Source organism: Podarcis muralis, chromosome Z (genome assembly GCF_964188315.1).
Source record: "Podarcis muralis chromosome Z, rPodMur119.hap1.1, whole genome shotgun sequence".
NCBI classification, from domain to species: Eukaryota; Metazoa; Chordata; class Lepidosauria; order Squamata; family Lacertidae; genus Podarcis; species Podarcis muralis.
The window spans coordinates 19,862,720-20,006,898 of record NC_135673.1 but is presented as its reverse complement, the minus strand read 5'-3'; the positions used below and the strand labels follow the sequence as shown (position 1 = coordinate 20,006,898).

The window sequence follows — 144,179 nt, the reverse complement described above, 5'->3', positions numbered from 1 at the left end:
CAGGGCAGCAGCTGAAGAAGGAACAAAAAGGGTTTTCTTGTGTGAGTTTCTTGTGGCTGATTAGCTGCTCTCTCTGGGCAAAGGTCAGAGGGGGCAGGGCTTCTGTTGAGGTAGGTGATTAGCTGTGGGAGGAGCTTATCAGAGCTTCAGGGCAGCAGCTGAAGAAGGAACAAAAAGGGTTTTCTTGTGTGAGTTTCTTGTGGCTGATTAGCTGCTCTCTCTGGGCAAAGGTCAGAGGGGGCAGGGCTTCTGTTGAGGTAGGTGATTAGCTGTGGGAGGAGCTTATCAGAGCTTCAGGGCAGCAGCTGAAGAAGGAACAAAAAGGGTTTTCTTGTGTGAGTTTCTTGTGGCTGATTAGCTGCTCTCTCTGGGCAAAGGTCAGAGGGGGCAGGGCTTCTGTTGAGGTAGGTGATTAGCTGTGGGAGGAGCTTATCAGAGCTTCAGGGCAGCAGCTGAAGAAGGAACAAAAAGGGTTTTCTTGTGTGAGTTTCTTGTGGCTGATTAGCTGCTCTCTCTGGGCAAAGGTCAGAGGGGGCAGGGCTTCTGTTGAGGTAGGTGATTAGCTGTGGGAGGAGCTTATCAGAGCTTCAGGGCAGCAGCTGAAGAAGGAACAAAAAGGGTTTTCTTGTGTGAGTTTCTTGTGGCTGATTAGCTGCTCTCTCTGGGCAAAGGTCAGAGGGGGCAGGGCTTCTGTTGAGGTAGGTGATTAGCTGTGGGAGGAGCTTATCAGAGCTTCAGGGCAGCAGCTGAAGAAGGAACAAAAAGGGTTTTCTTGTGTGAGTTTCTTGTGGCTGATTAGCTGCTCTCTCTGGGCAAAGGTCAGAGGGGGCAGGGCTTCTGTTGAGGTAGGTGATTAGCTGTGGGAGGAGCTTATCAGAGCTTCAGGGCAGCAGCTGAAGAAGGAACAAAAAGGGTTTTCTTGTGTGAGTTTCTTGTGGCTGATTAGCTGCTCTCTCTGGGCAAAGGTCAGAGGGGGCAGGGCTTCTGTTGAGGTAGGTGATTAGCTGTGGGAGGAGCTTATCAGAGCTTCAGGGCAGCAGCTGAAGAAGGAACAAAAAGGGTTTTCTTGTGTGAGTTTCTTGTGGCTGATTAGCTGCTCTCTCTGGGCAAAGGTCAGAGGGGGCAGGGCTTCTGTTGAGGTAGGTGATTAGCTGTGGGAGGAGCTTATCAGAGCTTCAGGGCAGCAGCTGAAGAAGGAACAAAAAGGGTTTTCTTGTGTGAGTTTCTTGTGGCTGATTAGCTGCTCTCTCTGGGCAAAGGTCAGAGGGGGCAGGGCTTCTGTTGAGGTAGGTGATTAGCTGTGGGAGGAGCTTATCAGAGCTTCAGGGCGGCAGCTGAAGAAGGAACAAAAAGGGTTTTCTTGTGTGAGTTTCTTGTGGCTGATTAGCTGCTCTCTCTGGGCAAAGGTCAGAGGGGGCAGGGCTTCTGTTGAGGTAGGTGATTAGCTGTGGGAGGAGCTTATCAGAGCTTCAGGGCGGCAGCTGAAGAAGGAACAAAAAGGGTTTTCTTGTGTGAGTTTCTTGTGGCTGATTAGCTGCTCTCTCTGGGCAAAGGTCAGAGGGGGCAGGGCTTCTGTTGAGGTAGGTGATTAGCTGTGGGAGGAGCTTATCAGAGCTTCAGGGCGGCAGCTGAAGAAGGAACAAAAAGGGTTTTCTTGTGTGAGTTTCTTGTGGCTGATTAGCTGCTCTCTCTGGGCAAAGGTCAGAGGGGGCAGGGCTTCTGTTGAGGTAGGTGATTAGCTGTGGGAGGAGCTTATCAGAGCTTCAGGGCGGCAGCTGAAGAAGGAACAAAAAGGGTTTTCTTGTGTGAGTTTCTTGTGGCTGATTAGCTGCTCTCTCTGGGCAAAGGTCAGAGGGGGCAGGGCTTCTGTTGAGGTAGGTGATTAGCTGTGGGAGGAGCTTATCAGAGCTTCAGGGCGGCAGCTGAAGAAGGAACAAAAAGGGTTTTCTTGTGTGAGTTTCTTGTGGCTGATTAGCTGCTCTCTCTGGGCAAAGGTCAGAGGGGGCAGGGCTTCTGTTGAGGTAGGTGATTAGCTGTGGGAGGAGCTTATCAGAGCTTCAGGGCAGCAGCTGAAGAAGGAACAAAAAGGGTTTTCTTGTGTGAGTTTCTTGTGGCTGATTAGCTGCTCTCTCTGGGCAAAGGTCAGAGGGGGCAGGGCTTCTGTTGAGGTAGGTGATTAGCTGTGGGAGGAGCTTATCAGAGCTTCAGGGCAGCAGCTGAAGAAGGAACAAAAAGGGTTTTCTTGTGTGAGTTTCTTGTGGCTGATTAGCTGCTCTCTCTGGGCAAAGGTCAGAGGGGGCAGGGCTTCTGTTGAGGTAGGTGATTAGCTGTGGGAGGAGCTTATCAGAGCTTCAGGGCAGCAGCTGAAGAAGGAACAAAAAGGGTTTTCTTGTGTGAGTTTCTTGTGGCTGATTAGCTGCTCTCTCTGGGCAAAGGTCAGAGGGGGCAGGGCTTCTGTTGAGGTAGGTGATTAGCTGTGGGAGGAGCTTATCAGAGCTTCAGGGCAGCAGCTGAAGAAGGAACAAAAAGGGTTTTCTTGTGTGAGTTTCTTGTGGCTGATTAGCTGCTCTCTCTGGGCAAAGGTCAGAGGGGGCAGGGCTTCTGTTGAGGTAGGTGATTAGCTGTGGGAGGAGCTTATCAGAGCTTCAGGGCAGCAGCTGAAGAAGGAACAAAAAGGGTTTTCTTGTGTGAGTTTCTTGTGGCTGATTAGCTGCTCTCTCTGGGCAAAGGTCAGAGGGGGCAGGGCTTCTGTTGAGGTAGGTGATTAGCTGTGGGAGGAGCTTATCAGAGCTTCAGGGCAGCAGCTGAAGAAGGAACAAAAAGGGTTTTCTTGTGTGAGTTTCTTGTGGCTGATTAGCTGCTCTCTCTGGGCAAAGGTCAGAGGGGGCAGGGCTTCTGTTGAGGTAGGTGATTAGCTGTGGGAGGAGCTTATCAGAGCTTCAGGGCAGCAGCTGAAGAAGGAACAAAAAGGGTTTTCTTGTGTGAGTTTCTTGTGGCTGATTAGCTGCTCTCTCTGGGCAAAGGTCAGAGGGGGCAGGGCTTCTGTTGAGGTAGGTGATTAGCTGTGGGAGGAGCTTATCAGAGCTTCAGGGCAGCAGCTGAAGAAGGAACAAAAAGGGTTTTCTTGTGTGAGTTTCTTGTGGCTGATTAGCTGCTCTCTCTGGGCAAAGGTCAGAGGGGGCAGGGCTTCTGTTGAGGTAGGTGATTAGCTGTGGGAGGAGCTTATCAGAGCTTCAGGGCAGCAGCTGAAGAAGGAACAAAAAGGGTTTTCTTGTGTGAGTTTCTTGTGGCTGATTAGCTGCTCTCTCTGGGCAAAGGTCAGAGGGGGCAGGGCTTCTGTTGAGGTAGGTGATTAGCTGTGGGAGGAGCTTATCAGAGCTTCAGGGCAGCAGCTGAAGAAGGAACAAAAAGGGTTTTCTTGTGTGAGTTTCTTGTGGCTGATTAGCTGCTCTCTCTGGGCAAAGGTCAGAGGGGGCAGGGCTTCTGTTGAGGTAGGTGATTAGCTGTGGGAGGAGCTTATCAGAGCTTCAGGGCAGCAGCTGAAGAAGGAACAAAAAGGGTTTTCTTGTGTGAGTTTCTTGTGGCTGATGAGCTGCTCTCTCTGGGCAAAGGTCAGAGGGGGCAGGGCTTCTGTTGAGGTAGGTGATTAGCTGTGGGAGGAGCTTATCAGAGCTTCAGGGCAGCAGCTGAAGAAGGAACAAAAAGGGTTTTCTTGTGTGAGTTTCTTGTGGCTGATTAGCTGCTCTCTCTGGGCAAAGGTCAGAGGGGGCAGGGCTTCTGTTGAGGTAGGTGATTAGCTGTGGGAGGAGCTTATCAGAGCTTCAGGGCAGCAGCTGAAGAAGGAACAAAAAGGGTTTTCTTGTGTGAGTTTCTTGTGGCTGATTAGCTGCTCTCTCTGGGCAAAGGTCAGAGGGGGCAGGGCTTCTGTTGAGGTAGGTGATTAGCTGTGGGAGGAGCTTATCAGAGCTTCAGGGCAGCAGCTGAAGAAGGAACAAAAAGGGTTTTCTTGTGTGAGTTTCTTGTGGCTGATTAGCTGCTCTCTCTGGGCAAAGGTCAGAGGGGGCAGGGCTTCTGTTGAGGTAGGTGATTAGCCTAGCGGCGCGCGCAGTTTGATCCATATTTTAGATTTAGGGGAGCTAGTCTCAAACATTTGTTGGGGGAGACCTAGGTTTTTTGGGAGGGATTTATTTGTCCTGTCTCCACACTTTTTATGATAGAGGACCACTGTAGTCACCCCCAACGACACGTTCCCTAGATGGAGGGTGAGGGAACAGCTGCAGTCGCCTGTGGTTCCTGCGCAATGTTTGCCATCTTGCCAAAGGTTGCAGGCAGCTTTACCTGCAGCAATTGCATGTTGATTGCCCTCTTAAAAGACAAAGTCCAGCAACTGGAGGAACGTGTAGCTACGCTCCAAAGAATTAGAGAGCTGGAACTCTTCTTGGAAGCAACAGAGCACACCGTCTCCACCAAGGAAGAGACAGGGGACTCCCCTGAGAAGGTGGCTAGTTCACCAACGCAGGAGCCAGATATATGGAGAAACGTGACTCAAAGAAGTAGGAGGCCCAGGGTTCGCTCTGATTGTTTGGAAATACGCAATCGCTTTGAGGTCCTTTCCCCTAGCATGGAAGACGAAGAGCAGACTCCATTTGAGGATCTCTCCCTCATTACAGTCGATCAGGTATATGAAGACGAGGAGCAAAGGCAGTCCTCTGGGAATGTCCAGGCGACCTTGGAACCAACAGCTCACAGAAGAACCCCGACCAGACCTAAGAGGAGGCGTGTAGTGGTGATAGGGGATTCCCTACTGAGGGGAACAGAAGCAGTGATCTGTGGGCCTGACAAGATGTCTCGGGAAGTGTGCTGTCTCCCCGGGGCTAAGATCCAAGATGTAACTGAACGACTGCAAGGAATCATAAAACCCACTGACAAATACCCCTTCCTCTTGGTTCATGTGGGAACCAATGACACTGCAAGCAATAGCCTCCAGAAGATCAAAAGAGATTACGAGGCTCTGGGCAGGAAATTGAAGCAATTAAATGCACAAATTGTCATCTCATCTGTCCTCCCAGTTGAACGACATGGCCCAGGGAGAGAGGGAAAAATAGTGGAAGTGAACAACTGGCTTCGCAAATGGTGCAAACAGGAACGGTTTGGATTCTTAGATCACGGAATGCAGTTTCTTGAAGATGGACTTCTGGCAAGCGATGGGCTGCACCTCACAACGGTTGGGAGGAATGTTTTTGCAAAAAATCTCAGAAACCTCATCAGGAGGGCTTTAAACTGACTAATGTGGGGGAGGGAGACAGTGCTCCTGAAGGTAGGAGTCTATCAATTGATGAAGATGATCATCCAAATGTCATAGACCGAATGGAGCAAAGAGCATGCAGACCTAGTGGTGGGAGGAGAAAATCCTTAAATAAGAGACACGGGGGAATGATTAATGGACTTCAATGTCTGTACACTAATGCGCAAAGCATGGGAAATAAACAAGATGAGCTTGAGCTCCTGGTACAGCAAACTAAATATGACATAATAGGAATCACTGAAACCTGGTGGGATAAATCCCACGATTGGAATGTAATAATGGAGGGATACAATCTATTTCAAAGAAACAGACCAGACAAGAAAGGAGGAGGAGTGGCATTATATGTCAGGGATGTGTATACCTGTGAAGAGATCCAAGATTTAGAACCTCAAAGCCAAAGTGAGAGCATTTGGGTCAAAATTAAGGGAGAGAAGAATAACAGTGACCTCATTGTGGGAGTTTACTATAGATCCCCAAGCCAAACGGAGGACATAGATGATGCCTTCCTGGAACAGATGGCCAAGCATGCAAAAGGAAGGGAGATAGTAGTGATGGGGGACTTCAATTACCCGGATATTTGTTGGATGTCAAACTCAGCCAAGAGCATAAGGTCAAACAGATTCCTCACTGCCCTTGCAGACAACTTCATTGTCCAGAAAGTGGGAGAAGCAACAAGAGGAACAGCCATTTTAGATCTGGTCCTAACCAATGTTGATGACCTGGTTAGTGGGGTAGAAGTGGAAGGATCATTAGGCGCGAGTGATCATGCTCTTCTGAAGTTTACTATACAGCGGAAAGGAGCAGCCAAGCATACTAGGACTCAATTTCTCGACTTTAAGAAAGCCGACTTCATAAAGCTTAGGGAAGTGCTGGGTGAGATCCCATGGACAGTAATACTAAAAGGAAAGGGAGTTCAAGATGGCTGGGAGTTTGTTAAGAGGGAGATAGTAAAAGCACAACTTCAGGCAATACCAATGAGACGGAAACATGGAAGGTGCCTAAAGAAGCCAGGGTGGCTATCTAAAGAACTTTTAACTGAGTTAAGATTAAAAAAGGATGTGTACAAAAAATGGAAAAGGGGGGAAACCACCAAAGAGGAATTCAAACAAATAGCCAGCACGTGTAGACACAAAGTCAGAAAAGCTAAAGCACAAAATGAACTCAGGCTTGCTAGAGAGGTTAAAAGCAACAAAAAAGGCTTTTATGGGTATGTTCGTAGCAAAAGGAAGAACAAAGAAACTGTGGGGTCACTCAGAGGAGAAGATGGTGAAATGCAAACAGGGGACACAGAAAGGGCTGAACTCCTCAATGCCTTCTTTGCCTCAGTCTTCTCCGATAAAGAAAACAATGCCCGACCTGAAGAATTTGGAGCAAATGATTCAGCAGAGGAAACACAGCCCAGAATAACTAAGGAGATAGTACAAGAATACTTGGCTAGTCTAGATGTATTCAAGTCTCCAGGGCCAGATGAACTGCATCCAAGAGTATTAAAAGAACTGGCAGATGTGATTTCAGAACCACTGGCAGTCATCTTTGAGAATTCCTGGAGAACAGGCGAAGTCCCGGCAGACTGGAGGAGGGCAAATGTTGTCCCTATTTTCAAAAAGGGGAAAAGAGAGGACCCAAATAATTACCGCCCAGTCAGTCTGACATCAATACCAGGGAAGATTCTGGAGCAGATCATTAAGCAAACAGTCTGTGAGCACCTAGAAAGGAATGCTGTGATCACCAATAGTCAGCATGGATTTCTGAAAAATAAGTCATGTCAGACTAACCTGATCTCGTTTTTTGACAGAATTACAAGCCTGGTAGATGAAGGGAACGCAGTGGATGTAGTCTACCTTGATTTCAGCAAGGCATTTGACAAGGTGCCCCATGATATTCTTGTAAAGAAGCTGGTAAAATGCGGTCTTGACTATGCTACCACTCAGTGGATTTGTAACTGGCTGACTGACCGAACCCAAAGGGTGCTCATCAATGGTTCCTCTTCATCCTGGAGAAGAGTGACTAGTGGGGTGCCACAGGGTTCTGTCTTGGGCCCGGTCTTATTCAACATCTTTATCAACGACTTGGATGATGGACTCAAGGGCATCCTGATCAAATTTGCAGATGACACCAAACTGGGAGGGGTGGCTAACACCCCAGAGGACAGGATCACACTTCAAAACGACCTTGACAGATTAGAGAACTGGGCCAAAACAAACAAGATGAATTTTAACAGGGAGAAATGTAAAGTATTGCACTTGGGCAAAAAAAATGAGAGGCACAAATACAAGATGGGTGACACCTGGCTTGAGAGCAGTACATGTGAAAAGGATCTAGGAGTCTTGGTTGACCACAAACTTGACATGAGCCAACAGTGTGACGCGGCAGCTAAAAAAGCCAATGCAATTCTGGGCCTCATCAATAGGAGTATAGCATCTAGATCAAGGGAAGTAATAGTGCCACTGTATTCTGCTCTGGTCAGACCTCACCTGGAGTACTGTGTCCAGTTCTGGGCACCACAGTTCAAGAAGGACACTGACAAACTGGAACGTGTCCAGAGGAGGGCAACCAAAATGGTCAAAGGCCTGGAAATGATGCCTTATGAGGAACGGCTAAGGGAGCTGGGCATGTTTAGCCTGGAGAAGAGGAGGTTAAGGGGTGATATGATAGCCATGTTCAAATATATAAAAGGATGTCACATAGAGGAGGGAGAAAGGTTGTTTTCTGCTGCTCCAGAGAAGCGGACACGGAGCAATGGATCCAAACTACAAGAAAGAAGATTCCACCTAAACATTAGGAAGAACTTCCTGACAGTAAGAGCTGTTCGACAGTGGAATTTGCTGCCAAGGAGTGTGGTGGAGTCTCCTTCTTTGGAGGTCTTTAAGCAGAGGCTTGACAACCATATGTCAGGAGTGCTCTGATGGTGTTTCCTGCTTGGCAGGGGGTTGGACTCGATGGCCCTTGTGGTCTCTTCCAACTCTATGATTCTATGATTCTATGATTCTATGAATCCTTGACGGATTACCATCCAATCTCTGCTTAAAAACCTCCACTGAATCATAGACTTGATGAGCCCTGGGTGTGTCTTCCAACTCCCAGCTCCATTCCCTGCAAGGAATCACCCACCGTTTGGGGAATCAAAGTCCCGAACAATTAGAAGAAGGAGCCATATCCCCCATCGACCCTGCTTGCCCCCTTCAGCTTCCTTTCTGTATAATCCATTTTGGCTTTTCATCTCTTCCTATGCCAGCTGCTGAATGCAGGGAGAATTGTTCTCAGTGCTCTGGGCCTGCCGATCTGACTCATTCCATGCCAACCCTGCAAAAATAAATAAATAAATAAATAAATAAATAAATAAATAAATAAATAAAATTTTAAAATCAAATCAGTGCAGATGACCCTCCTGTCTGCTTTTCTAGAGCCAGTTTTCCAAAGGCATGTATCAAAGGAGGCTTTTGCCCCTTCCTCTTACCTCCACATTCCCTTTAGCAAATTGCAAAACAGTTTCCATTTGCCTGTAGCCAGCATGCTTAATGTGCTAAGCTCAGTGGTGTGATGTGTAGCACATGCTCCTTAGTGCTCAAAGGCAGCCTTGTCGTTTGCAAATGGGATGAAAACCCAGTGCACCCCCCCCCCCAAATACCTTGGTGCTTTTCCTGGCACAAAACACTGGGTGCCAGAGTCTTTGCTGCACCTTCCAAGTCCTTCTGCCTGACTGGGAAGCTTGCCAGGAAAACCAGGAGGTTGAAAGAGAGTGGAGAGTGAAGCCCACAAAAGAGAAAGAATTTCAGCTGAGGCACATCCTTCATGGAAGATTGTGACCTGTGGGGCCTTGCTGCACAGCTTTCTCCAGGTGGGTCTTCTCCTTGAGCACTATGCCCTCCTGTGGCTTTCAGCAGCTGGCATTCAGAAACATTACTGTCTCCAAATGCATAGCCATTCTGGCTGGTAGCCATTGCTAGCCCTCTCCTCCATGCATTAGTCTAATCCTCTTTTAAGTCACCCAGTTTGGTGGCCATCACTGCCTCCTGTGGAAGGGAATTCCATAGTTTATGTGCTGCGTGAAGTCCTTTCTTTTATCCATCCTGAATCTTCCAACATTCAGCTTCATTGGACGTCCCTGAGTTCTAGTGTTAGGAGAGGGAGAAAGACCTTTCTCTATCAACTTTTTCCATGCCAAGCATAATTTTATAAACTTTTATCATGACACCTCTTACTTGTCTTTTCTAAAAAGTCCCAAATGCTGCAACTTTTCCTCATAGGGCAGTGTCCCCATCCCCTTGACTCTTTCATGAACCTTTTCCAACTCTACAATATTCTTTCTGAGGTGAGGCAACCAGAACTGTACACAGTATTCCAAATGTGGTCACACCAAAGTTTTGTATAATGGCATTATGATGCTGGCACTGGTTGTCACCCATTCATATACAGTAGACTTCTGATGGTAGGAGCCATCTGGCCAATGTTAGTTATGGACTATGACCACCCACCTGGAGCTCGTTTGCATTCTTCCTAGTCCCAACCAAATGCCTGGTGTCAACAGAGCAGCTTTTTTAAGGTTTGACAATGTCTCTGCAAGGAGTTTCATTGTTCAGAGTAAGCCCCTCCAAGTAGTAAGCAACCACCACAATACTTCTCCCCTTCTCAATATAAAATAACTTTATGAGTTTTCAAGAATTAGTTCTAAAGTTCTAAAGATTTTACAATAATTCCAAACAGATGCCTGAAGACAGTTTTATTCTTTTTTTCTGCTTCATTGTCACCCATCTTGGACAAATTGAGCTCATCGGTTAATGCTTTGAAGTGTGTGTCCCTACAGAGTGATGCAGCAGCAGAAAAGGCTAATGCAATTGTAGGCTGCCTCAACAGAAGCCGAGTGTCCAGATCAAGGGAAGGAATAGCACCACTCTATCCTCCCTTGGTCAGGCACCAGCTAGAGTCCTGTGTCTAGTTCTGGGCATCCTAGTTTAAGGAAAATACGCAGAGGAAGGTGATCAGGAAACCAAACCTTGTGAGGAACAATTGAGGGTGTTGGGCTGTTTAACCTGGAAAAGAGGACTGAGAGGTGACGCGATGGCCACCTTCAACTCTCTGAAAGACTGTCACAGGGAAGACAGACAAAAGCTTGTTTTCTGCTGCTCCAGAGTGGAGGACCTGAACCAAAGGATTAAAATAACAAAAAAGGAGATTCTGACTGCATATCAGGAAGAACCTTCTGGAATCCTGGAAGCTAAGAGCTGACTTTGGGGCAAGCACTCTTTGGTGAGAGAACCCCAGGAGAGTTTTAACATCACGAAACATGCAGCAAAGAAAAGCGTGAAAAGCTGTAAAATCTTTCAAAGCCTTTAAAAAGCCATATCCTATCTAGCTAATCCCCCAAGCACATACATAGACCACAAATTTGGCTATCTAGTGGCTATTTTGGTTCAATCCTGTGACCAGTAATGTTCTTTTAGATAATTAGGTGCTCTCACTGTGTGCTCCTGAGTACCCCCAGGGGAAAAAAGCACTGTCTATGACTATGCAGAAAGCTGTTACAGGCTTCATTTAAACTTGCTGATGTACTGGTGTGTTCCATGTGACTCCTTAAGAAGTTCGTTACTGAGCAGAAAATGTTAATTTAAAAGCAGTCGTTTGAATCTTACAAGGGGAAAAGAAATCTTTCCTAGCTCTTGAGTGTCCTTAGGAACTTTCCTAAACAAACTATTCACAATTTGCAATGGCTGAATTTATGATTAACCAGGCTTTTCATAAAACACAGTGATTTTTTACACTCCCAGAAAGCATGCAACCAATCATTCTTGATCTAGACCATGAATAAATGCTAAGAGAAGGGTCCCCTCCCCATTTAAATTAGTGTTAACCAGAGTTGGAGGCCTTGGCTCCAGAATTAATTAATCCAATATACCATTGTTAATACAGTGGTACCTCTGGTTACATACTTAATTTGTTCCAGAGGTCCGTTCTTAACCTGAAACTGTTCTTAACCTGAAGTACCACTTTAGCTAATGGGGCCTCCTGCTGCTGCCGCACCGCCACCGCATGATTTCTGTTCCCATCCTGAAGCAAAGTTCTTAACCCGAGGTACTATTTCTGGGTTAGCGGAGTCTGTAACCTGAAGCGTCTGTAACCCGAGGTACCACTGTACTCTAACCTTGACCCCTCAGGCAGAACCCCGGTGAGTCAGAAAAACATGCAATGGATTGTGCAATAAAAATAGGCACGTTAACTCTAGTTTCTTCCAACTCATCTTATTTATTTGTTACATTTATACTCTACCTTATACTCCAAATAATTCAACGTGGTATAAATAGGTGCGTCCCCCCTCCCCGCATTTTATACCCACAACACCCTGTGAGGTTGCCTAGGCTGAGATGCAGTGACTGGCCCCCAAGGTTTTGAAATGTTTTAGAACAACAAATTAAATAATAATGCCCACTTTTATGCTGTTTTAAACTTTCTGTGGCAGTATTTCTTTATGTTCTCTATCTTGGGTTTATTTTGCTCATTAATAAAATAAATATATCATATTTTTAAAAGGGGGGGGGGAGATTGTTATTTGGACACGCATGCCCAGATGTTTAGAAGGTTGACACGATCTTAACCTTTTTTTTTAGTCTGTTGTGGTTTTAACATTTCAAAAGTCTTAAAACTATTGTTAATTTTTCTTATTGATCATTTTATGGTTGGATCTTCTTTGTAAACTGCTTTGAGGTAGTTTTCTCTCTCCATTATTATTTTTTTTTTTGGCTATCAAGTGGTATACAAATTATAAGATATAATATAAAATATGTAACCAGATTCTGCTCGTGCATCATGCCCCCACTCGTTCTGTCTGAATTGTTAGGTTGTGGGCGAACATATCAGACGACACAGCGATTCTCCAAACAGCTCTTCTTTATTCTGAGGCCAGAACTGAACTGAGCTGAAGGGCTCAGTCAGCCTGCTTATATAGAGCTCCAGTACAACGTTACTGTAACAACTTTCTAAAACTATCCAATCACTGAACGTCACTTTCGATCCTTCATTTGCATACAAACTAAACCAATCACTGAACGTCACTTTCAATCCTTCATTTGCATAACTATCTACAGTATCCCCCTGCTGGCCCAGGGTGAGAACTTCAGTACATAACATGAATGATATGTATCTCTGGGGAGAACCCATCACATCAAAGGCCTGGTATGTCCAGTCCTGGGCACCATAATATAAGAAGCATATTGGACAAGCTAGAATGAGTCCTGAGGAGGGCAACTGAGATGATGAAGGGTCTGGAAACCAAGCCTCATGAGGAATGGTTGAGGGAGTTGGGTATGTTTAGCCTGGAAAAGAGGAGACCAAGAGGAGATGTGACCATCACCAAATATATCAAGGGCTGTCACATGGAAAATGGAGCAAGCTTATTTTCTCCTGCTCCAGAGGGGAGGACTTAAACCAATGGCTTCAAGTTACAAGAAAGGAGATTCTGACCAAACATCAGGAATAATCTTTTGAGGGTAAGAGCTGTTTGACAGTGGAATTGACTACTTCAGGACGTGGTGTACTCGCCTTCCTTGGAGCTTTTGAAACAGAAGTTGGATGGCGATCTGCCAGGGCTTATTTAGCTGTGATTCTTTCAGTGGGTTGGACTTTATGACCCCTGGGGTCCCTTTCAACTCAACAATTCTATGATCAGGGACAGGGAGGTAACAGCAGTGAGCAGATGAGCAAGTGAGTCACAGCACTGTGAGATGTACCGGTAATTCGATTCCTAACCCAAAGAACAGGAACTTAATTGATCATGAGCAATGTCACCTCCTGTGCAGATCAGTTACATCTGATGGGTTGCCACTGATGGATCATGTTTAAATCATAGGAGGCAGGATTGCAATGGAATTACAAAGCAAACTGGTCTGCTCTCTTGTGATATATATTTCCATCACTGCCTCTCCCCATATTCCACCAGCTTCTGCATGGGCTGGCAATGAGCAAATTGATTCCTGCATTGCAGGGAGAGTGGACTAGATGACCTAGGCACCTTCCAGTTCTACAAGCTATGAAATGAACAGAGGAAGCAATGCCCCTCTGGAAATCACTGTCCTGATTAACAGCCCCAGGACGCTGAAAAGATAAGAGTTTCATTTTGATAACTTGATGCTAGATGCTGGAACATCTCCCAAAGGAATGCAGCTTTGCAGATTTGTATGTGCTGACAGATTAATCAAAGGAATTGGCATAATTCTTAACATCCTAATAAAAGCATTTTTTTTATTTTAAAAAATAAATTATTTAGCAGTGGCTACAAGTTAATTAGAGCCCAACGGAGTGGCTTACGGATGTAGAATCAGCCTGTGTTTACACTCCACATTTCTAGAGCTGGGTTCAAGCTTTCTTCATACTAACCAGAGTCTTTCTTCATACTAAGCCATTCCTAATTCATCTCTAGCCTTTGAGGATTCAGTCCAGAGGCTCTCATCAAATCCTCAGTAGGTCAGACGTTATTCTGTAATGCATTAAGAGTCTGCAAGAGCTTTCCATTAGAACACAAACTATTTAGGCAAACATATCACCTTAAGCTGTTCATCCTTTACCCAAGCACCTTCTGCCACCCCAGCACCCCGCTATCTCTCATCCAGCCACAGTCCATGAAAACATTTTCTCAGCTGTTGTTGTTGTTCTTTAACTGTACATACACAGCCCTCCTTGTACCTTATTTGGAGTTGCTTTTGACTCTAGCATTCAAACAATTGGTTCCTCTTAAACTGGAGTCTTACTAGTTTTGTGGTCAGGTTGTGTTCTTGTGCATGTGAAACTGGCCTCACAGATAATGGGTTATTACAGAATTTCTATGTCAACACCCTTGTAAAAGCCAGCTGTGTGGCCAGGGGTGGTCCTACAGAGGTGATGTCAATATGGCACTGTTATAAGGTGCAAATTTGATCCATAACTTTATGCACCCTAAAGAAATTCACACCACAATAGGAATATTTTTATAGGGTAGGGAAGGGTAGGGGGCACTAGGGATGTGTTTATGGCCCAAAAATGTTTGAGAACCACTGGTCTAGGATTTTACATATTGCCAGAAATGTACTTGATCAGTGCCAACCTGATATGCTGAATTAATGAACAAATGGAGTGATCTTTCTTGAATGCACTGCTGTGTGTTTTGGCATAAGAGTAAATGAGATGTCTGAATGTGACCCCAAGGCTCTAATTCCAGTCCTCGAACCTGGTGACATTGCTTTGGGGCTTACATTGTCTGTTTTGACATCCATAAAGCATTTGGTAATAAAGCAATAGTATTTTCAGTAAATGCTTGGCCTGTTTTCCCCGTCTTAGAATAAAGAGGTCATAAAACAGATACTGATTGGGGTTTTCTCCTTTTGGTTGTCCCAGACATAGAGGATGGAGCCAGCTTGCTTCCTGCTGGAGGGTAAGGCTCAAACTGATGGGTTCAAGTGACAAGAAAGGAGATCCTCGCTAACCATCAGGAAGAACTTCCTGGCAGTAAGAGCTCCAAGGGCCTTCTGAGGTCCAGCTCCAAGGGCCTTCTGGCGGTTCCCTCACTGAGAGAAGTGAGGTTACAGGGAACCAGACAGAGGGCTTTCTCAGTAGTCACACCTGCCCTGTGGAACACCCTCCCATCAGATGTCACACAGATAAACAACTACACAACTTTCTGAAGAAATCTGAAGGCAGCCCTGTATTGGGAAGTTTTCAATGTTTGATGTTTTACTGTATTTTTATATATATGGAAGCCACCAGCAGTGGCTGGAGAAACTCAGTTTGATGGGTGGGGTATGATGATGATGAGCTGTTCAACAGTTAGGAGGTGAGAGAATCTCCTTCGTTGCAGATTTTTCAACTGAGGTTGGACAAACATCTGTCAGGGAGTCTTTAGCTGTGATGCCTGCACTGCAAGACTAGATGACCTTTAGGGCTACCTTCTACCTCTAAAATTCTATGACTGTGATCCATTGGAGGTTTGTATGATCCAACAGAGGTTGGATGATTATCTATCAGACACTCTTAAGTTGTGCTTCATGCACTGCAGAGGGTTCTATCTAGATGACACTTGGAGTCCCACCCAACCCTACAATTTTATTATTATATGACTTGAAACACCTGTGCTGCCTTCCTTCTGAATTCACAACCTGCTTGTGACTCCAGATGACCCAAGACACAGCAAATGCATGAATACCGCACTCCAGAGCAAGACAGAAAGCCAGATTAATAGACAGGGACCAACAGCTTATAAGGTGCTTACACCTTCTCAGAATTAAAGCCTTGCAGGCCAGATAGGTTTATACTGAGTGAGATGTGAGGGGCCATCAATCAGCTTGCAGGAGCAGCAGGATGGATGGAAATGTTGCTATTCACGAGGAAAGAGCACTGGGGCAAGCAGAATGAATGATACAGAATGGCTGGTGATCAGTTTGCCAGAAGTTTAGCTATTGAGCCCCAGCATCATCTGTAAATGATTTTCCAGGAAGATCCTGTTGGCATGGCAGCATGCTGAGTCTAGCTTGTGTAGAAATAGCTCTGTACTGAGGATTGCCATAAGTACGTAATAATAGCTTGGCGTTTCAGGCCAATGGGCCATTTAATCCAACATTCTGTTCTCACAGTGGCTGACCAGATGCCTTGATGGAAAACTCACAGACACTCCCTCCTCATTTGTGGGATAGGTCAAACTGTTTTATTTGTCTTTTTCAGATATTGTGCAGAACAAGGAATTAGCCAGCTCAACTCTGCTGTTACTCCTGTGATGGAACAGATGCATACATAAAATATGAAAAAACCCACAACTGCAGATCTGAAAAAAAAGTTAAGCAAAGGTCCACAGTCTGCCATGTGCTGCAGGTGGTTGATAGTCATGGATATAGCCGGTGGGGGGGGGGCAGGGGCAGCTGCCCCCCATCAAGTAAATAAATAAAAATACTTAACTAACTAACCAATTGCATCACAGATAACTCGGTTCTGCCCCCAAAAACATAAAGCCTGCCCCCCAATAAATCCTGGCTACACCCGTGTTGATAGCCATGCTATTTTGTATACACACGGGCAAAAAATTCAAACCATGTTGTAGGAATGGGTTTTGACACTGGGAGAGGTTATATTGCTTAGTTATTATCCTTCCTTGCTTGTGTTTGTGAGATCAGCAGAATACCATCCTTTGCTGCTTAAACTTGGAAGCTAAGACAAGGTTGATTTAACCTTCTGCAAACAATAATCTAGGATGCTGTAAGGCAGACTGGATTTTCCTGGTACTGTATTACCCATTTTCTCCCCCTTAAAAATAAATAAATCACACAAACATTGTTTTGTGAATAAAAGTAGTGTTAATTTACCTAATCTAGGTCTTGAAGCAGTAGTTACAGTAGCAGAATTAAGGCAGGTTTAAAACTACTATCTAAGTGACAAAAGTACAAGATGCAAGTTCAAAGATGGTGTCGGAGCTGCAAAGCTCATACATGCACGTGTGGTCAGTTTGGAAGCATGATGAAGAAAGAGACAGAAAGGGGAAGGCAGGCAGGCAGGCAGGCAGGCAGGCTGTAGTGTCACAACTTCTTGCCAAGGCAGACAAAGGAAGTGATCTCACAGAGTTCTCTCCAGCAGTTTTTTCAAGAAAGCTCTGTGAGCCTCAGCCCCTTCATTTGCCCATCTGGCAAAACATGAATTGTTGGTATGACTGCAATAATGTCCCACACATATCTCTTTGTTTAGTCATTCTCTGTTCTTGTAATCTTCCCGTCAATTTGTCCATTAATGCCAAATCCCAGATTTCATTCAGCCACATTTCCTATATATCTACATTGAGGCTTCGCCAGTTTCTGGCAATGGCCAAGCAAGCAGCTGTTGTTAATTGTAATATAAGTTCTTTAAAAGACAAGTCCTCAGTGTCTCCCTCAAATAATGACAGCAGAATGATTTTGGGATTAAGATTTCTTGGTCATAATACTTATTTCACAGAATACTCCCCCCCCCCCCAAACTAACAAAAACGAGGGCAGGTCCACCACATGTGGAAGGATGAAGGTGTGTTTCTACAGTGTCTCCTGCTCTGTTGTTGGGAAAGTATTATCAATTTTGTCATGTAGTACAGGGTGCATATACCATCTATTAATTAGTTTCAGCAGAGTGGGGGTGCTTGAACCCCAGTCTTTCCCAAGTCCTAGCCTGCCACTCCAACCACTATGCTACACTGGTTCTGTTGAGCAAAGAAAGAAGAGAAGGAAAGCAACATTAAATCTGGATGAGACATGAGGACAGTGCGCCTTAGTGGCCAAGAACAGGACAGCTCCCTGTTCTACATGGGGTTGCATTCTGCACTTCCCTTGAAAGGCCAAGTTCACAGTCTGGATCCTACAGGATGCCCAAGTGGTAGCCATGGCTACTTGCATTTGGCCAGCTATTGAATGTTCTGTGTGGGGCTTCCATGGAAGATCACTAAGAATCCTGCTGTTTTTGAAGCATGTAAGAACATGAGAAGAGCCCTGCTGGATCAGGCCAGTGGCCCACCCAGTCCAGCATCCTGCCTTCACAGTGGACACCCAGGTGCCCCAGAGGGAAACCCACAGGCAGGATGTGAGCCGAAGAGTCTTCCAGCAAGAGGTATTCAGAAGCATTACTGCATCTGACCATGGAAGCAGAGTACGGTCACTGTGGTTACTAGCCATTGATAACCCTCTCCAGCATGAATTTTTCAAATCCTCTTTTAAAGACATCCCAGTTGCTGGGTGTATCACTGCCTCTTGCAGGAGGGAGTTCCATAGTTTAGCTGTGCTTTGCATGAAGAAGAACAGGTCCCTATGCATGTGTGAACAGACTCATGCGGAGTCCCAAGGACTTGGAGGCGAGATAACTTCACTGCTGCTACATCAGCCTCATAATCCCATTTTTGAATTTGAAACCGCTTCCATCTTTCTTGCATTCATTGCAGAACAGAGACGACTAAACCAATTTTCCAAGGTAGCGAAGAGTATCACCGTCAATTCAAATGTGCCGACGACTTGCAAGATGTTTTCGGTTCCCGTTGACAAGAATTAATATGCTACGGTGTCTTAAATGCAAATCACTCTGGGCTTTATTGTAGTCCGATTAATCAGATAAAGGTCTCTTTGGAAAATTAAACTATTGGAGAGAAAATTGCTGAAAAACTCAAACTTAGTTTTTTGAAAAAAGGAAAAATAAAACAGGCATGTGTTAAAAATGGTGGGGTTGAACAAACTGGCTTTCTGCTCAGCAATTTGAATCCACTGGTTTGGATACTCTGAAGCAGCAGAAAGCAAACTGGCTCTATCTTCTCTGTGTCAACCCTTCAGGTATTTTAAGATGGCTATGCTGTCCCCTCTTGGGTGGAATCCACACACATGTTAATAATGTTCTGAAAATGCTTTTTTAATATTAAAAAAAGTGTTTGTAAAAAATACATTGAATTTTCCATATGGCTCACCATCACTGTCTAGTGTCACATTGCACTTAAAACGTTCTACTTGCAGCTGTACAGCTGAGTCCTGACTCCTCTACTCCAAACTAAACAGCCTCAACTCCCTCACCCACAAAATCACAGAATTTTAGAGTTGGAATGTACACAAATAATCATTTAGTCCAACCCCCAGGAATGCAGGAATCATGGCTAAACCACTACTCATAAGTTGGGTTTTTTTATGTCTTGCTGATATTGATATTAATTTTGGTATCTTTATTTTTAAATCATATTATGGTTTATATGAAAATTATTCAGTTTGGTTGTGTACTTTTTGTTTTATTTATTGTTTATGAAAATTACTTTTGTTATTTTTGTAATTACGTAAATATATTTCATGTTGTAAGCCGCTTTGAGCATTGTTTTAACTATGGAAAGGTGGATAAATAATATGAGGAGGAGGATTATCTTGGCTGCCCTCTCCGCACACCTTCCAGCTAGTCAATATCCTTGTTAAATTGTGGTGCCCAGAACTGCACACAGGACTCCAGGTGGGGTTTGACCCAGGCAGAATAGAGTGGTACTGTGACTTGATCTGGACACTAGACTTTCACTGATGCAGCCTAGAATCGCATTAGCCTTTTTTTGCTGCTGCATTGCACTGCTGCCTCAACACATGTCTCCTGATGTTGATTTATGGCCTGTTACCTTCTTGCCTCATCCAGGTCTTAGCTTCTTCTCACTGGAGTCATCTGTCTGCCTTCTTCAATATCTTTTCCTTTATCTCATTCCATCATACCTGAAAAAGACTGAATAAACTGGTTTGTAAAAAGGCAACCAGCCTCGCCCATTGCAAATGGCTCCTAGTTGCTATGGGATAATGAAAGAGCCACCGTCACTGACCTTCTGGCTCTAATTAAGAGGCAGGATTGGTTAATCCTTGTTAAAATAACCCATGTCACTAAAGGATAATTGTAAACAAGAATGTCTATATATATATATATATATATATATATAAAGATATTTATTAAGATTTTCAAAATATTACAAAAAGAAAAAAGAAAAATACAAAATAAAAAATTGTTAAAAATAGTTCCATCTTTCCATTACTTCTCTTTCATTTGCTTGTTTCCCGGACCTCCTCACACCTCCCTTTTTTGTATTCCAGTTAAATTTGTTAGTTCAGCAAATCCTTTCCCTCTTTGTTTGTCCTAGTCTTTAATCTTAAAGTATTATAACATTAAGTTTTTACCTGTTAATAATCCATTTTTTCATATTCCTTTATAGCATTATAGCTAAAAACCACTTAACTTCTTATCCAACATCATTCTAACATTCATTAATTTTACAGTATTTCTGTAAGTAGACTTTAAACTTTTTCCAATCTTCTTCCACCAACTCTTCTCCCTGGTCTCGGATTCTGCCAGTCATTTCCGCCAGTTCCATATAGTCCATCACCTTCATCTGACATTCTTCCAGGGTAGGTAGATCTTGTGTCTTCCAATACTTTGCGATAAGTATTCTTGCTGCTGTCGTGGCATACATAAAGAAATTTCTATCCTTCTTTGGCACCAATTGGCCGACCATGCCTAGGAGAAAGGCCTCTGGTTTCTTCAGGAAGGTATACTTAAAGAATGTCTATCTTTTTTATCATTACCAAGTTGTTGCTTATGCCAAGGCTAAAAAGGGTGAGCAGCAAGTCCTGGAAGACATTGTTCAAGGAGACTGGTTTCTGCTGCTGCTTCCTGCTTCCTTTTGTCCTTCCAAAACAAACTCCAAGTTGATTCTCAGGGATGTTGTTTGGGGAGCATCTGTTTTGAGCTCACCAGACCAATGATAAGCATTTTGGAAAGCCTAAGAGAAATCTGGCTGGAGTGAAGATGGAGTAGGATGTGGCTCTGTATCTGTTTCTAGATCTCTGGGTGAGTTGCCATAGATAATAGAACCAGAGATGTGCAGAGTTAGGAGGGACCCCAGGGGTCATCTAGCCAAACCCCCTGTATAGCGGGAATCAGAAAGAAAGTATCTTGAACAGACAGACATCTGACCTGTTTAAAAACCTCCAATGAAGGAGTATCCAACACCTTCAGAGGTCACAGAACTGTAGCATTGGAAGGGACCTTGTGGGCATCTAGTCCAACCCCCTGCAATGCAGCAGGAATTACAGCTGTTATTCCTTATGGTGCCTTCAGCAGTTTCAGACGGGCTCCGTTCAGAGCAATTACGGAGACTGCAGAATATTCAGTGCAGCTGTGAGAAAGAGATGGTTGGAGAGAAAGGACTAGAAGAGGTGGGGTGTGTTCAGCTGCCACTGACCCCCAACACTTAAATGCAAAGCACATTTGTTTACTCCGGGGTGAAATGTGACTCTCCAGTGCCCCCCCCCCACTGTCACACCATTTGTTTGACTAAGCTGAAGCTGCAGCATAGGCGGAAGGAATTAGGTTGTCCTGCCAAGCAGATCCTCTCCTGGATTCACCCATAGTTCCTTCAAGTGGAAAACCAAGAATGGGTTAAATAGGAAACACATTTGGCATTAAATGCCCCAGGAAAAAAATATATATGACAGCAGACAGGTCCTGGGCTGGCCTTGATTAGGGCAAAATGACAGCAACCACTTCTGTTTATAATTCCACCCAAAAACACCCTCCATGTTTTTATTATCCTTACATTCTGCTTGGCTTTTTTGATCATAACGCTCAAGGGATCTTGACACAGCGTTGAAGACCCTGAATCCAAGCTCCCAGCAAATTGTTCTAATCTGATTACCGGGGAATGCTCCCCCACATTTTAAACATATAATTGCCTTCATTCTCCCCGCCCCTGTGTTGTCAAATTGAATATAATGCATCTTGATGTCTTCCACGAGGGGGATGCCCCACAAATGGTACTTGCATTGCAGTGGCAGGCTTTGCCACCAGCAGAGGGGGCTCTAACCAATAAAAGAATAATAGCATTCTAGAGTTGTAGTGGGCCAACAAGGGTCACCAATCCAACCCCCTATAATGCAGGGATCACAGCTAAAGGATCCCTAACAGGTGGCCATCCAACCTCTTTTTAGAAATGTCCAGTGAATGAGAGTCCACCACCTTCTGAGGGCCTGTAAACCAAACCTTGTGAGGGATGATTGAGGGAGTTGGGTAAAAAGAGAAGATGGAGAGGTGATATGATACTCGCCTTCAAATATCTAAAAGGCTCCCACATGGAAGAAGGAGCAAACTGGTTTTCTGTTGCTCCAGTGGGGAAGACCTGAACTGATGGTTTCAATGGCAAGAAAAGAGATTCTGACTAAACATTAGAAAGCACTTTCTGACAGCACTCACCCTCCTCTGCACACCTTCCAGCAAATCTCCAGCCTTAGGTCAGGCATGAATAGGAGAAACAGGGGAACGCACCAAGCTCAACCCATTCTGTGCAGTGATCCTTATGGAATGTGATGTCAGGAGCTGAAGTGTGACTTTCCTTGTTTTAACTGCATCAGTGTCTCCACTGCTCCCATGTCACCTTTTCTTGCTCTTTTCTCATGCTACTTCAGCACTCCTTTGTTGGAGGTTTCTCAACAGGGGTTGCATCATAGGTGCCAACTCCCTGGACCCTGAGTGCCTGAGCACCCACAAAATTCCCCATGAAGAATTTCTCACAAATTCTGGTGCCAGGGCCATGGCACCCACAGTCCAAGGCACCCACGGTCATGGGGCTAAGTTGGGACTCCTGGGCTGCTATTTTCAATAATCTTTTCCTGCTCTACAGAGGGTTGAACTAGATGACCCTTGGAGGTCCCTTTCAACTCCACAATTTTATGCTTCTTTGGCTATGTTTCCTGCAGTGTGTGAGGTTGGACTAGATGATCCCAGAGGTCCCTTCCAACTCTACAATTCTATGATTAGTTTTTTTCTAGCATGTCCTCCAGTGCTCTTTTAATCTTCCCCCGTAAGCCGGTCCTTTAATCGTCTGTGCTGCCATTCTCTCCAATCCCTTCAGATTTGTCACCATCTTTCTTGTTTATTATCTTGTTTGCCATTTGATTTCTGAGCTAAAGGGAAATAAAAAATGGAGCATGACTGTTTTCCACAGACAACCAAATATGACATTAACTCCTGCTCAAAGAAAGGTCCTTGAGACAGTGAAAGATGAAAGCAAGCAGACAGATGGTGGGCATCTGTCTGTCTTGGGAGACAATGGAGGAGTTTGCCTTTGAGGGTGGAGTCAAACTGTTGGAAGGTTGCAGCGCCTGCTGTGGCTGTAAAGCCTGTTAAGGGAGAGAGATGTTTTGTTGCAGCTGGGGAAGATGAAGGTGTCCGGTTTCGCTGTTAGAGATGCACCATGGTGTTTCTTCTGCCTGTGCTCCTCCCAGTACTAATTCCTCCTCTGGTCACTGCTGTAGATACACAACCTGACTGTTTGTTTCCAGGAACTGTGGTTGTCTGCAAGGGATTCCCACATGGCAGGGCTTCATGTCTTGTTTGAAGACATGTATGTAAGACAGGATTGGTCCCTATAGAGCACGTCCTTGGGGATCCTGCCATCTTCCATTCTGTGGGCATGACCAAGCAAGCATAGACATTGCTTAGACAGCAGTGTGAACATGCCGGTAATGTGGGTTTGGGAGAGCACATCTTTGTTTCAAACTCTGTCCTACCACTTGATGCCCAAAATCTTCCTGATGCAGAGCATGTGGAGGTTGTTGAGGCATTGCTCCTTCCAGTTATAAGCAAGGGTGCCGACTTGCCCCCCACATTGCAGGGGTGCATCACATGACATGTCACGTGACATGTCCCATCCCCACCTAGAACACTTGTGCTTGTGCTCATGCGCCGGGTTGGGACATGCGGGTGTCCTGCCACCTCAGTGCCGGCACTCACATGCCAGGTGGGGAATGGGGAACATGGAGCTGGGCTCTGCGCTTGGCCTCCTCTTCCCTGTGCAACATTGGCAGGGAGGAGAAGGTGGAGCGGGGCCATGGGATTTTGGGGAGTCCAGCCCCCTCCTTGAAAAATGGGGGGGAGAGTTGAAGACCCTTCAGCCCCCACCACTTGATGTACCTGGTTATAAGTTACCCAAGACTCCCTTCCATAAAGCAGCATGCTCAGCCTTCAAGCCTGGTAGACCTTCATCCTGGTATTGATTGTTAGCATCACATTTTTCCATAAACCAGAGGTGGCCAACTCCCAAGACACTGCGATCTACTCACAGAGTTTAAAATTGGCAGTGATCTACCCCCTTTTGGGGGGTTCAGGTCAAAGTTGTTGAGCTTTTCTTAGGGAGGAGAGAAGCCACATTTTTTGTTGGCACAGAGATGTCAGATAAGCTGATGATATCAGGATAGCCATCCCCAGCTAGATTGCATTCAGGATTATGGCAAGGACGTGGTGAAAGTAATGCCCACCCTGATTGGAGCATTTGGCATTTAAACAGAGATATGAGATATAACCGACTCTTTGGGATGAATAGAGGGAGTATGGATGCTTCCAGAACACATAGTCAGGAAACCGAGATGAAATGCCTTTATCTTGCTAACATAAGAACAAAAGAAGAGCTGTGCTGGATCAGGCCAGCGGCCCATCTGGTCCAGCATCTTGTTCTCACAGTGGCTGACTAGATGCCTGCATGGGAAGCCTGCAAGCAGGATCTGAGCAACCCTCCTGTCCTGTGGAACCCAGAAACTGGCATTCAGAAGCAGTGTTGCCTCCAAACATTTCCTCGCAAAGTGCCCTCGAGAGCTGTGGATTCATAAATATTGCAGAAGAAACTATTGCTTGATGTCCAAAATCAATGTTACCGGACATTTTTGAGGCTATCCATGTAGATATATTGTCAAAATAATCGGTTTTACATATACCACTTACTCCGGGATATAGCTATAAGGGAGGAAAATTACATGTAATTTGAAATTTCAGCAAGGACTAGAACCCTTCAGACACTTTTTATAGGGTTTAACATTCCTTTATGGCATATACATTGGAAGCATCATTTTCAAGACAAGCCTCCTCACAAGCCTTGCATATCTGGAACAAGACTTGATTTTCAGGTAACATGGATACTCCTTAGAGTAACTGTACTCATTCTCTGAGCCTATTTTAGAGTTTGACTTTCCACCTTTTGATTTTCATCAGCTGTTATAGCTGTTCTCTCTGTTTTGTGTACAAAATAAAATAAAATAGAATAGAATAGAATCGAAAGCCTTGGAGTCCCCATAACAAGCCTTGGAAGGGAACATGCAAATGAACTGAGAAACTCTATTCAGTATCCTGTTGCCTTGTGCATGTTTTTGCTCTCTGGTTCTTTGCCACCACAAGAGGTATTTGCATGTGAACAGGACTTTGTGCCACCCCCACCCGAGTTTCACCGGATTATTCAACTGAAATAAAAATTCTTGGGGTGTGCAACATTGCCCTCATCTCTGTGGTAACACCATGGCCTTCAAGCAGAGAGGACAGACAAGCCCTTTGGATTCCCAGAAAACAAACAACAGGAAGCTGAGATCAAAGAATTAAAGAATTGTAGACTTGGAAGGGGTCTCCAAGGATCATCTAGTCTGACCCTCCCTTCATCTGTTTCCTTTGCATCATTTTAATCACAGCTGTTTCTGTGATATCAAGCCTCACAGCTTTGGGTAGGTGCAGATGGAAACAGGGAATGGAGAAATGCCATTCAAAGGAGGGTCTGTTCTCTCTCTCTCTCTCTCTCTCTCTCTCTCTCTCTCTCCCCCCCCCCCAGCAAATTATAGAATCATAAACAGTGGTACCTTGGGTTAAGTACTTAATTCATTCTGCAGGTCCATTCTTAACCTGAAACTGTTCTTAACCTGAAGCACCGCTTTAGCTAATGGGGCCTCCTGCTGCCGCCGCGCCGCTGGAGCACGATTTCTGTTCTCATCCTGAAGCAAAGTTCTTAACCTGAAGCACTATTTCTGGGTTAGCGGAGTCTGTAACCTGAAGCGTATGTAACCTGAAGCGTATGTAACCCAAGGTACCGCTGTACTCATGCAGCTGTGAGAGACCAAAAGAATTTTTTAAAAAGGGGGGGGGGACTGAAAAAGAGATTATAATGGGTCAAATTTCTAAAGATCTGGGTAGGCTTGTCTAAGCAAAAATGTTTTTAGCAGGCACAGAAAAAAGGATGGTGACGGTGTCTGGCTGATATCAAGAGGTTGGAAATGGCAATGTTTGGTTCCTACCGCACTAAAAGATCAAGTCCTTATGAATGTGTAATGGGTATCGTGTGGCTGCTGTGACAGTATCAGTTCCGCTGACTGAAGCGGCTGAGTGGGCACATGTGGGGCAAGGAGATCTTGCAGGTCATAGAATCACCAAGTTGGAAGGAACCCTGAGGATCATCTAGTCCAACCCCCTGCAATGCAGAAATATGCAGCTGTCCCATATGGGGATCAAACCTGCGACCTTGGTGCTATCAGCACTATGCTCTAACATTCATCTTCTCTAAGGTCAACTGGCCCCAAGTTGTTAAAGGATTTGTACACTTATAGTGCATTGAACTTTGTCTAGTAGCTAATAAGCAACCAATGCAGATGTCTGAGCAGGGGTGTTATATGCTGACAAGGCCTCGCTCCCATTAGCAATTGTGCTGCAGCATTCTGCACTGACAGCAGCTTCTGGACTGAGTGCAAGGGAAGCCCCACAGAGAGAGCACTGCAGTAATCAAGTCTTGGCATAACCGTGGGTGAATTGGTGGTCAGTACTTTTCCTTTCCCCACCCCCCATGAGCCAATGCTCAAGGCACTTACGCATGCTCCAAGCCTCACTAGCAATCCTCCTGCAAAATATCTGTGCCAACGTTTTCTGCACAGCATATGTGCGAGACAATGGCTCGGCCAGCTGTGAAGCAGACAGATGCATCAGCGCTTCTGGGAAGGGAGGTTGCAATGCTGACGTCTTTCTCAGATCCATCTTCCCTCCAGCTGCACCCTTTCCACGTCACCCTGTTTCCACCCAGGTCCTGTCACCCACCCACCCCAGTGAAGAACACAATGTGCCTAAGGAGAAATTTGGGCTTAGAACCATTTATTTTCATGCTACACTTTCTAATATGAAAGAAGAGGAAATAATAGATTCATAGAACTGTAGACTTGGAAGGTGTCCCTGGGGGGGGGGGGTCATCTACTGCAACTCTCTGCAATGCAAGAACCACTGTGATTCCCTCCCCTTGCTGAACAGAATGGGCCCCAAGAATAAAGGCAACTTGAAGCACTTATGGTGTTCCTGTGGCTGAAACTGTTTTCTGTTCCCTTCTTCATCTTTTCCTAGATGCCTCAGAATTCCCAGCTGCTGCAACAACAAAATTCCTGCGTTTTTAACTTTTTCCTTTTTTTAACAACACAGTTGGGTAACGGAGGGTAATTACTAAAATGACGCAATAAATCATAAGCACACCTGGCTTCAAGACAAGGAGAAAAGTGCTACCATCCTCATTAAATGGAGAACCAAGGACAGCAAGTGCAAAAAGGGGTCAGCAGAATATCTGCTTCCATCCGTCCCTGCTCACCTCCCTACCAGCTGGGTTGCCAGATCCTTTCTATGTCTTCAGGCATGCAGGGGAGTTAGGTCAGATGACCCTGGGTGATTATTTCCAAACATACAATGCCATGATTCTATTATTCATTGAAGGTTTCTAAACAGAAGCTGGATGGCCACCTGTCAGGGATCCTTTAGCTGTGTATTCCAGCATTTCAATCACTGGCATTTTGTTCCTTTTTCATCTACATAAACACACAAAGCAGCCTATATAAAGCATTCACCAAGGAGTCTTCTTAGATCAGCCCAGTTTAGGGATTGGAAAATTGCCCTCTCCAAGATCACCACCCTCCAGTTCTCTGAAATGCACCACTCTTATGAATTGGACACTGGGCCCTCTCCTGCTAGAGGTACACTGGTGCCAATTAGAGAGAAAAGATGGATGTTTGCTCCCTCCCTGGACCTTCCCCCACTAGAAATGGGTAATTGATTCTTGGCTTTGAGCCTCTTTGGAACTGTAAGTGGACGTAAGTGGAACGAAAACACCGTAAATCATCCCAATTAAAGCACTGAAGATGGCTCTGGAATCGCTTGCTTTATAGCAAAGGAACATCAGGCCTTCAAAAATTCCAGTTCATTATCAACGTAACCACCCACTGTATTGTGGAACAGCATCGGGAGAAGAAATGGCTAAGGAGTAAACCCTACACAAATCCGGAGTGGAGTTCCTAAGACGGTTGGATGGTGCATTGCATGCTTCCTTCCAGCAACTCCTGAAGCCAAGCTGATATCAAATGTATTGCTCTGCTTTCCTTTGAACCACATCAGCTCATGACGTCTGTGCAGCTCATGACTTCCATGCACACTGCCCAGGCTTGTGCCCCAGAGAGGTCACTTTGGTGCTGCTAACACAGCAAAAACAATGCAGGAGACAGCAGGTATAAGTTACCAGTCTTTGCAGCCACAGAGGGTGCTGTGATTCTCCAGTGGTTTGGCTTCATCCCAGAAAGCGTACTCCATTGTCTCTTGAGACAGACGGATGCCAACAATGATTGACTTAAGCCTGCTGTGCCAAAATGATTTGATGGAGACAAGTTTATCAATGGCTACTAGCCACTCACTCTGCAATTAGAGACAGCAATGCTTCTGAAGACCAATTGCTGGAAGCCACAGAAAGGGAGAGCGTTCTTGTGCTCAGGTCCTGCTTGTGGGTTTCACACAGGCCACTGAGAAAATAGGATGCTGGACTAGATGGGCCATTGGCCTGATCCAGCAGGGCTTTTCTGATGCATTTATGGAACTGCCAGGCCCAGAGGCAATTGCTGGCACCTGTCTTTATCAAGAAACAATGGAAGAGTGTGCCATCATGGGTAAAATCAAACTGCTGGAGAGTTTCAGCACCTGCTGCAGCTGTAGAGACCAATACAACAGGAAGATATGTTTTAACGCAGCTGGGGCAGAAGGAGGTGTCTGGTTTTGTTGTTACAGATGCACCATGGCATATTTTTTTTCTCTCTGCACTTTTCCCAGCAGACATTTCTCCACTTGTCATGGCTGTGGATACCCAACTGTCTGTCTCCAGGTACTGTGGTTGTCTGCAAGGAATTCCCACAAGGCAGGGTTAATTTTGTCAGCCTTCATGTCGTGTTTGAAGACATCTTTATAATGCAGAGTTGGTCTGCCAGCATGCCTGGTGCCTGAAGCCAGCTCCCCATAAAGTACATCCTTGGGGATCCTGTCATCTTCCATTCTATGTACATGACCAAGCAAGTATAGACATTGCTTAGACAGGAGTGCTAACATGCTGGGAATGTGGGCTTGGGAGAGCACATATTTGTTTCAAACTCTGTCCTTCTATGTGATGCCCAAATTCTTCCTGACGTAGCACATATGGAAGGTGTTGAGGCATCACTCCTGGCAGTTTTAAGTTGCCCACAACACCCTTCTATAAAGTAGCATGCTCAGCATACAAGCCTGATAGACCTTCATCTTGGTATGTGTTGTTAGCATCACGTTCTCCCATATCCTTTTGGAGAGGTGAGCCATTGTTGTAGCTGCCTAGATTCCTAGGTTATTAGGGACATTGACCACTGTGAAAACTGGATACTGAACTATATGGGTTATTGGTCTAATAAGCAGGCTCTTCTTATGTCCATATATTCCTATGACTTTAACTCTGAACTAGGCGCAGATTGCACAGGTCTATAGCTTGGGGGTACTCTTGGACACAACACCAACAATGGCAACTCAAGTGACTTTAGTTGCTACAATTGTCCATTTGTAGCCCCAGATGGTTCACTAACTAAGGTCTCCTTTGGGTGAAGTGTATTCTATGATCTGGTGACTTTCAGGCTGGATTACTGCAACATGCTCCATTTGGGGCTGCCTTTGAAGATGACTCAGAAACTTAAGGTGGTCCAAAATACAGCAGTCAGATTCTTGGCTGGGGATCCATTTAAATCTCTTTGAAATTCCTGTTTTAAAACAGCTGCACTGGTTGCTAGTTTTTCCCCAGGCCCAATTCAAGGTGCTTATGTTGGTCTTTAAAACACTGAACAACTCAGGACCCAAATTCCTTAAAGGCTATCTCCTTTCTGGCAGAACCTCTTGGGTGCTGAGATTGGCAGAGGGGTCCCTCTTGGCAGTTCCTTCACTCAGTGAGGGTGACCCCCAGAGAAGGCACCTTCTCTGTGGTGGCCCCTAAGCTGGGAACACCCTTCCCACAGAGGTATGCCTGGAACCTTCATTGCATAGCTTCCAGAGGATGCTGATGACGCACCTGTATACCCTGACATTTGGGGTGAATGTTTTTAGGACCGACCTTACTTCTGTGATTTTAAGTTGTTTGAAACTGTTTTTGATATTATGCTTTTATGTTAAGAACATAAAAGAAGCCTGCTGAATCAGGCCAATAACTCATCTAGCTCCACATCCCTTTGTCACGGTGGCCAACCAGATGGCCTTAATAAGAAACCTGCAAGCAGGATCTGAGCACAAGAGCAAACTCTTCCCTCCTGTGATTTCTAGCAACTAGTTTTAGAAGCGTTGCGGCCTCCGACTGTGGAGGCGGGGGCAGTGCATAGCCATAATGACCAGCATGATAGCCTTGGATAGCCCTCTCCTCCATGGGTTTGTATGATCCTCACTGAAAACCATCTAGGTTGGTAGCCATCACTTACATTCTTCTGTATAGAATAGCAAATTTTGAAAGATGTGTATTGCTGAGTATTAAAGCTATCTGGCAAACTCTGTGTGTGTGTGTGTGTGTGTGTGTGTGTGTGTGTGTGTGTGTGTATAGATGTGAAGTCTAATAAAAAGTTGTCCTCCCCTCTCCTACCTTCTTCCCCTCTTCTCCGGGGTATAATCTCTACCCATTCTTGTATTTCCTGTAGTTTCCATCGGGCGGAACATAGCAAAACAGCCTGCTTATCAGCTGAAAATCCATCCTAAGTACCAAGCCCATGACTCCTGTAACGAATTGGGGCATATCATCTCTAACCTTGCTTTATGATTACATTATTATGCCAGCAAGAGCAGAAAAAAAATATATCCCTAGGAACCTTCGTCATTCTTCACTGGGACAGGGGGCAGGGAGGAGCCATTGGTAGGATGTTTAGTTCCAAACTAACTGGTTGCTCTTCTGGGTACTATGCAGCATGTAATTAGCCTATGGAACTCACTTCCACAAGAGGAAGTGATAGCCACCCACTTGGATGGCTTTAAAAGAGGATCAGAGAAACTGATTGAAGAGAGGGCTATAGATAGCTACTGGCCATGATGGCTCGGCTCTGCCTCCATGGTCAGAAGCAGCAATGATTCTGATTCCAGTTGCTGGGAGCTACAGGAGGAGAAAGGGATCTTGTGCTAGAATCTTGCTTGTAGGCTTCCCACAGGTAACTGTTTAGCCACTGTGAGAAGAGGATGTTGCACTAGATGGGCTATTGGCCTGATCCACCAGACTCTTCTTATGTTGGTATGTCTGGTTTTTGCACACCAAGGAAAGTAAGGAAGAAGTCGATAAAGGTGGTGTACTCACCTTCATTGGAGGTTTGTAAAGAGAGGTTAGACGACAATCTTCCAGGGATTCTTGAGCTGTAATTTCTGCATTGCAGGGTGTTAGACTAGACGACCCCTGGGGAGGGTTCCTTTCAACCCTTCAGTTCTATGATTCTATGTTTCCAGGAATTGGCCTGCACAGATAATTAGCTCAACGACTAAACCACAGCAGACATCTCTGGGAATGACAGTTTATGAAGGTGCCAGCCACTTTCTTTAGACAAACTGAACTTTCACCTTTCCAGATTACTAGCATTCCCTGTAGAGTTGAATTTATCATTAAAACAGTTTAAGCATGTGGGATAGATATATCCTTAAAGCCCCTCTGGCAAATTGATGCCTAGGATTCTGATGTAACATTAAAAAAAAAAACCAAACAAACAAAGTAACTTTTTTTAAAGAGGGGAAGGAATAAGATTAGTAAAAGTTCCACCGATTACATTCCTGTGGAATATATTGCATTTTTATTTTCCTCCTTAAGGGGGAAAAAAACACAATTTGTAAACTTCAGATAGCAGCAAATTCTATGTTTCCCCCTTTTACTTCCAGATACAATACCAGCTTTGCATATCTGTTGAGAGAGAGGGAGAGAGAGGGAGGAAATAATCCTTAAGCATTCTGCCCTACTACATTAGCTTTTAAAATAAAATCCATTTATATATAAAAATCTTGGCTTTCTTCCCAGGCTCTGTAGAAATGTTCTTCTGTATTAAACACTACAATGAATTAAATTAACCAGAATGATTTCTTTGTGAATGGAGACCCTTTTTCCTGTGTGACATGTTTTTGATCATTTTCCTCCCCTGTGACAGCAAACCGGAGTCCCTATCGAGCTGGAAGATTTGGTCTAGTTATGCCATTTTTGAGGGACATTATTGCAGTCAAACCAACAATTCATGTTTTGCCAGATGGGCACATGAAGGGGCTGAGGCTCACAGAGCTTTCCCTTTAAAATTTGCTAGTAAGAACTCTATGAAATCACTTCCTTTGACTGCCAATTTTGAACTTAGATTTTGTACTTTTGTAACTTAGTAGTTATAAACTACTGCCTTCATTTTGCTGCAGTAACTGGTGCTTCAATGCCTAAATTATGTAATTAAATGCTACTTTTACTTCTTCACAAAACAGTGTGTGTGAGAGATTGTTATTTTTAACGAGTGTGTGAAGGGGCAATACCAGGGAAAATCTTGTCTGCCTTAAAGTATCCTGGATTGTTCTTTCTAGAAGGTTAAATCAATCTCGTCTTAGTTTCCAAGTTAAGCTGCAAAGGATGGCACTCCAGTAGTACTCTAGCTCATGTGAGCAATGAGAGAATAACTAAACAATATATCCGCTCCTAGTGCCTAAATATATTTCTAAAATTTGCAATCTGGAAAAACAATTAGAATTTTGCATTTTGGTGTTCTTAAAGCAAAATAAAGCACTGCTTATTTGACTGCGTGTGGATGGACGGGCTACCTTTGTAGGCAGGAAGACCATAGTGGAAACACCATTCATTTGTTGTATCAGCTGAGAGAAATCCATTGGCTTTGTCATCTGCTTTCTAAGAACAAACATTTTGCATTGTGTGAATGGGGTTTCTTCCTGTCTTGCCTTCCTTGGAATTGGAATCACAGTGGTCGCTCTAGAAATAAATTTTCTTTTCTTTTCTTTTCTTTTCTTTTCTTTTCTTTTCTTTTCTTTTCTTTTCTTTTCTTTTCTTTTCTTTTCTTTTGCTTCTGTGGAATCTTCTTCTATTCTTCATCCAGAGTACTGTACAGGCACAAACCAGTTAAAATTAGACTTATAGAATTATGTGGTTGAAAGAGGAACCTCCAATGGGCTCTTTAATCTGCAAAATCATGGGAAGGGATGCAACTTGTGAATGTAAATATACTATCAGGCCCCTTCAAACTCAACAGTTCTATAATTCTATGATCTACTGCAATTCACCCAGAGATCTAGCAGATCCCAACCTACCTCCTACTCACCCTTCAATCCATCCAGATTTGCCTTCCAGTTTGACATTTCTATGATTCTGTGATGTATGAATACACTAGAATGAATTTAGTGTATTGGGCCTGCTCAAGCCTGCTCATAGCAACAGATTTGTAAAGTATAACCATGCCATTTCATAGTAACATAGAACTGAAGAGCTGGAAGGGACTCCAAATGTCATCTAGTCCAAGCCTCTGCAATGCAGCAATCACAGACCCTCCAGGTGTCCCTATTTTCTAGGGATGTCTCTGATTTAGAGAAGCCGTCCCAGTTTCTGATTTGATCCTGGAATGTCCCACTTTTCCCATTTCTCATTGGAGAAATGTTGCAGGTTGTGGAGTTATCCGACCCCCGAGTCATCCGAAGGTATAGGTATAGGGAAGGTTTTTATTATTATTGTTTATTGTTTAATGTTTTATTATGCTTTTATATGTTGGAAGCTGCTGGGGCAACCCAGTAAGATGTGTGGGGTATAAATAGTAAAATAGTATAAATAGTCAAATTATTGTTATATGGAATGGGATGTCTCTATTTTCATTGGAAAAATGTTGGAGGGTATGCAATTAGAGCTAAAAAAAAAAAAATTTGTAAATGTAGGCATGAGGCTCCACAGGCTCAGAGAATTACACCGGGAATAAAGCTCACACTTTCTCCATGGCTGTCTGGAAACCTGGGTGCCTTTGTTGTGTTTCCACTGGCTTATATTCTATCTTGCTTCACTACCTTGCACAGAATTGTCAATTCTTAATTGTGGGATGTGAGTGAATAAGAACATCATTTTGTGAGTGGTGTGGCTCTGAGAATCATAAAGTAGAGCTGAGAGCTCTGCCACTTTTGCACCACAAATGAAAAGAGCACCCTCATGTGCTACAATTCCTTTATACTTGCTGGTAATAGACTTTTCTGCAGTGGCTCCCTGTTTGTGGAATACCCTCCCCAGGGAGGTTTTGCTGGTGCCTCCATTATACACCTTTCAGTGTCAAGCAAAACCATCCCTCTTCAACTAGGCCTTTGGCTGGTTGACATCCAATGCACTTTTAAATGTGTTGTGGGAGGGGGGATTATTGGTTTTTTTTTTCTTGTTTTCATTATGTATTTTGTGTTTTTTTAAAATTGTCTTTTTATGTTGTTAACCATGCTGAGATCTACAGGTAAAGGGTGGAATACAAATTTTAATAATCATAATCATAGAAGAAGAAGTAGTAGTAGAAGAAGTAGAAGGATTAATCTAAAAGGCAGCCCTGTTTAGGGAAGCTTTTAATATTTGATGCATTACTGTATTTTAATATTTAGTTGGAAGCTGCCCAGAGTGGCTGGGGAAGCCCAGCCAGATGGGCAGGGTATACTGAATAATAAATTTATTATTATTATTATTATTATTATTATTATTATTATTATTATTATGGATCATGTTAAGAAGACAGCACCGAAGCCATATTTTAAAGCTGTTGTTGTTGCTGTATATAAACCCTTCATTCTTCCTAGGAGGCTGGATTCAAAAGAGTTCTCCTTTGAGCACAATCGGAATATATAGTGACAGACAAAATTTCTCTCATTCAACAAGCTAAGCTTGGTAAACTGAATTCCTCCCTCCAAAATTTGGAACTTGACTCCATGCTGAAGCCCAATACCAAATTAAGATCCTATTATAATCCTGATCATATAATTAGAGTGTCATAAAAACATGAGAAGAGCCTGCTGAATCAGGCCAATGGCTCCTCTCGCCCAGCATCCTATTTTCTTGTTGGCCAACCAGATGCCTGTGGGAAACCTGCAAGCAGGATTGGAGCACAAGAGCCCTCTTCCCTCCTGGGGTTTCCTGCAACTGGCCTTCAGAAGCATTGCTGCCACTGACTGTGGAGGTAGAACATTGCCAGTGTGGCTGGTAACCACCGACAGCCTTCACTTCTGTGATGCTTCCCTATTCTCCTTTAAAACCATCCAGGTTGGTGACCATCACTGCTTCCCGTGGGCATGAGTTCCACAGTTTAACACTGCGCTGCATGAATAAGTTCTTTCTTTCATATGTCCTGAATCTCCCAACATTCCACTTAGTTCATAAGTTTTAATGTTATGAGAGTGGGATAAAAACTATTTCTCTATTCACTTTATCCGTGCCATGCATAATTTCATAAACTCCTGTCATGGTTGCCTCTTAGTCATCTTTTCTCCAAACTGAAAAGTTCCAAATGCTGCAAGACCTATTATTCATTGCAGGTTTTTGAACAGAGGCCACCTGTCAGAGACTCTTCAACTGTGATTCCTGCATTGCAGTGGGTTGGAGTAGATGACCTTTGGTGGTCCTTCCAGCTCTACAGTTCTATGATTCTGTGAAAGTGTTGATGAATTAAGAGCAGAGGTGAAGGCACTTGTGATGAGGTTCACTGAAAAACAAGAAAGACATCATCAGACAGCGGCTCAATCCAGCAAGCATCCTGGATAAAATATTTACACCCCAAACTGACAAATTACAGAGCTGGGCTCAGGCAAGGAACTGTATTTTGATTAGCAATTTAACATTCCGAAGGAAAAGATTAATGCCTGCAAACTCCTCAGTGGAGGCACTCAAACGCTAATTGGTAGTTGCAAGTAATTAAAACAATTTACTCAGATTATAAAGAATTTTTTTAGCAGTGATTAAGCAACTCCAGGACATGTATGGTTGCTTGTAATCACTCCCCCTGCCCCCCGGAGACTAAGGGTCTTGTAATAGATCTTGTAACACTCAATGGGTCCTTGCGCTACCAACATACTGTACAGCTTTATGGAGGGGATGCAAAGCAAGATTGCTGCAGGGGTGGATAAGTTCAGTCCAGTTTTGCATCTTGGGAACTGATGTAATTTCCGCTTCTCTTGTCAATTCGTGAACTAAATCATAGAATCAATGAATTGCAGAAATGGAACAGCTACCCAGGAGTCAGGCAGTCTGACCCCCAGCAATGCAGGAATCCCAGCTAAAGAATCACAGAATCATAGATTTGTAAAGTTGGAAGGAACCCACAAGGGAACCACAGATGAATAATCTCTGACAGGTGGCCATTCAGCTTCTGCTGTTCACCATGCCAAGTGCTTGTGCCCACCCTACTCTTGAAAAGGAAGAAGCAGTGGGCATGTCCCTTATTGGATCAATGTCTCAGGTCCCACTTAGCCATGCAATTCATCTGCCGTGCTGCCTTTAAACCCTGCCTTGCCTAGGAGTTATTCAGATTTTGTGCATTAAAGGGTTTGGCAGCAACCCGGGACTTCATCTGGCTGCAAGGGCCAAGGCAATGTGTATGGGCCTTGTTTTGGTATCATAAAATTGTAGAGTTGGAAGGGTCATCTAGACAAAAAAACCCTACAATGGATGGTTCTTTTTGGACCTTTAGCCCTGCTCCAAACATACTTTCCTCAAATATCCTTCCTTGCCAGCGTGTTGCAGAAATGTTTGGGATAATGGGTGTCAGCTTTGCTCTGGTGTCTCTGGGAAACATTTTTAACAGCTCAGTATGTACAGAAATATATTGTACAAAACTGCCAAGCAGATCAACTCTTGTGCAGCAGGTATTGAGAGAGGCTCCCCACAAGCATTTAATAAGTTCCCCAACCTAAAATGTAAAATAGTTTGCCGTGTGTACAGCATGCAAATTTTTTTTATTTTTCTCTCCCAGCATTTTATAAATAGTTCCACCCACCCTCTACTTTCAAGTATCTCTCTGACTCATGTTTGGAAATGAGGACCCCCCCCCCCCAGCTTCCCACTGTGGAGGACAATTACAGGGCTTTTGTTCCAAGTGAATTAAGAAGCACTGAGGGCACAATCCTTTCAGAGAGGAGCTGTCACTCTGCTTTGTTTCCCTGCTTGCAGCAATTACTCTGCCAGACCTGCTCCAACCTCATCCTCCAAAAAAACATCTCCAGCTTGAGTCTGAGAGTTTACCTTCTGCTGATTAGCTACTTACTCACCGTTTGCCTGTCTCCATAAATCATGTCTTTTCACCTTCTGCTTTTGCTTTACTGGCCATATGGGAGTTTTCTTCTCCTCTGGAAAAAGACAACAGCTATGCCATTTTGCTATGTTGCTGCGTTTAAAGGCGCTTCAACCATGTAGGGCAGACAAAGGCAGGAGGAGAGTGCCAGAGCCCACCTCCAAGAAGAACCTGCTGGATCAGGCCAATGGGACACCTATGCCAGCATCAGGGCCATCTTAAGCATATCTGGCACTGTGATGCAAAGATCCCTCCGGTGCCCACCCCCACCCCCGTTTCCCATAGTTGTCAACCTTTTTTAAGGGGGGAACCCCAGAGTTGTTGACCTTTTTAGGAAGTTGACACCACGCTTACACATTATACCTCTCCTTTATACCTTAAGGTCCGCAAATGACAACATTTTGGAGGTCCCAAGTCGCAAGGTGGTTAGATTGGTCTCAACTAGGGCCAGGGCCTTTTCAGTATTGGCCCCAACTTGGTGGAACACTCTGTCACAAGAGACTAGGGCCCTGCGGGACTTGACATCTTTCCGCAGGGCCTGCAAGGCAGAGCTGTTCCACCTGGCCTTTGGTTTGGACTCAGTCTGACCCTTATGTTCCCCTCCCCCTTATGGTTTTGATCTATGGGCTACTTTTAAAATGAGGCTGCATTTTAACCTGTATTTTAAATTGGTTCCCCCCCTATTGTAATTTTACTGGTGTTGGCCGCCCTGAGCCCAGCTCTGGCCGGGGAGGGCGGGGTATAAATAAAAATTATTATTATTATTATTATTATTATTATTATTATTATTATTATTAAAATCTAATGAAGTCCTCAATTCCAAAGCAAGACTCATTCAAGACTCAGCAGTTCTTCTAATTCATCCTCATGATTCAAATCACCACATATCAAAAAGTTAAAGCAATCACTAGTTTGTTGTTCTTTAAATAAATTCATAAAGACACAGAGAATGCAGTTCCCGGCCAATTTGTGTTTAAGTACAAAGCTGACGTTTTCAAATATTGGGGGGTGGGTGTAAAGCAGTGACATCCTGAACCTAAAAAGGACCCAAAACTTGGGTCACAAAGGCTGCAGCCCTAACTGCACTTACCTGAGAGTAAGCCCTGCTGAATCTACCGTAATAGGACCTTACTTTTGAGTAGACAGTAGGACCGCAGCAAGAAACACAGTTGGGAATTAGGGTTTTCTGTTTTAAGTCTCAACCAGAGGAAAATGTAATATTGGAGATTAGGGAGAAAGGAATATGAATAGATTGGGGGAAGGGGGCTGACGAGAGACCAAAAACCACAGGTAGCAAGCAAGACAAGGCACAATTTCTGGGGAGCAAGTCTCACACACAGTTGCTTGGGGCGAAGACTGCAGAGGGACCATAGTTAGGTTGTTCGTGTGTGTTTTCAGAAAAACTTAGAATTGAAAGGGACCCTGCGGGTCATCTAGCCCAACCCCCTGTAATGCTTTTTAGTTTGCATTGATCTCAAAAAACTTCAGTGCCTTTTTTTTAGTTGGATAGGCAATTAACAGGCTTGTTTCACAAATAAGGGAGAAGGAGCATTGCTGGCTTGGTTTGGTTTGCCTTTGTTCTAGTTTTTTGCATGTGCTTAGTGCCGTAGTTTCAGGCTGTGAGCCGCCCTGATATCTATGGGTGAAGGGAAGTAGTACAGTGGCACCTCGGGTTACGGACGCTTCAGGTTACAGACTCCGCTAACCCAGAAATAGTACCTTGGGTTAAGAACTTTGCTTCAGGATGAGAACAGAAATTGTGTTCCGGCGGTGCAGCGGCAGGCCCCATTAGCTAAAGTGGTGCTTCAGGTTAAGAACAGTTTCAGGTTAAGAACGGACCTCCGGAACAAATTAAGTTCTTAACCTGAGGTACCACTGCAGTAGTAGTAATAGTGGTGGTGGTAATAATGGTGATGATATTTTTCACAGGGCTTGGAGTGAGTGGGTGATGGGCAGCTGCTGGAATGAATGGGATTAGTGCTAAATGGTCTGGCTTGCTTTACAACCCCTAGGGACCTTGTTGGTGTGGGGCGTGGGCTCGTTCTCCGCCCCCCCTGAAGAAGAAGAAGAAGAAGAGCGAAGGGAGAAGGCTTCCCTTTCCCGGGATAGAGTTGCCCGTAACATTAAACACAGGGTACGATTCGAGGGAGAGAGAGAAACCAGGGCAGCAGCTGCTGCCAGTGGCGTAGCGTGGGGGGTGCAGGGGGTGCCGGCCGCACCGGGCGCAACATCTGGGGTTAGGGCAAATCCACGGGTTAGGGGGCGCAAATCCACAGGTTAGGGGGCGCAAATCCATGGGTTAGGGGGCGCAAATTACTTGCCTTGCCCCGGGTGCTGACAACCCACGCTACGCCGCTGGCTGCTGCTACTCACAGCTGGGGCTAGATGTAGCTGAACAGGACGGCAAGGGGACCCTGCAAGCAGGGCTGCAAACCCAGCAGGGAGGCTCTGCTGCTGGAGGAAGGAAAGGGGCAAGTTAGGGGCGGCTCTCTTCGTCTCCTTCTTCCTTCTTCCTCCTCCTCGTGCTCCGCTCCCCCTCCATCATGGGTCGCTTCTCTCTTCCCACAGGGTGGGCGAAAGAGAGAGAAAGAGAGCACTGCACGCCAGCCAGCCATGTGATTGGTGAGGCGCAGCTGGCGGGTGTTGGGAAAGGGGAGGCCGCTGGCAAGGCTGTGCAGCTCCACCACTCGCTGGGGTGTCCCTGAGAGGCCAGCGCCCTGGCACAACGAACCACTAAGCCCTATGGGAAAGACGGCTCTGGCCAGCATCCTGTCTTCACAGTGGCCAACCAGATGCCCCCAAGGGAAACCTGCAAGCAGGACCAACGCACAACAGCGCCCTTCTCTCCCGCTGTTTCCTGCAACTGTTATTCAGAAGCCTTTGACCATGGAGGCAGAGCATAGCCATCATGGTTAGCAGCCACAGGTGGCCTTCTTCTCCATGAATTTGTCTAATCCTCTTCTAAAGCTATCTAGGTTGGTGGCTGTTAGGTTGTGGGTGAACATATCAGACGACACAGTGATTCTTCAAACAGCTCTTGTTTATTCAGAGGCCAGAACAGAACTGAGCTGAAGGGCTCAGTCAGCCTGCTTATATAGAGCTCCAGTACAACGTTACTGTAGCAACTTTCTAAAACTATCCAATCACTGAACGTCACTTTCGATCCTTCATTTGCATAACTATCTACAGCATCCCCCTGCTGGCCCAGGGTGAGAACTTCAGTACATAACAGTGGCTATGACTGCCTCTTGTGGGAGGCAGTTCCACAGTTTACCATTGCACTGCATGAAGTCCAGCAATGGGTATTCAAAAGAATTGGGGCTTGTTTACATTTCTGCTTTTCCCACACCTAGAAAGCAAGGGTCCAAGTAGTATAATTGACCTGCTCTTTCTTTCTTTCTTTCTTTCTTTCTTTCTTTCTTTCTTTCTTTCTTTCTTTCTTTCTTTCTTTTCTTTTTTCCAGACATCTTTACTGATAGTTAAAAAGTATATAATTATATGTACACTAAACATGGTGAGATGTAAATAAAAGAGAGAAAAAGAGAAAGAGAAACAGCACCTCCTGTGTAGAAGGGAAATTAAAGGGGGGAGGGGGAAAACCTCAAAACTATACAGAGTTGTTATTGTACTTCACCGGGTCTTAACCTGTTACAGTATTTATAAGAATGGATTCCAAATATCATTGAATTTGTCCATGGCAAGTCTGCGTTTATATGCAAGTTGTTCATATGTTGCGAGTTTGTATAAGTCTTCAATCCAATTGTAGAAGGGAACTGCATTTTTCTTTTTCCAAATATCTTTTTCATTAATATCAGTCTTTTTGCTGTGGTAATGGCATGGAGAGTCCACTCATATTGTCCTTTTGTAAGGTTCCATGTGCTGGGTATATAATTCAAAAGGATATTTTGTTCTGTAAATGTAAGGTTGTTCCATACAGTTCTGCTGATAATTTCAGTTACCTTCTGCCAAAAATCTTTCAATACATAAATGAAAAAAATTATGTTTTAGAGAAGCATTATTCCTATTGCATTTCCAAAAGTTAGATACCTTAGATAGCCCTTTTTTAAACAAACGTAATGGGGTCCAGTATATTTTTGATATTTTTGTTGTTGTTGTATGAGCCTCAATTTAAGGTCCAGAGACACCCTTGTTATAGCACTTAAAACAGTCTCCCACTGTGTGGTCGAAACTGAGATCTCTAATTCTTTATTCCATTCCTCCCTCAATACCTGTATAGCAAATTGGTTTGCTAGTAACAAAGATTTATACATGTTGACGGTCGGTTGTTTGTTGCATAAGAGTTAATCAACTGCTTTAATATCTCTGGGGTCTCTGAGGCTGTAAAAGCTACTCGTTTTATCTGGAGATATTGCCATTGAGCATTTGTGGGTAATCTGTATTTGTCGCTTAAAACCATGGGTAGGCAAACTAAGGCCTGGGAGCTGAATCCAGCCCAATTGCCTTCTAAATCCAGCCTGCAGACGGTCCAGGAATCAGCATGTTTTTACATGAGTAGAATGTGTGCTTTTATTTAAAATGCATCTCTGGGTTATTTGTGGGGCATAGGAGTTCGTTCATTATTATTTTTTCAAAATATGGCCTGGCCCACCACGAGGTCTGGGGGACAGTGGACCAGCCCCCTGCTGAAAAAGTTTGCTGACCCCTGACGGAATATATTTAAAATTCATCCTCTTCGTTTATCAGCTGCTCTAATGTTAATATACCTAAATTCATCCACGTCTTCTGTACTACCATTTCTTTCCCGGTGTTTAAAGACAGGTTACCCCACAAAGTCATTTGGTTGTGGGAGAAAATGTCAAATTTATATTTTTTGGACATGTGGTGCCATATCATTCGAACTGATGTTATAGTTTCAATAGCATCTTGAGTATTATAATGTATTTAGACCCAAGTGCCACCCATCTTTCTAAAGGTGCTACATAGGAATATTCCAAAGTATCCCGATTTGGACAGTTGTTTTCAGTTATGGGTCCCCAGAATTGTGTACCTGACAGTCAATATACTTCGTGATACAATTCTAAGTCTGGGATCCCAAATCCTCCTTCCTTTAATGGTACAGTATTTGCATTTTTTTGCATATTCTTGGAACTGAAGAGCCCCAAAGGCATTTTCTAAACAAAGATTTAATTTTGTGAAAGTATTTGCTCGGTATTTGAACTGGAATTCCTCTTAAGATATAAACTAGTCTAGGTATTATGTTCATTTTAAGAGCATTGACTTTCCCCCACAGGGTCAGGTGCAATGACTCCCATCTGTCAATATCGATTGATACCTCATTATATATTTTGTTAATGTTTAATGATGCTAATTTAGATAATACGTATGCCTAGATATTTAATGTTTATGCAAATATGAAACTGGTATTGTTTAAACGGTTGCACCAAAAAGTTATTTCCTATTAACATCAACTCTGATTTGGATCAGTTTATAGTATATTCAAATATATTGCCAAAAACACCTATATTTTGCATTAATATTGGAATAATACTGTGAGGTTTCATGAAAAACAGAAGAATATCATCTGCAGACATTACCAATTTGTATACAAGAGTGTTCTGAATTACACCAAAGATTTCCTTTTGCTGTCTAACAGTACGTACCAGGGGCTCCAAACAGATATTAAAAAGCAAAGGCGAAAGTGGGCAGCCTTGCCTAGTACCTCTGGATAAAGGTGCAGACATTATGCTGTTTGTCTTAACTTTAGATGTAGGAGAGCAATATAATATGTTTATTCATTTTATAAAGTCTAATGGAAAACCAAATTTTTGTAGGACTTTTCCCATATATTGTTTGTGGACCTTATCAAAAGCTTTTTTCGCATCTAGAGATAGTAGAGCTAAATCTTCACTGTTTCTGTTTAAATTTATCAAATCCACTACCAGCCTGGTGTTATCTGCAGCTTATCTCGTCCTTATAAACCCTGTTTGGTCATTTTTAATAATAGTTGGTATTACTCTTTGCAGTCTGTTTGCCAATATTGCTGTTAAGATTTTTGTATCAATGTTTATCAAAGAAATTGGGCAATAGTTGGCACATTGCTTTAGGTCCTTGCTGGGCTTTGGAATAACAGTAATATAAGCCTGGTTGAATAGTGTTGAAGTGATTTTTTCTCTAAATATCTCATCATATAACTGATATAATCTAGGTGACAGAAGATCATTATATGTTTTATACCATTCCACTGGAAAGCCGTCTAGCCCAGGTGCTTTACCATTTGCCATATTTGAGATTGTTTCCCTAATCTTGACTTCTGATATTGGAGACATTAATAGTTGTTTTTGTGTATTTTTTGAAATTTTCCCGCCATAACCTCTTCCACTACCTCTTCTGGTTTACTGACAGGTCTGAATAGAATTTCAGGAACTGGCTGTTAATTACAGTTGGAGATTTTGGCATTTCATCTAATTTCACCTCAAATTTGTGAAATTATTGACTTTTATTTCTTCTGCATAAGTCGATTCACAAGAATCTTACCTGCCTTTTCACCTGTCTCCCAATATTTTTGTCCTGTAAGCATGAATTCAACTTGTTGGGACAATATATTATTTAGCTTAAATTTCTTCTTTCATATCTTACTATACAATTTATCAGTCGGCTTATTAACTATTAATGCCCATAAGTCATTTAATCCTCTTTCAATTCCCCCCTTACTATTTCTAAGTTTTTTTTAATGTGATGTGTACACTATAATCCAACCTCTAATAAAAGCTTTATACACTTCCCATTCATATATCCTAGCGGTCAAAGTCTCAGTATTTATATCAAAGAATTGTTCAGTCTCAGTCTTCATTTGGCTTTTTTCGTTTGTACAAACTGGTCATCATTAAGTAGTGAGATGTTAAAATACCAGTTTCTTGGTATCTCAGCTGTATTATAATACTTTCAAGCCAAGCACTGTGATCAGATACACAACAAACATCAATATCAGAATCTTGAATTTGTTGGTACAAGGCCACTGATATTAAGAAAAAATCCAACCTAAAACAATTTTTATGTACTTGACTATAAAACGTGAATTTCCTTTCAGTAGGATGCCTTAAGCACCAAGGGTCAACCAGATTCAACTCTTGCATGTACTTTTTGAGAGTTTCTCTAACTAATGAATCTGTTTTTCCTGGAGGCATGTTTCTATCCAGATTAGGATCAATTATTTCATTGAAATCACCTCCTATTATATGTTTATCATATGTGCTTGACTCACATGACTAAAACATTGATAAAACATACCTGGGGAATCTACATTTGGCCCATATATATTAATCAACATTATTACCATTTCAGCAATTTTTACACACAAAATTAAATAGCTTCCATTTTCATCACCAATAACTTGTTGTATATCCACCCTCAATCCTTTTTGTATCAAGATAGCAACTCCTCTTGCGTTGCAAGTATAATTTGTTGTATGTACCATTCCTACTCAATCCTTCATTAGCACTTTTTTTGTCTTCTTTGGCCCCTCTTATCTTGGTCATAAATCCAATATTCATTGTTACAAGGTTTTTTGTATAAGCATACATCCTGTTATTCATACACCTCAAGTACCTTGCACGTCTTTTTCTCTATAATTTGGCTTTGTATACATAATAATAGCCATTATTGTTGTTGAAATGAGAGGGCAAAAAATAAAGAATAAAAAAGTGAAGACAAAAACAAGAACAAAAATAAGAAGAGACAGAGAAAAATTCCCTACCACAATAGTGTTACATAACGGAAAAAAAACACAAAAAAACAAAACAGATTATCCAACTTAACCAGTTTTGAAAATATAAGAAAAACAAAAACAGAAAAAATAATCCAAATGGGAAAAGGAAAAGGAAAATCATGACTTGGGCTGAGCTCACAGTTTCCTCCTCCTCCTTCCCTATCAGCTTGACTCTGACTTGTTAATATTTTTGTTCAAAAAGCGGTGGTGACTTTTGCTGCTTCGCTAGTTGATAAACAGGTGATATAAAATGTTCTCTTGTTGATTTTCACTGCTGACTGTTTACACTCCAATCTATTGGCAGAACGCCCAGACTGGCAAAACAATATCTTCAACAGTGTACAGTGGTACTTTGGGTTACATACGCTTCAGGTTACATATGCTTCAGGTTACAGACTCCGCTAACCCAGAAATATTACCTCGGGTTAAGAACTTTGCTTCAGGATGAGAACAGAAATCGGACAGCAGCGGCGCAGCGGCAGCAGGAGGCCCCATTAGCTAATGTGGTGCTTCAGGTTACGAACAGTTTCAGGTTAAGAACAGACCTCCAGAACGGATTAAGTACTTAACCCGAGGTACCACTGTATCCTCTTTATTACTTACCATAGTTAAGAGAGTCAATCAAAGCTTCAGTTCCAGGCTGCTCACCTATTTTAGTGAGGAATGCCTCTGCAAAATCTGGCTGGTCGAATTTGTGAGTTTGACCTGAATATTGAATACAAACCTTTGCCAGGAACTGAATGTAGTATTTCACATTCTTTGCCCTAGCAAGGGCTTTTGCTTTAACAAATTTAGAGCGTGCTTGAATGACATCTAGGCACAAGTCTAAGCAATTTCCCCCTTGTCCCGCTGCTGTCCCAGAGAAAACCCACTCTTTAGCTCGAAATTGGAACCAATGACAATGTTCAGAAAACCCGAATTGCTGTTCACTCCAATTGAGCACCAAAGAGCGGATTTCCCCCTGGGGAAAGCAGTGGGGAAAGAAGAAGTGTTGATAAACCATTACTGTTATAAGAAGATAAAAAGAACCTGCTGGATCATGCCAATGGCCCATCTAGTCCAGGCTCTCCTAAGGGGATCCTGGTAGGCATTCCTTTGGTGAACCAGACACTCACCATCAGAACAGAGCTGAGTTCTGGCAAATTCTCATAACGATTCATCACCATTATTAGCTGTGCAACAGGTGTCCTGACCCCCATAACATTGGAAAAGCCTTCTTCTCGTAACTTCTCTGGCAAAATCAAACATCTGCAATAAAAAACAGATTGGGGATTCATCTCCAGACATATTTCTTTTTTAGATCATGCATTAAAAATCTGGTTGTGGACCAGTCTGTTGTTCCATGACTCAGCCTAGAGTCCAGACGTCAATGAATTCACATAATAAAAAGGAGATTCCGACACCTTTAAGAACTTTCTGATGGTGAGATCTATTGGAAGCTAGTGAACTCTTCTTCCTTGGATATTTTTAAGCAGAGGTTGGATGGCCATCTGTCAGGGATGCTTTAGCTGAGTTTCTCTCATTGCAGTAGGCTGGAGAATATCTCCCTTGGAATCCCTTCCACCTGTACCATTCTATGATTTTCTGATTCTTATATCCACCCCAAATCTTCCCAGACTCAGCTTCATTGGATATTCATGAATTCTAGTGTTATGAGAGAAAGGGTTTTAAAGAAAGAGTTGGCAGTGAGCTGTTTTTTATTGTAATTATCTGTATATTTTAAATAGATCATATAATGTGTGTCTCTGTGTGTATTTAAATCTAGCCCTAGCCTGACATTTTAAGCTTCACAACAACCCTGTGAGGTGGGTTAGGTCGCAGGGTAGTATTTCTAGCACCCAATTTCACATCTAGTGAGTTAGGTATATGGCTCAGTGGAGACTTGACTCTTTCACAAATCCTAGTCCAACACTCTAACCGCTACATGTGCAGGTGTGCCAAAGAAATCGGAATGATAAGTCACAAAGGAAATCCAGTATGATCTGGTTTCTGGGAGAGCTGAATCTCTTCCTGCACAGATTGGGTCTTTCAGCATCTAGTTGGCTTTTCAGCTGCCTGTTTGCTGTTAGAATCCAACAATACATTGCCCTCCTTGTTAACATCTTATATTAACTGCTGGCAAGACTCCCCGACGGAGCCCCATCAACTTTGGGCTGGATTAATCGTGCATTACCCGAGCGGCAATTTGTGATGGTATTGAACATGTCACAGTGCTGGGAGGTATGAGGAGTGCAGTCACTTCATTATGCATCTCATTGAGCTTAAGCGACATGTGCTGAATAAGAAAACATCTCTGGCTTTTTTGAGTAGCACCTTCTCTTTACAGATAGGTTGGGGGAAACTCAGGAGAAACTCAGGAACCACAAAAAGGATCCCTTCTGCACAAAAGTAGAGCCGTTGCAATTGCTATTGCTCACTGGAGTATATTGAATCATAGAACTGCAGAGTTGGAATGTACCCCCAAAGGGTCATAGGGCTGAACCCACTTTGCCATGACTTCTCCCGATTTTTGCCTTAATATGCCCAAACTCACAAATGGCATTATCCATTTAAAAACCAGCTCCCCTCGCTTTTCTTTTTGCTTCTTAAAATACCTGTGCCGCACCAGGCACTCCCTGATTGTAAACATCATAAACAGCAAATAAAAGATGATCTTCTCTTCATTGTAGAATTGGAAGGTGCACCTAACGGTCATCTAGTCCAACCCCCGTAGTGTGGGAACCACTGTAAAAGAACTCCAAGTGGGGTATGACCAAGGAAGAAGAGAGTGGTACTGTTACTTCCTTTGACTAGTCACTAGACTTCTGTTGATGCCATCTGGGACTGCATCTTCACAGGAAAACAAAATATAACAGTGTCTTTTGGTCTGAAGTGTTACTTTGCGTCAGGTAGCTGGGAGTGATCAGAAGATCATTTAACTTATCTGGATTTATGCCTCCCTTTTTTTTTTTTTTTGCAAAAAATCTGTCTGCAAGAAGGGACTGTTCTAAAAATCTGTAAAGTAGTTGCCTTTCTAGTGTTCTCTTTAATTATTATTTATTTATTTATTTATACCCCGCCCATCTGGCTGGGTTTTCCCAGCCACTGGGCGGCTTCCAATAAAATATTAAAAATACAATAAAACATCAGTCATTAAAAACTTCCTTAAACAGGGCTGCCTTCAGATGTCTTCTAAAAGTCAGTTGTTTATTTCCTTGATCCCTGATGGGAGGGCGTTCCGCAGGGCAGGCGCTACTACCGAGAAGGCCCTCTGCCTGATTCCCTGTAACTTAACTTCTTGCAGTGAGGAAACTGCCAGAAGGCCCTCGGCACTGGATCTCAGTGTCCAGGCTGAATGATGGGGGTGGAGATGCTCCTTCAGGTATACTGGGCCAAGGCCGTTTAGGGTTTTAAAGGTCAGCAGCACCAACACTTTGAACTGTGCTCGGAAACATACTCTCTAGTTTTCACCTCTCTGGTTTGGGCTTCACTCCTGAGCCAGCTTGCAGATTTGCTCCCTTGCCCAGTCTGACCCCTGATCCATTTCCATAGCCCTGGATGAGTGATCCACCTCTCATTAACAGCTGGAACTGAATATTGGAAGATTAAGAACCAATAAAAGGAAGAACCTTTTCATGCAGTGCATAACTAAAATATGGAACTCCCTTCTGCAAGAGGCAAGGATGGCCACCAACCTGGATGGTTTTAAAAAAGGATTGAACAAATTCATGGAGGAGGAGATGGCTATCAATGGCTCCTAAACACAATGGCTATGCTCTGTCTCCACAGTGGAAGGCAGGAATGTTTCTGAATCCCAGGAGGGGAGAGTGTTGCTCTTGTGCTCAAATCCTGCTTGCTGGTTTTCCACAAGCATCTGATTAGCCACTGTGAGAACAGGATGTGGGACTAGATGGGCCATTGGCCTGATCCAGCAGGCTCTTCTTATGTTCTTAACATCAAGAGTGCTTTGTATTCCTATCTGAGCTGGGAATTTCCTCGTCTTAATTCATCTTACCAGCTGCGACTTGAATGTCATTAACTAGAACAAGGAAAATGGGCCTATGACCTAACCAGCCCAACTTTTACAAATGGTTTAATTAAAGCAGCAATATGCCACCCTGGTAAATTGCTCATAGGCTGAGCCTTTGAAGAGACACAATTAATGGTGTGTTTGGCCCCGGTGTTGCGTAATCCCTTGTGAATAAAATTGCATCTCCTCTCCAATTTGAGCCAATTATGAGCTTTGTGTACATAGCTCAGACAGGTACAGGGTGGGCAGAGTTCAAATTAACCTTTTCCTCGGAATGAGATACTGGAAACAGAATCCCCCACCCCCACGTTTGGAATAAAATATGGGTTTACTCCAATTGTGCTTTAAAGAGTGGGTTTTCAGGGGCAAGCAGATCTAGGCTACTGTTGGGTGTATGAAGTTAAAGCAAGGAAAATCTCAACACCAACACCACCCCCACCCCGAAAACAGAACAAGTGTTTTTGTAAAAAATGAAATCAGTCACATAAGAAAAGGAAATAAAGGATGGAAATGAAAGCTGTCAGATATTGAGTTGTTACAGGAATGAGAATGCTGTGACAGGCATCTGTTGATGCCATGAGGCATAACAGGCGTTGCGGTGTTGGGTTAACAGAAGTGTTTTCTTTTTAACATTTACCCTAAAAACACTTTCTTCACTGTGCGCAGTGCCTTTGAAATAGAGGTTAATTGAAAGGAACGGTGCCAAGGGTTTAGAAGATGCAATCTCGAAATGCCACTGAAAGAGCAGGCCTCCTTCTGATGGGAGGAGAAATGGCAAGAGTTGGACGAGGTCATTAGGGCAGGCAGGGAAGGCATCGAGGTGGATTTGAGATACGTCACTCACAACAGGGTCAGCATTCATAGATCCCAACGCTGGCACCCCGAAAAAGAAGAAAGACATTGCATGGTACAGCCACCAGGGGCTCCTTTTAGGTTCACTAAGGGGCTGCTGCATCCAATGGAGCTTTCTCCTGGGTACCACATCCTGCCACCATCTATATAGCATCTGGTGATATGATGGCCACCTTCAAATATCTGAAGGGCTGTCACCTGGAAGTTGGAGCAAGCTTGCTTTCTCCTGCTTTGAAGAGTAGGTTCCGAACTAATGGGTTCAAGTTACAAGAAAGGAGATTCCAACTAAACACTGGGAAGAACTTTTCTGACAGTAAGAACTGTTTAACAGTGGAATGGACTCCCTTGGAAGGTAGTGGACTCTCCTTCCTTGGAGGTTTTTAAACGAAGTTTGGATGGCCATCTGCCAGGGATCCTTTAGTTGTGAATCCTCCATTTCAGGGGGTCCCTTCCAATTTTATGATTCTGCAATTAAGATTTCCCTATCATGATCCATTAATCTAAATTGTGGATATAGAAATGTCAAAGAGTAGCAAGGGAGAGCTATGTGGCTTTGGCACATGACTCAAACACTATCTCCAGTGAGGATTCATTTATGAGAAAAAAGGGTCAGTGAATTTCAAGAAGGTAGTGCTGCCCCACAGGCACCCAATGGAAACAACCAGAAATATCTATCGGGTGTTCATCAACCACCTGCCCAGAGAGGCACTCAGTCCCAAGTCAGTTTGTGTCCTATTGGTCATAAGAATGTACAAAGTGCCTACTGAACCAGGCCAAATTAATTCTTTGAATAGTTTTTATTATTTTGTTTTTTTTTATATATAAAAAGCTTATACAGTGGTACCTCAGGTTACATACACTTCAGGTTACACACTCTGCTAACCCAGAAATAGTGCTTCAGGTTAAGAACTTTGCTTCAGGATAAGAACAGAAATCGGGTTTCAGCGGCGTGGCGGCAGCAGGAGGCCCCATTAGCTAAAGTGGTGTTTCAGGTTAAGAACAGTTTCAGGTTAAGAACGGACCTCCGGAACGAATTAAGTACTTAACCTGAGGTACCACTGTACAAGATTTTTGCAAGATACAATGTTGTCAAACAGGATCTGGTGGCAGTATATATAGTCCATATACAATGATAGGTCACTGTCAAACAAACAGAAGACATAAAATAAAACCAAAAATAAATCAACCACAAGTACATGAATGCATGGAATGTAGCGACTGGAACTATTTACAGCCTAGACATAATGGTTAATCAAGACAAGACTATGAAACATGGAACTATATCCAAATGATGTATAGATGGTATATCACACCAGTACAAATGGCAAAAATGTACAAAACCGGGTCAAATACATGTTGGAAATGTAAAGAAAAAGAAGGTACTTTGTACCATATGTGGTGGGAATGTAGAGAAGTTAAAAAAAAATGGGAGATGATATATAATGAATTGAAAAAAAATGTTTAAAATGACATTTGTGAAAAAACCAGAAGCATTTTAGGACGAGACCTGCCAAGAAAAACAAAGAACCTATTTATGTATGCAACAACAGTGGCAAGAGTCTTGTTAGCACAAGGATGGAAGAATGAGGAAACCCCAACAAAAGAACAATGGCAAGAAAAATTGATGAGTTATGCGGAGTTGGCCAAGTTGACATATAAATTACGTGAGAAGGACAATCGTGACTTCAAGGAAGAATGGGAACTGTTTACAAACTATCTGAAAAAACAACAAAATGATTTGGACTCCTTGGCAGGTTTTGAATAAACACCCACAAATTTATTAGTAGAATATGACAGATAAGGCAATGATATGTACCATTTTCAACATGCAGAGAATAATATGTGTAAACAAATTGGAGAGGGGAGCTGAGGGAAGTCTTTAGCAGGTGGGAGAGGGAGGGAAGGGGGGAATAAAAAAAGGGGGGGTGTAATTGGTTATTTTGATTGATAATTTGTTTTGTTAAAATCGTTCAATAAAAATAAATTTTAATTTTAAGAAAAGATTACGAAACATGGGCCCTATCATGCTACGGGAAAGGAATTCAAGAATTCAATGCCCTGAGCCACTGTTTCAGCCATATTCATTTGTGGACCAAGCAGGGTCTTTTGCTATGTTCCTCCTTGCTTACAAATAAGATGAGGACTGACCAAACAGGTACAAAATCGTCTGTTTTCTTTCGCCCCTGAGGACTCTCAGCTTATTGGACAGTTTTTCCAGCACGGCAATATCCAATACATTAGTGCAGTAAGGAGTATGATCAGCCCCCTCTTATTTTTTCCAAAACTGTGTGGTGGTGATTCAAGCTGCTATAAGCAGATGTACTATCAAGTCTTTACAGTGGTACCTCGGGTTACATACGCTTCAGGTTACATACGCTTCAGGTTACACACTCCGCTAACCCAGAAATAGTGCTTCAGGTTAAGAAGGTTGCTTCAGGATAAGAACAGAAATCGTGCTCCGGCGGCGCGGCGGCGGCGGCAGGCCCCATTAGCTAAAGTGGTGCTTCAGGTTAAGAACAGTTTCAGGTTAAGAACGGACCTCCGGAACGAATTAAGTACTTAACCCAAGGTACTACTGTATTATGCAAAATTTTGCTACCCTCTACATAATTCAGAAGTTGGGATAAGACACAAATCACAACTTGGTGGAAGTCTACAAAAGCCTACTTCCCTTTCCTTCCCCCTTTTAAGAATTTATTCAGCAGTCGGGAGCACTTAAGAATATAAGAAGAACCTGCTGGATCAGGCCAATAGCCCATCTTGGCCCATATCCTGTTTTCAAAGTGGCCAAACAGATGAAAGGTTATTCCCAAATAATTAAAATTTGGGACTTATGCTGCCAGGTGTGTGTCGAGGGACAACCCGTGTAATTGCTTTGTTCTACTAAAAAAAAAGAAATCACATTTTTTTGTTTCATCAGAATTTGTATTCAACTGCTCATTTTGACAATAATGGTTAAACTGCCTTAAAAACACTTCCATCTGCATAAAATGTGATTGTTGGCTGTTTTCAGCCTTCTTCTTCCTCCCGCTTCCTTCTCCTCCTCCTGTTTCTTCTCTGCCTGCCTTCCTCTCCTTCTTTTTCTATATCCCTCCCTCTCTCCCTTTCACATTGGTTTAATCTATTTTCTATCATTTTCCCATGTCAAGCCATGTGTTCCCCATCCTATACTTCTGCACATGGCGAAATGTAAGAAGTGGACATTTGTCCCTATTGATATTTTCTTAGTTAAGGTCTAGTTCTAAAATGATGCACCTAACAGCTATGCAAGCAGGAAGATAAAGGACGAGCACCCATCCCTGTGGAGACCAAGAGATGCTGGTACATATTGTGTCCAATACATTCTGGGGTGAAATCTCAGGAGCCAAAGATGTGATAGAATTTGCTTGACACCAATTCTTTGTGACTAGCAAAAGCAGATGAATTACGCAAAATAAATGAAACAGGAACATTTGCAGGGGTGGATGACCAAAATTATGGAGAGTCTGGAAACTAAGCCTAGAGTCATGGAATCATAGAATCAAGGAATTGTACACACATTCCTGCCTAACCGCTGTGAGATGCAACCCATCTCTTGCCAGAAGGCCTTCCTCAAGGAAGCAGAGAACATGGTCAAGAAGCCAAACTCTTCCTGACCACATCACTTGCACAGCTCGTGGTTTACTTCCAGTAACCTACTTCAGATATTCTCTAGGAATGTTCGGTGGAAGATGGAGCTTATTTTCTGCTGCACCAGAGGGCAAGACCTGAAACAATGGATGCAAATTGTAAGAAAGAAGATTCTGACTAAATATCAGAAAGAACTTTCTGAGAGTAAGAGCCATTTTACAGTGGAAGACTACCTTGGAAGGTGGTGGACTTTTCTTCAGGGGAGGTTTTTAAGGAGAGGTTGGATGGCCACCTGCCATGGTTCTTTTAGCCATGATTATTGGGTTGCAGGGTGTTGGATTAAATTACCCTTGTGGGGTCCCCTCTAATTCTTTGATTCTGTTAAATCTGCATAATTTATGTACAACTCAAAAAGCATAATTTATGCACATCACAGAATCCAGCTTCCTTTTAAAAAATTAATTGAGAACTTGGATTGACGTGGAAGGCAGATGAGGTCCTGACTAATCCCTGTTTCTAAGGTGACATTTCTCTCCAAAAAGGCATGTTTGAGCGATTGTTCTCTGTCATTTCGCCAGGGATCATCTCAATGGCACAGCTGCTCCTTCTGTAGCTTTTATTTAAAACAATTCTGAACAGCCTGAAAACCATGTCATTCTCCAAATGAAGGAGTCCGTTACACCTTTATAAATTTGTAACATACAAAGAGGTTCTTCCCTCCTTCTCCTTTCTCCTGCCAAGCTAGGAGGGCAGCAAAACCTTTATTATTATTATTATTATTATTATTATTATTATTATTATTATTATGTTTTTCCAGATAAACAAAATTGCACAAAAACAATGCATATAATAAAACTATAAGCTTAGATCCAGTTCTGCTTTTAAATGCACAGAAAGAAAGGGGGGGGGGAAATCATGGAGAAGCTTTTAAGAGTGACCCACTCCCCAGTTTTATTGGATCAGACCAATGGCCCATAGAGTCCTTCATTCTGTTCTCCCATTGGCCAAGTGCCCAATAAAACTAGGAATATAGATAGACTGCCTCTGGGTCTGGAGGTTCCATAAGATCATCAGAAGAGGCCTGCTGGAGCAGGTCAATGGCTCATCTAGGCCAACATGCTATTTGCACAGTGGCCAACCAGGTGCCCCAGAAACCTGCAAGCAGCTTCCAAGCACAAGAACCATCTACTCTCCTATGGTTTCCAGCAACTGGTGTCTCCAACTGTCGAGGCACAGCATAGTCATTGTGACTGCCAGCCATCAAAAACTATCAAGGGTGCTTTCCAGCCAAAGGAATGCACACAGCAGAGGGTTAAATCTTTATTGTCAAAACTAACACCTGCAGTCGCTTTTAAAGCTCTGGAAACCTATACATGCCAATTTAGCATCTAGGCAGCCATTCTGTCCTGCATCTTCCAACATTCAGCTTTGTTGGATGCCCACCAGTTCTAGTGTCATGAGAGGGGGGTAATATTTTTTCTTCATCCACTTTATCCATGCCATGCACAATTTTATATCCTCCATTTTATTATCCTCCCAGTCCCTTACAACCTCTATAACAAGTAACTGACCCCCAAAGCCTGATGTACCTGTAGGCTGCACAGGAAATGCCTTAGCTTGAGGAAGATATGAGGCTTGGAGGGGAATGTGAAAAGGAAGCTTTGAAAAAAAGGCATGAGGAAATGAAAATGACTGAGGTAAATGGATTTCAAGGTCCTTCAGGGAGCAAGGCCTTCAGGGAACTCTGGGGCACATACAGAGGTGTTCCCCTCCCCAGCAGAACTGTATGGACAGTATTTTATCAAGGAGGGTCCTCACCTACAATCATTGTGGGTTGGTCTGTAGCTTTTGGAATGGTCACAGTGAATATTGCACTGTCTCTACCCCACCAGGGTTGCTGCATCTTGGAGAGATTTTTCAGAAGGAGACAATAGGCAAAGTTTTGTTTTGAGGGTAACCAGATATCTGAGCACAGAATCATAAGAATGTCAGAAAATAAGAAAAGCCTCATGGATCATGTCAGTGGCCTATTCAGTTCAGTATCCTCTTCTCATGTAACAAACCAGATACCTGTGGGAAACCCTCAAGCACAGGAGCCTTCTCTCCTCCTGTAGCCTCAAGCAACTGGCATTCAGAAGCATTGCTTCCCCTAACCGTGGAGGCAGAGTATAGCCATTGTGGCTAGTAGCCATCAATAGCTCTGTCCTCCATGAAGATGTCTAATCCTCTTTTAAAGCCATCCAGGTTGGTGGCTATCACTGCCTCCTGGGGGAGACAGTTCCATGATGGGTTGACTCTGTCCCCACAGTTGGAGGCAGTCGTGCTTCTGAATACCAGTTGCTGGAAACCACAGGAGGGGAGAGTTGTCCTTGTGCCTGGGTCCTGCTTGAGGGTTTCCAACAGACATCTGGTTGGCCACTGTGAGAACAGGATGCTGGACTAGATGGGTCATTGGCCTTCTGCAGGCTCATACTATGTTCTTAAAGAGAGCCTGGGTTAAAGAGATGACAATAGATGACTTGTGTTCCCCAGCACCTCTGTCTTGATGGGTGCCAACTGGTGGCCATGAGCTGAATGTCGCAGGAAGTTGACTGGAGACCATAGATGGGTGGCAACAGACAACATCCATGATGGGAGGCACCAGATCAGATTTCTTCCATTTTTATGATTGGTAAGTAAATGCATTCTACTCAGTGCAAAAAAACAAACAAACAAAAAACCGAAGCAAACAGAAAACAAGCTTCGTGCATCTGGTGCAGGGCAAGTGGAGCTGTTCTCCACTGAATTAACCTGCTTCCTTCACACAAGGACTATGTTAATGGAAAGGGAGAGAAGATGTGGTTGGCAAATCTATGAAAAGTTTCAACCATGTGATTGGCCCAAGGTCACTTCGTGAGCTTCATGGCCAAGTGAGAATTTGAACCCTGGTCTCTCAGGTCCTACTCCAACACTGTAAGCACTGCACCACACTGGCTGTCATTTGGACTTTCACACAGGGGAACCAATGGCAGAGCAGAACTACCTTTCACAGAATCAAAGGGGCAGTCTGCAGGTAGCATAACTCAAAGGTCCACAGATGGCTCGTCTTGGGCTATTGGAAGGCAGCCCCATTGGTGTCCGAAGAAAGACATCTGTTTACAATCATGTTTGCTTGATTTTTTTTATTTAGTTATCTGACAGCAGGGCAGGTGAAAAGGATCCAGTGGTCTCATCAGACCACAAGCTCAACATGAGTCAAAAGTGTGATGCAGCAGCAGAAATGGCTTCAAGAGAAGTTCAGTGTCCAGATCAAGGAAAGTCATAGTACCACTCTATTCTGCCTTGGTCAGACCCCACCTGGACTCCTGGGTCCAATCCAGGCACCCTAGTTTAAGAAGGATGTTGACAAGCTGAACCCAGAGGATGGATGACCCAGGTGACTAGAGGCATGGAAACCAAGCATTCTGATAGCCTTTTCAAAACTCCCAAAACACCAGTAGGTTCCCACTGGCAATCCAGATGGATCACAGTTATTTGTTTGTTTGTTTGTTTGTTTTGGTGTTGTTGTTTTTTATTGAAAAAGAGGTGTCGGTGCTCACCATGAAGTTGTTGCAGTAAGTGCCACACTTTTTAACAACCCCCCAAAAAGAGGTGCTGGTACTGCGTACCCTTGAGGACCCCCTGGAGAGAGAGAGAAAGCACTGGTTTATTTATTTATTTGCATTTATGCACCACTTGAACGTAAAATAACAACAACAAAGTGATTTACAAAAAAGCAAAAGAATACAATCATCATGAAAAATGTACAACAATACTTTAAAACATACAAAAAGTTAAAATGCTTTAAAAAGGCAAAAATCCACATCAGCTTTCTAAGTATCTGTACAGGCTTGTCTAAACAGGAATGTTTTTAGCAGGCGACCAAAAAGAATACAGTGAAAGCACCTGTTTGATATCAATAGGCAGGGAATTCCAAAGTGTAGCCGCTGCCACACTAAACAATTGAGTTCTTTCAGATGTGAAAAGCAGGTTGGCTCTTGGAATCTCCCAGGTACATTCCGGAGCTTTGCCTGGACTTGGATTTTGAGAAATCTCTAATGGAGCAGAGTTGCTCCATTGGAGGGCCCAGTACATTTGCTCGTGCACAGAGGAATGCAGATGAACTCTTGGGGAGCTTTCTCTTCCATGTGGTTTAGTAGCAGAATATGAAATATCTACCTGAAACACAGTCACGTGGATAATGGAGCAAGCTTGTTTTCTGCTGCTCCAGAAGGTGGAGCTTAAACCAATGGATCCAAATGACAAGAAATGAGATTCTGACTAAACATCAGGAATAACTTTATGAGGGTGAAAGCCAAAAAACAGTGGAAAGAACTCCTTCAGAAGGCGGCGTACTCTGCTGCATTGGGTGTTTTTCATCACTGTTTGGGATATTTTAGCTGTGATTGCTGCATTGCAGGCTTTGGACTAGATGGCCTTTTGGGGTCCCTTTCTATTCTGCAATTCTGCAATTCTGTTATATTCTCCTTGGGTAAAATGAACAGCTGGAGGAAACCAGAACACAATTCCCTTCTGTCCCACAGTAAGAAAGGCTATGTTCCCCTCTCATTCTCTTTCTCCCCTCCCCTCCCAAATCTTGTAGCAAAGGGAACATGTGGTTGTCAGATTTTTATTAAATGCATAACTCCCTCCTCTCTCTCTCTCTCTCTCTCTCTCTCTCTCTCTCTCTCTCTCTCTCATTCTGCTTGCTTGACAGAATTCAGATTAGACAAAACATGAGCTCATGCCTGCCCTAGAAACCAAAAATAGCCCCTTCAGCTTCCTCAGCCTCCTCCCAAGCCTTCTGTTCCCATATATTTAGGGCATCCTCAATGCCACTGAGAGTGGACGCCTGTGCCCCGCAAAGTGTGCCTGCGAAACAGCTCGGTGGCGCTTCTGCAGAGTCTGCCAAAGGATGATGGAAGGGAATTTGATGAGCACCGGCCTGGAAAGCTCACAGGAGGAAGATGGCATTGTGGGAATTCACATCCTTGCAGGGATTGTGGAGCCACAGAATTGTAGAGTTGGAAGGTACCTCTTGAGTGTCATCTAATGCAACCCCCTGCAATGCAGGAATCACAGCTCAAGGATCCCTCACAGCTGGCCATCCAACCTCTGTTTCAAAACCTCCAAGGAAGGAGAGCCCAGTACCTTCCAAGGGAGTCTGTTCCACTGTCAAACAGCTCTTACCCTCAGGAAGTTCTTGCTGATGTTTTGGTGCATCTGCAGGAGCACAACTGGACTCCTTCATCTTCCCCAGCTGCAACAAAATATGTCTCTCCTATATTGGTCTCTAAAGCCACAGCTTCTAGTCGTTTGGCTTCACCCCCAAAGGAGCACTCCTTCATTGTCTCCTGAAATCAATGGATGCCAGCAACCATACTGAGGAACAATGCCAACCAAAATATGTCTTTATATTAAAATAAACAAAATAATACTGAGACTAATTACATGCAATATGCAAAAGGATTTTTTTAAAAAAATCAATATATATATATATTCAAATTCAAATTGTTAACAGAACTAATGCATTTAAAAGCATCCAGATATTTAAAAAAATTAAATCATCCCATTAAATGCCAGTTGGTTAGAGTGTAGTGCTGATAATGCCAAGGTTGCCAGTTCAGTCCCCATATGAGACAGCTGCATATTCCTGCTAATAATAATAATAATAATAATAATAATAATAATAATAATAATTTATTATTTATACCCCACCCATCTGGCTGAGTTTCCCCAGCCACTCTGGGCGGCTCCCAATCAAGTGTTAAAAACAGTACAGCATTAAATATTAAAAACTTCCCTGAACAGGGCTGCCTTCAGATGTCTTTTAAAGATAGGATAGCTGCTTATTTCCTTCACATCTGAAGGGAGGGTGTTCCACAGGGTGGGCGCCACTACCAAGAAGGCCCTCTGCCTGGTTCCCTGTAACCTCATTTCTCGCAATGAGGGAACCGCCAGAAGGCCCCATGGCGCTGGATCTCAGTGTCTGGGCTGAACGATGGGGGTGGAGACACTCCTTCAGGTATACAGGACTGAGGCCGTTTAGGGCTTTAAAGGTCAGTACTAACACTTTGAATTGTGCTCAGAAATGTACTGGGAGCCAATGCAGATCTCTCAGAACCGGTATTATGGTGTTATGTGGTCCTGGCAGCCAGTCCCAGTCACCAGTCTAGCTGCCGCATTCTGGATTAATTGCAGTTTCCGGGTCACCTTCAAAATTGCAGGGGGTTGGACTGAAACACCTTTTGGGATCCCCTTTGACCCCACAGTTCTATTATTCTATTACCTTGGAAGTCGGTGCACTCTTCTTCATTGGAGGTTTTCAAATGGAGATCAAATTGCCATCTACCTGGGAATCTTGAGCTGTACTTCCTGCATTGCCTGGGTTTGGACTGGAAAACTTGGGGATTATACGATTTTTAAGATGCCACACAAATGACACCACTGCTTCCATTGCCTTCCAGGACACAGGACTGATATACCTTTCTACCTTCAGGAGTAACATGGAAACTGCTGGATGCCCTATAGGGAAACCGATGCCCTATGTTCAAAGAAAATAAAGTTTTGAGGACTTTTCCCATGGTTTTTCACTTTGGGAAGGGGTTTTGTGTATCTGTGTTGTGTGTGGGAGAGAGATATATAAATCTGCAGCGAAACACATCACACACTCCCTTCCTTACAATGCTGCTTGTTTGTTTTGCTAATAGGTGCCTGGTCTCAGTTTACAGCCCTTGAGGGTCTCTCTCCGTCAAGCCGATGTGGAATTCAGAGGGACAGAATTTCTGTGTGGTTTATACAAGAAGGCCACGTACTTCATTTTGGGAGGCTCTAATATCACAGCATCAAATTCTCCAATTTGGAAAAGCAGACCCCCATCCTTTGCAGTGACCAACCCCCTTCTCGCTTTGGACATGAGCCAACAGTGTGATGTAGCAGCAAAAACAAACAAACAAAGCAAATGCAATTTCAGGTTGCCTCAACAGAAGTACAGTGCTCAGATCAAGGGGAAATAAAATTAAACTTCCAGTATCATAATGCCGTTATACACATATTTTGCGCTTCAGAGGGTAGGACAAAAACCAAGGTATTCAAACTATAAGAAAGGTGATTCTGACTAAATATCAGTAAAAAGCTTTCTGGCAGTAAGAGCTGTTTGGCTGTGGAGTAGATTCCCTTGGGAGGTGGTGGACTCTCCTTCAGCTGAGGTTTTTAAGCAGAGGTTGGATGGCCACCTGTCAGAGACACTTGAGCTGCATTACAGCGGGTTGGGCTAGATGATCCTTGGGGTCCATTCCAACTCTACAATTCTATTATACTATGACCACATTTGGAGTACTTTGGATAGTTCTGGTCACCTCTTAAAGGAAATTGTAGCACTGGAAATGAAAAAGAATAGGGCAATGGGAACAATTGAGGGAATGGAGAGACTCGCCTTTGATGAAATGTTAGTTTGGAGAAAAGACAAGGAAGAAGCGCATAATACAAGTTTATGATGCAAGACCTGGAGAAAGTGGACAGAGAGAAGTTTTTGTCCCTCTCTCCTAACCGTAGAATTCGGAGACATCCAATGAAGCTGAGTGTTGGAAGTATTAGGGCAGAGAAAAGAAAGGACTTCTTCACACAGCACATAGTTGAACTATGGAACTCTCCATCATTTTCTGTTGTTTGCTTCTTGTGTCCATGTAAGCCCTGCTGTCAGCTTGAGATCAACCTAGAAATAAATATAGCAGTGGGAAACAACAAGGGATGCATTGCAAAAACATGTCAAAACTCCATTTTTTTATCATGAGAAATTTGCACTAAAATATTGAACAATTTTCACGAGGGTTTTTTAATTTCCACAAGAACTTCTATGATAGCCAGAGGATAGAGTTTTGGACTAGGACCTGGGAGACAAGGGTTCAAATCCCCACTTTGGTCAAAAGCAAACCAAAGTTGAGTTCCCCTCTGATATGTAGGTGATTCTACAACCCTCCCTTCCAAGGGCTCTTTTCCTTTATTGACAGCTCTGTGGGTAGTTTGGAGAAAATGAGGCTTTCAAAACCCCAGACTTGCAAGCACCCGAGAAGGGCAGGCTCTGGCTTCTCTACTGTGGTTGCAATAACCTAAAGGAAGTCTCAGAGCAAGCCGGGCAAACTCAGCAGTGTAATGAAAGCCTCCTGGGATCTGACTGGGCCTTTATCTCTCCAGCTTTGTGTTCTTGGGGGCCACCTCTTAAAATTTGCGTTGGATAAACAAGATGGGATTGTGGATGCAAAGGAGGCCTAATTATCCCCCTGGGTTGTGTTTCCTTAAAGGAAATGAGCTGGGTAAGGCGTTCCTGCTTGAAAAATGCAGCAGAGCAATAGCTTCCAGATTTCTCTACATGCCCCAGAAAAAAACCCAACAAAAACAAACCCAAGTCTTCTTGTAAGGAGAGCCTGGGAGTCGGGCAAGAGGTTGCTGGTGGACTGTGCACATCCTGGCAGTGTCCAAATAAAAGAACCTAACAGCTGCCTGCTGAATCAAGCCAATGACCTACCTAGTTCAGCATCTTGTTCTCACAGTGGTTGACCAGAGGCAAGATTTGGGCACAAGAGCCCTCTCCCTTCCTGCAGTTTCCAGCAACTGGTATGAGAAGCATCGCTGCATCTGACTGTTGGAGGCAGAGCATAACCATCATACCTAGTAGCCATCTATAGCCCTCTTCTCCAATAATTTGTCTATTTTAAAGCCCCCCCAAATTGCCTCCTGTGGGAGTGAGTTCCATAGTTTGCCTATGCACTGCATGAAAAAGTCCTTCCTTTCATCTTCCAACACAATTAACTTCATTTAATTTTCTTTAAATAAAAAAGTCCTAAACACTGCAACTTTTTCTCATTGGTGAGTTGTTCCATCCCCCAGGTCATTCTAGTTTCCCTTTTCTGAACTTTTTCTAACACTATAATATCCAGAGCTGCCCCTGACGGGTTGAGGGTTGGATTCTGCAGAGAAGAATATCCAATCAGCTTGGGAGTTGAATGGGAAACTTTCTGCTGCTGTGCTTTGCAGTGAGTGAAGGGCTCCACAGGGACGTTTCCCTACTCACTACAGACTGGAATCATTGCAGAAGTGGGGGGAAGCATAGCCCCACAATATTGTAATTCAGATTGGCAAGATAGGAAGCTTCACTGGAAAGCAAAGGTGGAGGACTCACCTTCATTGAAGGCTTTAAAGCAGAGGTTGGATCAGGGATCAGGGATTCTTATCAGGGATTCTTTGGCTGAGATTCCTGCATTGCAGGGGGTTGGACTAGATGACCCTCAGGGTCCCTTCTAGCTTTACAGTACTATGATTGTAGCACTGAGCCTCAAAGGTCAAGGGGCCAAGATGCAAATGCTCCCAGGTGGTTACCCGCTTGTCATTGAGGCAACTTGATTTTAAGCCTCCGGAGAGCTGGGCGCTCACCATATTAACTCCACAATTGCCGAGTTAACTACCCATATCATTGAAGCGATGATGAGCTATAGAAGACCAAAAATAGCTGCAAGCCACTGTCAGCAACGTAAATAAGAAGTGCTGGGCATCAAGGATGAGAAAGCTAAGTGGTATCATGGCTCATCTCCTCCCTGACCTCCTCAACAACCTTTCCAGCAGGTCAGTTGAAATATGATGTTCCTAACATGCTATGGATTGTCTGAAAGCATCTGAGGAGGGAGAGCTCCCTCACTGTGGACTATCATGACACCAAGCTGGTTCAGACTGAGGCTCCCACCACAGCCCACAGAGATGTGAGAATGATCTTTCTTTGAATCCTGCTTGCAGGTTTCCCATAATGGGCACAGCCACCGTGAGAACATGATGCTGGACTAGGCGGGCCCCCTGTAAAAAACAACAACAAGGAAAATATCACATTGTTGTCTCTTGAAATTGCACTTTCTTTATGAGATTTTCTTGTTTCACATTTGCAAATGGTAATGCCTTTGAAAAGAGGCGTAAGACAAGCAGAGAGCTTAGCACGAAACGGAAGATGTCTAAATTATCAATGATATGCAGACGCAAAGCTGTGATAGCTAGAAGTCGGTAAGAACTGCAAGAGATGTTGGAATAACAAAATGAAGAATCAAAGAAGGTAGGACTGAAGATGAATCTATCTAAGACTAAGGTAATGGCCAAAGAAGAGAATGAACAGAAGGTAAAGAAATGCAACAAGTTGAAAAATGCAACTCTTTGGTATAAAAGATCATACCAGTAAGAGAAAGCCAAACAGCAGAAATAACGAGAACACAACAATCCTGCCTGGGCAGCCTTTGGAAAACTCAGCTTCTTAATGAAAAATATATATCCTTAGATTTGAAAGTGTTCAATACTATCTGTGAAGTGTTATGGAGCAGAGAACTGTACAATGACACACAGAAACCTGGACATCTTAAAAACATCACAACAAGCCATGGAATGTGAAATGCTAGGAATATCACTAAAAGACAGAAAAACTAATAACTGGACATGACAAAGCTCAAACATTACGGATGCAGTGGGAAAGGATGCGAAGTTAAAGTGGGCATATGCAGGGCATGTGGCCTGAGACGATGCAGGCTGATGGAGTAAAGCAGTGCTACTGTGGAGACCCTACAATTTCAAAAGACCAAGGGGATGACCATGTATGTGATGGGTGGACCATCTAAAGCTAGCAGAGGGGCTTGTGTGGATGCAGGAAGCAACAGAAAGCAATGGAGAGAAATTGAAGAGACGTTTATCCAAAGATGGATGCAAGGAGAGAGAGAGAGAGAGAGATTAACTTGCACGTACAATCCAACAAACAAACAAAAACTACAGAATCAGAGGGTTGAACTAGATGACCCTTGGGGTTCCTTCCAACTCTACAATTTTGATTCTATTTTGCAAGGAAGCATTCAAATATCTACTATAAGCCACAATGACAATTCCTAGCCTCTGGTCTCAGGAGGGAGCAAGACCAGGATTGATATTCCCTTCCTATCCTGCCTGCTGCATTCCCATATGTCTTTTATCTGTATGCTTCTCTGATTTAAATCCTTCCTATCATCACAATCAGCAGCAGCACTGTTGCATTCATATCTACCTTTTCCTTCAAGGAGCTCAAGGTTTCCTATATTGTTTCCTCCCTCCTCATTTAACCCCCACAACATCCCTGTAAGGTAGGTTAGGCTGAGAGGCAGTGAATGGCTCTGCATTGTAGGAAGAACATCTCATCCTCTGTGTGGATGCAAATATTTGGTCATTATTTGGCTCTTGCTGTTTTTGATGCCTACAAGCTATGAGCAGATTTCCTTTCCTGGTTCTGCTTCATTATTTATTGCCTTCCCAAGGCATGGGGACATTAGAGGACCAAAGTCATCTTACAGGTGGGGAAACCAAGGCAAGGCTCAGCAGGGAGGGCAGGTCACAGATGGCTGGGAGAGGCAGAGGCACAAATTTAAACCAGATCTTCTGGCTCCCAGCCCACTACCGTAATCCATGCCGGCTCCCAAGGGTCTCCCGTTTTCACGTACGGCTTGAAAACATGGTATTTTCTCAGGTTCAATGAAAGAGGCATCTCATACCTTTGTTGAACCACTAGGTGTAGATCTCGTTTCAGAAGTTTTAAGTCTGCAGGTTATAAAGCTGAGATTCATAGGAATCATCAAAAAGATGGAAGAATCCTAGAATCCTAGCTTTGTGGGGTTGGAAAGGACCCCCTAAGGATCATCTAGTTCAAACCTCTGCAATGTGGGGATCACAGCTGAAGAATCCCTAACAGATAGCCATTTATCCTCTGTTTGAAAACCCTCAGTGAAGGAGAGTTCATGGTTATTTTTATCATTAGCCCGTTGCACTAACAGAGGTTGGGTGGGGGCTGGTCTAGATGACACTTGGTGCTTCCATCCAACTAAAAGAAGGTGAAGTTGGGCTCTGAATGACTTTTCAGCCCCGCATCTTCCAAATATTTCATTTTGAAAGGTCCAGAGTTCTCTGTCCATTTTCTTTTTTTTTTAACCCCAAGCTTGAATTTCAGCTAAAATCCTGTGTTTGCACTCTCAAGACAATAAGCTTTTGAGAGTGTATGCCAGAAAGACATTCTGAAACGAACGTGGCACAGGATGTGTGGAATCTGGGGTGGCAATGGGAGGAAGAAAATGGTTGATCCTGCAGCAGGGCTAGAGCCAACCTTATTTACCTCTGAGTCTCTGGTTTGAATTCAGCTGTTCAACAATAAGAAGAGAGAAACTACCTGGGAGGGGACTGAGGATCTTCATGCCAGGAAATGAAAACCACAAAGTGCTTTTGACACAAGGGGCCAGTCCAGTGGCTCTTGAGGAGACAGAGGAAAATGAAAAACACCCCCATGGATCACAGTGGGCTGCAGTCATAATAAAAAAGGTAAAGGTACCCCTGCCTGTACGGGCCAGTCGTGTCCGACTCTGGGGTTGCGCGCCCATCTCACTCAAGAGGCCGGGGGCCAGCGCTGTCCGGAGACACTTCCGGGTCACGTGGCCAGCATGACAAAGCTGCATCTGGCGAGCCAGCGCAGCACACGGAACGCCGTTTACCTTCCCGCTAGTAAGCGGTCCCTATTTATCTACTTGCACCCGGGGGTGCTTTCGAACTGCTAGGTTGGCAGGCGCTGGGACCAAACAACGGGAGCGCACCCCGCTGCGGGGATTCGAACCGCCGACCATGAGATCGGCAAGTCCTAGGTGCTGAGGTTTTACCCACAGCGCCACGAATCCTAGAATTGTAGAGTTGGAAGGGATTGCAAGGGTTATCTTTGCAAATATAGGAATTACACCTGGATAATCCTGGGTAGGTGGCCATACAGCCCCTGTTTAAAACCTCTAATGAAGAAGTGTTCAACGCCTTCAAAAGTCATAGAATTGTAGAGTTGGAATAAACACAAAGCATTAAAAATAACTTTGCACACTTGAAAGACCTCTGCACTTGAAAGAAAATAAGAAGGAAGGATATACAGTGGACGCTCGGATTGCGAACGTGATCCATGTGGGCGGCACGTTTGCAACCCGCAGCGTTTGCAACCCACAGTGCACACACGCGGGTCGTTATTTGGTGCTTCTGCACATGTGCAAAGTGCGATTTAGCGCTTCTGTGCATGTGCGAGTGCCAAAACCCAGAAGTAACCTGTTTCAGTACTTCCAGGTCTTGGCGCATCCGTAACCAGAAAACGTGTAACCCGAGGTATGACTGTAAGAACATAAGAAGAGTTGGATCAGGCTAATGGTTCATCTAGTCCAACATCCTGTTCTCACAGTGGCTGACCTTCTTGTGATTCACTTCCATCTGTCTCGAAAGACAGTGGAATGTACCTCCGGAGGTGAAGTCAAACAACTGCGTTGGATGCACTGAAGTGACCTCTCTGGGGTGCAAGCCTGGGCAGTGTTGTATGGAGGTCCTGGGCTGCCCAGCCAACAGCAACACTCCCCTTTCAGCCTTACTGATGTGGTCTAAAGGAAAGCAGAGCAATACTTTTGGCACCAACTTGGCTGCAGGAGTTGCCAGAAGGAGGCGTACAAGGCGCCCTCCAACCATCTTGGGGATTCCACTCCTAAGGCCTCTTTGCATCCATTATCTCTCCCCTCCCTCCCTCCCTCTTTTTTCTACTTTCCCTCCATCAGGGGCTCCCCATTGCAGCCACAGGTGCTCTGCTCTACATATACCATATGTTAGCCAGGTGGGGCTCAGGGACAGTCCTGTACTGAGAAAGCCCTGGAAATCATCATGTCTGCTTGGTAATTTGAAAGGGAAATTAAACTCCCTGATAGTGTCCAGGTGTGCTCACATCTCACCAGAGTTCAATCCCTAATTGTATTACCAGTCTCATAGAATAGAGCTGGCTGTGAGAGAGATGAGAGGAGGTGAGCGGAGGGCGCAGAGGGAGCTTTCTTGGTAGCATTGGGTGCTTTTCATTGCTAGAAGTCATAGAGTTGAAAGGGTTCCCTAGGGCCATCTAGTCCATCCCTTTTGCTGTGCAGCAATCATAGCTAAAGCATACTTGACAGGTGGTCATCCAACCTCTGTTAAAAAACCTCCAAAGAAGGAGAGCCCACTATATTTCACTGTCAAGCAGCTCTTACTTTGAATATTTGGAGGGGGATGCAGAAGGTCTCTCCTCCCCCCCTCCAGAGTTTGGAGAAAATGAGCAGAGAGATCTTCTCCCTCCCTCAGAGTGATTCAATGAAGTTGAATGTTGGGACTGAAAAAAGAAAGTCCTGTATATATATATATATATATATGCTTTCGTAGATTTTCACGGGTATAGGAATGCAGGTTTTGGTGTCCTCGGGTGTCTTCCCGTGTAAAAGTTGGGGTGTCTAGGCGACGTTTCGACGAGGTCTCACTCGTCATCTTCAGGCTGGTGCTTTCGGCTTCTTGTTACTGGAACAGAGCTCTGTTCCAGTAACAAGAAGCCGAAAGCACCAGCCTGAAGATGACGAGTGAGACCTCGTCGAAACGTCGCCTAGACACCCCAACTTTTACACGGGAAGACACCCGAGGACACCAAAACCTGCATATATATATATATATATATATATATATATATATATATATATGATTGTATTATGGCTTTTCACAATACAATACAATTTTTAAAAAACCACCCTAATCTAATCAAAAATAAAAACAGAAAATGAAGGAGGAAGAATGCAAAGTCGTCTCTCACAGGTAGATCTTAAGTCTTGTTTCACACAGAAAGAGATGGATCCTCCCAGCTCTCTTGGAGGAGGAAGTGTGGGATGGACAGCAACGCATGGATGAGGGGGAAATAACAGAAGTATGATGGGTTCACAATCCACATTAAACCGAGGTATGGAGGAGCCATGTGCAGCAGCTCTGAAAGGTCCAGGTGTACAGTAGATGTCCTGCTTGACACATCATGTAATTCTATCCTTAGCTGCTGAGTTGGATCCAGCTGTGACTGCTTGATCATCCAAATATTTAGACTTTGGAATGGGCTGTGATAGAAGCACCCTTATAAAATAAATATTTTAGCAACACAGGGACAAAAAGACCCAAACAAAATCCATCTCTCTCTCCCTCTCCTTGTGCTCTGGAGTTGCTACTGCAAGCAGGGTGTATATTTCATGGCTGGGTGCCTGACACTTCACTTCCTTACAAAGAAATGTTCTGGGGCTGAACGACAGCACTACGCCAGCTTTGACAAGGTTTGGCAGTTGTGGCCCAACTCTGTTCTTGGGATGTCACACCATTATTTTTAGAGTGGCAAAAGCAAAGAAAATGAAGAGAGATTTTTGAAAACACAGCATTAAATGGTTGGGGGTGATGCATCTTCAAAGGGAGAAACAGGAGATATTCATTGCATAGTGGTCTTCAAATTGTCCAGGCCCAACTCTGACTCCCAGCTTGAAACAATGGGACCTGCTTTCATGGAGAAACCCTTAAATTGACCCCCCTCTGCCCAGCAAGGAGCTGTCCATGAACTCCCTTAGGTTTGTGAAACAGAGCTAAGCCTTGCAAAAGCCATGCTGATTCTGCTTCAGCAAGGCTTGTTCTCCTGTATACCCCATGCAATGTGGGAACCACAGTTGAATCATCCCTTACAGATGACCGTCCAACTTCTGTTTAAAAACATCCAGTGAATGAAACCCTACTACCTTCCCAGGCAGTCCATTCCATTGTTGAACAGCTTTTACCACCAGAAAATTCTTCTGAAGTTGGAATCACCTTTCATGTCATTTGAATTCATTGGTTTGGATCCTGCCTTCTGGAATAGCAGAAAACAAACTTGCTCCATCTTCCACGTGACAGCACTTCAGATATTTGAAGAGGGCTCTCATGTCACTTCTAAGTTTCCTCTTCTCCAGGCTAAGTCCCGGTTCCCTCAACCATACTTCCTAAGGCATAGTTTCTAGAACTTGGATCATCTTAGTTGCCCTCCTCTGTACACCTTCCAGCTTGTCAATATTATTCTTCAACTGTGGACTCTTCTTCATAGGGGTTTTCCCCCCCTCCTTCACTGGGGTTTTTCCAACAGAATTTACATAGTAATATCTCAGAGATAGCTGAGATATCTGCATTGCATGGGGTTGGATTAGATGACCCTTGGGTCCCTTACAGCCCTACAGTCCTATGCTCCTATGTCCTCAGCCTCCATGGATAAAATTCTGTGTCTCCTACATTCTCCCAGAATGCCTTTCCTTGTCCTGTGCTTGTGGGTGACCAGGTTGAAAGGGAAGTGTCTGTCATCACTCAGCCTCTTTTACATAGAAGCCTTTTTCGACAATAACAAAAATATCAATTTATGTTGCTGAAACATCTCATTAAAAACAAATGACCCATCTCCCCTCATGATAAATTTCCCCAGCTCTTTTGATTCTGAATGGCTAGAACAGAGTTTTCTTGCTAATTACCCGCTCCTGCTTGCCCCCACCTCTGTGGACTGTATATTAGGGGAAATGCCTGCCCATACCACGAGTTGTTGATTTTATCGTGTTAGAGAGAGAGAGAGAATCCCATGCTGAGATGCCGCAGATAAATATTCATTGTCACATCTGCTTTGTTTTAAGTTTGTTGCCTGAAATGTTAAAAATACAAACACGTTTGATGGGAAAGGGGAAGCAGGGGCAGGGAGGGGTGGTTTTTTTTCACTGAATGCACAAATATGGGCTTGTGGAGTTTTGTAGAGGATATGTAGAGAATATAAAAAGAGCCTGCTGGATCAGGCCAGTGGCCCATCTAGTCCAGCATCCTGTTCTCACAGTGGCCGAGCAGATGCCCCAGAGGGAAACCCACAGGCAGGATCTGAGAACGAGAGCTCTCTCCCCTCCTGTGGTCTCCAGCAACTGAGATTCAGAAGCATTGCTGTCATAAGAATGTAAGAACATAAGAAGAGCCTGACCGCTGGATCAGGCCAATGGTCCATTTAGTCCAGCAGCCTGCTCTCACAGTGGCCAGCCAGATGCCCCAGCAGGAAACCTTCAAGCGAGATTCAAGTACGATAGTCAGAAAGGGGCAATCAAAATGCATGACATGGGACTCAAGTTATAAGAAAGGAGATTCCAACTCAATATAAGGAGAACTTTCTGATGGTAACAGTTGGTAGATCAGGGGTCAGCAACCTTTTTCAGCCATAGGCCGGTCCACTGTCCCTCAGACCATGTGGTGGGCCAGACTATATTTTGAAAAACAACAACATGTGAACGAATTCCTCTGCCCCACAAATAACCCAGAGATGCATTTTAAATAAAAGGACACATTCTATTTACGTAAAAACACACTGATTCCAGGACCGTCCGCAAGCCAGATTTAGAAGGCGATTGGGCCAGATCCAGCCCCCGGGCCTTAGTTTGCCTACCCCTGTGTTAGATGGTGGAATGGACTCCATTAGAAGGTTTTGGACAATCATTTATTGGAGGCTTTTGTTGTTGTTTTAAACAGTGGTTGGATAACCATCTATCAGGGATTCTTCCTGCATTGCAGGGGGTTGGATTAGAATCAGGGACATCCAACCAGTAGATTGTGATCTACTGGTAGATCCCTGGCTGATCCTGGTAGATCACGGGATCCTTATCATGTACAAAAGGTTACAGGGTAAAAGCAAAAAAAACCCCTCTGTGCAATCCTCCCCCCTCCCCCAAAAAGCTCAATAACTCTGGGCAATCCACCCACCCCATGCCAGCTCCTCCTCCCTCCATTGACCATGGGTAGATCACTGCCAGTTTTTTTATACCGAGAGTAGATCACAGTCTCTGGGGAGCTGATATGCCTGGACTAGATGTCCCATTGGTCCCCTTCCAATCCTATGATTCTATGAAAATGAATGATTCTGTACACTGAGGACTTCTGTCAGCTAACCAGACAGACACATTTTTTTTGCATTCATTCCTCAAGCATTTTTTAAGCTCCTGGGCTGTCCTGGAAACTTCAAGACACTTTCCAGCAATGCCAGATGCAAGTCATGTGAATGTGGATGGCATTAACAGATTGCTTTGGAGAGCTCTCCTTCCCCTCCAGCATTGCAGCAGAATTTGGGTCTGCTAAAGCCTTCTGTTTAAAGAGGCCATGTTTGCCCAGTGACGGCAGAATACCAAGTAGCCTGTTGTAAGTGGGAAGCATAATCTCCCTTCTCATGTTATTTTGGATTCCCTTCCTTCTCTCCCTGCCCCCCTTCTTGCTCTTCTTAAAGCCACAAGAGCATTAAAAAGAAAACTGCGGGGTTTTTTTCTTACTGTGACACAAGTAGTTCCTTGGAAAGATAATGAGTGGATTGGCAGCTGCAGCTGCAGCCAAAGAGAGATTTATTAATTCACAGGGCAGGTTTAAAGCCGAGCAGTTCATAGAAACATAGAAATGTAAGTTGAAAGGACACCAGGTGTCATCTAGTCCAACCCCCTGGAATGGCTAGATCACAGCTAAGGAATCCCTGACAGATGGTCATCCACCCTCTGCTTAAAAGCCTCCAACTCTAACACAAGTTGAGCAGATTCCTTCCTCTGAATTTTGAACTTCATACTCCACCAGAGCTTTGGCAAAGTTAGCAAGATTATACAGTTTCTGCTGAACATCCCCTTTTAACTAAAGAAAAGTTTCCAGAGAAATTTTGCCTGTTTGGGAGATCAAGACAAATAATTCCAGGAGCCTTTCGCCACCCAAGAAGTGGCCACTGAATCTGTGCCATTGTGTCATCTTCACAGAACTTCAGAATTCTGCACCTTGCTCAGTGCATCCTGGATTATTGTTATTGTATAATCTTATTTAAAGGGACGCGGGTGGCGCTGTGGGTTAAACCATAGAGGCTAGGGCTTGCCGATCAGAAGGCCGGCAGTTTGCGATGGGGTGAGCTCCCGTTGCTCGGTCCCTGCTCCTGCCTACCTAGCAGTTCGAAAGCACGTCAAAGTGCAAGTAGATAAATAGTTACCGCTCCAGCAGGAAGGTAAACAGCGTTTCTGTGCGTTTCTCTGGTTTGCCAGAAACGGCTTAGTCATGCTGGCCACATGACCTGGAAGCTGTACACCAGCTCCCTCGGCCAATAAAGTGAGATGAGCGCCACAACCCCAGAGTCGGTCATGACTGGACCTAATGGTCAGGGGTCCCTTTACCTTTACCTTACTATAATCTTATTTTTTATTTTTTTGTTGCATTTATTTCCCACAGTTTTCTTTAAGCAGCTCCAGGTAGCATACATGGTTCTCCTCTCTCATTAAATCCCTGTAACATCAACCCTGTATGGTAAGTTTGGCTGAGAGAAGCAGTGACTGGCTCTCAAGGTTGCACCCCATGGGCTTCATGGCCAGTTAGAGTATTTGAACCCTGGTCTCCCGGGTCATAGTCTGACACTCTAGCCATTATGTGACAGTGGTTTCTATGATTTTAGAAGGTTGTAAAATCTTAGAAGCAGCAGGGCTGTGAGAGGCGGGGCCGTGACTATCACAAAGAGACACACCTCCACACAACTAACAGCCTTGCAAAGGATGCTGTCACCTCCAAAGCAATAGTGGTGTCTCCTGTGACACCTGCTTCTTGCATGCAGGCATTTGGGGGTGCTGCTGCTTCATGTCTAGCGTATGAACATGAGGTACCGCAACAGGGATTGTGTTTGGATGGATATTTTTGGAGAGGCTCCACCCCCACGCTAAAGAAGGTGAGGTGATCTTAATCAGAGAGAAAATAGCAGGAGGAATTTTCCGTCAGGCTTCAGTGACTGTGGTATTTCGCGGTGCTTTGTGAAACTTTCTGTTGCATAACTTTCTCAAATAACAGGAGTGATAGAGTGGAGTGTGTGTGTGTGACAGAATAAGACAAAAAGTTTACATTTCTAAATAATGAAATGGAAGGCAACAGGGATACAAAAAGAAGAATAGGAGAGAAATTGGAGGGGTGAGGGAGCATTATGGAATCAGGAGGGCAACTATGTTTTTACAATCCTAGAATTGTAGAGTTGGAAGGGAACCACCAAGAGTTATCTTCTCCAATCCCCAATAACAGCTAAAGAATCTCTGACAGATGGCTATCTAGCCTCTGTTAATGTGGTAGTGGCCCAAAGGGCCATAATGAATGTGATAATGTAAACCCCTATAAATCCTTGAATATGCTTCTAATAGAGAAGTTATGGTAACCTGTTGCTTTATGAAACTGATGATTTGGCAAGTCGCCGTCTCCCACTGGGACAGAAGGACAGCTAATACGCAAATCACGAAGATACAGCTCATAAGCTAGAACATAAGTTGATACATGGTGCAAATGGCTACACGTAACACAGGTTCCCAACATGCATACTAACACAATGTAACAGATCATGGTGAGAATCAAAGTTTAGTTAGCAATGCTTATTGCGCATGTGGATTAAACATGAAATGAGGTAATGATGTATATGATTGGTGGAAATTGAAATGCTTTGTTTGAAACTTATAAATACCCCCTGCCCGGACCCTTGGGCGGGTTTGCAGTTTTGTGAAAAGATTCTACTGTAACCTATTGCTTTGCAATAAACAACAATAGACTCCTAACTCCTCTTGTCTCTGAGTTTTATTGGTGTAACTCAGAAGATAAGCCATTTTTGGCTTACAACATTGGGACACCTCCAATGAAGGAGAGTCCACTACCTTGGAATGATGGGAAGAGATTTTTAGAACCCATTTTCAGGCTCACTCTCCAGGTATAGGGTTTTATCCCAAAGGGGTCTTGTGTCAAACACTCGCTCTCTCCCCCTCCCCCCCTCACACGGGAGTATTTGCCCCATTTTATGGTAGGTGCCTTCAAAATGTTTGCACATTAGGCAAAATCACACTCTTCCCCCCCCTCCCATGCAGCAGGCAGTGTGGTATACTAGTTAGAGAGTCATCCTAAGATCTGGGAGAGACCAGGGTCCAAATACCCACACAGCCATGAAGCTCCCTTGGAAGCCAATAGCCACCTCACAACCTATCCTTCACAGGGTTGTTGTGGGGATTAAATGCAGACTAGGACCTGAGAATTCCCAATTTGCTGGCCTCTTCAACCTGGTTGTTGAAGGCATAGCTGGGGGAGGCATGGGGAAGCTCCCCCCCAAAAAAGAAACAAGTACCGTAAATAAATAGAAATACTTAACTAAAAGTAGAAATGGTAGAAAGATTTTGACAGATTTTTTCTGAGCACTTGGGTTCAAAATAAAGTAATTTAAAACAACTGTTGTTGAGACATTTCATTCTGAATCTGCTAGACAGAGCCAGACAAGGGATGATGACAGGTGGGTGTCCTGCCACCCCCAATATAAATCCTGGCTACGCCCATGCTGGTTGTGTGTGTGTGTGTGTGTGTGTGCGCGCGTGTATGTTTTTAAAGACACAACAAAATCTGTTTCCAGCCCCTCAGCAAATGAATGCTTTAATCTGGCTCTGACAAAGACTGTAAATAATCCCAACCCACATCACAAAGCTGTCTAATAATGAGAAGTAATAATTAATCACATGCCATTGTGTTTCCTGGCTGTGGCTCTTCTGAAGGATCAAAAGGAATGGCTCTGAGAACTCTTACAGGATCTTCCCATCACGTTCCAAGCAGAAGATTCAGAGAAAAAGAGAATGGTTGAATTGGAAGGCATCTAGTCCTCCCATTCAGTGTAGGAATCACAGCTCAAGAATAATAGACTTGTAGAGTTGCAAGGGTTCCTCAAGGAGCATCAAGTCCAACCCTTTGAAATGCAGGATTTACTCCTCCAGTGGAGGAAAGACTATTTGGAAAATTAATGTGGAGGGGAGGGCAACCTTTATTGCGTAGCCTCAGGCAAGCCTTGGCCTAGCCTACTTCACAGGGCTGTCTTGAAACTCCACTCCAGACTCTCAGGAAGAGAAAGGGCAGTATAACAAACCACACAAACCAAATCTCCAGGGTGTGACATTTCTGTAGACAGAGTGGAAGAGACAGGGAAGATGATTCTCAGTACAGGACTAACCAGATGCACAAATTTAAGATGGGGAACACTGTTGGAAGAACTGGACATGCAGGAAGGAGTTAATTTCCTTTAAGGGCTCAAATCACCACATGTATGAGACAAGTCAACAGGTGGAAGGTCAGGCAAGCCAATCACTATGGCAATGGCCCAGTGCCTTCTATGTAAGTGATTAAGGCATGTCAGCTCATTAAACAGTCAGTGAGTCAATCTGTGTGTTGGAGTCTGTGTTACATGATGCAGCAGCAAAAATCAAACACACTAATGTTATTCTAGGCTGTATCAGAGGGAAGTTGAGTGTCCTGATCAAGGAAAGGCATAGCATCATTCTATTACTTCTTGGTTAGATCCCACCTAGAGTACTCTGTCCAGTTCTGGGCATCACCATTTACGATGGATATTGACAAACTGGAACATGTGCAGAGGGGAGCGACCAGGATGATCAAGGGTCTGGAAACCAAGCCTGATGATGAACGCTTGAGGGAGTTGGGTATGCTTAGCCTGGAAAAGAGGAGACCTAGAGAAGATATGGTAGCCATCTTCAAATATCTAAAGGGCTGTCACATGTGAAAGGGAACAAGCTTGTTCTCTCCTGCTCCAGAGGATAGGACCTAAACTAATGGCTTCCAGTTACAGGTGAAACTCGAAAAATTAGAATATTGTGGAAAAGTTCATTTATTTCAGTAATTCAACTTAAAAGGTGAAACTAATATATGAGATAGACTCATGACATGCAAAGCGAGATATGTCAAGCCTTTGGATTTTCTGAGATTTTCCGAGATTGTTAATTTGGGGTTTTCATCAGCTGTACACCATAATCATCACAATTATAACAAATAAAGGCTTTGCATGTCATGAATCTATCTCATATATTAGTTTCACCTTTTAAGTTGAGTTATTGAAATAAATGAACTTTTCCACGATATTCTAATTTTTCAAGTTTCACCTGTACAAGAAAGAAGATTCTGACTAAACATCGGAAATAACCTTCTGATGGTAAGAGCTGTTTGACAGTGGACTGGATTCCCTTGGGAGGTTGTGGGCTTTCCTTCATTGGAAGTTTTTAAGGAGAAATTGAATGGCCACCTGTAAAAACTCTTGAGCATGGAATCCTGCCTTAAAGGGGGATTGGGCTAAATGACCCTTGAAGGTCCAGCTCTATTATTCTGATTCTATTTTATTCTGGATAAAAATGTCTTCAGAGTGGGAAACGGACACATTTACAGTAGCAGCAAGGATAGGGAGAGAATCTTTGAATTTGCACCCAGGACAAATTCTTGCAGTCAATGTGGAGCAATGTCTGAAAGGGCCAGTTGAAATAAAATAAAAAGCTCAACGTATTTTTGAAGCGAAGATGTGCTACCAGCATTCCCAGCACAGCTTCGAGTTGAAAGCAATTTTGCAAACAGCGCCAGGGAGCCTATGCTGGAAAAATGAAACAAGCAACCCCCTTTTCTCAGCAATCTGTTAATAAATCCCTAGCCCCATAAATATACCATTGTAGGCAAAGGTGTGCAGTGTTGTGTCAAAATATAAGATTTTCTAGTTGCTCTAATGGAGCATGGGGAACATTATCCAGTGTGATTTGAGACTAGAGTTGGGAAACTTGCCAGTGTGTATATATGAGGCTTTCAAAGAAAGAAACTCCTGTTATCTCCAGACTGTTAGGAACTAGGAAATTCTACACAGGAAGAAGCATAAGAACATAAGAAGAGCCTTGATGGATAAGGCCAATGGCCTACCTAGCTCATCATCCTGTTCTCACAGTGGCCAACCAGATGCCTATGGGGAGTGTGCAAACAGGATTTGGACACAAGAGGACTCTCCCCTCCTGAGGTTTGTAGCAGCTGGTATTCAGAAGCATTGCTGCCTCCAACCATAGAGGCAGAGCATAACCATTGTGGCTGGTAGCTCTCAATTGCCCTCTCCTCCATGAATTTATCCAATCCTCTTTGAAAGCCATCCAGGTTGGTGGCCATCACTGCCTCCCAGGGGAGTAAGTCCTGTTGTTTAACTGTTTGCTGCATGAAAAAGGACTTCCTTTTATCCATCCTGAATCTTGAAACATTTAGCTTCATTGGACGCCCACAAGGACCAGTGTTATCAGAGAAGGGGGAAGACTTCCCTAACCATTTTCTCCATGGCATTAATCATTTTATAAATGTCTGTCATGTCACCCAAGGGTAATTAATCCAGCCTTCTCTCCAGCTTCCATCTCTTCCCTTTCTTCAGGCCATACATAATTTTATAAACTTCTGTCATGTCCCCTCTTACTTGCCTTTTCTCTAATCTATAAAATCCCAACCACTGAAAACTTTCTTCCTTTAGGTTGCCCTTTTATGAACCTTTCCAGATCCAACAATATCATTTTTTTGGTGAGGCAACTAGGTAAAGGTAAAAGGACCCCTGACCATTAGGTCCAGTCATGGCTGACTCTGGGGTTGCAGCGCTCATCTCGCTTTATTGGCCGAGGGAGCTGGCGTACAGCTTCTGGGTCATGTGGCCAGCATGACTAAGCCGTTTCTGGCAAACCAGAGCAGTGCACAGAAACGCTGTTTACCTTCCCGCCGGAGAAAGTAGTATTTATCTACTTGCACTTTGACGTGCTTTTGAACTGCTAGGTTGGCAGGAGCAGGGACCGAGCAATGGGAGCTCACCCCGTCGCGGGGATTCAAACTGCCAACCTTCTGATCGGCAAGTCCTAGGCTCTGTAGTTTAACCCACAGCGCCACCCGCGTTCCTTGAGGCAACTAAGTAGGGGGTTAATGTCTGTGTTTCACAGAGAGCTGTGTGTTATATGCATAATAGTGTCAGAGGTAGAGGAGGCCACTGGGTGAGGGGCAGCAAAAATCCTTCTGGAAGGAGCTGTATATATTATTTATATGCCACCTCAATCTCTGCCAAGTGGTAGCAAGAGATGCTAGCAGTCTTGGCACTTAACCAGGGTTGTGTTTCCGTTGGGAAACCAAGGCACAGTGAAGACAGATGCCTTCAAGAAATATGGTTTATTTTACACATATTTACAGCTAAACCCTTCAGTGGTGGGGTGCAGAACATAGTGTCTCTTGCTGCTGCTCTCATGTATTCAGCAAGCTTGGGTCCTAAGCAGCAGACAGTCATGTTTTCTGGTCTCTTGGTGTAGCCTCTCCCAGCCAGTGCACATGGAGCTCTCCCCACTTCCTCCTTCTTGTTGCCAGAACACCTTGCCAAAAAAAAGCCTGCTGTGTAAAAAGACAACTTTTTTTCTGTGTGGCATCACGCCTACGTTGCCCTGGCAACCTCCCCCTTGGTTACCCCAGGGTCTTTGTCTTGTAGATGGCTTTTGTGGTGGGTTAATGGCAGGGCCATCATCTGCCTCCATCCCTCTGCAGGGCAGGAAAACAAGCTCAGCCTGTCAGCTCTGTTTAAACCCCATCACCCATGAATCTAGAGGGGGAAATCTGGCACCCTGGGATCTGCGAGAACCTTGTTCCCCACTAACCCATAGTAATATGAAAGTCAGTGTTTCATGCTTTCAGGTCACAGAAAGCCCAGTTGGAGTAATATGAGAGCTGTCTTATCTTCATTCATGTCAAACTGCCAGGCTGTTGTTCTCCATCATTCTGCATCTGGGGAGGAATCATTAAAAGTGTGTCGGGAGCTGGAGGTGTGTGTGTGTATTTTAAAAATTTAGAATCGGAGAACTGTAGAGTTGGAAGGGACATTGAATGTAATCTAGTCCAACCCCCTGCAATGCAGGAATCCAAAAAGAAGAATAAGTATTTTCTGTGGGCCTCAGACTTGAGAGCTGGAACTCTGATGGGCTTCCGTCGGACTTGATGACTTGGTAGAATCTGCCCGGCAGAAAAACAAGGCTGTATATTATTCTGTCCCCTTGCAGGGCTCTCCCACAGAGTGAACTCTTGTCTGGGTATCCTGCCTGCCCCCTCCCTGCCCTGAGAATGGTGCTTTGCACAGTGGAGGTTGGAAGAGGCAGGAGTCTCCTCCACTCTTTGTTCCAGCCTCGTCCCCCCTGTGGGCTGGTATTTTTGCATTCCAATCCCATCAGTTTTTCCCCCCTTTTTGCAGAGAGGAATGTTTTCTAAACTTGCCTTCCCCTCTGGCCCCTGATCTCCCCTCCTTCTCCCGCTGTTCTCAAGGCTAAAGCGTTGCAATTTAGAGAATGGCATTTCTGGGATTCTGTTTCCCCCTTTCTCAATTTATGCACCACCACCACCCCACTTACACTGTCCTTACACCTTGAGAAACTGGATCGCTGCCCAAAAATGTGAGCAGTGCCTCCCGATATTCATCAGTCCCCCTGCCCTGGACTCACAGTGTCAAAGAACTGCAGAGTTGGAAGGTATCCCCAAGGGTCCTCTAGTCCAACCCCCTTGCAAAGCAGAAATCTCAACTAAACCATCTATGGTAGATCCAACCTCTGCTTAAAGGCCCCCACTGAAGGAGAGTCCACCACCTTCAAAGGGAGTCCATTCCACTGCCAAACAGCTCTTACCATAAGAAAGTTCTTCCTGATGTTCAGTCATAATCTCCTTGTCATTTCAACCCATCAGTTGAGTCCTCCCCTCTGGAGTAGCAGAAAACAAGCTTGCTCCATCTTCCATGTGACATCCCTTTATATATTTGAAGTTGAGTATCATAGCACCACTCCAGGCAACCTTAGAAGCTGGTTGGACTCTCATTCATTGGAGGTTTTTAACCAGAAGTTGGGTGGCCACCTCTCAGGGATTCCTTATCTGTGATTCCTGCATTGCACTGTTGGACTAGCTGACCCTTGGAAGTCCCTTCCAACCCTATTGTTTTATGATTCTATAACTTGCCTGAAGTGTACGGCGGTATTTTACCTACATACCCTTTTCGTGGCCCTCTTTGATCTGTGCAAAGCCAGAACTGTAGTTTACATAAGAACACAATAAGAGTCTGCTGGATCAGGCCAGTGGCTTATCTAGTCTGGCATCCTGTTCTCACAGTGGCAAACCAGCTAGCAGGAATCAAGAACAAGAACTCTCTCCCCTCTTGTGGTTTGTTATCTTTTAACCAGAGAGTGGACTAAATGACTTCTTGGTTATGTTTGGCCAGAAGGGGGACTAAATGACCTCAATGCTATGTACCTAATGCCTCTCTCCTTCCACTTCTTGCTTGATCCTCCATGCTTGTCCTTGTCTTCTCAGCTCTCTTTGGAGATGGGGAAGTGAATGTTGGATTCTGTCTCCCATTTTTACTTTGCTTTGCTCCCTGCTAAGCTTGAGACAGTGATGACCTCTTGGAAGACAGTGTCAGAAGCACCAGTCAAGACAGGAAATGATCAAGACATCAAGATGATTTCAGCAGAGATGGAATCAACTGGTGGATGACTCTTGGAAACAACCCAGCAATGTTATTTCTGCTTCAACAAGGTTTGTTCTTCTACATGCTTGGTTATTTTGGACAGTATTCAGCTACATTTTTATGCTAGCATAAGAATTAGAAGATATTTGAAGATGGCTATCATACCACCTCCCATTCTTTTCTTTCCAGACCCTTCATCTTCTTGGTAACCCTCCTCTGCACACCTTCCAGTTGTCAATATTCTTCTTAAATTGTGGTGCTCAGAACTGGACACATAACTCCAGTGGGGTCTGATCAAGGCAGAATAGAGCAGTGCTATTACTCTCCTTGAAGCTGAGGCTCCAATACTTTGGCCACCTCATGAGAAGAGAAGACTCCCTGGAAAAGACTCTGATGTTGGGAAAGATGGAGGGCACAAGGAGAAGGGGACGACAGAGGATGAGATGGTTGGACAGTGTTCTCGATGCTACCAACATGAGTTTGACCAAACTGTGGGAGGCAGTGGAAGACAGGAGTGCCTGGAGTGCTCTGGTCCATGGGGTCACGAAGAGTCGGTCACGACTAAACAACAACATTACTCTCCTTGATATGAGCACTCAGCTTCTCTTGGTGCTGCCTAGAACTTCATTAGCCTTTTTCTACTGCTGCATCACACTGTTGACTCATGTGAAGCTTGTGATCTACTAAGACCACTCGATCCTTTTCACATGGACTACTGGCAAGCTAGATATTCCCCATCTTATATTTGTACAGCTGGTAATTCCTGTCTTAAGTGTAAAACCTGACATTTGTCCCTAATGAAATTCATTGTGTTTGTTTGGGCCCAGTTCTCCAATCTCTTAAGGTCATCTTGAATCCTGATTCTGCCTTTTGTGACATTAGCTACCCCTCCCAGTTTGGTGTCGTCTACAAATTGGATGGGCATCCCCTAAATTCCTTCATTCAAGTAATTTATAAAGTTGCTTAACATCAGTGGGCCCAAGAAAAAACAATGCAACATTCCACCTGTCCCTTTTTCCAGGATGATGAGAAACCCTTAGTGAGCACTCCTTGTAAGTCAACCACTTACAAATGCACCTAAACAGTGATATCATCTGTGTGCTGCATGCATGAGTGCAGAACCAGCTCTCCCATTAGGCAGAGTGAAGCAGATACCTCAAGCCACAATTCTGGGGCAGATGGCTGGGCATTATGGGAGTTGTAGTTTGCAGGGTGCTTCTGGTCAAGGGTGAAAGCCAGCTCCAGAGTCACAGTAGATGGCTTAATGAGGATGTCTACCCATTGTGCAGCAGCTGTGAAAAAGACAGATTCCATGCTAGGGATCATTAGGAAAGAAATTGAAAATAAAACTGCTAATGTCATAATGCCCTTATACAAATCTATAGTGTGACTGCATTTGGAATACTGCTTGCAGTTCTGTTCACCTCATCCCAAAAAGGAGATTGCAGATTGGGAAAAGCTTTGGAAAAGAGCGATCTAAATAACTGAGGGGATGAAGTGACTCCTCTGTGAGAAAAGGCTGCAACGTTTAGGGCTTTTTAGTTTAGAGAAAAGATGAGTAAGAGATTACACAATTGCAGTTTATAGAATCGTGCATAGCCTGGAGAAAATGAATAGTTAAAAAAAAAAGTCTCCCTGTCTCATTATGCTAGAACTCCTGGAATTCCGCGAAGCTGAATGTTGGAAGATTCAGGAGAGATATGGAACTTTCTCCCACAGGAGCCATTGTAAGAATGATTGAGGACAAAACTAAATACTTTGATAAATACATCAGTTGAATCTGAATGTATCTTTGAGCTCTGCAAATGACAGGCTTGGAAGAAAGGGTGCTTAATGCTTTCCAGTCTGTGGGGATAGGTTGCTTAACCCTTTCTTCCCACACCACAGTCATGGTGCAAATCCCTTTGCCTTCCTGAAGCTTCCCCGAAGAGGAAGCTTTCATTGGCAGCTGTTCAAAAAGGATTCACAAAACTTCATGCGGCACATTTAGTCGTTTCTTTAAAAGCATCACTGGACCAGTTAATATTTCAAAAAATCTCTTAAGCGGTATGCCGTCTAAGAAACAAGCTATGTGTCATTAAAACAGTAAAACCAATAAAACGGTGATATAAAAAACGCATAGAAGCATTTAAAAGCAAATTAAACAGAACCACAGGGTCCAACCCCTTGAAACCCAGAGGATTCACATTAAATAGGGTCCAATATTTCTAGGGTCAAGGAAAGTCTGGGCAAAAAGATAAGCCTCCACAAGAGCAAAACACATGCAAAACATGTGGTGGTTGCTACTTCTCATGCGGCAGAAGGAACAGGAATTCCAGCATGCAAAGGCATTACCAGAAAATGCCCATTTGGGTGGCCACGGTGGCCAGTGGCCAGAGTGAGTGGTATGGAGGGAACATGCGCATTCAACTACCTAACAGTGTCCCAGTAAATCACAATGCAGAGTCTTTCTGTTGTCTGAAGAGGTCATATCCTGGTTCACATAGAGAAGCCATTTTCAATGGAGCCCAGCGATGGGAGCATACAGCTGTAGTGAGGCAGCACTGGGTGCTGAAATTTTGCACCCCTAAAAATTATGCTTCTGGGGCAACCACCCTGTGCCCCCTCTCCACCACACTATGCCATTGCACTGTGGTGTGGTGATATGAATTTTCCCCAGGTGATCTTGCTGAAGGTATTTGAAGGGACAGACAGCCTTTTCAGACAACCCAACTTTTCTCATAACTGGCCACCTGTCAGGGATTGTGGAAGAGCCCCATAACAGTAATCTAGTCCACCCCCCTGCAATGCAGGAATTGCAGCTGAAGAATCCATGATAAATGATCATACAACTTGCACTGAAAAACCTCCCATTAGTCATAGAACAGTAGAGTTGGAACGTACCCCCAAAGGTCATCTAGCCCAACTCCCTGCAAAGCAGGAATCTCAGCTTAAAAAATCCCTGGCAGGTGGCCATCTGACTTCTGCTTAGAAACCTCCAATGAATCATAGCATCATAGAACTGTAGAGTTGGAAGGAACCCCAAGGGTCCGCTAGTCCAACCCCCTGCAATGCAAGGATCACAGCTAAAGAGTCCCCAACTTGGGGTTCCTTTCCCTTGCTGCATAGAATGGGCCCTGAGGACGAAGGCAGCTTGAAGCACTTGTGATACTTCTGCAGATGAGAATTTTTGTTCCCTTCTTCATCCTTTTCCAGATGCCTCAGGATTTCCAGCTCCTGCATTTGTAACTTTTTCTTTTTGTAAGGGCATAATTGGATAACTAATAATAATAACCTTCTGAGGTCATCCTTTCCACCATCAAACAGCTCTTACCATCAGAAGATTCTTCCTGACATTGAGTTGGAATCTTCTTTCTTGTAACGTGAAGCCATGGATTCAGGTCCTGCCCTCTGTAGCTCTCCAGCAAGCTTAGGTGGCCATCTGTCAGGGATAACTGAGCTGCAAATCCTGCATTGCAGGGGTTGCACCAGATGACTCTTGATCTTCCATGTCACAGCCTTTCAGATATTTGGGGGTATCTATCTTGTCACCTCTTAGTTTCTTCTTCTCCAGGCTAAACCTGCACAACACACAGTTTCTATTCTTATCAACACTTATTTTTCTCCGCCCACGTATCACAATCCTCAGGTGTTTTCCCCTAGGCACACACCTACTGCATACAAAAATTCCTCATTGCAAACTTTAATGGCCAGTCTCAGTTCTTCTAAAACTTGCATACATAGCACACTGACATCAGGGTAGTCGCTGTGTGAGTCCAGACAGCAGTCTATTTCTCAGTTACCTGAAGTCAGAGCTGAACTGGAGGAAGGGGAGCCCATTGGCCTTCCCCATCAGAAGGATGTCAATTGCATTTCCATATGCAGAGCTGGGTAGGAAATGGCAGAAGTTTTGCCATCGTTTTGGATGACTCACAGACTTCAACAATGTGAAAGCATCCTCCGCCATGCTGTGGCACAGCTGGACAGAACAGGCCACAGACCTATTTTTCATCTTCACACATTGCAGGTGTTGGCCTTGAGGCTCAGAGGTGTCCAGAAAGGAATGTGAGCATCTTTGGGTTGGATTAATCACACCATGGTGACATCCCCAGATGCTCACAGCAGGCTTGAATATCTGCTGGCAGATCCAGATGTCCCCCTGCTCTTCTGTCTTTTCATTTCACAGAATTGTAGAGCGGGAAGGGACCCCAAGTGTCATGTAGTCCAACCCCCTGCAATGTAGGAATCACACCTAAAGCATCCCAGACAGACTGCCACCCAACCTCTGCTTAGAAACCTCAAAGGAAGGAGAGCCCACCACCTTCTGAGGGAGTCATTGCACTGTCAAACAGCTCTTGCTGTCAGAAAGTTCTTCCTAAGGCTTAGTCGGAATCACCTTTCGTGTAATTTGAATCTGGCAGTGTTGGCCTGTGAAGCGGGATAAAACAAGCATACTCCACCATCCATGTTGTATTTGAAGGAGGCTCTCGCTCTCCTATTCTCCAGGCTTAATTTCCCCATCTCTCTCACCCGCAAGAAGGTGGGCATGGAAGGCTTGATAGACACTGGAGCTGTGTATGGTGGCGGCGGCACATAAGCTGTCAGCTCAGTGTTTTGGTCCAGTGTTCCAGGGCTTGTGGGGAAGGGAGAAGGCCTAGGTAGAGCAGAGCTGCTTCTGCCTGGCCATGTGCTTTCCCAGAAGTGAAGGATAGGGATGCAGAGCTGTGAGTCTGAATGTGGAGGAAGCAAAGTTGAAAGAATGCAGCTGTTGGCTATGATGGGGGAGAGAGAGGTCAGAGGGGGGAAGAAAGGGAGGAATGAACAGCTGCCAGAGTTTCAGGAACCTGCCCTTAGTCTGGGCAGCAGCAACAAAGAACAGGAGGACAACAAGGAAACCATGGAGAACAGTATGGAGGAGGTGGAGGGGTACAAAGTAGGTGTCTGAGGCTCAGAACCCAGGGAGTCAAGGGCTCCAGCAACAGTTACCCAAGAGGAGAAGAGCCTGCAGATTTATTATTCTGCAGAGATATTGGAAGCACTGGCTGGCATGGTGCAGAGACCAGAGGTAGAGTCCAGCAGGTGAACAAGCTTGGGAGGGCCAGCTTGGAGGAGTGTTTTCAATGCCTGAAGGACAAAGAGCAAAGGTAGGAGGCCCTCACCAAAAATAAACATGTGAGTGTTGAAGGAAAGAAGCATCTCCTGGAGTTGGGCCTGGCAGTGGTGAAGTGTTTTTTCATGGAGCCCAGGGCACACATGCCAGGGGGGCAGGGCGCAGAGGGCAAACAGAGCCTGCTCTGCATCAGCCCAGCCCTTGCCACCAACACCATCAGAGCGACAGAGCTCCGAGCTGCTTTGCGAGGGTGGAATGATCCCAGCTGTGATTCCTACATTGCTGGGGGTTAAGCTAGATGACCCTCAGAAGTCTCTTCCAACTCTATGATTCAATGGATTCAAATGTCCCCAGTTGCATTCTTCCAGCTCAGTGCCCTGCCACCTCCCCTCCCCCCACCCCGAACCACTTCTCATATTTTAAGTGGGTCTTTCTTTGTTTACGCTTGACAGCCCATTCCTCATGTTTGTGTTTTTGTGGTGCATTAACTATGTCATGTTTGAAAAAACAAAAAGGTCTAGTTACTAATGGAAGACATGCCGAAGGGGCCCCGCTCCGCCTTGGGGCGTGCTTTAGATTAGGGCTGCATGCCGTGCTGATTCAAATCCAGCCCCTGATGAAATTTGTCAAGATAATCCAATTGAGATCCTGGTTACCCTGCCCATTCCTTCCTGCTTTCATTCACTCGTATACGTGAGTCTGGCTTCACTTCACTTTGGAGCATGGACTTCTCTGTTGGTTGTTTTAGGTATTCATCAAAACTCTCTTCTCTGCAAAAAGAGAGGGCTTATAAACCCTTCTTCTTGTCCTGCAGCTTTAACCCGGAGAAAATCGCTCTTTAGCATTCAATCGGAGCAAAGAGCAATTCGGGTTTTCTACACACTGATGTCTGTTCTCATTTAGAGCTAAAAAGTGGGGTGTTTTTTTCCTAGGCAAGGAGCAGGGCAAGGGGAAAAGTGCTCAGACTCATGCTTTCCAGGCATGTGACAAGTAGAAGTGTGGACGAGTGTAAACAGTGATGCAGATGGTCTCCTTCCAAGGTGAAGGGGGAAAAAAAGCTTGCCAAATGTATGAGAAGATACCTGGAAGACAAAGCAAGCTTGCTTTCTGCTGCTCTGGAGAGGAAGACCCAAACCAACGGATTCAAGTTGCAAAAAAAAATTGAGATTCTGACTAAACATTAGGGAGGACTTTCTGGTGGTAAAATCCATTTAACAGTAGAATGGACTCCATCAGAAGTTTCTGGATTCCATTTCATTGGCAAATGTTAAACATAGGTTAGACAAATTCAAGGAGCTGAGGGATATCAATGGCTGCTAGCTACAATGGCTATGCTCTGCCTCTATGGTCAGAGGCGGCAATGATTCTGAATGCCAGTTGCTGGAAGCTGCAAGAAGGGAGAGTATGTTCTTATGCTCAAATCTTGATTGTGGGGTTCCCTTTGGGGCATCTGCTTGGCCACTCTGAGAAAAGGATGCTAGACTAGATGGGTCATTGGCTTTATCCAGCAAACGCTTCTGATGAGCTTATGTTCCTAACTACAAATTAAAGCAAGAGCTGCCGATCAAGCATTTGTACTATCTAAATTCCCTGTATTCCTAAAAATGGCTTTCAAGTGTTATTTTCTTTGGAATCCCTTAAATTTCCAGTAGGCACCTTCAAATAACGAAGCAAATGGTTGCTTTGTGTTTGCTGTTGACTTAGATTCATCTGCAGTAGAATATCTGTAAGTTGATCTTAGCTTCCAGAAATGCTTTGTGCTCAAATCTCTCCCTTCTCAATGTAAAAGTTTTCTGTCGATTTTCACCCCTCTTTCATTGATCTTCTCATTGCTCAAGGCCATTTGCTTCCAGAAAGCTGTGTTTAATTTTACGCCCCCTCATTACGTTCACAAATAAGCTTCTACCATATAAATTTCTCACTGTGAGTCTGAACATGGAACTTGATCCTCCTTCTCTGGGGGGAAAAACCAAACTCATTTGCAGAACAGCTATTTTCAAAGCAAGAGAAAGAACAAGGAAGTAGTAGGCCCTCTGCCTGGAAGAAGGAGGAGAAATGATATTGAGTGACAGAGAGAAGATGGAAATGCTCAACAACTACATTGCCTCTGTGTTCATCCCAAAGAAAAACATAGGGTGGATGGCAATCTGGCAGGGATTCTTGAGCTGTGCATTGCAGGGGGTTGGACTAGATGATCCTTGGGAGCCTTTCCAGCTCTGCAGGTCTATGATTCCCAAGCCTTTTTTCAGGGTGTGCTGGCAAAGCTTCTGAGAGCTACCAAGCCAAGCAAGTATCCAAACAGACCAAGTTAACTGTGCCTGCTGCCTGCCTCCTTCTTTATGGAGTCTTTGCCATTCTGCTTTGGATACATTCCACATATCCCCACTTTTCTCCTTATGTTCCCTGCTCTTCAAGATGAATATTTTCAAGTGTCCCTCTTTTAAGATTTTCCTAGGATTCGCTTGGAGATTCAACCTGTGTTGGAACCTTAAAAGAGATGCATCAAAGAGCCGTTTTCTCCCCTGGATACATGAGTTGTCTACCTTCCATTTCAAAACAGACCACAAATCTAAACCTGTTGTCTGCCAGGATTTTGTTTTCAAGTGTGTTCTCCAGGGCTGCTGTTCAAGACCAGATCTTGATAGAATTGATATGATAATCATCTCCAAACATATGAAAGACAATCCCGTGGAAGATGGAGTGAGCTTGTTTTCTGCTGCTCCAGAGGGTAAAACCTAAACAAAAGGATTCAAATGATAAGAAAGGAGATTCTGACTAAACATCAGGAAGAACTTTTTAACTATAAGATCCACTTGATAGTGAAACAGACTCTCTCAGCAGGTAGTGTACTCTCCTTCCTTGGAGGTTTTTAAGCAGAGGTTGGATGGGCATCTTTCTAGGATAATTGAGCTGTGATTCCTGCATCGCAGAGTATTGGATTAGATGACCTTTGTGCATTTCTTCCAACCCTACAATTCTACACTTTTAAGTAAGAGAACTCTTGTAAGTGGGTAGTAAAAAAAACATAGCCGAGACATGGCCCTGTTCCCTGCAGAGGGGAACCCTCAATCACCCACCTGCATCTGACTCACTGTTTCTTAATATCTATCTGGAGTTTTGGGCTGGATCTACATTGATCTTCTAAATGTTATAAAATATAATGTTCTATAATGTTTACTGGCAGTTTCCCTTTGCCAGTGGCTCACTGCTCTGCAGCACCCTCTGTTGTCACGTTTTAATACTTCATTGTTAAAGTTATAAACAACGAGTGTAGATCTGCCCTTGGTGTACCTTGTCAGCCATCTGCTGATGACACACAGCTCTCTTTCTCCTTTGCATCTGCAGGTGAGGCAGTGGATATACCGGACCTCTGTTTTGCCTTGGTAGTGGACTGGATGAGAGCCAACAAACTGAAGCTCAGTCCAGATAAGATGGAGGCATTGTTAGTGGGTAGACCAAATGACTGGGAGGTTGATGGGGTTACACTCTCTCTGCTCTTGATGAGGTTGCACTTCCTCTGAAGGAGCAACTTTTTTGCTTGGGAGTACTCTAGGATCCTTTTCTGTCATTTGAGGTTCAGGTTGCCTTGGTGGAGTGCTTTCCATTCCAGCTGAGCCCCTGTCTAGACAGGGTTAGGGAGGGACCATGCAAAGTTGGGACCCAGCTCAGCTTCCCATTGAAATCTCCAGCTCCAGCCCCTTGTTACCATCTACACGTTGGAACTGCCTATTGACATCAAGCAGGCACCTTCGCTGTACTCTTTCGGGCTGACTTGTTTAGATGAGCCTGTCCAGATGCTTAGAAAGTTGATGTGAATTTCAACTTGTTTTTGGTATTTTAACATTTTGTATGTTTTAAACCATTGTTGCCAATTTCTTCTTGATCATTTTATGTCATCTTTCTATAAACTGTTTTGAGGTGTGTTTGTTTTTTCACAGTCACACAGTGCATAAATTTTATGAAAGAAATACACATAATAACTTCCACCAGGGTCCCTGGACTGAAAGGCGTATAGTCCTCCAGGTCGGGCTCAATGCTATGGCTTGTGGGTTGTTGGACGTGGCCTAAGAGAAAGTTTTCCAACTTTAGCTGGATATATCTGACTCTAGTCAGTGATTAACCTATAGATACCCGAAGTGAGTTGCCCTGGAGCCCGGAGGGCAGTGGCAGCACAGACATGAGCGAAAGTCATTCTCGGACATCACTCATTCTTTGCTGTCAACGCCTGAGGCAGGAAGCCGTCTCCATGGGCCTTCTCAGTCCGAAAGCAAAGAGATCATCACCGCAGCTCTGGAGGGATGAAGTTCAAAGGAGTGTCAAGTCTGAAATCCTTGGAAGGAAGCATGTGGGCTCCTTCCTTTTTTCCGACAGGAGGACAGGAGCAGTGAAAGGAGCCTGAACGAGAAGGGCAATTGTTCCATTTCAAAGAATCGTAGAATCAGACAGTTGGAAGGTAACCTGAAGGATCATCTAGTCCAACCCCTTGCAGTGCAAAAATCACATTCAAAGAATTCCTCACAGATGGGCATCTGACCTCTGTTTAAAAATTCTCCACCTTCCGAGGGAGTCTGTTCCTTTGTCAAACAGTGCTTATCCTCAGAAAGTTCTTCCTGATGTTTAGTTGGAATCTGCATTCCTGTCACTTGAATTCATTGGTTCAGGCCCTCCCCTTTGGCACAGCAGACAACAAGCCCTTCAGCAATTTAAAGAAAGCTGTAATGTCACCTCTGTGTTCTCTTATCCAGGCTGAACATCTCCAACTCCCTTCACCATTCCTCATACAGGAGCAAAACAAGGTTTTATTTCATCTAGGTCAAAGACCCAGTTTGGCAGCTCCCATGGGCATTTGCACACACAGGCTGGGAGCCTCAATGGCACCCCTTTACCTTGGGCAAAAAACCCAGCTAGTTATCCCCACCACCCCATAGCTATGGTACTTGGTTCCCAGACTCTTCATCATTTCCGTCAACCTCCTCTGAACACACTATACATATCTCATACTCTCCAAGGGTACTATTTTAAGTGGGACATCTTGGACTGACAGAAGCCACCCCGGTTTCTGATCCCAATTCAGGAAGTCCTATCTTGTCTCCACAGGACCAAAAGACTATGTTTTTTGGTTCTGTACCAGCTGACTGCAAGTCAGTTGGCTCACACCAGAGCATGGAAGGATGCAAAAACAATCTGGACCCACATGTCCCCACTCTTCTTCTCCCTTCCATTGTGGCACTTCCAGAGGCTGGCTTCCAGAAGTGCATCCACAGCACTGGAGGAGGAGAAAGAAGAGGCCACACTGGTCAGTGCAGCATCCTCTGACATAAACAGGTCAGTGTAGCCTCTCCATAGGCTGCACAGGCTGGAGTGACATCTCCCAAAGCTGTGGAGGAGGCGGTGGCCATTGGACAAAGGTAGGAGGGGCAGGGGCGGGTAGGTGGGCAAACAATGGGGTCAGCTGGATGGTGACCAAACTGTATGGGGATATATCTTTCATCAGCTAGGGAGCCTGGAACTGGACACAGGACTCCCACTGGGGTTTGACCAACTCAAAACAGAATGGTACTATGACTTCCTTTGATCTGGACACTGGACGTCCGTTGATGCAGCCTAGAATTAGGCCTTAAGGTTGTGGTCTACAAAAACCCACAGATCCTTTCCACATGTGCCGCTGTCAAGCCAGGTGTCCCCCACCCTACAGTTCTGCATCTGGTTATTCCTCCTTAAAATGAAGAACCCTACATTTGTCCCTATTGAAATTCATTGGTTAGTTCTGCAATCTGTTAAGGTCATATTGGATCCTGATTCTGTCTTCTGAGGTATGAAATGAACAGATGCAGCAGTTAGCTTCCAACTTGCATTTGCCCTTAATGAGAAAGAGGGCTCCCTCTGGAATGCTTAGACAAGACCTGGTTTTTTTAAGGGCTCTTTGAAACCTTTTTCTTCTTTCTAATGTAGATTTTCCCCCAAGTGAATCTCTAAGCACAACACTCCCTTTTTTTGCAATTATTTATTCCACCTTTTATGTCATGAATTTTAAGGAGTAAAATGTTTCCAGTGGGAGATAAAAATGTACAGAATGAAGGCTGATGATCAACAGGAAATGTAACTGTGACCTCAAAAAATAGTTTTGTGGTACTCCCATATTTAACACAAGGCCTTAAGACATACCACAAATGTAACCCCCTGCCCCATGATCTGGCACTTTGCACTGCAAAACCTGCTCAGACATGCAATCAAATAGCAGCAGGCAAGGTTTCAAAAATACCAGGCACCTGGAAAATCAGGTCAAGGGAAATCATAGCACCACTCTGATGACCAAGGGAGAATCTGTTTCGAGAGAAGAAGAAGTGCATGATGAAGACTGCTGCCCTACATCACAGAATCAGAAGATCATAGAATTGCAGAGTTGGAAGGGATACCAAGGACCATCTAGTCTCACCACTTGCAGTGTAGGAATCACAACTAAAGAATTCTTGACAAACGGTTATCCAATCTCCATTGGAAAACTTCCAATGAATCATACAGTAGAAAAACAGAAGAGTTGGAACTTGGAAGAGACTCTAAGGGTTGTCTAGTCCAACCCCCTGCAATGCAGGGATCACAGCTGAGAGATGTCCATCCAAGCTCTGTTTAAAATCCCCCAGTGCAGGTGAGTCAGGGCTCATCCACACTCACCTTTGCTCTGCATTTCTAGGAACAGGTCCAAGCCTGAGTGCTTCCCCACTGCCACAGCTTTCCACTTGAAAAACCTGCTCCTTACCCCTGAGCAAATGGCAATCTGCAGGAAACCCAAATTGCTGTTTGCTCTAATTCAGTGGCAAAGATTAGTTTTTTTTTTCTGGGGGAAGCAGCAGGGGGAGGGGGGGAAACTGGGATATGGACCGGGAAAACATGGACCTGTGCCTAGAAAGTGCAGGGCAAAAAGTTAGAGTAGATAAGCCCTCATAGAATTACAGAGATGGAAGGGACCCTGGGGGTCATCAACCCCCTGCATTGTAGGTATCTCCACTAAGGCATCCATGACAGATAGCCATCCAGCCTCTGCTTAGAAAACCTCCAGTGAAGGAGAGTCTACAGCCTTAAGGTTCTCTGTGTGCTCTTACCTTGTGCACTGAAACGTTGACAATGTTTTATGGACTTTCGAAACAAATAATCATCTTTAAACTGAAAGGGAACTTTGGCAAACTGAAGACCAGAAAAAGATTAGTGGGTGGGGGTGGTATCAGAAAGTGACATGGTCAGATTTGTCCCCACATTTCAGCCTGGCTGTCTTTATAGTGGACGCAAAGGTTAAACAGCCACTTTGAAAAGTGCACTTTTACGTAATGGATTCTTGCCATACCTCATTTTATTTGAGAAGTGCAGGGCAGTTAAACATCCCTTTGAAAAAGAGGTAATGCCTGAAGCAGACTTGTTAAAAAAATAATGTCATGGTGGGTCATTCTTTGCAACCATTTTTTAAAAAATTGAACTACTACAGTGTCATTTCTTTTTCCCTGCATGGATTTATTTTACATTTTTTTAATTAGACTGTCTTGCAAAACAAACAAACAAACCCTAAATACAAAATGAAACCAAACTCAAAAGGTTTAAAAGGTGTCACTACATCTTTCTTTGGAGGAGGGATTTGAAATGGACAGTGCAATCTTCTGCATGTCCAATGAGCAAAGAGAACCTAACACGAACCAGTTCCAAAGCGTTTCTCCCCTTGGACTCCCAAGGCTGTCTGCATTTTTATGTAAGTCTGGACTTCTCTGCGGCAGAGAAGGGAAGACTCTAGGCAGATGCCTCCAAGGATATTTCACGACGCTGCCGATTACGAATGTGCTGACAGGTTCCTGGAATGGAGAACTACCCAAATTGATAATGCTCTAAGCTTCAGGGGATGAGAACAGCCACTATATACCTTGCTTACAGCATGGAAGGCTTTGCAAGCAAAGCAAAGCAAAGCTATTAGAAGTGCTTTGGAATGTAAGTTCCTCTTGAAGTTAGCATCAAAGGATTTTAGAGAGGGGAGGGACTCCCAAGTGCCATCTAGTCCAATCCCCTGCAGTGCAGGGTTACTCCCAGGCCAGGCCAGTAGAACTGCAGACCTCACCAAAGTTTGTAACTACATTATCTCCTAGGTTGTTTCCCTGATAACACTTAGCTGCTTTACTACCTAAGTACATTCCTTATCCAAAGTTTCTTTTTGAGATTGCAAAGCTAAACAGAATACTGAGTCAATGACATCCCCTTCTGGGTGCCCAGGGCTGGTTATTTTATTTATCATTTCATGAAATTTATACACCTCTTGATTGTAAAGCAACAACAACCTCAAAGTGGTTTATAAAAAGATTAAAACAAGAAAATAAAGGGGGAGGGGGGAATACAACCATACTTTAAAACATACAAAATATTAAAATACCAAAAGCAGGTGAAAATTCACATCCACTTTCTAAGCATCAGGACAGGCTGGTCTAAAGAAGAATGTTTTTAGCAGGCACAAAAAGAAATGCAGTGAAGGCACCTGCTTTATATCAAGAGGCAGGGAATTCCAAAGTCTAGGTGCTGCCACACCAAACCTAAGGCTTTCAGTCTTGCTTCACAGGTTGGGAAGGGCTGGGGCAGAGCAGAGCAGAAATGTGCTTCAGTGCAAATTTAAAGCCAGATCTATGGAATTTGCAATTTCCAAAACATCTGCAAACCAAAACACAGCAGTCCTTTGGAATTCACCCTTATCTGAATTTTGCAATTTGGGTACACTTGGCATCAATTGCTTGAGCTGCCATTCAAAATGCAAGTGGTCACCCTTTGTGTAGTGAGATCTGGAAGCTCTTATGCAGCAAGAAAAGAAGAAGGCCGGGTTTTCCCAATGAGCCTCAGATTTTGCCAGCTCTGTGGGAAGTAAGAGGATCCTTTCTTCTTTCCAGGGGCAGTTTCTTTCCGGGGCTGTTTCTCAGTGCAGTGCCCCCTTTCTGGGCCATTGCTCACAAGCATCAATCCATTAGGGCAGGGGTCAGCAAACTTTTTCCACTATATTTTGGAAAAAGAAACAAAAACCCACTGACTCTCGCCTCCCTTCTCCACAGCATCGGATGAGCCCCAGTGGCTGCTTACCTGTGCCTTGCAAGCAGCAGGGGCTGGCAGTGGCAGCAGAGGAGGGACGATAAGCGGCCCGAAAGGGGTCGCTCCAGAGAGGGATTGCTCTGCTTTAAATGGTGCTCAGCCAACTGCGGCTCCTGTGCCTTGCAAGCGGCAGGGGCTGGAGGCAGTGGTGGAGGGACGATGAGTGGCGCGAAATGGCTGGCTCCAGAGAAGGGCTGCTTAAAATGGTGCTCAGCCAACTGCGGCTCAACAAATCCCAGCCCCCTTCCTCCTCTAGGCAGGGCGGGGAGAAGCCAGGAGGAGGGAGGGAGGAGGCACCACCGTGGTGTGTGTGAGGGGGGTGGGGTGGGGAATGGAGCAGCCTGAATGATCAGAATCTGCACGCCAACCCACGCGGCGATTCCCGGACTGTCTGCAGACTGGATCCAGAAGGCAATTGGGCCAGATCCAGCCCCCAGGCTGTAGTTTGCTGACCCATGCATTAGGGCATCCACCATGACTGGCTTCCTTGTCCTTAAAATGATATGGGAATGAGATATTGGCACACAAATTCTTCCCAAGTATTGGGAAAGTTTTTGGGAAATCACAGCCCTTAAAATCTGTTTCTAAGTTTACTAGAACCTCCAGACACTTTTAATATGATTCGTCATTCCTTTATTTCACATACAGTGGAACCATCAATTTCAAGACAGACCTCGTCACAAACCTGTCAAATCTGGAAAGGTAAGTGTCTGGCTCCATTTAATCAGTGGACTGAAGATATCACTACACTTGCAAGTTATGAACGGATTGCTTACAGACATAACCTTTGCATGGAAAATTAGAATGACATTTGGAATGCATTTATACAAATTATAGCTGGTTAAAAATACTGGATAGTAATAATAATACTATACATTATATAAGTATATATAGATTGTTTATTAACTCTTATATTGATATACAGTGGTACCTCAGGTTACAGACGCTTCAGGTTACAGACACTTCAGGTTACATACGCTTCAGGTTACAGACTCTGCTAACCCAGAAATAGTGCTTCAGGTTAAGAACTTTGCTTCAGGATGAGAACAGAAATCATGCTCCGGCAGTGTGGTGGCAGCAGGAGGCCCCATTAGCTAAAGTGGTACTTCAGGTTAAGAACAGTTTCAGGTTAAGAACGAACCTCCAGAATGAATTAAGTTCTTAACCCGAGGTACGACTGTAATATACTTTTTCTTTTCTTTTTTCACTTTTTATGTTGTAGTAATAAAATAATAATAATAATAATAATAATAATAATAATAATAATAATAATAATAATAATAATAATGTGTGTGTGTGTGTGTGTGTGTGTAATATAGAAGCTTTACCCCAAAAAAACAAAAAAAAACTGGCTTACTTGTCATAGCTAGTTTGGGTGGAGTTTGCCTCTCAGCTCTGGAAAGCTTTGCCAGGAGATAGTGGAGGACAACATGAACTCATTTTTTGCTTACACAGGTGCAAATTTGAAGAGAAAATGTTGTTGCTTGTAAAGTGCTTTGCAATTCATTTTTTTCTGAGAAAGCAGTGTGCTGATACAACATGGAATAGAATGTGTGGTATGCAGCACGGACAGCTCCCAGTTCACAAACCTTCTAAATCTTGCTCATTTCCGCCTCACAGGATATTGCAGAGTTGGAAATGGTTCAGAAAATGGCAACCAAAATAATCAAGGGGATGAAGAGTGACTCCATCGTGAGGAAAGGCTGAAGTATTTGGGCCTTTTTAGTTTAGAGAAAAGGCTATAAAGAGGCAACATGTTAGAAATTTATAAAATGATGCATGGCTGGGACAAAGTGGAAAGAGAAAAGTTCTTCCCTTCTCATAACACTAGGACTCTTGGACATCCAATGAAACTGAATGTTGGAAGATTCAGGGCAGATAAAACAAAAGTCCGTCTTCATGCATCGCAGAGTTAAACTATGGAACTCACTCCCCCAAGGAGGAAGTAATGGTCACCAACCTGTTTTTTTCTTCTTATTGTTATCATAGAATCATAGAATTATAGTTGGAAGAAACCACTAGGGTCATCAAGTCCAACTCCTTGCAGGAATCTCAGGTAAAGCATCCATGACAGATGGCCAACCAACCAACTTCTACTTAGAAACCTCCAAGGGAGGAGAGCCTACCACCTTCTGAGGTAGTCTGTGCCACTGTTGAACAACTCTTGTTGGTCATAAGGACATAAGACATCTGGTGCAGCATCCTCTTCTCACAGTGGCCAACCAGAATCCTGTGGGGAAACAGTGAGCAGAATCTGAGCACATGAGCAACACTCTCCTCCTGTGGTTTTGCAGCAACTGGTATTCAGAAGCATTGCTGCCTCCAATCATGATAATAATAATAATAATAATAATTTTTATGATGGAACAGCACAGCCATCATGCCTAACAGCATTCAATAATCCTCCCCTCCATTAATAATTGGGGTTCCAATTTCAGGGAGACTTCTAAGTGTGTGCAGCTAGCTCCCTTCACTCTTTTTCTTAAGATATTTTGAGCGGGGGTAGGGGTTCCCTTCCAACTCTATGATTCTGTGATTCTTTAGCTGTAATTCTGCCATTGCTGAGGGTTGGACTAGAAAACCCTTTAGGGCCCTCCCACCTCTACAGTTCTACGATTTTATTATCAGGCTTTTTCTGTTTTAGTTTTTTTTTAAAGGGTGTGTTTGAGGCAATCCATCCTGACCACTTTTAAAAATAAATCCAAGCAAATGTCCCTGCTTTTAAACTCTCCGTCTGCCATTAAAAGGCCAAGGAGCTTTTAGGACTAAGTGTGATTGCCCAACCATGAATTATGCAGCGTCCATTTGGATCTTCAAGACTTGGACATATCTATAATACATGCACATCAGTGAAGAAGGAGTCACTAATGCATGGATATGGAGCTTAAGACCCTATCACTTCCTCCTGGAAAGGAAAAGTGGGGGAGGAGAAGATGCTTAAGGAGTTCAAGCCAGAGTGAGCAGCCTTGGTTTAATAGCTTTTATTGATGTCTGTCAGACCTCAAATCAACTTTACCGTTGCTACTTTGACAAGATTAGTCTAGACAGTGGTGGACTTATAGCTCTCAAATTTCAGCGGTGCTCTCTGCAACACTAAAATTCAATCCCCCCCGCACCATACTCTATTCTACAACATTGTTGTGGTGCCCCCTGCAGCACAGTGCCCATCACCCTAAAACTGCCTCTGGTCTGGTTCTTTGAAAGCTAGAGGCAGTCCCTTTCCCTCAGGTCATAGGGAAGCCTTAAAAGTGTCTAGACCAGGGTTTCCCAAACTTGGGTCTTCAGCTGTTTTTGGACTGCAACTCCCACCATCCCTGACCACTGGTCCTGCTAGCTAGGGATGATGGGAGTTGTAGTCCAAAAACAGCTGGAGACCCAAGTTTGGGAAACCCTGGTCTAGAACATAAGAACTTCAGAAGAGCCTCACTGGCCCATCTAGCCCAACAGCCTGCAGTCACAGGGGCCACTCAGATGCCTGTGGGATATTAGCAAGCAGGGCAGGACCACAAGAGTACTCTCCCCCCCTGTGGTTTCCATAAGAAGGTAAGAAGAGCCTGCTGGATCAGGACAATCTAGTCCAACTAGATTCATCTAGTCCAACATCCCATCTAGTCCAACATCCAGTTCTCACAGTGGATGGGTGAGATGGACCATTGGCTTGATCCAGCAGGCTCTTCTTATTTTCTTAACGGCTGCTGCACTTCAGACCCTGCCCTCTCCAGAGCAAAGCTTGTTGTATGTGTACACAAGGGGGACCTTGGGGCCAGTCACTGCCTTTCAAGCCTGATCTACCTTACGGGGTTGTTGTGGGGATTAAAAGAGGGCTAGAGACTGGGGTTAAAAATCCCCACTTGGCCATGTAGCTCAATGGGTGAGCTTGGGCCAGTCATTCAGTCTCAGACCAGCCTTCCTCACAGACTGGGCTTTTCTTTGGCCAGAACTTACTGGAACTCAGTTCCGGGCACTTCTCAGACGTGTTCATGGTGAGTTCCAGCACTTCTTTTTCTAGAAAAATAGCACTGCTCACAGAGATATTGGTGTGGGGATTAAATGAGGAGGGGGAAAGTCATGTAAGCTGTCTTGAGCTCCACAGAGAAAAAGGCGGGATATAAATGAAATATAAATAAATAAATACCATATTTTTCGCTCTATAGGACGCGCTTTTTCCAAAAATTAAGGGGAAATGTGTGTGCGTCCTATGGAGCGAATGCAGGCTCCCTGGCTTCAGCGATAGCAACGCGAAGCCTCCAAAGCCTGCGCTCCGGAGGCTTCGCGTTGCTTTCGCTGAAGCCAGGAGAGTCTGGTCTTTGAGGCTGGGGGGGGGGAGCAGTGCTTCCCCCCACTGCCAGTCCCACAAGCTCGGGGGGCAGTGGGAAGGCGCGCAATGCCTTTGCGCTGCTCCCCGACCTGGTTTTGAGGCTGGCGGTGGGGGAAAGCAGCGCTTCCCCCCACCGCCAGCCCCACAAGCTCGGTCGAAAAGCCCGCAGGAGCCGTGCGCTCTTTAAAGGGTGCGCAGCTCCTGTGGGCTTTTCCCCAAGGAGGGAGAAGGGACTGACTGGCCGAGTCAGTCCCTTCTCCCTCCTGTGGGCTTTTGCAGGAGATGGGGGAATGCCCCCACCTCCCACAATAGCAGGGAGAAGGTCTGGGAGAAGTGCACATGCTGCGTGCAGCCTGTCCGCTGCTCCCAGAGCTGGGGGGGGTGTCATATTTTTTTCACTGATTTCCCCCTCTGAAAACTAGGTGCGTCCTATGGTCAGGTGCGCCCTATAGAGCGAAAAATACGGTACATTGTGCAAACAACCGTCCTCTTTCAGTGACAGATGGATAAGATGCCTTCAATGGGACAAACTCTGCTGATGATTCTCACAAGAACCCATTGCACACATGCATACCCACATATGAAAGGTGGCAGGTGTATTAAACATCAACTTTGTGGTGGATGAGTGGGAGGAGATCCAATTCTTAAAATTAAACCAAACATTTATTTATCCAATATTTGGTGACTTCTCCTTGTGGAGTGATCTCCCCTCTCTGCAACTGAACTCCACAGGTAGCATGTTCTTATCATTTTATCTTAATATTTACTTGCTAAAAGAAAAATCCTCAAAGTGGTTGTCAAAAAGATAAAACAAGAAAATCAAGGATAGAATTCAACAATATTTTATAAGCATAAAGAAAATTAAAATACTGAAACAGATTAAAATACACCTCAATTTTCTAAGCATCTGTACAGACTTCTATAAAGAAAAATATTTTTAGCATGCGCTGAAAAGAATACAGTTGCAGGCACCTGCCTGATATCAATATGCAGGGAGTTCCGAAGTGTAGGTGCTGCCACAGTAAATGTTCAAGTGCTTACAAATATGGAAGAGGGATTATGTGGCACTTGCAGTAGTGCCAGTTCTGCCCCACTGAAGTAGTTGAGTGAGTGCATGCGGGGGGTAGGGGTGTAAAACAATCTCTTTCCTTTAGCAGTTGCATGTTTTGGGGAAACCCAAGGGAATTCAAGTTACTTTGAAATACAAGCAGCAGCGAGCAACAAGGAAACCTGCTTAGGAAATGGTGTGAGTCCCTATAGGATGTTCTCTTCCTTCTCTTCCCAACAGATAGGAAGCTGCCCTTTTGCAGGAGCACATAGTCAAGCAATGGAACTCCCTCCCACAGGAGTTGAGGCAGTGATGGCCACCAGCTTGGATGGATTTAAAAGAGGATTAAACAAGTTCAGGGAGCAGAAGGAGGCTACTGATGGTGACTACCCATGATGGCTATACTTTACGTCCATTGTCAAGGGCAGCAATGCGTCATACCTCGGGTTGAATGTGCTTCAGGTTGAGCGCTTTCGGGTTGCGCTTCCCGGCAACCCGGAAGTAACGGAGTGCGTTACTTCCGGGTTTTGCCGCTTGCGCATGTGCAGACGCTCAAAATGACGTCACCCGCATGCGCGGAAGCGGCAAAACGCGACCTGCGCATGCGGAGACACACCGTCACGTCTTACGCTCCATTCAGGATGCGAACGGGGCTCCGGAACAGATCCCATTCGCATTCCGAGGTACCACTGTACTAGTTGCTGGAATTCGCAGGAGCGGAGAGGGCTTGTGCTCAGATTCAGCTTGCAGGCTTCCATTGGGGGCATCTGGTTGTCCCCTGGGAGAACAGGATGCGGGATTAGATGGGACATTGGCCTGATCCAGCAGCCTCTTCTAATATTCTTATGTGTTAGTAATGTCCTCAGTGGAACCTGTGGAACTTCACATACCTGGTCCTTGAACTGCTACAGCAAGGCTCTCGGAGCATCTGAGGCAGGCTGGCCCCTTGCAAGTCCTGCGCCACAATGTCTCTTAGTCAGGACAGGAACCTCCCCTGGAAGCCCCAGAAACCTGGGGGTTAGGGGATTAGCACCTGCCCCTTCCATGACTGCCCCTAGCTGCAGCCCTTCTCGCCCGGCCAGAAGTGTGGGGGAACTGTTGGCCTTTGAGGTCGACTGGTGTTTCCTTCCTACATGGCTCAGAGGATTCGCATCAGGAAAATTCCTGACATGTCCTGGTTTTCAGGTGTAAAAATGGTGTTGGGGGGAATTTTGCCCAATCAGCAAAATACCAGGGAAAACCCGGATGTATGGCAACATAATGGAAAAAGCTTAAAATATTGGGGTCAACAACTTTGTCAGGAATTTTACTTTTTAAATTACAGCAACCCTACCCCCCCCTGCTCTCTTGTGGCCCCAGAGCCCTCCAGAGGCAAAAAATAAGGGGAGGGGGTTCCTGCTGCAGTCTCCTCAGGTCCTGGAGAAGGACCAGCCTCTCAAAAGGCAGTCGTGATTGGCTCTGCTCTCCCACAGTTTGCTCCAGCCATTCTTTTGTTTTTTCTCCTCACCCCTTTCTCTCCCCTAGTGGGTCGTTTAGCTGCTTTGAGCTTAATGGCTGTTAGTCCCTTCCCTGCTGCGTCCAGGGCTAATTTTCCCGCTCGTTAAGGAAGACAGAGGCTGGGAAAAGGGAAGGCCGTTTAAAGGCAGGAGAGAAGTTGAATTTGGAGAAATATGAAGGCAAAACAAAGTAAAGTGAAAAAGAATCTAAAACTGAGCTCCACATAGCTCAGAGAGCAGGTGTGAGGTGGGTGGGTCTGGGAAGAGAAGGATGCCCCTCCCACAAGGAGGATCTTCAAGAACCCATCAGATGGGAGGAGCCATCCCTCTCTCCTTCTCTTTTGTAAATAATTATTTTATTAGTTTTTCACAGTTACATTTTTACAAATAAAAACAAATACCTTTTCACAAACCTTCTCTTTGAGATTCTTTAATCTCTGGACTTTCCTCCATACCCTCCTTTGGTTCCTTATATTAACCAACTTCTTCTGCATATCCATTCTTAAACCTTTTCCATTATTATTTCCATTACAGTCATTTTATCTAATTTTCTACTAGTTGCAAGTGTTTACTTAAAATCCTGCCAATGTATCAACTTGTTTACAGTATTTTTGCACATAAACAATAAATGATTCCCTCTCTTTAAAATTTCTCGTTGTCATAGTCTCTGAGCTTTGCCGTTAATTTTGCCATTTCTGTATAGTCCATTAGCTTGATCTGCCATTCTTCTTTCATCGGTGTCTTTTCTTCCTTCCATCTTTGAGCTAACATATTTATGCGGCTGTTGTAGCATACATAAATACTTTCTTCTGTTCTTTAGGTAGTTCAGTTCCTATCAATCCTAATAAGAAAGCTTCTGGTTTTTTAACAAAAGTTATTTTAAACATTTTCTTCAACTCATTATAGATTATTTCCCAGAAGCTTTTAATAACCTTACATTCCCACCACTTATGGTAGAAAGTACCCTTCTTTTCTCTGCATTTCCAACACTTATTGGAACTTGTTCTATACATTTTAGCAAGTTTTACTGGAGTTAAGTACGATCGGTACATCATTTTCATATAGTTCTCTTTAAGTGAGAAACATGCAGTAAATTTTAAATCTGTCCTCCAAAGCCTTTCCCAGTCACTCATTTGTATATTATGTCCCACATCCTTTGCTCATTTTATCATTACACATTTAACCTCTTCCTCTTTGGTTCCCTATTCCAACAGCAAATTATATATTTTCAACAATAATTGTTTATTATCTTCTACAATTTCTCTTAGAAATCTTGATATTGTGTAGCTAAAACCTTTCTTGTTATCATTTTTAAATTTTTCATTTACTATTTGAAAGTACTGTAACCAATCTGTTACCTTCTCTCTAATTTCCTCAGATTCTTTTAACTTTAATTAGTTGTCCACTTCTGTTAACAGCTCTCTATATGTTGGCCATTTAGTCCTCATATTTATGGTACCTTTTTTAAAGATATTGCTTCTACCACTGAAGCACATCCTCATGAGGGCTAGCCTTAACCTTGGCCCCACTTGACATACGTCCATACAATGGACCAGCAAGTGACCCTGTATATAACCCTCCTTTCCTTTGCTCCTCAAAATGTTGGCTTCTCCTTCGTCTCATCCAAGGCTACTCTGATTCTGAGAGGCAGTGTTGTGTAGTGGTTAGAGTGCTGGACTAAGACCAGAGAGAGACCCGGGGATGGAGCTCACTGGGTGTGACCTTGGGAGCCAGTCACTGTCTCTCAGCCTAACCTACCGCATAGGATTGTTGTGGGCATCCAATAAGAAGAGTTTGATGATGGTTTCAACGTTACATACTGTATTGTTATGAGGGTTTGGGGTGGGGCTGTATGCAAGATAATCTCAGGGTTGTGGGTTCAAGCCCCACGCTGGGCAAAAGATACCTGAATTGCAGGAGGTTAGACCAAATGGCCCTCACGGTCCCTTGCGACTCTACAATTTTATTATTCTAAGAATATCCTTCTAACCTATGGATCCACCAAGTGTTGAGGTGATAGCCTGGGTGATGGGCCATTAAGGGAAACAAAGTACAGGGGTTCTGTGTGAGATGGTAGATGGGTGCCTCCCTACGTCCCTCAATTGGCTGGTAGATAAAAGAAAGGCAAAGGGAAGAGTTGAGAGTTGCAGTGATGTGTGCCATAAACAAAGCAGCAAGCTGGAGAAACAGATTGAACAATGTTTGATTTCTGTTTGAGTCCAAGGCTGCCGTTATAGGAGAAGCAATACCCTTTGGGAGTGTTAATGCCGTGAATCCCTCCATTGCAAGCTCAGGTTGTATATACCTGTAAATAAACCATATATCATAAAGACACCACAGTCTCTGCTGTGCCTTATTTCGAAGGAAGCATGAATCCTGGCTAAATTCCTGGAGCCCCTGGAATCTCACACCGCTAGAAGATATTCTTGAAAGATGCTTTAAGTTACTTTTGTTTTTTTGTTTTTAAAGTGAACGATAAGTTCAAACAATAATCATAGTAGGTGGAAATGTGGTGTGATTCCTCACAAACACTGTGTTTTCCAGCTGAGACTCAGAATCAGCTATGATACATGAAATTGCCCAGGCAATACTGCATTGTGGGAGCTCTCTGGGAGATGGTTATTCGATGGCGATGGAAAATGGTTCCTAAGTAGCCTCTACCAAGCCTGAAGATTGTATCCTCCTTGTTGCTTCTTCCCCTCACGCTCTGCTCTTGGACACGCTCCATTTCCCAAGCCTCTTTGCTCCCTCCTAACACTTTATAAAGCCTTCACGAGTTATTTCTGTTAACAAAAGCAAAGACGAAAGCAGCCCTCAGGGCAGGGGGTGGGGGAGTTAGAAAGCTGCTCGTTGCATTTTTTGAGGCAGTGGGTTTCTGCCTACTGAGTTCCAAAGGAAGGCAATGGCAGACTCTAGTATTGCAGGGGGTTTGACTAGGTGACTCTTAGGGGTCCATTCCAATTCTACAATTCTGATTCTTTTATTCATTGGAGGTTTTTAACCAGAGTTCAGGCGGCCATCTGTCAGGGATTCGTTAGCACTGATTCCTACATTGCAGGAAGTTGGAATACGTGGACTTTGTGGGTCCCTTTCAGCTCTTAAGATTGTATGGTCGCTTCATTTTTTTCCTTCTTCTACATCATCTTAGAAGAGGAAGGGTTGCTTCTTTTGGCTTTAGCTCTGAGAGTCCTCCAATGTCCTCTTGCGGCCTCTTCCTCCTCCTCCTCACCATCACCAAGGTTAAACCCTCCAAGCCTTAAAAAAAAAAAAGTCATATTGCAAGACGTTGTGGTTTTGCTTTCCTGCCTGCCCCATTTGCTTTTTACAACTGTGGTTTTTCGTTCATCTTCCAACGAAACTCATTTTCACTTCCTTTCCCCCCTGCCCCTCCAGATGCCAGAATAAATCTTCTGGGAAAGCCACTCTCTCCAACATCTCCCATCTTTGGCCCAGTTTATTTATGACAGAGCTCAGTCCTGGTAGGCAAGGAGTGAATTATCGTTCCAGGTGACATCATGGACCCCATAGAGGGAGGGGGGATTCTCTGAAGATCACTAGGAAGAAAGCAGTCCTGAAGGGTATGATGGAGTGAGTGCGGAATATATTTCTTTGGACAGCTGGACGAAGAAGTGGGGGTCCTTACAGTCCACTTTCCTTGAGTATGGTTTCAATCTTCATCCAAGTATTTCTCCTTGCTAACCACTTGCTCAGACTTGCATTTTATGTGTTCCTCTTGTTTTATTTGTCTATCTTTTTTTTTAAAAGAGCTTTTGCTTAAGTAAAAGGTGCAGAGTGTTGCTTACAGAACCCCAAGGATGCGATTTTTGCATTGTGGGGGGTTGGATTAGTTAATGTTTCTGGGGTCCCTTCCAACTCTAGAATTACTATGATCCTTTAGTTGTCATTCCTGCATTGCAGGGGGGTAGGACTAGATGGCCTTTGGGGTTTCCCTCCAACTCTAGAATTATATGATTCTATGCCAATGGTTGCTTTCTCTGAGTGCCTGCCTGTCAGCCCGCCAGGAGGGATGAGCTACAGCTCCCAAGAGCCCACTAAAAACCAAGCAGTGACATTTCAGGCCCTAGAGACTTCTCTGTGGAAGAGCAGAAGACTTGCAATGGGTGCCTGGGATCATAAATCCATGCCGATTCCCCCTAGGGATGTGTCATTCCTGATCCCCTTTCACCATTTCACCCAGAACCAGCAGTGGTGAGGAGACAGCTAATGAACGCTTTCTAATTTCTTCTATAAACGTCTAATAAAGCTCATTTATCATCTCTAATGGAGTACTTACTTTCAGCAAAGAAGGGCAGGCGAGGAACCACACAGAGAATAATGGCCTGGTGAGGGAGAACTGCTAAATGTCAGGATTGCCACCCCGCAAGGGTGTCATCGCTCTTTATTTTAATCAACACAACAGCTGCTGCAGCTTCAAATGGCTCTCAAGGAGCAAACACAGCACTGGACTACTGCAATGTGCTCTGTGTGGAGCTTCCCTTGGGTTCAATCTGGAAGCTGCAGTCGGTGCTGAATTGTGCAGTGCAATTGCTCTCAGGAGTGAGGCCTTGCTGTATACATAACCCCTGTGCTCAGAGATCAACACTGGTTGCTGATTTGCTACTGGGACAAGTTCAATGCACTACAGTGGACCCTCCGGATATGAACTTAATTCATCCCGGGTGTCCGTACTTACCCTGAAAAGTCCATATCCAGAGGCACGGCTTCTGTGCATGTGCACGCGCATGGCACGATAGAGTGCTTCTGCACAGAGCACTTTTGTGCATGTGCGCGCGGTGAAACCCGGAAGTGTATACTTCTGGGTTTGCCGTGCTTGTAACTTGAAATTACATTACCCGAAGGTAACGTAGCCCGAGGTACCACTGTATTAGTATACAAAGCTCTTAACAGCTCAGGACCAGCTGATCTGCAAGAGTGGCTTACCGCATATAGGCCCACTTGACCTCTTCAGTCTGCAGAACTGGCACTGTTATGGGTGTCACTTAATCCCCATTCTGCACATATAAGAAATCCATGTTTAAGTGTGGCGGCACCTACACTTTGGAAACCCTTGCTTACTGAGCTTAGCTTTCCACTGTAATATTTTATTATTATTTCTTATTTATTAAATTTGTATACAGTGGAACCTCAGTTGTCGAATGTAATCCGTTCCGGAAGACCGTTCAACTTCCGAAACGTTCGACAACCGAGGCATAATGGGTGGTCAGCAAAATCCATTGGGGACAAAATGGAGAAACGCGCCTTGGAAGCCATTTGACTTCCAAAGTGTGTTTGAAAACGGAAGCATTCACCTCCGGGTTGTCGGTGTTCAAAAGCCGAATGTTTGACTTCCGAAGCATTTGACAACCAAGGTTCCACTGTACTGCCTTTCATCCATAGTTCACAGCATAAATATACAATATCAAAACCAGTGGCGTAGCGTGGGGGGTGCAGGGGGTGCTGGCCGCACCGGGCGCAACATCTGGGGTTAGGGCAAATCCACGTGTTAGGGGGCGCAAATCCACGGGTTAGGGGGCGCAAATTACTTGCCTTGCCCCGGGTGCTGACAACCCACGCTACGCCGCTGATCAAAACACAACATACAAAAACATAAAATACATAAGAAGAAGAAGAACAAACCTCTCCCCATCCTACTTCCTTAAAGGTAAAGGTAAAGGTACCCCTGCCCATACGGGCCAGTCTTGACAGACTCTAGGGTTGTGCGCTCATCTCACTCTATAGGCCGGGAGCCAGCGCTGTCCGGAGACACTTCCGGGTCACGTGGCCAGCGTGACAAAGCTGCATCTGGCGAGCCAGAGCCGCACACGGAAACGCCGTTTACCTTCCCGCTAGTAAGCGGTCCCTATTTATCTACTTGCACCCGGGGGTGCTTTCAAACTGCTAGGTTGGCAGGCGCTGGGACCGAACGACGGGAGCGCACCCCGCCGCGGGGATTTGAACCGCCGACCATGTGATTGGCAAGTCCTAGGCGCTGAGGTTTTACCCACAGTGCCACCCGCGTCCCCTTACACAAACACTTTTAAAAGGAAATAGGATGTTAGATAGCCAAAGGCCTGGTTGAAGAGAATGGCTCATTGTAATTCGCTATGGGGCTTTAGGGTGGATAATAATAGTAATAGTAGTGATGGTGATGGTGGTGATGCAAGGCAGGATCAGGTAGGATGAGAGGAATCAAAACACTCACAGGCTCAAATCAGGGATATGGTAGTGGAAGTAAGCAATTTCTGGGTACCTGGGTGCATCTGCCATTATCCACTTCCCCATTTTCTGAGCTCCCTGAGTTTGTATTATTATTGATGCTTCAAAGGCTGCATGATTTATGGCGCAAATTAGCAACTCTGCTACTTTTTAAAGAAAAATCAGGAAGGAAATCAGCAGAATTCCTTTCCTTGCAAGCAAATAAATTGAGCAAATTTTTCCAGGTAGGTTTGTCAAGCAATAATCATGCATTTAGCTCTAAATGACATGACACTTTCTATGTAATAACCTTGATATTACCTGGAAATTGCTATGTAATTCAAAGCTCTAGAGTTGTCATATTGTCCAGGTGGTTGCCTGGTGATTTGCAGCCTATTCATGCAAAATTGCTCTTCACACAAAGGCAGCAGACTTTCCCCAGCTTGCCAAAGCGAGAAATCTCCAGAGGTAAATAATTAAGGGGCTAGAATATACTTGCAGATAAAATCTTGCTGCAGCTCCATTAGCTACAAAACTTAACAATTGTCGTCTTGCCTCCAACTGACGCTCTCACACCTGGACATTCGGCATGCTGATAATAAGCAAATGGTCTGATTCTGTCCTAAAGCATCTCAACTCCATGGACTGGATTTAACTTGTAGGCCTCCACACATTTTGAGTTACAATTACCATCCCATTAGCTGTGCCTGCTGAACCCACCGTGTGATGCATCAGCAACAAAGGCTAATGCAATTCTAGGCTCAGTTCCTCAGAACTGTAGTGGCAGATCAGGGGGTCTGTTTATTTCCCATACTCTGGTATACAGATACAGAAAACCACAGCCTACACCTGCTAAATGCTAGGAGAATACTAGGGGCGGGGGAATGTCTGAAAGATTTATTCAGAGGAACAAAGAAAAGACACATTAATTTTTGCTGACTCTGGCCCTTGCGTTAGGGCTTGTGGGATGGCAGGAAAGGGATCTTACTAGATTGCAAATTTAACAATGTGATACTACAGCAAAAAAGAAGCAAAAGAAAAAAAAGCTAATGCAATCCTAGAAATCAACAAAATACAAATATTCCGATCAAGGGAAGTCACTTTTATTCTGCCTTGATCCAACCCCACTGGGACCACCACCACCCCTGCACACATCCCAGCTTGTCAATATCCTTTTTAAACTGGGGTGCCCAAAACTGTACAGAACTGTATAAAATCAATATGAGAACAGGAATGCTGGACCAATGGTCTATTGGGCTGATCCAGCAGAGGAGAGGGATCTTGTGCTTGAATCCTGCTTGTTGGTTTCCCACATGCACCAGGTTGGCCATTGTCAGAACAGGATGCTGGACTATAATCCAGCAGGACTCTTCTGATGTTCTTATCTGTCTGGTCCAACTAATGGAGGGACCTGGGATGAAGCACAAGATAGGATAGAATTACTTACTATATTGATATTGCCTAAATAACACATTGGCTAAAGGTGTGATCATTGAAAGCTGGAACTTTACAAACACAGAAAGCACTCACTGCAACATGTTTAAACCAAAAGGTGTTTCCTTCTTCTTCCCCATTTCTTTTTTCTGTTAGAGTTGATGGGATGGACCTGGCTCAGCTTTCATTGCCATTCCTTCCATGTTTCTGTTCTCTTCTCCCTGCTTTTATGCAGCCAGCAAAGCAGAGAGCTCAGCTTTCGCCGTCCAGCCTCAAACACCCAAAGGTTTTGGGTCACATCTGGACCGGAAGAACAGCTGGAAGACTGTTCAGCCCTTCTTCCCTCAGTCTGAAAGGAATCGGTACTATTACTTCCCTTGACCTGGACACTATACTTCTGTCAGTGCAGCCTAGAATAGAATTTAGTTTTATTTGCCTGCTTAGCTTGTGGTCTACTAAGACCTAGATCCTCTTCACATGTCCTACCAGCAATCCAGGTATCCCACATCTTACCTTTGTGTCACTGGTTCATTTTGCTTTAGTGTAGAACCTTACCTTTCACCCCATTGAAATCCATTTTTTTCAGTTTGGGCCCAGTTTTCCAATCTTTTTAAGGCCATCTTGAATCCCAATTCTGTCTTCTGCAGCATTGACTATCCCTCCCAGGTGGTGTCATCTGCAAATTTGATGATCATCCCTTCTATTCCTTCATCCAAATCATTTATAAAGACGTTGAACAACAACGGGCCCAGGACAGAACCTTGTGGCACCCAACTTGTCCCTTTTTTCCAGGATGAGGAGGAACCATTAATGAGCTCTCTTTGGGTTCGGTTTGTCAACCAGCTACAAATCCACCTAAAGGTTACCTCATCCAGCCCTCATTATACCAGCATCTCTGCACTAATATCACGGGGGACTTAAAAATAAAATAAAAACAACATGGGGAAAATGGGGGAGGGGATAAAAAGGGGGAAGGTATATTATTATATCACTATATATGCAAACATATGCTTGTCTAGTATATATGTATATAAATGTCATTATTATCCAAATACAAATATGGTTATTTATAACCTACTATTTTTTTTATAAATGTTTTTCAAATATTGTTATACTTGTCCATGCAAAGTCTAAGACTATAAACAATCCATTTATAAGTCCTGAGTGTTGTCATATCCTGAATCCATTGACTGGAGGGGGCCACTGATTTATCCTTCTAGTGCATCAATATCAACCTTTTGGCCATAGTAAGGGCATGAAGCATCCATTTACATTGTCCAGTTGTCAAATTTCATATGGTAGGTAGGTAATTCAAAAGAATATTTCCCTCTGAAAATTTTAACTTTTTACGCAGTCATGTTTATACAATCCAATGCTTTCTCCCAAAACTTAGTAAGCGAAGGGCATTGTAAAAACACGTGTTTCAAATAAGCTTTATCGTTATTACATCTCCAACCACATGCTGTCTTAGGCAGTTCTTTTCTACAGGTAGTGGAGTCCAATAAAGTCTAAATATTATTTTCTGTTGTATATGTTGTAATTTAAAGTTCATTGACACCTTTGCTATAGAAACTAAAACTCTTTCCCACTGTCTAGGTTGAATAGGAACCTCCAACTCTTTGTTTCTCTCATTTCTTAAAACCTGTATATCAAATTGATTCACTGATAGCAAATATCTGTAAAAGATTATCACGGGCATTTTAGTTTCAAAGGATTTGACCAATTGTTCTGCTATTCCAGAAGCTGTAAAAACTGCCGATCCAAAGAAAGCAGTTACCAAGTGTTGTAGGTGCAAATATTGCCCTTGTGCGGCATCTGAGAGATGATATTTATCTCTTAAAATAGCATACATGTAAAATTAATCTTCCTCATCTATCAGCTGCTTCAAAGTCAGTATGCTCATTTCCACCCTAATTTTCCTTATTACCCCCAATGTTTAAAGTTGGGTTTCCCCACAAAGTCAATTTAGCATGGGAAAATTGATTGGACTTATTTTTATTAGACATTATATTCTATAATTTTCTAACTGACAAAATTGTTTCGAGAGACTCCTTGTTACATTTTTCCAGGATGATGAGGAACCATGGACTTTCCTTCACTGGAGGAATAACCAACCCTTCCAGCTCTACAATTCTATGATTTAATTGTGAGTAGGGGTGCCTACATGAACAAAATATTTGGGGGGGGGGGACAAGGTAAGCCTCGGCCTGCATAATTGATCACATGATGCAGTGCACAAACACCATTTGAATGGTAATACTAATTAACTTTGGAGGGGAATGGCCCTCTCGAATATTTTATTAGGAGACTGAAGTTGGTTCCTATGATTGTGAGTGAGTGAATGAGGAGTACAGTGGTACCTCGGTTTACGAAATTAATCCGTTCCAGATGTCCATACTTAAACCAAATCTGTTCTTAAACCGAGGTGCGCTTTCCCTAATGAGGCCTCCTGCTGCCGGTGCCCTTCTACCATTCGGCTTCCGTTCTTAGACCAAGGTAAAGTTCGCAAACTGGGACACTACTTGCGGTTTTGCAGAGTTCGTAAACCAAATAATTCATAAACAGGGCTGTTCTTAAGCCGAGGTGACACTGTACCAGCCTGAAAGTTTCTGAAAACTTGCGAGGAACTTGCTGGAAAAAAGCAGAGAATCTTCATGGAGGAAATGTGATTTCTTCTTTTAAATAACTGCCTCATTACACAGGAATGTGTGAAAGTTGTTCAATCAAAGAGCATTCAAAGCTGTGCTTTTGTGCACACAGCTGGTGGGCTTGCAAATGTAAGTCATTTTTTATTATGCTTCCTTATTCTACTTTGGATCCCTCTGTGTCTCAAATTAAACATTGAGATATTGTGAAGAAGTGGGGGTTAGCGATAGTTCAGAAGCACATTATGCATTATTCGGATGCTTTCTGCACTCGACCACTTAAGATGCTCAGGTTAGGGCCTGCATGCTTAAAAGATGCCCACCAAGATTATGAAGGGTCCGGAAATGTGAGTTAACAGTGTGATGCAACAGCAAAAAAAAAGGCTCATGCAATTATAGGCTTCATCAACAGACTTCCGGTGTCTAGATCCAAGGTAGTCAAAGTACTGCTCTATTATGCCTTGGCCAGACCCCTTCTGGAGTCCTGTGTCAGTTCTGGGCACCCCAGTTTAAGGAGGATATTGACAAACTATAAGGTGGGCAGAGGAGAGTGACAAGGATCAATGGACAGGAAACCAAGCCTTATAAAAAATGGATGAGGGAGTTGAGTGTGTTTAGCTTGGAGAAGAAAAGACTGAGAAAAGCTATGATAGACATCTTTAAACATTTGAAGGGTGGTACATGGAAGATGGAGCAAGCTCCCCCCCCCCCCCCGCTATCCCAGATGGCAGAACCAAACCGACAAGTTCAAATTACAAAAAGGAAGATTCTGATTAAACCTTAGGAAGAACTTTCTGAGGGTAAGAGCTGTTTTTTGACAGTGGAATGTGGGGCTTCTCCTTCATTGGAGGCTCTTAAGCAAAGGTTAGACGGTCATTTGTCAGGGATTTTTGAGCTGTGATTCCTGCATTGCAGGGGGTGGACTAGAAGACCCTTGGGGGTCCCAACACTACGGTTCTTTCATCTTATCACAGAACCATGCCTCCACACCTTCCTCCACACCCTTTTAATCTTACAGCCCAGGATTTTCAAATCCATCCCACCTCAAAACTCTTCTCAATTCTGCCCCCTGCCCAAGTGCTAATCCTGCTAGCATTAACTGCCTTCAGACCCAAAAACAGAGATTGTGGGCCGGTGGTTGGGAGTGTCATTCTCCAGGCATAATGGATACCAGCGAGGCTTGCAGACTTAACCCCACCCCCACCCCTTTTCCATCTTTCCTACCCATTCCACACAGTTCATTTGTAATGTGGGGTGAAATGTTGAGATGGCAGTTTATCATGAATCCCCAGACATGCAGGGCTGGCGAGGCAGTTGTAAAGGAGCCCGAACTCTTTGGCAGGATGATATAGGAGCTGAACTTGGAACAAAGGGAGGCCCCCACCCCACTGTTGAATGAATATGTGCTAGGGATGAATGGGAGTAACACTTTTGAAAGGGGTGGGGTGGGCAGTAAAGACAGGTCTGATAAGCTGCATAAAATAAAACAATTAAGACACCCTTGCAGATGATGAAGGAGAAGACAGAGGTGGAGCAAATGGCAGAGATTTGACAACCTTCCTCACTCCTCCTCTGCTTTAATCATAGAATTGTAGAGATAGAAGTTTCCTCAAGGACCATCTAGTCCAACCCCGTGCAGTGCAGGAATCACAGCTAAAGAATTCCTCACATAAAGTCAGTCAACTTTTGTTTTAAAAAATCCACTATTTACCACCCAATTTGGAAACCACTGTTCTAAATAGTTTTGAATATTGTGCAGCACTGTGTTTTATTTGTTTCAACCCACCCTGGGACCTTGAGGTTAAGGGTCTGGGATAACCAGCCTCATTTAACCAACATTCTTATGTCTAATTAATGCATGAAGGGATTAGAACTGTGGTTCTAGGCTTACAGTATATCATCTTGGGAGGGAATCAAGTCTTCGTTCACTTCCAGTCTACCTGATGGACTCAGTGCGTGAAGAGTTCACATGGCTATCGCAGGCCATGCTTGAGTTTCTAAACCCGTATTTTAGGAACCTTCACCACTTTGCGATCAAGCCAAACTTTACTGCCTGTGCAATTTTTCTGACTGATGGAGGGAAAAGCACATGAATCTGATCTTTGAAGAGTTTGTAAGGAAACCAGTTTTTAATTTACCAGATGTGTGGTCTTTTCCTATGGGAGGGGGAAGACAGAAGTTTTGGAACAGAAAGAGACATATTTTAAAGGTCCAACAGACTGTGCAATTTGGAGTGATTTCAAAAGAAAAAGCTACCAAGCATGTGGTAACTCTTCTGGAAAAAAGAATGAAAGAAGTGGAAATGGAAGGAACTCCCCCCACCCACCCACACAAAATTAGGATGGACAATTTCAGAAGGGGCTTAATTGATTAAGTAGTACTTGCCCCAAACTTAGATCTTGGTATCCAGGAATTCTGTTTTATGTCTATTTTTTCATTAACCAACAAATAATAATAATAATAATAATAATAATAATAATAATAATAATAAACAAAAACAAAAATAGGGAAAGCTCTTCTTATAGAGCCACAATGATCATGGTTCTTCCCCACCCCACCCCATCCAGTATAAAGCTACTCATGTTTCTAAATACTGTAAGAACATAAGAAGAGCCAATGGCCCATCTATGACATCTGTCCTGTTTTCACAGTAGGTGGCTACCACTATGCCCTACAGGAGCAAGTTCTACAGCTCAACTATGTGCTGTAGGAAGAAGGACTTTCTATTATCTGTCCTGAATCTTCCAAATTAATAGAATCATAGAATTATAGAGTTGGAAGGCACCCCAAGACTCACCTAGTCCAACCCCCTGCTCTGAAGGAAAGTCAGCTAAAGCATCCCTGACAGATGGCCACCCAATCTCTGCTTACAAACCTCCAACGAAGAAGAGCCCACCACCTCCCAAGGGAGACCATTCTGCTGTCAAACAGCTCTGTCAGAAAGTTTTTCCTGATGTCTAGTCAGAATCTCCTTTCTTGGAGCTTGAAGCCATTGGTTCAAGTCCAACCTTCCAGAACAGGAGAAAACAAGCTTGCTCCATCTTCCATGTGACAGCCCTTTAGATATTTCAAGATGGCTTTCTTGGGCTCCATGATCACTGCAGATGGTGTCAGCAGTCACAAAATTAAAAGACGCCTGCTTCTTGGGAGAAAAGTGATGACAAACCTACACAGCATCTTAAAAAGCAGAGACATCACCTTGCCAACAAAGGTCCATATAGTTAAAGCTATGATTTTCCCAGTAGTGATGTATGGAAGTGATATATGGATTTTCCCAGTAGTGATGTATGGAGAGCTGGACCATAAAGAAGGCTGAAGAATTGATGCTTTTGAATTATGGTGCTGGAGGAGACTCTTGAGAGTCCCATGGACTGCAAGAAGATCAAACCTACCCATTCTGAAGGAAATCAGCCCTGAGTGCTCACTGGAAGGACAGGTCATGAAGCTGAGACTCTAATACTTTGGCCACCTCATGAGAAGAGAAGACTCCCTGGAAAAGACCCTAATGGTGGGAAAGATTGAGGGAACAAGGAGAAGGGGATGACAGAGGACGAGATGGTTGGACAGTATTCTCAAAGCTACTAACATGAGTTTGACCAAGCTGCGGGAGGCAGTGGAAGACAGGAGTCCCTGGCATGCTCTGGTCCATGGGGTCTCGAAGAGTTGGACACGACTAAACGACTAAACAACAACAATCATATCATCTCTCAGTTTCCTGTTTTCCATGCTAAGCATACCCAGCTCCTTCAACAGTTTCTCATAAGCCTTGGCATCTAGACCCTTGATCATCCTATTTGCCCTTCTCTGCACATATTCCAGCTTGTCAATATCCTTAAATTGTGGCACCCAGAACTGTTATCAAGGGGATGGAGCAACTCTGCTACAGAGAAAGGTTGCAGCATTTGGGACATTTTCCTTTAGAGAAAAGGTGAGGTTGAGATTGTGTGATAGAAGCTTATTAAATTATGACGCAAATCAGTCTCTTAAGCTTAAGTCAAGAAATAGTATTCTTTATGAAATTGAATATCAATATACGTATCAGGGCTTTGAGATTAGACCACTGAAGAAGCCCGGAAAACTACTTTGGGAGTGTGCTATCTGCAAGCCCCAGTAAAAAGGCCCCATCTTGATTCCTTGGACTGCCAGGGCGAAACAGGTGCAAAACGCCGGCACCCTGTCTACAACTTCATTAACATCCATCTACAACTCCACTAGCATCTCTCAGTACTGTGAACAACACCGAACTTCCCCTTTGTTGGGATCTTCATGAGCGTACCTAAAAAGATAAAGAAAACAAAAGACTGAGTTAAGCATTTGAAAAATCCATTGAAACCAGATGTCAGGGCTGCCTCAGGTCCCAGCTCACAAGAGACCAACGCCAAGTCCAGTTTATATACAAAGATGTTTATTGAAAAGTATTGTCCATTCCACAGCCGAGGCGCGCAGCCCCACGTCTGTTACGCTTAGACCGCTGAAGTCCCCTCTGAGTCAGTCCCTCCTCTGCACCAGTTTAAGAGGGCTGTGCTGCTCCACCTCTTCCTTTCTTTCCTTTTCCGCAGGGTCTTCCTGCCCCCTGGGGTTTCGCCCCTCCTGGACTCCCCTGACGCGGAATCCCCGGACAGCTCTTCCCCCCTCCTGCGTGCTTTGGGACCTGGCTCCTCCTCCGGGCTCCCTGTACTTCCGCGTGCCTCCACATTTGAACTTGGCGCGCGTTCGCAACCTCTGACCTTCCTCTTGACAGTTACACTACTCCCTGCACTACTCCCCTCCCTTTCCGGGAGGGTGTCTTGCTCCGATCTTCCCTCCTCCTCTGCTTTTGGACCTGCTTCCCCTGTCACACTGGAATCTCCACCCCCTCCACTGCGCTTTGGCGGAGAAGCCGGTCCCGACTCCCAGCTCCCACTTTGGGTTCCCCTGCTGGTCCCCTGCTCCTGACGAGTCCCCCCTGTGACTCCCCTTGGCCTGCCCACAGGCGCCCCCTTCTGGGAATCCTCCGATTCACTTGAAAGACTCATGGAATCCCTCAAGTCATTGTCATCCTCTTCCTCGCTGTCCTGGGATTCTTCCCCCTCGCTCTCCGTCTCCTCCCTCACCTGTGCCTCTGTCCCTGAACCCCTGACACCAGACATTAGAAGTTCATCTTAGGTTGGGTAGTTCGTAAGTCTCTGTGGCTTTGAACAAGGTTTTGTATTTTTCTCAGAAGATTGATAAAGAATGTATAATTATTTTGGTAATTATGTATATTGTGTATATTAGTATGTATGTATATTAGTTGCCAACGTGTTGCATGAGTCGTACTACTATTAAATTATGCATGGCATGAAGAAAGTGGATAGAGAAAAGTTTCTCTCCCTCTCTCCTAACACTCAAACTTGTGGACATCCAGCAAAGCTGAATGTTGGAAGATTCAGGACACATAAAATAAAGGAGTTTTTAGTTAAATTGTGGGTGGCTTTTAAAGATGATTAGACAAGTTCATGGAAGAGAGGGCTATTGATGGCTACTAGCCAGGATGGCTATGTGCTGCCTCAAAAATGGGGCAATGCTTCTGAATATGGGTTGCTAGGAACCACAGGAGGGAAAGGGGCTCTTGGGCTGAGGTCCTGCTTGCAGGTTTTCCATTTGGGCATCTGGTGTGCCACTGTGAGGACAGGGTGCTGGACTAGATGGGCCATTAGCCTGATCCAGCAGGCTCTGCTTATGCTCTTACGCTCTTCTAGTGAGTCCTCCAATTCCTGGCGCAGGATCGACAATGTCATGGGGCAGCTTATGAGCTGGGAAAAATGGAATGGAAGAGGAGGAGGGTGGGAGGAGAGGGAAAAGCGAAACAAAGGCAACATTGTTATCTCTTCAAAAACAAGAAAGCCCTGCCTGCTTTTTCCAAGTGGAATGACTAGCTGGGATTGTGGTTTGGTTTAGAAAATATGTGTTTAAAAGAATCTATGTCTGGGAAAGGAAACACCAGAGAGGAGGCTCTCTTCAGTTACTCAAGAATGGGCTGACTTTGCATAGAATGATGAAACTGAAGAGTTGGAAGGGATCCTGGGGGTCATCTAGTCCAACCCCCTACAATGTGAGTAGAGAAAGGAGGGGGAGTTGATCCTCTCACAATAGAAACAAAGCAGACAAAAGACTGGTGGGGAAAGCTTCTCCCTCCCCCTGAGCCTAAGGGGTGGCTGGGGGAATCTGAAAGTCTGAAAAATCTCTGCAAAATACTTTCACAACTCTGGGATTTATTCCCGCTCTGGGCCATCATAACCTTATGCTGGGAAATAATTGTGGAATACCAGTTAATCCTGGTATTCCCATGGGTGTGAGAAACTGCAAAAGGAAAACAGCTGACTGTCTGAATTAAAGGGGGGGGGGCTTGATGCACCCTCTAACCCGGAAACCGAACAACCACCCAGCAGAATTTAAAACTGAAATATGTGTATTTGCAAAGCCTCGGAAATATGTGTTACTAGACCTTTAAAATGTCCCAGGATTCAGCACTTTTAATTTGCTCCCCTGCCTGTACCCATCTTGGAATGAATAGAGCACAACCTTAAGTAAGTTTAAACGCTTTACTTACAGTAATGAGAAGTCTCACTCATGCATCATTCAATGCTGCAGAAAAAACAACAGAGGCAAGGGATTATTGGTCACGAAATACAAAATTGGTCTCAAACATGTGGTCTAAATCTGAAGCCTCAGCCTCAGACGTCTGCTCAGTTACATGGTTCAAAAAAGAACTTCAATTTCTTAACTTAGTATTAGTGTGAGTCCTGCTGGCAAAATTGTCACGCTCACTTCTGTAGGATTTTGGGAATAGGTAGGGATTCTTCCACTTCACATCAAAGTGCGTATGCATGATAAGATTTGCTGCCTGTTTAAATTGCAATTTTACTGTCTGAAACAGCATTTATGTATTCTGCCACTTTCATTTTGTATAATAAATGAAGCTTTCTTTGTTAATCTGTCTCTCAGGAATCTTAATGTATAGCTATTTGTTTACCTCTAAAAATTACTGGGTCTAGCAGTTAAGAGATCATTAGGATCGCCAGACCAGAACAAAAAGTATCGGGTGCCAGGAGTTTTATTTAGGAAGGAATGGAGGCAAACACATATTCATAAGCGGACACACGTTATAACTCTAGTGATAGATCCCAGACCTCTCATTAGTGTGTGTATGCATACACATGAATGCTTGGCATGCATGCGAGTTCAGACACATACTCTAACATATAAGGCTACCGATAGTTACCAGCCATGATGGCTCGGCTCTGCATTCACAGTTGGATGCAGCAATGTTGCTGGAAACCATAGGAGGTGAGAGGGCATCTGGTTGTCCACTGAGAGGACAGGATGCTGCACTAATTGGGCCATTGATTCAGCAGGCTCTTTTGATGTTTTTTATGGAATTCAAAATGACACTTGTTGAGTTTTTTCAAGAAATCTGTGTGGCTAAGATTTCTTTCTGGCCTGCTCTTGATACCACGTCTGCTTTCAAAGGAAAAAGTTAGAAATTCCTCATTGTTGTGAGGCTATTGGGGCATTATTTCCCTCCGCTAGGGGACCAGAGGGGGGAGGATGATTTGGCAATTAAAGTAATGGAGCCTGACCTTCCGGACCACAATGTGTTGCTTTAAGACCAAATATTCACCCCACCGGCTACGCTAACAAAGATTTTGAGGTAGTTTACGAGGCAGCCCACGAGCTCAGCTCAGGAAGCAAAGGAAATCCAGAAATGGCCGCTTGGCGATCTTTTTTTCCTAATCTCTGGGTTCTGAGTTTTGATGCCAAGACAAAGGAACAAATTGTATCCAAAGATGTTTGACCAGTATAGGGTTGAAGTCAGAGGGATGTGAAAGAAGGACACTGAGGCAAGAGGTCAGGATTCGCTTAGATACACCCATGCTTCCCTGGTGCTCTCTTTCATAGGCTCATAGAGTTTCAGGCTTGGAAGGGACCAACCTCCTGCAAAGCAGAAATCAAAGCTAAAGAATCCCTTGCAAGTGGCCACCCAACCTCTTGCTTAAAAACCTCTAATGAAGGAGGGTCTGCCACTTTCCAAGAGGGTTCGTTCTAAGGTTTAGTCAGAATTTCCTTTCTTGTCACTCAGATCCATTGGTTCAGGTCCTCACCTTTGGAGCAGCAGAAAACAGGCTTCCTCCATATTCAATGTGGCAGCTCTTCAGATACTTTAATATAGCTCTTGTGTTTCCTTTCAGTCCTCCTCCTCCTCTTCTTCTTCTTCGTCAGGAAAAGCACGCTTCAGGACTCAGCTGGAGCAAGTGGCAATCGGTTTTCTATGGATTGCCTTTCACCCCCAATTTAAAACTAAAGAACAGATTTTCCCTGGGAAAGGAGTGAGGCAAGGAGAAAACTGCTTGGACTTGTGCCTTGAAAACATGGGTGAAGCAGGAAACTGCTCAGACCTGTGCTTTCTAGGCATAGGAGAAGTGAAGGTGTGGACATGCCCCTAGTCTCCTCTTTTCTAGGCTAATGCCTCCCTTTTTATTTGAGGATTGCTTTGCAAGGAAACCTTCTATGTCTCCATGATCTATTAATTGCAGCCCTTTTTCATCCTTGGGAGAACACCACAGGGTTCATCCTGACAAACTGCCACAACTTCAATCAACCACTCCACTCTGAAACATAGAATTTCTCCTACATATCTCATTTCTCAATCTTAAATGCTATGTTCCCATCTCTGAAATAGACAGATGCTTTTGGAAAGTCTTAATCCCTTGATTACATTTTAATGTATTTTTCATCTTTGCTGGAAGCTGCACAGAGTGGCTGGGGAAACCCACCCAGATGGGCGGGGTACAAATAATAAATTATTATTATTATTATTATTATTATTATTATTATTATTATTATTATTGGAATTGTGGCATTGCAAGGGTCTAGTCCAACCCTAAGCAGTGCAGGAATCCTTTTGCTCAATGTGAGACTCAAACTCATGACTCTGAGAGATTAAGAGTCCCATGCTCTACCAACTGAGCTATCCATGAGGGTCAGCATTGTGAGGCATTCCTCTCACCCAGACAGCAAAGGGGCATGGAGTGAAATCAGGACTCTCATGTTTCTTGGGGACACCCACTTATTCTGCCACCTCTCTGTGATTTCCAGGTGCTTGTATCTATTTTGCAAGGCATTGGACTAGATGACCTATGCGATCCCTTCCAGTTCTACAATTCTATGATACTATCATTTAGCTCCTGCCACACATTAGGAGTGCATACTGGTAAGTCCTGCCAGAAAACCCCCCGCTGGTTATTGGTATTAGAAATATCAGATGCTTTAACTCAAATTAAAGTTAGGTCGAATATCTCAAATGCAAAAAAACAAAACAACCCCACAGATGGAAAGAGGTCCCTTCAACTTGTTGGTGTGGGGTGGGTGAAATAAATAGGAGTGGGGAGCCATTGCAAACCCTGTGAATGCTCCCGCATTGGAGGCAAAGCTGAACTTGAGAACTTTGAAGTCATAATTGGGTTGGGCTAATGCAAAGCGTGAAGACCACTGGGGGTGGGGAGCAGGCTGTAGTAGTCATAGCCAAAGCACAAACATATGTTTCTCTTCCCCCTCCCCTCCCCCTCTACATATTGATAGCTTATACACATCGCATGAGCATACACTTCGGAAATGCTAGTGGGGCGGCATTTAGAGGGCTATTCACATAAAAAGATGAAACCCTACAGTAGAATCATAGAACAACAGTAGATGGGTGCATGTTCAGAACCGGCAAAACTCTTTTGATGTGTTGATGCAAAGATCCCAGATTCAATAATATTTTTTAAAAAGCAATAAGGAGTAAGTCCTTTGAAGGGAATGCTTCTGTCTTCCTTACAGATGTTCTCCTCTCAAGACCTTCATTTTCCTCGACAGAATTCTCCCACTCCCTGTAACCATGGGAGTGGGACACAGCTACAGCACCCCTGAATTCTCATTCACCACTCACATATGAACATAAGAAGAACCCTGCTGCATCAGGTTAATGTCCCATCTAGTCCAGTATCCTGTTCTCACAGTGGTCAACCAAAAAGGAAAGCAGCAAGCAGGACAGGAGCACAAGAGTGCTTTCCCTTCCTGTGGTTTCTAGCAACTGGTATTTGGAAATATTGCTGCCTTGAACTGTGGGAGTGAAGCTTAGCCATCCTGGCTCATAGCCATCAATATCATTTTCCTCCTCCATGATTGTTTTCCCCACTCCTCATTTTAAGCCATTCAAGTTGGTGGCTGTTACTGCTTCCTGTGGGAGGGAGTTCCATAGCTTAACTAAGAAGTCCTTTTATCTGTCCTGAACTTTCCAACATTCAGCTTCATTGAACACCCACAAGTTCTAGTGTTATCAGAGAGCCTCTCTTACCTTTTTTCCAGGTCATCCACCTTTGCCTCAAGGGAACGGACCAATCTTTGGAGAAGCAGGACCTCACTGCACCTCACTGGCATACCCTTTGGGCAGCTTCCTTTTCCAGAGGTGGGAGCAGGAGAGGGGGTGGGTGGGATGGATGCCCTGAAAATTGGAGGAGAACAAAACCCCTCAACAGTCCACAGATCATCTCAGAAAACTTGAAAGCTGTCTTACCTTGAATCAGACCCATTAGTCCAGCTAGCTCAGTACTGTCTGCACTGATTGGCAATGGCTCTCTGGTTTTTCAGGCAGAGTTGTCTCTTAGACCCACCTGGAGATGCCACTGGGGATTGTACCTGAGATTTTCTGCATGCAAGGCAGATGGTCTTCCATAAACCTTACAAATCAGTGAGAGATTTCAGGCTACAAACCCAATGATGTGACATTTCAGTGTGACACTTCAGACTGCAAAATTTCAGACTGCAAACCCCATGGTGCAAGGAGCGATTTTAGACTATGCACCCATTATGCAAGGAGAACTTTCACATGACAAACCCCATAATGCAGGGAGAGATTCTAGACTGCAAACTCCCCAATGCAGGGCAGGATTTCAGAGTACGCACCCAATGATACAGGGAGAGACTTCAGAAAATGAACACCATGATGCATGGAAATATTTCCATGATGCAGTGTTTTCGCAAAGCAAAAGGACTCATTACTGGAAACGTCCAGCCCCTAGCAATTGTAAAGAAATAAGATATGAAAAAGCACGTTTTCTCCCATAAGGTTTGTAACATTACAGATTTGGGTCCAGTTGCCTCAAAGTTTCCAAGGATCATTTCCACATTTTCCCACAGAGTCATTTAGTTATAGGTTGTTTTCAATAGTTCATAAAATCACATTATAATTATCACTGGCCCATCTTGCTCAGTACTGTCCACACTGACTGGCAACACCCTCTCTAGGGTCTCTGGTGGGGGTTTCTGACATTGTGAATTGAACCTAGGACCTTCTATTCCAACCTTTCTGCAAAGTGGACTCATGTGTCACCAATATGTTCCATACATACCTACCAAGGAACACTGGGATCTTCAATGTATCTGTAAAACCTCAATGAGCTCAGCTCCACTCATCCTGGACATAAACCCTGGAAATGTGATGTTGGTGGTTCAGTTCCCAGTATCTGTACCTATCTATATCTATCTATCTATCTATCTATCTATCATCTATCTATCTATCTATCTATCTATCTATCTATCTATCTATCTATCATCTATCTATCTATCTATCTAGAAATGGGCGTACAAAGATGCTGAATGTTGAAAGATTCAGGGCAGATTAAAGAATGAACTTCTTAGTTAAACTATGGAACTCACTCCTGCAGGAGGTGGTGATGGCAATCAACTTGGATGGCTTTAAAAGAGGGCAGGACAAATTCACGGAGGAGGAAAATAATATTGATGGCTACTAGTCACTATAGCTGTGCTCTGCCCTCCACAGTTGGAGGCAGCAATACTTATGCCTGTTTCTGGAAGCCACATGATGGGAGCGGGTCCTTGTGCTCATGTTCTGCTTGCAGGTTTCCCACGGATCAAGTATAGATCAGTTTCTGATGTTGGTGACACATTCAGAACACACTGGGATGTGTCAAGTGGTGAATGCCCAAGAGAGCCAGGATAAAATAATGTCATGCAAAAAACGGCTCTTTCTTAGCTGTGCTTGCCAATGAGCCCTGCAGTTGGAAACCTTGAAGGAAATTGTTGGCATGTTTTTTGATCCCAGACCAGAGTCCAGGAGGTGACCCGCCTATGTCTGAAACATGGGACTCTGCAGAATATCTGGAAAGGACAGCATGATGTTCAGAGGCACTAAAAGTAGACAAACAAACGACCAATTTCTCCAGATTTATTATTGATTGTAGCTGTAGTGAACATCCTCATCTCCCCAAGAGAAAACTGGTGGGCAAAACTGCATAGTTTTGTTTTTATAAGGAAAGGAGAGAACATTACCGATGGAGGCTGCTTCTGAACTCCATCAAGATTTGTGGCTTTGGGAACCATCCCAAAACCAAGAAATTGGAGATGGACTTCTTGCTTTGAGCTGTTCAGGGTCATTCAGGGCCATTGGTCTGCTCCTCCAAGCTGTGCAAGTATTTGGTGGTTTCTAGGAGATGGGCTCAGATTAAAACTCCTCATCTTGACATTTAAGAGCATCTTATTCTCCCTCTCTCTTCCTCTCTCTCTCCCCCTCTCTCTTCCTCTCTCTCTCTCTCTCTCTCTCTCTCACACACACACTTACATCTTTTGTTCCCTGAAACTGTTTGTGCCCAGGTCTGAGAGGTAAGTAAAGTGAGCAAAGTAACTAATTTCTTATCATGTGAGCACACCATGCTACCTTTATTTATGTATATATAGTTCATTTTCTAGATGACACATCCTGTGGACAAATCTTCCTCTATAATCTGATTCAAGTGGAATTAAAATATCTGATTAATGCATTTATTTAAAGAAAATGAGAGGGAGTTAAAATGTAAGAGCATAAGAAGAACCTTCAAGCACAAGGGTGTTCTCCCCTCCTGTGGTTTCCAGCAACTGGCATTCAGAAGCATGAATACCTTCAGCTATGGAGAGCAGATCATATCATATCCATCCTGGCTAGGAGCCATCAATAGCCCTCTGCTCTTCCATGAATGGGTCTAATCCTCTTTTAATGCCATCCAAGTTGGTGGCCATCATAGCCTCCTGTGGGATGGAGTTCCAGAGTTTAACTATGTGCTACGTGAAGGATTCAGTTCCCACAAGTTCTAGAGTTACGAGAGAGTGGGAAAACTTTTCTCTATCCACTTTCTTCCATGCCATGCATAGTTTCATAACCTTCTATCATGTTGCCTCTCATTTGCCTTTTCTCCAGACAAATGCTGCAACGTTTCCTCATCAGGGAGTTGTTTCATCCCCTTTTTCATCTGAGTTGCCCTTTTTGTGAACTTTTTCCAAACTCTGCAATCTCCTTTTTCAGATGAGGCTACCAGAACTGTACATGGTACTTCAAATGTGGCAGCACTGTAGGTTTGTATAAGGACATTATGATGTGGGCAGCTTTATTTTCAATTCGTTTCCTAATGATCCCTAGCATGGGATTTGCCCTTTTCACAGCTGCCACACCACCAAGCTATCTACCACCACCCCAAGGTCTCGCTCCTGGTCTGTCACCTCCAGTTCTTTTGGTCTGACATGCATCAGTTTACACCAAAATGCATTTTGCATTTTACCACCCATTCTTTCCCTTTTGGAGCTCATCGCCATCTCTTATTGTTTTCATAGAATCATAGAATTCTCAGGTTGGAAGGGAGTCCTAAGGGCCATTTAGACCATCTAGTCCAATCCTCTGCAGTGCTGGAACCACATCATAATAGAATTGTAGAGTTGGAAGGATCCCAAAGGGTGATCTAGTCCAGCCTTCTGCAATGCAGAGTTTTAATGACCCTGAACAATTTAGCATCATCAGCAAACTGCTCCTGACCCCCATTTTTGATGGAGTAGAGAGTTATATTTTTGACATTTCAAAAGAATCAGAGTCTTTTTCCCCATTGCCCAGTTTCTTGCTGTATTCCAGAAGGCTTCATTCTACACACAGACACTTCCACAGATAAGGTGTCTTAATAATGGAGATCAACAGCTCTTTTAAAAGGCCAGCTTAATTGGTTGCAAACTCCCCAAGCGCCCACCTCAGCTATTTTCTCCAGCACACAGAGAGACGGAGAATGGCTCACATTAACTTTTGAGATCGCTTTGTGTGCATAGGCATCAGTCCCGCTGGCCATAGAGCTCATAAAGGGACTTCAATTCCCACTGCTGTTCAGGGTGGAACTCCCTGCCTGATGATATGCCTCCCTGGCATCCAAAGAAAGATGTCTTTCTACAGTTTTGATTGAATTTTTTTAAAATGTTATTTGTTGTGACAGCAGTGCATGTGAAAAGGATCTAGTGGTCTTATGAAACCACACACTTCACATGTATTAATGGTGTGATGCAGCAGCAAAAAAGGCTAGGGCAATTCTCAGCTGTTCAGTGTCTGGATCGAGGAACACCACAGTACCACTATTCTGCCTTGGTCAGACGTACCTGGAGTCCTGTGTCTGGGAACCATGGTTGAAGAAGGATATGGACAAGCTGGAACATGTGCAGAGCAAGGGTGACCAAGATGATCAGGGATCTGAAAATGAACCTTGTGAAGGTTGGCTGAGAGAGCTTGGGATGTTGAGCTTGGAGAAGAGGAGACCAAGAGGTGACATGAGAATCATCTTTAGATATCTGAAGAGCTGTCACATGGAAGATGTATGGGAGGAAATTAAATATATGAGTCCTCGTGGACCCACATGTCCGTGTGTAAGTGAATAACAAAACAATCAGCCTAGATTTTGCACAGTTGTTGTTGGAATCTGACTGTCTCAAGAATCAATGGAGGTTGCAATTGGGGAGTGAAGCCAAACCGCTACATTAGCAGCACCAAAGTGACTCTCTGGGGTGCAAGCCTGGGCAGTATGTATGGATGTCCTCGGCTGCTCAGACAACAAGACCCTCCTCTCAGCCCCTCTGATGTGGTCCAGAGGAAAACAGAGCAATATGTTTGGCACCAACTTGGCTGCAGAAGTTACCCAAGGGAGACATACAAGGTGCCATCCCATCATCTTAGGGATTCTACTCCGGACTTGTGTAGACCTTTCTTCTCCCAATGTAAGCAACAAGGCAGTGGAGGTTTAGGATCAGAGTTTTCCTTCTATACTGTAAGGGCTTCCTTCCCAGGTTGATGAGCCCGGTCAGCCTCTCACTTCTCTACACCATGTGCAGAAACTGCCTTCCTGACCATTTGACCCACTATTGGTCTCATCTGCACAATCTGCCAGAGCCTGTCTCTGCATGCAGAGGAAGTCCCTAACTCACCAAGGATTTGAGACCCATTGGCTGCCTGGTTTAGCAGGTCAGTCGAAGCTGCTGTCACCTGCTGACAGCTTTTAGGAGCCACAGGTGAGAGCTGAGTGCAGGGTGGGGACCAAAGGTGAACCCTAGAAGGAGCATGACAGGTGAGAGCTGAGTGCAGGGTGGGGACCAAAGGTGAACCCTAGAAGGAGCATGACGTGTCCCACTTCAGAAGTACTATCCCTCCCCTAACACCCTGTACGCCCCAGTAAAGCGCTCCAGTAGCAGAGTAATAAACTCACAAAAATAAGCAACACAGTGAAGCATTGGGAATATAACTGGTTACACTTGTTTTTAATCCCCTCTTTCTACCCGCTTTGCAAGGAACAGATCACACACTGCTAATGAAGTTTGAAATCCTTACAGATTCATAGGTCTGATACATGTGCTGTTCCATGCAGCTGCAAGGAGAAACACAGGCAAAATATTCTTGGGTAGAAAGTACAGAGTATACCGTCATTCCAAAACCTGTGCTGTGAGCTCAGGAGTAAGCTTACACAAGTCATCCTTCATTGGTTACATGATGACGGGGGGGGGGGGGGAGTAGAAATGCTTCATTCCCTCCCTCTCAAGAGGAGAGGGATGCATGACCTAGGAGTGTCTATCTACCAATACAGTTCTGTAGTCCTTTACCCCTTCATGCACCAACTAGCTGCAAGATGAAGCAAGCTTATTTCCTGCTGTTCCAGAAGGCAAGACCTGAACCAATGGATTCTAATGACAAGAAAGGAGATTCCAAGTGAAAATTAGGAATTTTTTATGATGGTAAGAGCTGTTTGACAGTGGAACGGACTCCCTCAGAAGGCGGTGGACTCTCTCTAGTTGGAGGTTTTAAAGCAGAAGTTATATGGCCATCTGTCAGGGATTGTTGAGCTATGATTCCTGCACTGCAAGGGGCTGGTCTAGATGACCCTCGGGGTCCCTTCAAACTGTACAATTCTGTGAGTCTATAATCCAACATGAATCCTAATTGCCTCAAGAGGGGCCCACAAATAGAAGGGAAACCCAAAAGGAGGCCATGGAAGTCTGAGTCTTCCACTTATTAGTCTCATTACGCACGCAGGTGAGGTCATGTTCCATTTTCTCCCATACCTCCTGTGATCTCCACTAATTAATTGCCTTCTCCCTCCCCCTTCCCTGACAAATCCTTTTCTTCTGCCTTAATTGGAACAAAGACATCTGGCAAAGATTTGCTCATGGCGGTCTTCATCTCTAAGCTATAGACACATTCTGATTGTTAGGGGAGTTAAAAAGGGGGAACTCCCCTGAATACAGATTCTGTGGGATCTCTCCAAAGCTGTTGAATGGTCACATGATCCCTGAATCTCTGATGCTGCCGCTACATGTGCCCAACTAAGAAGCTGGACCTATGGCTATCGGGGTTTCAGGATTGCTATTGGACTCCCACTTGGCTCTCAAAATCATAGAATTACAGAGTTGGAACGTACACCTTGGGGTCATCCAGTCTAACCCCATACAATGCAGGAATAACAGCTAAAGAATCACTGTCATGTGGCCATCCAAACTCTGTTGGAAAACCTCCAATGAACAATAGAATTGTAAGCTTCTGCATAAGTCCCCTACACTAAAAATGCCAGCTCAATTGCATGAATTCCCTTTTTTTTTTGTCAGCAGTTCTCCACCCCCACCAGTCTTTTAATTTGGCCCCTATTTCAGCTTCTCTTTAATACCACCAGGAAAGCTGTCAGTGCCTGACACATTTACTATGCTTTTTTTCCCCTTTTTTCGGGGTGCATCTAGGGTTATGTAGATTTATGGTAAAATATTCATGAATCTTCCTTCCACATTCATTTTTATTTATTTCCAAATGTAAAGCCTTTGTTCCCTGCTCGGTCCATAAACCTGACAGCATGTTGCCAACTTCTGATTGAATGTTTTAATATCTCTTCTTATTCCCTCTACCAATGGGTTCTTCGCTCTTTCCTCTGACACTGGAAACAAATGACAGTTTTTTAAAGAGAGTTGAGCATGGCACACTAGAGGCGTCCGTCCTCTTCTTCAGAACCACTCATGTCCTTTATTACATTACCAACTCTTCTGATCAAATCAACATCACGAAAACATATAAAATATATGCTCATTGATGACCCTCCCTTTGAGTGGCATGGAAGAGGTCTTCTCAGACTCCCAAATTTCCACACTGGTGGCCCATCTAATCCAACACCCTGTTCTCACAGTGACCAACCAGGTGCCCATTATGGGAAGCCCACAAAAGCCCTCTCCCCTCCTGTGATTTCCAGCATCCAGAAGCATGGCTGCCTCTTACTATAGAGGCAGAGCCAAACCAACATGGCTAGCAGCCATTGACAGCCTACTCCATGAATTTGCTCCATCTTCTTTTAAAGCCATTCGAATTGGTGACCATCACTGCCTCCTAGGGGAATAAGTTCCATAGTTGTAACTATTTACTGCATGGAGAAGGATTCCCTTACCCTGGTTTCTCCTAAGCCCTAGTCTGACATGCTAACCAGTACACCACACTGTGAAATCAACAGCAGCCAAAGTGGTTCTTGCTTCGACTGCTAGAGAGCTCACCTTGGTGTGGCAGGAAAATGGCAGCTCCATTGCTCATTGATGACCCTCCCTTTGAGTGGCATGGAAGAGGTCTTCTCAGACTCCCAAATTTCCACACTTTTGTGACTAGCAGGGGTCAAACTCCAGGGTTCAGCAAGATCAGGACCAGGATAAGGGAAGTGCCTCACACTGGTGGGTGGAGGAGAGGCAGTAAAGGTGTCAGAAGCCTAGATGGGGGAGTAGCCATCCATCTCAGGTGGGGAATTGGGGAGAGAAGAGAAGGAAGGAGAGAAGGAGAAAGATGGCAGGAGGGAATGGTAGACACAGCCAATTCCAGTTATAAACTCATAGAACAGTAGAGTTAGAAGGGCTCCAAAGGTCATCTAGTCCTACCCCATGCAATGCAGAAATCACTGTTAATCAGTCTCCTCTCTCTCTGCCTTACCTTGCAGGACAGGGGTCAACTGCAAGCTACAGGGAGGATGGTGCTGGATTGTAAATGGATAGCTAGATAGATTATAGATACGATATAGATAGATAGATAGATAGATAGATAGATAGATGATAGATAGATAGATAGATAGATGAAATATAGATAGATAGATGATAGATAGATAGATAGATGATAGATAGATGATAGATATAGTAGATAGATAGATGATAGATGATGATAGATAGATAGATAGATAGATAGATAGATAGATAGATAGATGATAGATAGATGATAGATAGATAGATAGATAGATAGATAGATAGATAGATAGATAGATATAGACAGATATTAAATACCCAAATGTGTGGTAGCAGGATATTTTATCGTAATATATACAAAGCAAACCACCAATAAATAATAAAAGAAAGAAATTGTGACACACCAATATAAATCAAGGCATCCATATTTCCCTAGCTGGCATGGGTGGCGAATTCTGAGCTTTCTAAAAGAGCTGCTTGCCAGTGGAACAGACTCATTCAGAAGGTGGCAGACTCTCCTTCGGAAGCTTTTAAGCAGAGATTGGATAGCCATCTTTCAGGGATCCTTTAGCCATGATTCCTGCACTGCAGGGGTTGGACTACATGACCCCTGTGGGTACCTTCCAATTCTACAATTCTAGAATTCTAAGCCCAATGAGGCAGTTGGGCAGGAAGCCCATTGCAACTCCCTCTGACCTCCATTAAGCAACTGGCATTTTTGCTCGGTGCAGTTTGACATCTCCCAGATGGGACAGGGCAGTTATTTATGGTAATGAGATGCTGGTTTGATGATTGGAAACATCTTGACAGAGGGTTTGTAGGGGGCAAGGGTATAAGCAATATGGATTTGGAGCACACGGTAGCTGTGAAACCTCAATCAACATGGTTCTCATCAATGACCCTACAACTCACGGACCTAAAAGGCTCTCATTTGGACCAATAACAGCTGGTTCCCACCTTCTCCATTCCTGAGGACCAAACAGGCTTTGAGAAAATCCCCATCATATATACCTTTCTCAAAGACTTAGCTAACAGCCAAGAGGAGTTAACTCAGGGTCTTATCTGCCCATGGAGCACATTTATTCAGAGGTTCAAAAGCCTTTGGTTTCCTTCATGTTTTCTATCAAAGCAAGGGGTCCTTTTCAGATGTCAAAAGCATTTTATCACCTAATTGTTGGAGGGATTGCGATAAACTTGGTACATATTATCATTTACGGTGGGGATGTAAGTTGGTGCAAGATCTTTAGAATTTAATTTTGATGAAAATGATAAATATTACTAAAGAAATCATTGCTTGTTCTCCAAATTTAATATTTTTGAAGATACCAATGTAGATATAGTATCAAAAGAAGTAGTCACATATATGATCTTGGCAGCTTGAACAGTCATTGCAACCCAGTTGAAAACAGCCCTAAATCTTATACTGCATGCTTGGTACAACTCAGTGTGCAATAGATCTAATTGTGGAGAAAATTACGGTGTGTGTGTGTGTGTGTGTGTGTGTGTGTGTGTGTGTGTGTATCGCTCTCTGAATAACCCGTTTGTGTTTTCTTCTCTGTTCCATCCTAAAGGCTCTTACAATATTTTAAAATATAGATGGTCAACTCCACTGTCTAGAAAGAATATTCTGAGTAAACCTTAAGAACTTTCTGAGGGCAAGAGCTCTTTGACAGTGGAACAGATGACCTCCAAAGGTAGGGGACTTCCCTTCACTGGAAGTTTTTCAACAGAGGTCAAGTGGCAAAATGCCAGGGATTCTTCAGCTGTGAATTCCTGCATTGCAATGGGTTTGACTTCCCTTGGGGGTCCCTTCCAACCCTACAATTCTATGATTTTAAGGAAGAAATGAGGAAGAAGTAAATAACAGAAGGCACTGACCTCCAACCATCACTGCATTTCTGTCATTGAATGCTTTCCGAGCTCAGTGCAATGCAGGGACAACAGCTAAAGAATCCCTTGCAGATGACCATCCAACTTCTGCTGAAAAATCTCCAATGAATCATAGAAGGGTAGAATTGTAGCATTGGGAGGGACCACCAAGGGCCATCTAGTCCAACCCCTGAAATGCAGGAATCACAGCTAAATCACAACCTGGAAAGATCTATTCACACAGGTGTTATGAAGGCCGACACTGAATCTTTATAACAGAATTCCATTTTGAAGTTATACAGGAAGGTGACTCCCTTGTGGCTTCCTTTTAAGACAGTTTCTAGCAAGGAAAGATATTTTTTTGCTGCAAAGCAACACATTAATGCTCGCTCAATACATTTGTTTAATATTTCCTTCACAATCTCCTTTGCTTTGACTGTCGCAGCTTGATGGACAGTCCTGCAGTTGAGGCATTAGACAGATTTTCTGCCTCAATTTTTAAATAAAATACTCAGCTAGCTTGATGGATGCACCGTCTCTGGGACCTGCCCCTTGAATCAGGCCGATAATGGGGAGCATTTACTCCAGCATCTGCTTCCACGGTAGCTGACAATATGTCTAGAAACCAACAAGTGGGATCTGAGCACAGAGAGGAGTCTCCCCTCCTGTGGCTTGCTTCAAACAACTGCTGTTCAGAAGCATTGCTACCTCTGACCATGGAGGCAGAGCAAAGCTATCCTGGGTACTAGCCCTCTCCTTCTAGACTTCAAGGCAGCTGGACTTGTAGGGCAACTAGTCTCATATAACCAACATGCTTGAGTCTAATAATTGCATGACAGGGTTGATTCTATGGAGTGAGCTGCCCTGCCAGGCATAGCCTATGTCATTTCCCCTCATCTTGGGAGGAAATGGGCCTCAAGTCTTTTGCTGAACTCAGTCTACATGTGAACTTAATGTGTGAGTTCTGAGCTGCTCCCTCCAGCCGCATGGCTTTAACCAGCCTCTTTTGTTTTAGACAAGAATGGAGTCTGAAATTAATGTTTTTTTGTTTACCAACAGCTTAGGAACTTTTGCCATTCTGTAAGCAATCAACGTTTTACTGCTTGTGTAACTTTTTCTCATTGCTGTATGGAAATATATATATATGAATCTGACCTTTGGAGAATTTTGTAAGTCTGTCTTTGTGCTACAGAAGTGGGATACTTTGGAGAGAACTATCAAAAGGGCACATATTTAAGGTTTTACAGACTAGATTTCCAGTACCTTTCTTTGCTACATGTTTTGCCATGATCAATGTCTGCTGGAGTTCTCTCACCAAAGAGTACCTTCCTCTATCTTGGGTCCTGGCTTCTCCTTGGCTTCTCCAAAGACTCCTCACCTCTGGGTTCTGTCTGACATCATCAGCCATGATGCTCACTGGAAAGCGAGTCTCTGCCTCTCAGCCTAACCTACCTCACAGAGTGGTTGTGGGGATCAAACAAGGATGGAGGGAAACACCTTGAGCTTTTTCCAGTGAAAAAAGTGGGCATAAATGCAATTAAATAAATAATAAAGTCTCTTGCTTTTTCACTTGTCCCAGAAGCTTTGCCCCAAAGATGGAAAACATTGAAATTATGGTGGAGTACTATAGGGAGAATTGCATTACATGAAAAACTAACCTGGTACACCTATGTTTTTTTAAAGGAAAGACAATGTAACCTCTTCTGTTTGAGTTTGGTGGGATTTCACTGAGCACGTTAAAAAATGCATTTGTCTCTTCTTCAAGCCTCTCAAGAAATTTGGGATAGGTAACATCTAAAGCGGGTGGCGCTGTGGTCTAAATCACAGAGCCTAGGGCTTGCTGATCAGAAAGTCGGCGGTTTGATCCCCGTGATGGGGTGAGCTCCCGTTGCTCAGTCCCTGCTCCTGCCAACCTAGCAGTTCGAAAGCACACAGTGCAAGTAGATAAACAGGTACCGCTCTGGTAGGAAGGTAAACTGCGTTTCTGGGTGCTGCTCTGGTTCACCAGAAGCAGCTTAGTCATGCTGGCCACATGATCCGGAAGCTGTCTGCAGACAAACGCTGGCTCCCTCGGCCAGTAAAGCAAGATGAGTGCCACAACCCCAGAGTCATCCGCGACTGGACCTAACAGTCAGGGATACCTTTACCTTTAACATCTAATTAGTTGCAAACTTTTCTTGATGTAATATACAGCCTTTTTATTCTTGGTGCTCTTTGTGCTTCAGGTATAGATTTATGCAGTGCCTTTTTTTTCCTTAAAAAATGTTTAGGGGTACTCTCATTTTCCTACTCATATTGAAATACTCCCCCTCAATGAGGCCAAACTTAGATTCACAAAATGTTTAGGGGTATGCATACCCCTGCATATCCCCAGAAAAAAAGCACTGGGTTTATGTTTCTGTATATCTTTTAAGTTGTGTGGACCCCACCTCTTGCCCTCTCATTTCTTGTGATGGTACCCTTCACTTACCTGTCTGCATCTCGTCACAAATATCCAGATAACCTGCTTTACCATTTATTCTGGTGAATGCAACAGCCCATACAAGCCTTGGCTTGCTTCAGTTGAGTTTTTAAGTGTATATGTCCCAAAGTTCTGTTTTATAATCTGGATTATATGGATAACATTCTATAAAAAACACTTCCCTCCCCCGCAAAAAAAACCCCACTCATAAATGCAGTTAACTTGCAATTATGCTTTCCTTTTTGGATCCTGATTTCCACTGAAGTCTTAAAGAAGCAAAAGGTATTTGCTCATCCCTAGTTAATGTCTGCAGAGCTGCACCACCTCCCCTTATAAATGAGAAATATCCGTTTCTGTGTCTCTGGAGAAACTATTAGGAGAGGCGTGGTTCAGATGCTTCCTTGGGATGTTTGGAGCCCTGGGTACATCATCAGTACCAGTTGCTGGGAACTGCAGCAGGGGAGGGTGATCTTGTGTTCCTGTTTGCGTTTTTCCCATTGAGGCATCTGGTGTGGATAGGATGCTGGGTAGGATGTGCCACTGGTCTCACCCAGCAGGGTTCTGCTTATGTTATGTTGTTCTGCTTGAATGCTTCCTGCTGGTTTCCTGCACGCATCTAGTGAATGCTGGTGTAGATGGGCCATTGACCTGATTCAGCAGGCTCTTCTTATGTTCTTACAGGTAGTGGCCAGGAGTCGTTCTATGGGTTCCTCTTCCCAGGAAGAATGTGAGAACAGACACCCTCCTCTTCTGCATTTAACAAGCTTAAAGGGGGGTGGGAAATGATATTTAAATATGCAATTCCACGTGCTAGGTTTGGGGGGGTGGGCAATATGTTTGCTCATCACTTTGCAGTGGTATAGGAAAGATAAGAACATAAAATTTGCAGATGACACCAAACTGGGAGGGATAGCCAGTGCCACTGAAGACAGAATCAGGATTCAAGATGACCTTAAAGGATTGGAGAGCTGTGAGAAAACTGACTTAATGAATTTCAATAGGGACAAATGTCAGGTTCAACACTTCGGAAGGAAGAACCAGCTGCACAAATGCAAGATGGGGGACAGCTGGCTTGCCAGTAGTAATTGTGAAAAGAATCTAAGGGTCTAAGTAGACCACAAGCTTCACATGAGTCAACAGTGTGATGCAGCAGCAAAAAAAGCTAATGCTTTTCTAAGTGCATCAACAGTAATTAGTGTCCTGATTAAGGAAAACAATAGTACCACTCTATTCTGCCTTGGTCAGACCCTACCTAGAGTCCTGACTCCAGTTCTGGCTGCTACAATTTAGGAAGCATATTGACAAGTTGGAATGTGTGCAGATGAGGGCAACTAAGATGACCACAGGTCTGGAAACCAAGCCTTATGAGGGATAGTTGAGGGAGTTGGGGACATTTAGCCTGGAAAAGGAGAGGATATATGAAAGCCATCTTCAGATATGTAAAGGGCTGTGGCATGGAGGATGGAGCAAGTTTGTTTCCCCCTGCTCCAGAGGCTAGGAACTGAACCTATGGATTCAAATTTCAAGAAAAGAGGTTCTAACTAAACATTAGGAATAACTTTTGGGGGGTAAGAGCTGTTCAACAATGAAACATCTCCCTAGGGAGGTGGTGGACTCTCCTTCCTTGGAGGTTTTAAAGAAGAGGTTGGATGACCATCTGTCATGGATGCTTTAGTGAAGATTCCTGCATTGCAAAGGGTTGGGGTATATGACTATCAGGGTCCTTTCAACTGCACAATTCTATGATTCTATATGTTAACTTCCTTCTCTCTCTCCCTGCTCCTCCCCCCCCCCCAGAAGGTGACAGCTCTTGAAGCTTCTGAGTTTTTGCCAAGACCAAATACTTTTTCATAAGCTGGCATGTCTTGTGGAGGCTGAGCCAGTGGTTTCCAGAGTAAAGATGCCAAAAAGTCGAAGGGGTTCCGATTCTACTTAGCACAAAGCTAAGTTCAGATGAGGCAACATGAGAGCTCAGAGTCCAAACATCATTGAAATGCAGACAGCAAGTGCGTGAGCCAGTGCAATGTGGCCTTCTGTGCCATCCAAGCATGTTTCACTGGAGGAGAAATTCCCCGCTATTCGTCTAACTTCAGCTTGATTCCTTTACAGTGTGCTGACAGGTGGACAGAGATTCCCCAGTGAATCTCCTCCTGAAGAGAATCGCAGAATTGTAGAGTTGGAGGATACTCCAAAGGTCATCAAGCCCAACACTCTGCAATGCAGCAACCACAGCTAAAGAAACTTCTTGCAAATGGCCATCTGAGCACTGTTTGAAAACCTCCAATGAAGGAGGGTCCGCCGCCTTCTGAGGGAGTTTGTTACACTGTCAAATAGCTTACCTCAGAAGTCCTTCTGAGGTAGATCCATCCACCCCCACCACTCCCACTGGCATCCATCTCCATTGGGCATCTCAGCCCTCCCACTCTGAGAGCACAGCTGGCCAGACTCCTAAAACTTTCCTTTCTCCTCCCCTGCTGCAAGTGAGATGGTGCAGCCCTGGGTCCTCCCAGACTATGCAGCCCCCCGTTGCTCTGCCCACTTGCCCGAATTCATGTTTGCCTGTGTCAAGTTTGCCACTGGGTCCTTCTCTTTGATGTGTACTGGATCAAGAATTCTATTGTGTTGAACCAAAGGTGAACTGTTCCGGAAGCTTTGCTAACGCCATCTTGGTACTCAGGATAACCCCACAATTAATTGGTAGTTGTTGTAGCAATGAGCTCATATATGTTTATACTCACTTGCTTTGATTTACCCGGTAAGTTAATTGGCTTGCTTTGATGTTATCCTTATCTGCGGGGTTTGGGGTGCTGGGCTCTGAGCCCAGAAAGGGGAGCTATCTCTAAGCTTTGAGTATTTGCCACCTATGCTGTCATCTGGCCAGATGAAGCGATGGGAACTCATAGATAAAGTAATGTATGCAGCTTTGTGTATAAATAATGTATCCACATTAGCTTGGGCACGAACAAGCCTTGCTGCGGTGTCCATCGTACATGTGTAATGGCTAGGAGACCTGGCAGGCTATACTGTAAGTCTACACCTTTCTGTAGTAAAGCACTAGAACTGATCACTGGTGTTTGGGACATCCATCTTTGGTATTCCTGCACTCATTGACTCCCACAAGTCCTCCGTTGCGCCTATGGTTCAGAACATCTATACATCTATACAGACCGATTTCTTCAACGGTGTTGTCTAGGCCAGAAGCCAGGACTGAAGAGGGCAGCACAACTTTCCTTACTGGTGCAGACAGTCAACTAACACTAAGGGAGTTTCAAGCTAGTGCTTTCAGTAGAGACATTGACACGGCTGCCAAATTTATTGGTGCTGCCACAGTTGGAGTGGTCGGTTCCAGTGCTGGTGTTGGAAAAGTCTTCAGGACTGGCAAAACTGACATACAAGCTATGGGACAAGGATAACTGTGACTTTAAAGATGAATGGGAACCCTTTACAAAGTATTTGAAGATGCAACAAAGCGAACTGGACTCCTTGGCTGGTTTTGAATAAACATTCACAAACTTTTTATTGATAATTATTACTTAAATAGTTTGAGGATCTATACAACTGTGTAACATGCAGAAAACAGCATTTTTAGAGAAATCAAAGACTGGAACTGAGGGAAGTCGGGGGGTGGGTTCTATGGGGGGAGAGAGGAAAAAAGGGGAAAATAAGGATGGTATGTTTCTGGATAATATGTTTTGTTTTAATTTTGAATAAAAAGGTAATTAAAAAAAGGAACAATCTTCAAGAGTGTTAATTATTGGCTATGTCAGAAATGCTTTTCTGAAGCAGCAGCTATTTTCATATGCTATTGTGGGATTTGCCCTGTCTGAAACCATGGGTCTCTTCTGGATGATGATGGTTGCTTTCTTGATTCTTTTTGGCATCTAAAGAGATCTGTTTCTAAGGCTGGCATTAATGCAATCTGATTCTGTGAATCTGGGTTTGGAAAATGTTTATCTTGGAATGTAAACTACTTCCAAAGCAATTTAATTAAAGATGTTAGCAAGTTTGAACTCGGGGTGGGGAGGTGGGAGAGTCCTTCCTTTCTGGCCATTTGAATCCATCAGTTCGGGTCCTCCCCTCTTGAGCAGCCGACCATCTTCCATGCAATGGCTCTTCAGACATTTGGAAATAGCCAGCAGATCACCTCTCAGTCTCCTCTTCTCCATGCTAAACACCCCAAACTCCCTCAACCATTCCTCCTAAGGTTTGGTTTCCAGACCATCATCTTGGTCACCCTCCTCTGCACACCTTCCAGCTTGTCAATATCATTCTTAAATTGTGGTACCCAGAACTGGACACAGGACTCCAGGCAGGGTGTCACCAAAGCAGAACAGAGTGGTGCTATTCTTTCCCTTGATTTGGAGACTAGACTTCTGTTGATGCAGCCTAAAATTTCATTAGCTTTCCCCCCGATGCTTCACAGTGTTAATTCATGTTAAGCCTGTGGTCTCCTAAGATCCCTGGATCCTTTTCACATGTACAGCTGTCAAGCCAGGTGTCCCCCATCCTATATTTGTGCCACTGGTTATTCCTGCCTTACATATATCCCTGAAATTCATTTCCTTAGCTGCTTAACCGTTTCATCTCAGCCCTCAGTTATTTATTTAGTTAAACATGTGTATCCTCATGTCTCCCCTACTTTCTGAAGCAGTGAGTCGAGGCCAAAATATGGAAGCAGAACTAAGAAGAAGAATCTCCCCCCAGGTGAATTATATAAAGCACATCCCACTTGGATCCAGACCAGCTGATTTGTTCCCACCTGCCATGGAGGGCGCGTGGTTAAGTCAATTAATGAAAAGTTTGATCTTGATATGCTTTGTAGTTAATGGCAAACACCACCGGGGAGCTTTAATATTCATCCCTGGCTTTGAAGATGAAGAGCATCCTCTGTAATGAGAAAGTCTCATTACAAGATGTTCCATCTTGGATATGAGGCCCTTAGTTGTGATTATTGCATTGCATGGGGTTGGGCTAGATGACATTTTAGCGTCCCTTCCAACTCTACAGTTCTATGATTCCTCCCAGCTTCAAGACTCGCCATCCTTCTACTGCCTTCCTAAGGTGTGTCCTCAACCTGTCCCCTTTATTTATTTGAATTTATTCAACAAGATGGTGACACAATAGTTACCCCCCTTTGCCTCCTTTTGGAAATGAAGGCAGTCCAGGAAATGAAGGCATTAGCTGGAGAGCTTTTTAATTAAAATCATCTTGTTTCCTGATCAAGATTAAAGGAAGGAGGAGATTCTGCACAGCAGGATTCCCTTCTTGTGATGAGCATTGTCCTTTTGAAAGCATGCTTTTATTGTTCCCTTACGGCTTCAGCACCTCACAATCTGCTCTTGGGCAGCCTCTAGGTCCCAGAGTCTGGTGGGGAGGGTCCCTGTAGGCAGCATGGAGACAGCTCTGTAGGATGACCCTGAGTCCTAGCTCCCATCTGATGCATTGTTGGAGGTTGAGCTAGATGATCCATAGGGACACACTTCCAACTCTACAATCCTGTGAGTCTATGATGCTGGAAGGCGGTGGCCTTTCCTTCACTGGGCCAGTGGCCCAACTAGTCCAACACCCTGTTTTCACAATGGTCAACCAGATACCGGTGGGAAACCCAAAAGCAGGATTAGAGTACCAGAGCACTCAGCCCTCCTGTTGTTTCCAGAAACTGATATTCAGAAGCATGGCTACCTCCAGATATGGAGGGTAGAACATAACCATTGTGGCTTGTAGCCATCAATAGTCCTCTCCTCCATGAATTACCAGTAGTCTATCCTTTTTTTAAAGCTGTACAGGCTGGTGGCTGTCACTGCCTCTTTCAGGAGCAAGTTCCAGAGCTGAACTATGAGCTGTGTGAAGGACTTACGGTAACTTTTCCCTGTCCTGAATCTTTCAACTTTCAGATTTCTAGGATGTCCATGAGTCTATCTTATGACAGAGGGAGAAAAGTGTTTCTTTATCTACCTTCTGCATGCCATTCATGATTTTATAAACTTCTACCATGTCACCTCTTCCCCACCTTTTCTCCAGACTAAAAGGTCCCAAATGTTGCAACCTTTCCTCCCAAGGGAATTACTCCATCCCTTTCATCATTTTGGTTGCCCTTTTCTGAACCTTTTCCAACTCTACAATATCCTTTTTGAGGTGATGTAACCAGAATTGTACACAGTATTCCAAATGCATCCTAGGTTTGTATAACAGCATTATGACACTGGCAGTTATATTTTCAGTTCCTTTCCTCTTAATCCCTAGCACTGAAACAGCCTCTTTCATGGCAGTCACACACACTGGATCAACGTCTTCAGTGAACAGTCCACTATCCCCCTCAAGGTCTCATTCCCGGCCAGTCACTGACAGTTCAGACCCCATCAGTGTATACGTGAAATCAATAATTCTTTTTTCAGAATCCTGACTTTTTTGAGTGGTCCTGTTTTGTGAATGAATGATTTTGCTGCTGCAGAACATCTTGCTTTAAAAAAAAAAAAGTTTTGTCATTTGATTTTATAATGTACATTTATAAAACAGATGAGACAGTTATAACAATGCATACAAATTAAAAGATAAAAAACCAGAACTATAAAATGGGCACATAAAATGAGTGCAATTGCATATTATGAAGTGCAAGTACAAAACCATAGAATCATAGAGATGGAAAGAACCCAAAGGGTCATCTAGCCCAACTCCTTGCTATACAGGAAGGAGATTTCCAGATTTGTCAGGATTGTGGTGAGGCTTGTCTTGGAAATGATGCGTGCACTGTGTATGTAATAAAGGAATGCCAAATCCTATAGAAAGCATCTGAAGGTTCTAGTAGTCCTTGTTGAAACCTGAAATTATGCATACGGTATATATTATCATAATCATTATCAATATCCTGCCTTTCCCCAAGAACTGGGACTCAAGACAGTTTGCAAAAGTTAAAAGAAACACAAATAAAACACATACAGTCTTACTTTGGTTTTGGAAGAACTTACTTCCCGAACATTTTGGCTCCGAATGCCACAACCCCAGAAGTGACTGTTCTGGTTTGCAAACTATTTTTGGAAGCTGAACATCCGATGGGGCTTCCGTGGCTTCCAATTGGCTGCAGGAGGTTCCTGCAGCCAATCGGAAGCCACGCTTTGGTTTCTGAATGTTTTGGAAGTCAAACAGACTTCTGGAACAGATTCCATTCGACTTCCAAGGTATGACTGTAAAGCTAAAAACACATAACACTAATAGTTCAAAAATAATTAAGTTCTAATATAATTTAACAATAAATATATTAAAATACTGATAATAAAAACAGAACAGCACTATTTTAAAGCCTTCCCCTTAAAATAAATAAATAAAGTGAGTTCCCAAAGGCCTGTCAGAACAAAATGATCTTCACCTGTCAGCAGAAGGACAGCAAGGAGGGAACCAGTGTAGCTTCTCTGTGGAGTTCTAAAGGTTGGAAGCAGCCACCAGTGACATGGCTCTCTCCAAGAACCCCATCTAGTGTGTCTGTGAAGGTGCTATGAAAAAGAGGAGAGTCTCCCTTGAAGATCTCAGAGCCTGGTTCATATAGGAGGATATGGTCCTTCAGATAGTCATCCAGGGCTTTATAACTGGGAATTTGAATTGTGCATGGAAACAGACTGATGGCCAGTGAGTGGAGCAGTTGTAACACAGGAGAGTTGGCATCTGAAAGCCTCTACTTCTCATATACAACAAAGGAGGCAGCTGCTGTCATTTTTTGCGTAACTGCAGGAGGGGAGAGTGCTCTTGTGCTCAAATCCTGCTTGTGGGTTTCCCATTGGGCCATCCAGTTGGCCACTGTAAGAACAGGATGCTGAACCCAATGCCCCATTGGCCTGATCCAGCAGGCTCTTCTTGTGTTCTTATGAAGGAAAGCTTTCACAGCTTCACAGAACGGCTTGCAGGTGACTAATACTCAAAGCAATGTCCAAGCGTTTGAAGGAAAGGAGGAAAGAAGGGAGGGGGGGAACCTGACCTTGATGCATTTCTCTGGCTCTCGTCCATGATGTGATGATGCCAAAAGAGCTCAAAGTCCCTTCTGGCTGCATTGAGCTCCTTGTCTTTGGCAGATCACATCTAAATTTCTGGAACGTTACATGTTCACAGTTGCAAAGCTAACAGTAATTAGGGAAAAAACCACTCTGTGACCAGAATAAGGCAATGGGGGGAGATATAATGAATCACACATGAAAGGGGCATCACTCCGCTGGAAGAAAGTCAAGCACTGCAGATTTCCAAAGGTAAAAGCTGGAATTCCTGCCGCTTTTCTTGCTTGAGGGGCCTGCATTGTTCTGTTTCAAAGGAAGGACTGAGGATGTCTTCCTGCATGAAAGGAACAGAGGATGCCCCTTTCGACACAGGGCAGTGCCAGCAGCATGGATGCCCACTTAGCTGTAGCCGTAGACGGCCGGCACAGGAAGGGCAACTGGAAGTGCCATAGCTGATTGGTAGAGCATCTGCTTTGCATGCAGAAGGGACCAGGTTCACTCTCTGCTAATGTCATCTCTAAGCAAGGTTTGGAGGCACTCCTGCTGGAAACCCTGGGAAGCTGGCTACCAGAGCTAGATGAACCAAAGGCCTGACTCAGTAGAAGGCAGCTTCCTTTGTTCCTAAGTGACATTTAACCCAGTGGGTGGGTGTCGCTAAGAGTGTCTAAGTTCCGGGATAATGAACGTGAAGAGATTTGAATCAGGCAAGGTTTTAGGGAGTTGAGGAATACATTTCATCAAGTGCCTGAGGGCAGAATACTGGGGCAAGCAGGGTGAAAACCTCAAATACCGTAAGTCCCAGGAGCTTTTTGCTTTGCAGCTGTGCCTTGTGAAAATCCAACCTTGTCTGCGAAACCAGATAAGGACACTTGGGTCTCTAACAATGAATATGTGTTTAGGAGTACCTCCAAGCTAGGCACCTCAGAGGAAGGGCAGCCCCACCCAGAACAGGCAATTCGCCAATTTCCTAAACATGCTTAGTTTATTCAAGTTGCAGTTAGCTTATTTTTTAGTTCCTATCTTGCTAATATTGTTTTATAGATTGTAAACATATGATGTGACATGCTTTTAGTTTCTGATTTGTTATAAGTGCTATATAGGTTTTATTGATTAATTCTTAATTATATTATATGATTAACTGTGGACAGTTCTGGTAGCCTCACCTCAAAAAATAATTTTGCAGAGTTGGAAAAGTTTCAGAAAAGGACAATCAAAATGATCAAGTGAGTGGAGCAACTCCCCTATGAGGAATGGTTGCTGCCTTTGGGACTTGTACTCCTAAGGGCCAAGGTCCTTTTAGACCCCCCCTAAAATATTTGTGGGACGCGGGTGGCGCTGTGGGTAAAAGCCTCAGCGCCTAGGGCTTGCCGATCGAAAGGTCGGCGGTTCGAATCCCCGCGGCGGGGTGAGCTCCCGTTGCTCGGTCCCTGCTCCTGCCAACCTAGCAGTTTGAAAGCACGTCAAAGTGCAAGTAGATAAATAGTGGCTTAGTTATGCTGGCCACATGACCCAGAAGCTGTATGCCGGCTCCCTCAGCCAGTAAAGCGAGATGAGCGCCGCAATCCCAGAGTCGGCCACGACTGGACCTAACGGTCACCTTTACCTTATAAAATATTTGAAGGGGC

At 44.1% G+C, this 144,179-nt stretch overlaps 2 long non-coding RNA genes and 1 pseudogene across 3 annotated transcripts; all 3 read left to right on the top strand.

Moving 5' to 3' along the window:
* Positions 1-80,182: 80,182 nt before the first annotated feature.
* Positions 80,183-81,412, top strand: LOC144326183 (uncharacterized). The gene is made up of 2 exons (XR_013391366.1): positions 80,183-80,659; positions 80,781-81,412. It is a non-coding gene; the product is annotated as an uncharacterized LOC144326183 (long non-coding RNA).
* A 4,001-nt stretch (positions 81,413-85,413) lies between these two features.
* LOC144326147 (uncharacterized) lies at positions 85,414-118,875 on the top strand. Of its 2 annotated transcripts, none has more exons than XR_013391306.1 (5): positions 85,414-85,714; positions 95,434-95,487; positions 109,512-109,638; positions 110,497-111,422; positions 114,576-118,875. It is a non-coding gene; the product is annotated as an uncharacterized LOC144326147 (long non-coding RNA). The 2 variants fall into 2 exon arrangements; XR_013391305.1 differs by having other exon boundaries at positions 114,573-118,875.
* A 17,510-nt stretch (positions 118,876-136,385) lies between these two features.
* On the top strand, positions 136,386-138,504 carry LOC114589420 (ATP synthase F(0) complex subunit C3, mitochondrial pseudogene; annotated as a pseudogene).
* Positions 138,505-144,179: the final 5,675 nt, after the last annotated feature.